The sequence below is a fragment of the Bos taurus genome, chromosome 6 (assembly GCF_002263795.3).
Source record: "Bos taurus isolate L1 Dominette 01449 registration number 42190680 breed Hereford chromosome 6, ARS-UCD2.0, whole genome shotgun sequence".
Taxonomy (NCBI): domain Eukaryota; kingdom Metazoa; phylum Chordata; class Mammalia; order Artiodactyla; family Bovidae; genus Bos; species Bos taurus.
This window is the reverse complement of record NC_037333.1, coordinates 71,229,221-71,352,068: the sequence shown is the minus strand read 5'-3', so window position 1 is coordinate 71,352,068 and position 122,848 is coordinate 71,229,221. Positions and strand designations below refer to the sequence as shown.

Genomic DNA, 122,848 nt, shown 5'->3' with positions numbered 1-122,848 from the left:
CAGGTCCACCAGCAGGATGGATCAGTTGCAGGCTAAGCAAACTCTGTGGGTAAAACAAACAGGCATTATTCATACTGGACATCAGCAAGTTATTTACTGACTGCTATCAATGTGTGAGCTCTCCAAATAGTAAGGAGAAAGACGGCTGAGAAAGCTTCTAGACACGGTGATACACATGCTTGGTGTGTATGGCTCTCGCTTGCTTGGTGTAAGTCCATTTTGTCCCTTCCATACTTTTACTCCCTGTATTAGCTTCCTCAGCTGCCATTGTGTGCCTGCGAGCATGCTAAGTCACTTCAGTCATGTCTGACTTTTTGCAACTCTATGGATTGTAGCCCGCCAGGCTCCTTTGCCCGTGGGATTCTCCAGACAAGAATACTGGATGAGTTGCCATGCTCTCCTCCAGGGGATCTTCCCTACCCAGGGATCAAACCCACATCTCCTGTGTCTCCTGCATTGGCAGGCGGGTACTTTACCATCAGCACCACCCGGGAAGCCTATGGCTGCCCTTATACATGATCACAAACTAGGTGGCTTACCACAACAGAAATGTATCCTCTCAGGGGTCTGGAGACCAGATGTCTGAAATCAACGTGTTGTCAGGGCTGAGCTCCCTCTAGAAGTTCTGGAGGGGTGTCCTTCCCTCCCTTGTCCAGCTCATGGTGGCTGTTGGCATTCTCTAGCTTCCTTAGTTTGTGACAACATCACTCCCATTTCTGCCTAAACCTTTTCTTCTCCTCTGTATCTTCGAATCTCCCACATGTGTTTTTTTTTTAAGATTTGTTAATGTTTCTGATGGGTACCATTTTTAAAGTCTTTATTGAATTTGTTACAATATTATTTCTGTTTTCTGCTTTGGTTCTTTGGCCCTGAGGCATGTGGGATCTTAGTTCCGCAACCAGGGCTTGAACCTGCACTCTCTGCATTGGAAGGCTCAGTTTTAACCACTGGACCATCAGAGAAATCCTCTGTTAGTTTAGTCGCTCAGTCGTGTCTAACTCTTTGCGACCCCATGGACTGCAGCAGGCCAGGCTTCCCTGTCCATCACCAATTCCCATGAGCTTGCTCAAACTCAAGTCCATCAAGTCAGTGATGCCATCCATCAATCTCATCCTCTGCCATCCCCTTCTCCTCCTGCTGTCAGTCTTTCCCAGCATCAGGGTCTTTTCCAATGGATCAGTTCTTCGCATCAGGTGACCAAAGTTTCAGCTTTGGAGTTTCAGCTTCAGCATCAGTCCTTCCAATGAATATTCAGGACTAATTTCTTTTAGGATTGACTGGTTGGATCTCTTGCAGTCCAAGAGACTCTCAAGAGTCTTCTCCAACACCACAGTTCAAAAGCATCAATTCTCTACTGTCCAACTCTCACATCCATCATGAATACTGGAAAAACCATAGCTTTGACTAGATGGACCTTTGTTGGGAAAGTAATGTCTCTGCTTTTTAATATGCTGTCTAGGTTGATCATAGCTTTTCTTCCAAGGGGCAAGTGTCTTTTAATTTCATGGCTACAATAACCATCTGCAATGGTGTTAGAACCCAGAAAAATAAAGTCTGTCACTGTTTCCATTGTTTCCCCATCTATTTGCCATGAAATGATGGGACCAGATGCCATGATCTTCATTTTTTGAATGTTGAATTTTAAATCAGTTTTTTCACCTGTCACTTTCATCAAGAGGCTCTTTAGTTCTTCTTTGCCATAAGGGTGGTATTTATAAAGACACTTATCATTGGATTTAGGACCCACCCAGATAATCCAGGTAATCTCTTCACCTCAAGGTCTTTAACTTAATCACATCTACTATGATCCTTTTTCCAAATAAGGTAACATTTACTTGTTCTGGGGATTAGGATGTGGACATATCTCTTGGGGGGCTACCATTCACACCACCATATCGCCCTAGTTTTTGACTTTTTTATTTAGTCTGGGTGAGCAGGAAGACAAAAGACCGTATCCTATACCCTACAGAGCCTTACACTTGCATAAAGGTTTTTCATGTTTGTTTCCTTCTTGTTTTTCCTCCTTCACTCCCTCTTTGTTTCACTGAAAAGCTGAAAGCTTTCCACCTTGGCTTATTTGTTTAGTTATGACTGAGGTGAGAGAGGGATGGAGGAGGCAGTCTAGGTAAAAGTGAAAGAATTCAATGAAGTGTAAAAGCGTTTTCCTACCATCCCTGTAGAGCGAATTAGAGCAGCCCAGCAAAATATGAAATAGCCTCTCATCAAAAGTGAAATAATAAAGCCAGCCTCTAGGGAAAATATCACATATTATCAAATACGTATTCTTAAACACTAGATCATACTCTGAGTGACTTCATGCTGAGTTCCCAAGAGGTCAAAGGAAATTGCATCTGACTGAGTGAACAGCAGAATCTCATCTTCCATCTCAGTCTCCCCTGGATAGCATAAAGTATTGTAAAATAGTGGGCAAAACTGCCCAGATTATTCAAATTGTGTTTTTCCTTTCTTCTTATTTTTATAGTTCTTGGCTGAGAGCATTTCAATGAATTTAAATGAGTGCTTTGTGATAGAACTCTATGTAGTGTTAAGGGTTGAATTATGTCCTCCCTGAAATTCATATGTTGAAGTCCTAGCCCCTTAGAGTGTGATCTTATTTGGAAATAGAGTCATTGCAGGTGTCACTGATTAAGATGAAGTCACACTGGTATAGGATGGACCCCTAATCCAGTATGCCTGGTGTACTGATAAAAAGAACACACTATGTGAAGAGAAATAGACATGCAGAGAAAAGACAACATGAAGGCACAAGAAGCAGGCTTTCCTGGTGGTTCAGTGGTGAAGAATCCACCTGTCAATGCAGGAAACACTGGAGGCGTGGGCTTAATCCCTGAGTCCGGGAGATCCCCTGGAGAAGAGCATGGCAACCCACTCCAGTATTCTTGCCTGGGAAATCCCACGGACAGAGGAGCCTGGTGGGCTACAGTCAATGGGTTTACAAAGACTGGGACACGACTGAGTGACTGAGCACCAGCACCACCACACCTGAACCACTAAAGCTGATTTAACTGGAGTCAGGATTGTCAAGCAAAGGGAGAAAATGTGAATTAGATATTAGGTTACTGGGCTGAAGAAGAGTTCACAGTTCAGATTCTGGGTGAAATAGATGAGAGTATCTGGAATTCAGATCCCCACCAGAATCAATGCTGGGTACTTGGTCCTTCCAACCACACTAGCTTAAATGATCTTGAGCCAGTGCTCCCATCTGGGAAACCACTTCTCAAAAAAGTAGGGAACATCTGGGAATTAGAAATGACTGTGCTTGATTGCTTCTTTAAATCCAGTATGCAGGTTAACTTTGTGGGTCTTCCTTGCCTTGGGCTTCCTGTGGAAAGTATGTTCTTCACTCTCAAGAGAAACTTAGATGAGGCCTGTCATTTCAACACATTCTTAGTGTATGTCTCCTGTATTTCTGGTTCCCATGACCAACAAAGTTTTTAGAGATTTCAGACATCCCAAAGATGTACACTTCTCTTTGGATTGATGCTCTGCCTCTTCTACCATAGTAGCCTTATCTATAGCCTTGCTTGCTTTAGAAAATACTTGAATAAGAAACACTGCTGCTGAAGCAGCTTATTAAAAAAAAAAAAGAAGAAAGAAGAGTAACTTCTACAAGTCAGGAACTCATCTTTAAGCACTTTCAAATGAATAGATAGTCTTTCTATTTTTGCTGTTTGGGGTACCAGGTTTTGGGGACTCTCAGAATTTACTGTCCCAGTTCAAACATTTCCATTAGAAAGCAGGCTGCTAGCTCTGGGGGCTTCCCCTCAAAGTTCATAGTTCAGCTAGTACAGAATGAACGTCTGCTTTGAATCAAAGCAGCTGGTGTCAGGGGCTCATTGTGTTGGCAGCGAACCCCAGAAAGAAAATCTTTTTCCATTCTCTCCATCTCTGATGCTTCATGGGGTATCAAGAGTCTTGGCTGTTTGCATTCCCTTTTAGAGAAAAGGTCCACTGCCTTTCTCTATCTGGTTTGGAACTTCTCCTTCCTGGCACATTTCTGGACTGCATATATATGCATAGCTACTTATTAATCTGTGAAACCTAATCACTTACCCACTGGGAGAGGCTAGCGTTTGTTTTAAAGAAGCATTGTTTTGAAGTAAGTCAGAAAGAGAAAGACAAATACCCTAGGATGTCACTTATATAAGAAATCTAAAATATGATTCAAATAAATCTGTCTGTGAAACAGAAGCAGAGTCAAGGACACAGAGAATAGACTGGTTGTTTCCAAGGAGGAAGTGGATGGGAGAGGGTAGAAGTAGGAGTTTGGGATTAGAAGATGAGAGCTGCTAAATATAGAATGAATGGACAGTAGAGTCCTACTGTATAGCACAGGGAACCATATTCAATATCCTGTCATAAGCCATAATGGAAAAGACTATGAAAAAGAATATATGTGTATGTGTGTAACTGAGTTACTTTGCTGTACAGCAGTAATTAATACATTGTGGTTCAACTATACTTTGATAATAAATGAAATATAAAAAAGAAGCATTGATGATCCAGTGGTTAAGACTCTGTCCTTCCAACGCAGAGGGTACGGATTGGATTCCTGGTCAGGGAACTAAAGATCCCATATCCTGCACAGTGAGACCAAAAAAATTGAAAAACACAAAATTTAAGGGAATTCCCTGGTGGACCACTGGCTAAGACTTTGCACTCCCAATGCAGGGGGCCAGGGTTCAATTCCTGGTCAGAGAACTAGATTCCACATGCGGCTTCATGCTGAAACTAAGAGTTCACATGCCACATGCTGCAATGAAGACCTGGCGCAGCCAAATAAATTTAAAAATTTTTTAAAGAAGCATTGTTTCTTAAGAGGGTAATTTCTATCTGGATTTTGAAGGGAGTGTGATTATACGCCCCCCTCCTTTACCTCTCACTTTTTAATAAAAGATAAAATCAGATCTTGAAGCTGTTGGGTCCTGGTTCTTCAGAATACTTCTACCCTGGGGGCATTTCTGGTTCTAGTTCCGGCTTCTCCATCTAGTATTGGAGTTCCTTGAAGCAGTCTCTCACAGACACTTCTTACTGAAGACTCTGAGGGTGATTGACACATTCTTGGTTTTTCAAATAATCATTCACGTCACTTCCCCAAACTCTGGAGTTTAAATTCCTTCCTCTGGGCTGGTTCTGGAGATGGATGTCTTTTGACACAGCTTAGATTTAGGAGTCTTTCAGGTCTCGATTCAGTCTGTGGTGCAGCCCCGCCAAACTACTCTGTATGAATGCCCCATGGAAAACGTTACCAAGTCGAAACACATGTCCTGGGGTATTTAAACTCTTATCCTGACTCAGCCATAAAAAAGAATGAAATAATGCCATTTTCAGCAACATGGATGGACCTAGAGATTATCATACTAAGTGAAGTAAGTCAGAGACAAACACTACCTAATATCACTTACATGTAGAATCTAAAAAATAGTAAAAATGAATTTATTTACAAAACAGAAACAGACTCACAGACATAGAAAGGAAACTTATGGTTACCAAAGAGGAAAGGTAGGGGAGGGGGGATAAATTGGGAGCATAGGATTGGTAGATGCTAACTACTATATATAAAATAAACAGCAGGGTGTATTGTGTAGCACAGGGAACTATATTCAATATCTTGTAATAAACTATAATGCAAAAGAATTAGGAAAATGTGGATTCATATATATATAAAAACAGATAACTTTGGTGTACACCTGAAGCTAACAAAATATTGTTATTTCCATTAAAACAAAGCAAAGCGAAAGCTCTCACCCTGCCACCTTTCTGAGTGGGAGGCTGGCAGAGAGGTGCTGTAATGCTGGATAGTCATTTGGCCACACTGAAATTCCCAAAGAGAGTGCTTGCCAGTGCTTAAAACCAAAATCCCTGGACACTTCAAAATTAGAGAATCTGGTGAATTTAGCACAGAATATCCATTCTTGCTCCAGTGTACCCCCAAATACTCTCTATCTTAATGTTAAAACAAAGCAAACACTCGAAGCCCAGACCAAGGGTGATTTTCACGTGAAACCAGGAGAGTGGTGGGATGCTATAGAGAATAAGGGGCGAGCTGTGTGGTGAGCCCCTGTGACCAGGTCACTGAGGACTGGGGCTCAGTGCTCTTTACCTGAAGGTGGAGCCCATCTCTTCCCACCTGCGTGAGGCCATCCTCTGCTCCCCTAGGGATCAACCATGAGGATGTCCTACAGAGCCTGGAGGACATACATATTCAGGTGTCCATTATAAGCATCTTTTCACTATTACACATATTTTAAACACCTCCTCCTGTCTCAGTGCCACCAGTGGCCCAGTTCCATCCATTCTGAGTGGAAAAGCAGAGACTGCCAGTACTTTGCTTAGGCTTCCCTTCCTCTCTATCCATATGGAATTTCCTGTCCATTTCACTATTGTGGACGGATTTCAGAGCTTGAATTTTATCCAATATACAGTGGAGAATTATTCAACATGTTTTAAACTGAAAATTACAAGATGAAATTAGTCTGGGGAAAGTGAATCTGAGTAGTAGAAGAACCAAAGGGTGAGTGGTGTAGAGAACAATATTATCTAGGACAAGAGATTATTTTAACGATAAGATTAAGGCCTGAGGGAAAAGTGAGAAATACTACAAAGAAAGAGTGGGCAGGGCTCAGTGAGGGGTCAGCCTCTCGAAGAGAAGTAGTGGAAGGAATCCACGCAAATGTTAAGGTTTTGAGTTTCAGAAACTGAAGAATGTGCTGTCGTGCAGCCCCCTGGGTATAGAGTCAGGAGGCCACCTTGAAATGTGATGGGGGGCGTCCTTGGTGGTCTAGTGGTTAAGAACCTGCCTTGCAATGCAAGGAACACAGTTTAGATTCCCTGGTCTGGGAAGATCCCAGGTGTCGTGGGGCAACAAACAAGGCCTGTGCGCCACAACTACTGATCCCGTGAGCTGCAACGAGAGAAGCCACTGCAATGAGAAACTGCAATGAAGAGCAGCCCTGACTCGCCTCAACTAGAGAAAGTTCTCATGCAGCAAAGACCTACCACAGCCAAATAATAATAATAATATTAATCAATTTTTTAGAAAAAGAAAAATAAATGTGTTGGGGCAGGAAAGGGGTAAGAGGTGGATGGTAAGTGTGGTCTGGGAGGTAAGAGGCTCAATGCAGTGCAAAAAATGTCCCCGCATGGCACAATGAGAAAGATGTTCGGTTTTTTCCCTCAGTCCTGAACAAGGCATCTAAAGTTCTTAGAACTTCTTGAGTGACAGGGTAACAGGAGCAACTTTGTTCTCATGAGATGACTCCAGCAGGACTCTCCATCGCTGCAGGATGGGACTGGCCACCAGAAAGGCCAAGCCTCGATTAGAAGCTTGGAATTTTCAGCCCCACTCCTAGTCTCTGAAAGTGAGAGAGGGGCTGGAGAGTGAGTTAACCACCAAGAGCCAATGATTTAAGCAATCAGTCCTGTCTACTGGAAATCTGTAACAACCCAACACTTTGGGAATCAGAAAGCCTCTAGGTTGGTGAACACATCAGGAACAGGAAGGGCAGAGTTCCCGGAGACGGCTTGGGCTCTCCCTGCCCTTTCCCCGCTTCCTTGCCCTGTGCATCTTTCCCATTTTGGCTGTTCCTGAAGTGTATCCTTGCTAATAAATTGGTATAGTAAGGAACGTGTCTTCCTGAGTTCTGTTCTAATAAACTATCTAACCTGAGAGGGGGTTATGCTGCTGCTGCTGCTGCTAAGTCGCTTCAGTTGTGTCCGACTCTGTGCGACCCCATAGATGGCAGCCCACCAGGCTCCCCCATCCCTGGGATTCTCCAAGCAAGAACACTGGAGCGGGTTGCCATTTCCTTCTCCAATGCATCAAAGTGAAAAGTGAAAGTGAAGTCGCTCAGTCGTGTCTGACTCTTAGCGACCCCATGGACTGAAGCCCACCAGGCTCCTCCATCCATGGGATTTTCCAGGCAAGAGTACTGGAGTGGGGTGCCATTGCCTTCTCCAAGAGGGGGTTATGGGAACCCCCAATTTATAGCTGGTCAGTGAGAGGTATGCGGGCCCCAGAACTTGTGACAGGCATCTGAAGTAGGACTGTCCTGTGGGACTGAGCCCTTAACCTGTGGGGTCTGTACTAACTCCAAGTAGTAAATGTCACAATTGACATTGAGTTTTGGACCAGTTGGTGTTCAGAGAGTTGGAGATGTGGTTTTGGAAAAGATACCATGTATTTGGATGTTAGGAGGAGAAAAAAAAAACAAAAACAAAGTCTCATTTGGTGTTTAAAATGTTGTGAGTAAAGATAACTCACCAGGAAAGAGCTGGCTGTATGCAGGTAACATTAAGGAGAAATCTAGAAGTAAACTGAGGCTTCTCTTTCAGGTTTCTGCTCTATATTTCTGAAACATATTCTATATAACTGGATGTTGCTGACTCTAATGTTGTCACAGACTATTCTGTTTCCCCTTTTAGACTGTGAGCTCCTGACAGTATACAGAAGACTAACGGGTTCTTCTTTGTGTCCATAACTCAGGCAGAGTGTCTGGCACTTAATGAGAGATCATTGAACAGAACTGAATGGAACTGGGTGAACCTGGCCTCCATACAAGTCCAGCATATAGCACAGCTGCCTTCTTTCAGTGACTGGCCTGAAGATGGGCCTAAAAAATATCAGCATTACTGCCAACTAATTCAGGTCCTTTTGTTTAAGCAGCAGGGACTTAATTTCCCTGTTGCCACAGGTATAGGTTTGGCTGGCAATCTGATTATTTCCTGGCAGTTAAGGATAATGGTACTTAACAAGAAATGTCAATAACCTCAGATATGGAGATGATACCACCCTTATGCAAAAAGTGAAGAGGAACTAAAGATCCTCTTGATGAAGGTGATAGAGGAGAGTGAAAAAGCTGCTTAAAACTCAACATTCAAAAAATGAAGATCATGGCATCCGGTGCCATCACTTCATGGCACATAGATGGGGAAACAATGGAAACAGTGAGAGACTTTATTTTTCTGGGCTCCAAAATCACTGAACATGGGGACTGCAGCCATAAAACTAAGAGATGCTTGCTCCTTGGGAGAAAAGCTTTGACCAATCTAGACAGCATATTAAAAAGCAAAGATATTACTTTGCTGACAAAGGTCCATATAGTCAAAGCTATGGTTTTTCCAGTAGATGTGTATGGATATGAGTGTTGGACCATAAAGAAAGCTGAATGCCAAAGAATTGATGTTTTTGAACTGTGGTGTTGGAGAAGACTCTTGAGAGTCCCTTGGACTGCAAGGAGATTAAACCAGTCCATCCTAAAAGAAATCAGTCCTGAATATTCATTGGAAGGACTGATGCTGAAGCTCCAATACTTTGGCCACCTGATGCAAAGAACTGACTCATTAGAAAAGACCCTGATGCTGGGAAAGACTGAAGCCAGGAGGAGAAGTGGGCGACAGAGGATGAGATGGTTGGATGGCATCACCAACTCGATGGATATGAGTTTGAGTAAACTCCGGGAGTTGGTGATGGACAGGGAGGCCTTAGGTTCTGCAGTCCATGGGATCATCAAGAGTCGGACACGACTGAGTGACTGAACTGAACTGGATAATTGTTACAATAGTTCCAGTCTGTCTGGAGACTTGCAGTGAGCCTCTGTAGTGACTTAGCTACAAAATGTTAAGAAAAGCTATTCTTCAGCAGCAGAGACACTGGGAAAATTACTGTCAAAAAGGGTGAGCCCCTTTTAAAAGCACGATGCCAAAGCATTTTGATGATGGAATACTTTATTTTGTAAGACATCAGAATGCTCATTTCATAATGTTAATGCAAGGAGCTACTTCTTTTAATCCCCTTTTGTAGATATGCATCAAGCAACAAAGGTTTACTGTTTAGCATAGGGAACTATAGTCGATATCTTATAATAACCTATGATGGAAAATAATTTAAAAATAAATGTGTATTTGTGTAACTGAATCATCTTGCTGTGCACCCGAAACATTGTAAGTCAACTATATTTCAGTAAAAAAATATATATATTAAAAAAATTCCCTTTTGGAGTCAGTAAGAGTAAAGATAATAGTGGGGGTTCTGCATGAATAAAAAGATTGATAAACATTATATATTTTGAAAATATTCCACATGCTCTAACTTTCAAAAGAACCTTCACTTGTTCTATGGCCACAAGACAAAGGATAAACTGGGGAAAATGTTCCAACTATTTCCATAGATCTAATATATAAAAAACTCCTATAAATTGATAGTAAAATGACTAACATGATAGATTATATCAGGAAAACAATTTTTAAATGGGAAAGGTGTGAAAATTCAATTGCTCAAGTGGTTCTTTAATCATGTGACAAGAGAAACTCACTGAAAGTAAGAGATATAAATTAAACAATAGACATGTGAAGGATGAGTAGGTAGCCAAATGAAGGATGGAGTAAGACAAGTGAAGAGGCTAATAAACTAATAATAGCCATTGGGTATTGAGTGCTTGCTAGGTTCTGTTCTAAGTGCTATGCATGCTTTACAGGTATTATTTCATTTTATCACCATAATAACCCAATAAAATAGGAAGTATTGATATCCACCTTTTACAAACAAGATTAAAAAATTTACTAGAAATCACAATGTAAGTGATAAAGTCTTGACTTCAATTCCAAAAGTTAAAACAACTCTGAATTTGGCAGACTATCAAGGAAGAGAACTCTACAGGATAATGGCTAGAAAGAGAATATTCAGATGGTGATCAATTAAACTTGGTGGAGATATAGAATTGTCAGGGTCCTAAAATCTCAAACAGACCAACTTTCTAAATCAAATGCAAATTTCTTCTGCAAATCCTCCAACAGATGGCCATCGCAGCTGCCACCTGACTATTTCCAAAGACAAGAGGACTCACGACTTTTCAAAGCAGCTCATTGTGTTGCTGAAATCTCTGTTAGAAAAAGTCTTCTTTATACGATGCTAAAATATGCCTCTTCTTGCATGTGAGAAATCAAAAGAAAGTGTATCTTTCCCCGTATCTGTAGGATGACCTACCAGAGTACTCAGATTCTTCCACCTTTGCTCATATGATATGGTTTCCAAGCCCATCACTTCTCCAGCTATCTCCTTAAGATCAGAAATACTCTAGTTTCTCGGTTTTCTTACCCAGAAATGATTGAATCAGATTAGGGCTTTCAACCTGTTCCAATGTGCCAGTATCACTGAGTCACATTCTCCAGTGAAGAACCATGCATGAGCCTCTTTCTACAGCTGATCGGTTTTTAATATCTATATTTATGTACATTATCCTGAATGCAAATATGGGGTTTCTGGAGCAGAGATAAGTTTTTATTACATCAATAACTATCTTTGCCCAGGTTAAGATGAATGGAGTCAGATACTCCCCTGTACATACCCGACTCTGTACTGCAGGAGAGTAACCCCATACCCCAATAAGAATCTCAGGGATGAGAGGAAAGGGAGAGAAAGGGAGGGAAAGCTCTTCTGCCTAATTAACACTAATTTCCCTTGGGAAGATAAGGGAAAGTTCCGGTGCTCTTACCTTCTGGAATATAAATAGATGTCTCTGAGGGAAGGAAGACAAGTGATTTGTCTTCCTCTGGTTTACAGGTCCTGATTCCAGATTTTGCCCCCATTTGAAATGTAAACATATACCTCCAGAGAGGTAAATCTTTCCAGAGTCGTCTCACTAACTATTCTGTCATAGTCATAATTTAACTTCCAATGCTTGTTAAGCTAGGTTCTGGTAAGACTTGCTTGGAAAGTCCTAACTGTGCAGAAATGTGAAAATACTTGCTGACTTGGACTCCAAATCTGCCTGTCTTTCCCTGTCTCTTTGTCGCTCTCTCACCTCTCATGGCTTGCAGGGATTCAGCCTGAGTACCAATCAATATGGGCTTCCCCAGTGGCTCAGACAGTAATGAATCTGCCTTCAGTGCAGGGGACCAGGGTTTGACCCCTGGGTTAGGAAGATCTTCTGGAGAATGGAATGGCAACCCACTCTAGGATTCTTGGCTGGGAAATTCCATGGACAGGGGAGACTGGTGGGCTATTAGTTTGTGGGGTCACAAAGAGTCAAACACGACTGAGTGACTAACACTTTCACTTTTCACTAGTCAACATGCATTTGACTAATAAGTATCAGAATGCCTGACTAAGAAGTGGTTAGGTAATAAAAGCATTTTGTGGTTAAAATGCTTGACATAATGACACAAAATGCTTGACACTTGACAAAATGAAGAAGTGAAGTGAAGTTGCTCATTTGTGTCTGACTCTTTGCGACCCCATGAACTGTAGCCTACAAGGCTCCTCTGTCATGGAATTTTCCAGGCAAGAGTACTGGAGTGGGTTGCCATTTCCTTCTCCAGGGGATCTTCCCAACCCAGGGATCAAACCCAGGTCTCCCGCAATGCAGGCAGATGCTTTACCAACTGAGCCATCAGGGAAGCCCACTTGACAAAATACCTCCAGTATTTTATACAGTAGCGAGTATAGCTTAATACAGTAGCCAGCCCTGCTTTGGTTTGCAGTTCAATGGAGCCATCAAGGACCTGACAGCTGTCATGCTTCCATTCTTTCTTCTCAGTAGGTGAATTTCATCCTCGAACCTTTTGCCTCTTGGTCACAAGACAGCTGCCACAAGTCTAAGAAACAGGTCTGCATGTATCAGCAGCCAAAACAAGAAGTGAGGGCAGGCAACAGGGATTTCATGACAAGGTTTTTTCCTCATAGGCCTCTTTCTCATCAAAGAGAAATGTCTCCCCGCAGCAACTGGTGGAGTTTCCTTTATGGGCCAGAACCAGGTTCCAGGCCCAACCCTAGAGCAGTCGCTGGCAAAGAAACATGAATCGGTTATGACGTGGTCTCACACCAAGCTAGGGTTCTATTAACTAGTGTTAGAAGTGATCCATGAATTTTTGGAGAACTTCTCTCTTCATCTCAAATCAAGAGAGTGGAGACATAAATTTGTGCCCCCCTGAACAAAGGAGAAGGAAATGGCAACCCACTCCAGTATTGTCTGGAGAATCCCAGGGATGGAGGAGCCTGGTGGGCTGCCATCTGTGGGGTCGCACAGAGTCGGACATGACTGAAGCGACTTAGCAGCAGCAGCAGAACAGAGGAGAGAATCCTCAGTAAAGGGTGCCCTCTCAGACTTCGTGGTACCTTTTCCACACAAGATGTGAGATCTTGGTTCCTGTACCAGATCCTGTGGATTGGGTCGCTTGGCATCCACTCCAGGCTCCTGACATGTCTGAGAGGCTAGAAAGCTGAGGGTCGTGTTTCCAGGACTGCCTTCAGTAGGGGTCCCACCGTCACCTGCAGCTATGTGACACTTGCCTTAGGAACCAGATGGAGGAGGGAGAGCGTGGGATGGAGGCATCCACTTGGCTGCGTGGGTGGTGGAGGAGGCAGCTTCAGGCACTGCTGGCAGCACTGTTGTTCAGTTGCTCAGTAATGTTCAACTCTGTGCGACCCCATGAACCGCAGCACACTGGGCTTCCCTGTCCTTCAGCATCTCCTGGAGTTTGCTCTAACTTATGTCCATTGCGTCAGTGATGCCATCCAACCATGTCATCCCCTTCTCCTCCTGTCTTCAATCTTTCCCAGCATCAGGGCCTTTTCCAATGAGTCAAATGTTTGCATCAGGTGGCCAAAGTATTGGAGATTTAGCTTTAGCATCAGTCCTTCCAATGAATATTCAGGATTGATTTCCTTTAGGACTGCCTGACCACAAAGGAGATGTGATCTTGGGAGTGGGAGCTATTTCTAGAAGCTTTTCCTAGAGCCTGTTCTTCCAACCTTTGCATACAATTTTGTAAGTCTCTAACAACCTGGTTTTAAGTCCATTTCCATTGAAATGGGATATAGAGGGGTTTCCCTGGCCTAAAACTAAACCCTAACAGAAAAAGGTCCCGTCTAGGAAGGTGTGCAGGAAGACTAGGAGTCTTGTGCTGAGGGAAGCTGGGGCTGCTGCCTGTCTGGGGCCAGAGGAAGGAGTAAGAGACCAATGAGATGCATTGACTCCTGGCAGGTGAGCTGCAGGTGACAGACACTCAGGGAAGGGAGGAGTGTCTCCAAAGCATTCGAAACAACAAAGAAAGAGTCAGGTTTAAACACCTGAGAGCAGAAGCTGGTGCCCAGAAATGCTGGTCAAATAAGAACTTTCCAGCCTCTCTGCTCCTCTCCCCACTTTAGCAGTTTGAATAGAGGAGGAATTGAAGTAGGCCTGCGGAAAGAGAAAGCAAGGGTCCCTTCCCCTTCTTTCTCTGCCCAAGTTGAGCCCAAGCTGGCAAAGGGTGAGAACATTGACTACTGAGCCATGTTTCAAGTTCTCCTTATGACAGGGAACTGCCATAGGCATTTCAATGACTGACCAAGGACTTATTCCACTTCACAGACACCAAAAAATATCATGGGTTCTGGCCCAGTTATTATCCAGGGGCAAGAAGAAGAACTGGATGTGAGGAAATAAAACTTATATTTTGAGCCCTTCTGAGCAAACTATATACTTCTTATCTAAACCTCTGATATAAATAAGCATGGTGACTTCTTTTGGCTTTTTTTTCCCTCAAAGTCAGGAAAAATCATGTGAAGAGGAAGTGTCTGATACACAGAAAATCTGCCTTACCTCACTCTTCCTAACTCACCGAAATTGGGTGATAGAGAATAGAACTTTCAGGAATATCCTCTACAGAGATTTATGGTCTCAAAGAAGCGTTACTGTTGTTGTTCAGTCGCTAAGTCCCATCCAACTCTTTGCGGCCCCATGGACTGCAGCATGCCAGGTTTTCCTGTCCTTCACTCTCTCTTGGAGTTTACTCAAACTCATGGCTTTCCTGGTAACTCAGATGATAAAGAATCCACTTGCAACGCAGGAGACCACAGTTCAATTCTTGGGTCGGGAAGATCCTCTGGAAAGGGATAGGCTACCTGCTCCAGTAACCTTGGGCTTCCCTGGTGGCTCAGATGGAAAAGAATCGACCTGCAATGCTGGAGATCTGGGTTTGAGCCCTGGGTTGGGAAGATCCCCTAGAGAGGGGAATGGCTACCCACTCCAGTATTCTGATCTGGAGCATCCCATGGACTATATAGTCCACAGGGTTGCAAAGAGTCAGACACGACTGAGCAACTTTCACTTTCACGTCCATTGACTTAATGATGCCATCCAACCCTCTCATCCTCTTTGCCCCCTTCTCCTTTTCCTCCTGTCCTCATTCTTTCCCAGCATCAAGGTCTTTTCCAATGAGTTGGTTCTTTGCATTAGGTGGCTAAAGTATTGGAGTTTCAGCTTCAGCATCAGTCTTTCCAATGAATATTCAGGGTTGATTTCCTTTAAGATTGACTGAATCTCCTTGCCGTCCAAGGGACTCTCAAGAGTCTTCTTTAGCACCACAGTTTGAAAGCATCAGTTCTCAGAAAGCATCAGTGCTCAGATTTCTTTTGATGTATAAAAATGTTCAAGGGAAAAAAAATGCTCAAGGAGAGTTTTAGAAATCAGTGGAGGCCAAACCAGTGATATTTTAAGGAATACCCGTTAAGTTTCCAGTTGATGACATGCCCAGTCATTTCAAAATCAACTATGCTCTCTCTCTCAGCCCCTCAGCACATGTGGGTTGATTTCACTAGGAGGACCAAATCCTGGGGGGTATTCTGTGGGTCTGATCTGATACAGTAATTATTTCTGTGCACAGAGCTCCCACAGGGAGCTGAATCTTAATTGATTTTTAGACTTAGCAGGACTGTGCATTTAACTTACATCACATCTCAGAAGTTTGGAGCGAGTGTGGTCCCTTGTTAACTAGTCCAGCCTTCTTCCCCTGTCCCTACCTGCTGGTAAGGAGTAAAAACAATTAACTAAATCTAACTGAGTAATTGAAATACATTCATGAGGGATGTTAGAATGTCTAGGAAGATAAGAGCACAGTCCACCAGATTTCTCACCCTCTGGGCTCTAAGATGTGAACAGGGGTGTGCATGTGGGGGTGGAAGGCTGCCTGACCTTGTAGCTGAGGAAGACTGTGGTCCATGGGAACCTCTGCTAGGTCTGCCTGGTTGTTCTTGGTGTCTTTGGCATTGCAGCTGATGCCTGTGTCTGGTGTGATGTCTGGGTCTCTTTCTGTTCCTAGTTGGCCCTCTCTGACTCTCTCTGCCTCCTCAGGGCTTCTCTCAAAACAACCTGTTCCTTTGACTTCCGGCTGTGACTCCCGCCTCATCCCAGCCCATCCTGCAGGCCTTCACCTACCTCACTGGCACTGGGGATCCCCACCAGATTCTCAGAGTCTCAGTCACAGGACCCAGTTAGGAGAGACTAGCCAATTCTAAAGTTAAACCTTATGACCTCCCTCTGTCTGGTCATGCTGGACCCTCTAGGGTTGATATGAAGCAGCCTGAAATGAGGCCTCTTCTCAGAGTCTCAAATGAGGAGTGGAGATAAGAACTTCCTTCCACCTTAGATACCTTCCCCAATTTCATACCACGTGCCCAGGCTGTGTCTGGCAGCACTGTCCCTCTGTTGCTCTTTTCTCCCACAGTCCTGGGGCTGAAGAGTAATGGCTTCCCTCTCTCTTCTTTTGTAACACACCTCACTTCCACTCCAGCAGAGAAATGACTGAGCCATGTCATCTAGGCTTAGTATCAAATGAATGGAGGATGAAGGCAGATAAAAGAATTTAGAAAATCCCCTCTCAATGTAATAGCCTGGCTTTTAAACTATTGTTTAGCTGCACAATCTTATTTTGAAGGTTGTCATGCATGCGAAGTCGCTTCAGTTGTGTCCGACTCTTTGCGACCCTGTGCTCTTTTGTCTGTGGGATTCTCCAGGCAAGAATATTGGAGTGGGTTGCCATTTCCTTCTCCAGGGGATCTTCCCAACCCAGGGATCGAACATGCGTCTCTTATGTCTCCTGCATTGGCTAGTGGGTTCTTTGTCACTAGTCCCACCTGGGACTCCCCTAAAGGTCAGAAACTGAGTGTTAATTATGTCTTTCTCTTTGCATTACATGTAAATTGCTTAGAGCAGTGCCTGGTGCCTGGTAAGCAATCAATATTCTCATTCTGTAATAGATCTTTTAGTATCCTGAGACTGGTTGATGTCTTTGGCCAACACATAGAAGAATATGTGCTAGGAAAAGCGAGAGAGAAAAATTATGTTAATAATATCTAAGATATTAACCTTATTAACATTTCATTTTACCATATTTCAAAATTATCAACTAGTATATGCTTGTAGAGGAATTCAAAATATATAGGAGATTACAAAAGTCCCAATAAAATTTTTAAATTTCTTTTATTCTGTTCTGCTATTTTACACTTTTCTCTAAAAACAATGACTGTAAGCATTTTGGTTGGATATTTTTACTTGCCCATCTCTACCATTACACTGAGTTTTTGATCTTGTCTTTGTAGCCTCACAGGTCATTAGTGTTTGATGAATGAATAAATGATTGAATAAAGAATTACCATATAAGTAAATGAAATATCTTCAAAATGTATTGTTATGTAAATTTGTTAAAATGCTACTTTAGTTACTTTTTGGACTTTCTTCATAGGATTACATGTGATTCAAATACAACAGCGATTTAATTATGATGCTTTGCGTACAGTTTTCTTTTAAATGCTTCCCATGATGCTTCAGGAACCTTATACTGAGTAATAGAATTGTTGCAGGAAGGGGGGCCCCTTCCAGGGCCCGAAACTGGGCTCTTGTCTAACACTCAGAAATGAATTGTCCGAGGAGACACATGTGCTGACACCCCGGTGGAGAGCAGTAGGGTAAGGGAACCCAGGAGAACTGCTCTGCCGCGTGGCTCGAAGTCTCGGATTTTATGGTGATGGGATTAGTTTCCGGGTGGTCTTTGGCCAATCATTCTAATTCAGAGTCTTTTCTGGTGGCACAGGCATTGCTCAGCCAAGATGAGTGCTAGTGAGAGGGATTCTGGGAAGTGGACGGACATACGGTGTCTCCTTTCGACCTTTCCCCAACTCTTCCGATTGGTGGTGGCTTATCAGTTCCATATTCCTTACGAGGATCTCCTGTCATAAAACAACTCATGCAAACCAGTTACTATGGTGCCTGGCCAGGGTGGGCAGTTTCAATCAGTGTGCTTCCCCCAACAGAATGAGAAGTTTGGATGATGACAAGGCAATTCATTAAGGCTTTTGTGTTTTTATGTGACTATCTGATCTCGTAGCAGTAATGCCCAGAGCTTTCATGGCTTATTTTATTTTTGATGTGTTATAAAGCATAGCCAATGCATACTCTGTTATCTAATATGCTCAAGTAAAATGAACTGTGATGATTGATCATTTGGATTTGTCAATGTTCTAAAAAGTAGTAATAGAATTCTAAATTAAAAAAGACATAACTTTGGCAGTGTGATTAAAATGAAGGAAGAGACATAACAATCTGGTGAACAGACTACTGGTCTTATGAGTAAGAAACAGGACCCAGTTCATATCTAGTTTCCAGGATCAGTGAATGAGATTCTTTCCCAGGTCATTTAGCAGAATTTGTTGATAATGTCTAAGATATTAACCTTATTAACATTTCTTAGAAGGCTGGTTGAGGCTGCTGCTGCTGCTGCTGCTAAGTCACTTCAGTCGTGTCCAACTCCCCACAGCCGACAGCCCACCAGGCTCCGCCGTCCCTGGGATTCTCCAGGCAAGAACACTGGAGTGGGTTGCCATTTCCTTCTCCAATGCATGAAAGTGAAAAGTGAAAGTGAAGCCGCTCAGTCGTGTCCGACTCTTAGCGACCTCATGGACTATAGCCCACCAGGCTCCTCCATCCATGGAATTTTCCAGGCAAGAGTACTGGAGTGGGGTGCCATTGCCTTCTCCGTGGTTGAGGCTAGAAGACATCTCTGCTTTGCCTCACAGGATTTTGAAAGGCTAATGAAACAACATTAGCAAGTTACTAAGGACTTTGTGGGTAATGGCTTCACAAAGGCCTTGATAGACTTCCTCTATCCTGAGAAAATGTGTGTGTGCATGCCTGGTGGGTGACTGGGTCCTGGTGAGGAACGGATCCATGTCAGGTGTTGTCACCTTGTGGCCCAATCATGTTGCTCCATTTCATCCACTCACCCTGGAGATCTGAGTCTGATTGCTCGACCATTGCTAAGAAATGCATTGTTGACTCACTTCTTAAAATTGAATGCTTATTAGCACCGTGCTAAACATTTTACATCATCTGATTTAGTCCTTATGATGAACCTATGAGAGAAGCACTACTCTTTCCTTTTTACAAATTAGGACCTGAAGCACAAAAGCTAACCTAACTGAACAAGATCAGATAGCCTGAGAGAGGCAGGGTTTGAGCCCTGTTCTAACTTCAGAGTCTGAACTCTTAGCTCAGTGTTACACTATTAACTGATCTTCATGGGTGCTGCCCAATGGGTGGGTGGCAGTAACTCCTCATGCATGTCTCAATTCCTTTATCAGACCGCAGATACATCTAACTCCTCTGAGCTATTACAACACTGTATCATTTATTTGGCAAATATAATTTATTGTCTTATACAGTTTATTTGACTCTGCATATAAACATATTTTCAGTTCAGTTCAGTTCAGTTGCTCAGTCATGTCCAACTCTTTGTGACCCCATGAATCACAGCATGCCAGGCCTCCCTGTCCATCACCAACTCCCGGAGTTTACCCAAATTCATGTCCATCAAGTTGGTGATGCCATCCAACCATCTCATCCTCTGTTGTCTCCTTCTCCTCCTGCCCCCAATCCTGCCCAGCATCAGGGTCTTTTCCAATGAGTCAACTCTTCACATCAGGTGGTCAAAGTATTGGAGTTTTAGCTTCAGCATCAGTCCTTCCAATGAACACCCAGGACTGATCTCCTTTAGGATGGACTGGTTGGATCTCCTTGCAGTCCAAGGGACTCTCAAGAGTCTTCTCCAACAACACAGTTCAAAAGCATCAATTCTTCGGCACTCAGCTTTCTTCACAGTCCAACTTTCACATCCACACATGACCCCTGGAAAAACCATAGCCTTGACTAGACAGACCTTTGTTGGTGAAGTAATGTCTCTGCTTTTGAATATGCTATCTAGGTTGGTCATAACTTTCCTTCCAAGCAGTAAGCGTCTTTTAATTTCATGGCTGCAATCACCATCTGCAGTGATTTTGGAGCCCCCCAAAATAAAATCTGACACTGTTTCCACTGTTGCCCCATTTATTTCCCACGAAGTGATGGGACCAGATGCCATGATCGTAGTTTTCTGAATGTTGAATTTCAAGCCAACTTTTCACTCTTCTCTTTCACTATCATCAAGAGGCTTTTTAGTTCCTCTTCACTTTCTGCCATAAGGGTGGTGTCATCTGCAAAGCTGAGGTTATTGGTATTTCTCCCAGCAATCTTGATTCCAGCTTGTGCTTCTTCCAGCCCAGTGTTTCTCATGATGTACTCTGCATATAAGTTAAATAAGCAGGGTAACAATATACAGCCTTGACGTACTCCTTTTCCTATTTGGAACCAGTCTGTTGTTCCATGTCCAGTTCTAACTGTTGCTTCCTGATCTGCATACAGGTTTCTCAAGAGGCAGGTCAGGTGGTCTGGTATTCCCATCTCTTTCAGAATTTTCCACAGTTTATTGTCTGCACTAATTGGGGATCTTTGGTGGCAAGCTATAGAAACTAACTTCAACTAACTTAAGGGCTCCCTACTACTCTCTGACTGCAATATGGGAAGAATATTGGGTGATTCACAGAATCAGAAGAGAACCACTTGATCTTGGGAAGATCAAAAACAAGGGCAACTTTGGAGATCTTTATAGAAGACTTTTATGGGTGTTCTCTTTTGGTGTGAAATGGACATGATTTAACTCTTAAGTACTTTCATTCAAGCAGTGTCACCTGCCCAGATTCACACTCCTGGCAGAGATGGACAGTCTGATTGGCCCAGCTAGTCCAATCATCTGCCTAATCTTTGTAGAGCATGGGGACTCTGATGGATAACCTTACAGGATCCAAATTATCCTACTGTGATATAGGAAGAGACACAATCTATGTCTAGATTATTGTGATTATTTTATATCCCCTGATGCAATATTATAATTTATCAGGCAGAAAAGACAATCTATGGTACAAAGACAAGGCTAAGAGGCAGGAAATTATTAAGGCAAGGGACCCAGAGAATAAGCAGAGAAATCACAATTCTTAGGATGATGATGCCCTAGGAAGAGGACATAATTTCAGCCTCCATCAGTAAAAGTTAAAGTATTCATCTATTGCACTCTCTTGGCTGTTCCTCTGCTCTCTTCTAGAGAACTATTCCCTGTGATAAATTTTATGGTTTGAACAATCTTACAGCAGATTACTCCTCCTGAATAAACAAATATGGAAATGAATTTTTATGAACGTTATATGTAGTTCATTTCATTTATAGCTGTAGTTAAATAAACTTGGCTTTTAAAAAGCTAAGTAAAATTATAATGAGTGAATTTTAATACATACCACTTTAAGATTTTTTTTTTCCAAATTAAATTTAGGGCCTACAAACTGTCTTAGGAAAGCAGGTGGTGTTTTGGATTAAATTTTGTATTATTCCACTACTTAGAAATCCTTTTAGAAAGTTCTCTTTCCCTAAGTGCTACAGTATTGACTGGTCAACCTGACCTCAAAGTAGTTGTAGAGGATCGATGTTGGCTTAGTTACAGCTTGGCAAAGACTGGGAGGTAAGATAAGAGCTGTTGGTCCAGAAAAACAACCCAAGATAAAGGGTTCTTTTAAACTATAGCAAATGCAGGATATATTATATTCTAACAAAACAATATAAAATTTCTGCCAAGCAATTCTCAGACCTTTCTGCACATATTTTTAAATCATCTGCAAAACTATAATGATCATGATTGTGTAATGAAAATAGAAACCTCTAAAGATTAATAGTAACATATGGATAATCATTAAAGAAATTACATTCAATAACCTAAATTTTCATACAATTGCACCTACTGTTTATATACATATTATTTTTTGACGTTTGCATGTTTTAATACACATATATCATTCCATGTTTAATCTTTTTCTTTTATGACTCAGATAATCCTCCTACGTCATGATCACAGCAGCCATGGCTCTCATTATCTCCTATCACAACATACCAAGAAGAAAGAAGATATAGAGGCTAAAGACCCTGTATGTCTTATGAACTTTCTGTTTTTTTCAGGATGGACAATCTCTTTGGGGATCTCTTAGCAGACTTCCTCCTAGATCTCACTGACTAGAGCTGGGTTTACACAAATATGTACTCCTCAATCAAACACAGGCAAAGGAGAGCTGGACTATCATGGCCAGCTGAGACCAGGGCAAGCATGCTGCCCATTATGATTTGGGAGGTTTGTAAAAACCTGGGCCCCATCTTCAGAGATTCATATTTATTTGGCTAGAGTAGGGTGCAGATATCAAGATTTTTAAACCTTTCCCCAACTCCTCTAATATGCAGCAGGTTGGGATCCAAGGGTCTATGCCAGCTTTGATTTTTCACTTTTGTCTGGCCTGTTCCTACTCTGTAAAAAGCAGAGCTCTGTTAGCAAGGAGGAGCAGGCAGACCCCACAGCTCACAGTGTCTACCAGAGGAACTGATTGTAGATCAAGTAAACCCACCTCCCTAAGACAGCATATCTGAAATCTACAGAAGACATTGTTCATTTAGGCCTTCCATGAATTTAATTCATCAGTCTTTATAGAATGTATACCACTGTGAAGACCCTGTATATGTATAAGGTAAAAGCTGGGAGTAGAGCACACTTTATCTTGTAAGTCCAATCTCCTTGTAACAACCTTCACTCAGCACCTGGAATGAGATCCACATCTAGTTACATTAGGCGCTAGGTTCAAGCAGAGAACAGAGCCTCTGCCCCAATGCAACTTACTTTCAAGAATACAGCTGTGCTCTAAACATTGAAGAGAATTGTAAAGAAATACATGTGATGGTTTCCTCCTTCCATGAATTAACAATTCAAGTCTGCCTGTTCACGTTCCACTTTTTAAACTCAACATTTGTTAAGTACATACATGTTTTAGACAGATACTGTTAAACAAAATGATTCTAGTCATAAAGACTGCAGGCTTAGATATAGGGGAGATATACTAAAGAAGTTGAAAGACAAACATATTTCATGTTATACTAAGTGCCATGAAGGAAAAGAATAGGCTCTTATGAGAGAGTTACAGGGCAATATAATTGAAATCAAAGGAGATCCAAAAGACTAACTGTTTAATGTGAGATGGAGACAAATATAAAATTCAGATTAAAGCACATTCCTTCAATTTCTTAATTTCTTTTCCACTACCTTCTCCTCCAGCTGACTATGATGGAACTTCCTGAAAGACTCACCATCTTGCAAGTGAAATTGATCGAGATGTTATCTCAGAGAAGCTGCTTTCTCAAGATTTTTGGGCAAGACATGTGCTCATAGACTGATGTTTCTTTGTCTTGCTTGCTATATTCTCCATTTTTTCTTATCACCTGATTTCCCTTCTCTTCATATATTCCTCTCCCCCTTTACATCTGCTCTATTATCTTTTGTCTTCCTTTTTTCAAAATATGAATTACTCCTAAATGCACTTAGTCCTATACTCACTCAGAAATTAAGTTAGCATTATACCATGCTTGGAGAAGGAAATGGAAACCCACTCTAGTATTCTTGCCTAGAAATTCCCATGGACAGAGAAGTCTGGTAGGCTACAGCCCGTGGGGTTGCAAAGAGATGGACACAACTAAGCACCTGTGCATACCAGCATATCATATCATGATGCTGCCAAATATTAAAAACTGAGAACTCAAAACCACAAGCACACATGCTGTCTTCCAAATGACCAAAAAAATAAAAAATTAAAAAAAACAAAACAACAACAAAAACAAAACCCCAAATTATACTAATTTGTTCAGAGGTATGAATGATGTCGCCTACACCACTGTAATTGACTATGCCAAAGCCTTTGACTGTGTGGCTAACAATAAACTGTGGAAAATTCTGAAAGAGATGGGAATACCAGACCACCTGACCTGCCTCTTGAGAAACCTGTATGCAGATCAGGAAGCAACAGTTAGAACTGGACATGGAACAACAGACTGGTTCCAAATAGGAAAAGGAGTACGTCAAGGCTGTATATTGTTACCCTGCTTATTTAACTTATATGCAGAGTACATCATGAGAAACACTGGGCTGGAAGAAGCACAAGCTGGAATCAAGATTGCTGGGAGAAATATCAATAACCTCAGATATGCAGATGACACCACTCTTATGGCAGAAAGTGAAGAAGAACTAAAGAGCCTCTTGATGGAAGTGGAAGAGTGAAAAAGTTGGCTTAAAGCTCAGCATTCAGAAAACAAAGATCATGGCATCCAGTCCCATCACTTCATGGGAAATAGATGGGGAAACAGTGTCAGACTTTATTTTTTGGGGCTCCAAAATCACTGCAGATGGTGATTGCAGCCATGAAATTAAAAGACGCTTACTCCTTGGAAGGAAAGTTATGACTAATCTAGACAGCATATTAAAAAGCAGAGACATTACTTTGCCAACAAAGGTCTGTCTAGTCAAGGCTATGGTTTTTCCAGTGGTCATGTATGGATGTGAGATTTGGACTCTAAAGAAAGCTGAGTGCCGAATAATTGATGCTTTTGAACTGTGTTATTGGAGAAGACTTTTGAGAGTCCATTGGACTGCAAGGAGATCCAACCAGTCCCTCCTAAAGGAGATCAGTCCTGAGTGTTCATTGTAAGGACTGATGTTGAAACTGAAACTCCAGTACTTTGGCCACCTGATGCGAAAAGCTGACTCATTTGAAAAGACCCTGATGCTGGGAAAGATTGAAGGCAGGAGGAGAAGGGGACGACAGAGGATGAGATGGTTGGATGGCATCACCAACTCAATGGACATGAGTTTGAGTAAACTCCAGCAGTTGGCAATGGACAGGGAGGCCTGGTGTGCTGCAGTCCATGGGGTTGCAAAAAGTTGGACATGACTGAGCAACTGAATTGAACTGACACCACTGTAAAACTTTGCAACTTCAGCTGTGAATTATAGACCTGTAGCAGTGATATTACCTGGGATCTTGCTAAAAATGCAGAGTCTTAGATCACACAAAACCTGTATTTCAACAAGATTCCTCGTTGTTTCATATGTACATTAAAGTTGGGGACTTGCAGATGCAGAAGATCCCAGAACAGAGTTCAGTTCGGTTGCTCAGTCATGTCTGACTCTTTGCGACCCCATGAACCGCAGCACGCCAGGCCTCCCTGTCCATCACCAACTCCCGGAGTCCACCCAAACTCATGTCCATTGAGTTGGTGATGCCATCTAACCATCTCATCCTCTGACATCCCCTTCTCCTCCTGCCCTCAATCTTTCCCAGCATTAGGGTTATGAGAATTAACAATCTTACTTCTTAGACACCACTGTATAGTTAACCTTCTTGGCATAGCCATTTTTGCTTTCTCAGCACTTTTTCATTTCTTTATATTCTCTAAGTTATCATATGTTGCTCTTTTCCTATCCCATCTGTAGCATACAATATTATAGATCTCTAAGATCTAGAAAATTGTAGCTGATTAGAGTCATCCACTGCCTTTTCTTTTTTCATTCATCTTATTATTTAATTTTGAAAAGCTGTATGTATTAAACTTTGTTAGTTTCTAATTCCTTAGAATAAACAGATACTAACACAAATATGAACTGAGACATATTAATTAACCAATGTGTATCTTTAATAGGAATCATGTATATCTTACTTTCTCAAAATTTCTATCCAGTTATTTAGATAATTTTGTTATTTGAGGTGCTTACTTTTTTGGATTCTTTTCTAAGAAGTATTTTGCTATCTGCCTTTTCTTTAAATAAGAGCCATACCACGTCAGGTAAAATTAACCTTGGCCTGTTAACAGAAATATTAGACAATGTTTGGTCTTTAGATGTTTAAATATATTTATATCTGTAACATTCTTGAGAGGGAGGTCACCATTGTGTGGAATATCAGCTCTGATAATACTTGGCTTGAACCTTGAGCAATCCAACCAACCTTGGATCTTCTTTGGCTCCAGATCATCTACAAATGTTAAGGTTTTTTCCTATGTCAATAAAGAATATATACACACATATATGAGTTTGATTTTGCTTTTAAATTGAATGTTGAGCTAACATAAAATAAGATTTATAAGGTATGTGTAAGGTATAAAGTATCATAGTACAATGAAATCTATGTAGCCACTGCCCAGTTTAAGTAAAATAATATACCTTTAAGATCCTGCCCCTGCTAGATACCATAATCTTCCCTTTCTGGTCTCTAATCACTCCAGAATTTTATGATCATTTCCTTGCTTTTTCTCAGTTATACCACACTTGTAACTCTAAATACTACTTATTTTGAACTTTTATATTAATAGAATCATATGGTATACATTCCGTGATTGACTTTTTTTTTAAACCTGACATTATTTTCGTGGTATTTATCTGCACTATTTTTTGTAGACAAAATTCACTAATTTTCACTACTGTACTGGCAAATAATGAATATACCTTAATTTATCCATCTACTATTAATGGGAAGTTGGATTATTTGCAACTTTTTGCTATTAAAACTGTACTGAGGGACTTTCCTAGTGGCCCAGTGGTTAAGAATCCGCCTTCCAATGCAGGGAATGTGGGTTGATCCCTGGTCCAGGAACTGGGATCCCATATGCCATGGGACAACTAAGCCTGAGCGCCATAACTAGAGAGAAGCCCACAGGCTACAATGAAGATCCTGATGTAACCAAAAATAAATGTTAAAAAAAAAAAATGAAGCCAATGTATTGATAGGGTCTTTGTGTTTATGCATTAAGGACATGAGTCTCTTTATAGCAGTGATTCTCAGTCCTGAGTACCACTGACTATGTTTTACGGTAAATGACATGTAATAATTCTTATATATTGATTTTAAGAACTTGCTTTCATACAAATGAAGCACATGATAAATTTAAGAATAATATTACCACATTTCAACTTTTTGGAAAATGTATTTCGGACTGTTACACAGAATCACGTGATCCTCAAAATTCAAGTTTACAACTGATCTTCACAAGAGCCTTATCCATATAAACATTAGTTATTCAGAAGGAAAAATTCGATACAGTATTTTAGTAGTTACATGATTTGTAACCAATACTGAATTACTGAAAGCTGAAGAACTCTCAATGAATTACATAGGATGACCACTCCCAAATACAAGAAGCAAGACAATAAAGGAAAATTTTCTGTTCAGTCATAGAAAAATGATGAAGGCATTTATGATGAGATAAATGCTTTGTTAGTACACAACCTACTGGGCGAATAAAACTGCCACACAGGTTGGTAGTTTTGCTCTTGAATATCTGTGGTATGGTATTACTCATTTTGGAGAAGAAAATGACAACCTACTCCAGTATTCTTGCCTGGAAAATTTCATGAACAGAGGAACCTGGTGGGCTCCAGTCCATGGGGTTGCAAAGAGTCAGACACACTGAGCATGCACACATTACCCATTTGTTTGACATTAAGTGATACGTAAAACTTCAAGTCTGAGTTCTCAAAATGGTTGCTTGGTATTTCTGAATAGTGTCTGGTGTACTCAGAGTGTTACTTTTTGTTTATCTTTTCTTCTTTTATAAGGTTTAGTGGGACTGTGCAATGCTGGAGCAATAGTCCAGAATGTCCTGAATAGTGAATTCCATTGTAACACCAGATCCAGGGTAACAGCGAGCTATCAAACCTTCAAAATGCTTGTACTGGCGAATAAATTCATCCTGCATGGAGTGCCACACCACCTATAAACAATGAAAGTAACAGTCACTAAACTACAAATGGAAATAATACGTAAACAAGAATGTAGAAATATTGTCAAGACATATTCTAAGCATTTAGGATAGCATAATAGTTAATCACTGTGGACGGTGACTGCAGCCATGAAATTAAAAGATGCTTGCTCCTTAGAAGAAAAGCTATGACAAACCCAGAAAGCATATTAAAAAGCAAAAACTTCACTTCACTGACAAAGGTCTGTAGAGTCAAACTATGGTTTTTCCAGTAGTCATGTACATATGTGAGACTTGGACCATAGAGAGGGCTGAGTGCCAAAAAATTGATGCTTTTGAACTGCTAGAGAAGATTCTTGAGTTCCTTGGACTGTAAGGAGATCCAACCAGTCAGTCCTAAAGGAAATCAACCCTGAATATTCATTGGAAGGATTGATGCTGAAGGTGAAGCTCCAATATTTTGGCCACCTGATGCGAAGAGCTGACTCACTGGAAAAGACCCTGATGCTGGGAAAGATTAAGGGTGGGAAGAGAAGACAGACGGTGGCAGAGGATAAGATGGTTAGGTAACATCACTGAGTCAATGGACATGAATTTGAGCAAACTCTGGGCAGTCCAAGGGGTCGCAAAGAGTCAGATATGACTGAGTTGAACTGAACTGGGAGAGAGTGAAGGACAGGGAAGCCTGGTGTGCTGCAGTCCATAGGGTCACAGAGTCAGGACTAAGCGACTGAACAACAACTGTTAAGAATGTACATTCTGAAGCGAGATTCCTAACTCCTCAAGTGACCTTGAGTATATTACACCACTCTTCTGTGCCTCAAGCCCCTTATCTATAAACTGGGTAGTGATAATAATACCTTCCTCACAGGTTCAAATGAGATTAAATGAGTGAATGTATGTAAAGTGCTCAGAATAGTGTTCGACACAGTAATGTTTATTACATTTTAGCTGTTATTGTATCTGTTCCAATATCCAACACAGATGTGGCTATGTACAACTATGTATGAAATAAGACTAAGGATTAAATGAAATTTCACATCAGATGAAGGTTTAATTTCTTTATCTAAAATTAACGATGCAAAACACTTCTTGATGACATGGAGGACACCAAGATGAGTCAGACTAATCATGAGCAATCAAAGGATTCTATAATCGGGAAGTGGAAACTAAAATGCCGACAGATATAAACAGAAATCAACAACACTGTAAATCAAAAATATTTCAGTCAAAAAAAAGCAAATGAATGAACAGTCCCATAAAAAAATAAATTTTAGACAACTATCAAGACAGAATTTGACACACACACACTGACATATTAGTAATATCAATAGTTTACATTTATTCGACTTATTTCATATCAGCACAGTACAAAGTGCTTTATGTATGTATTATTCTATTAAGTCTCATGACAACCTGGTGAGGGTGGGTACTATGAACGAACACTATTTCTATCTGCCAGTTCAAAGAGTGCCTTCTAGGATTTTTCCTTGTAAATCTTAAATGTCACAAATCTTAAATTCCTAATAGTCAGCTTAAGACTATTTTACTAAACAGCTTTACTTACACTTTTTGCTTATCTTCTTTTAGCTCACAGTATTTCTTCCACTGGGAATGCCACTTCTACTTTATCTGTTAAGTTAGTATCTGACTTCCAGAGACTAACATAAATGCTTTCCTTCAGGAAGCCTTCCATGATGCTAAAGTCAGAGTAATTCTTACTCATTTCTAACTGAGGTTTAAATCTGACTCTATCATACATTAAGTATGGGATCATGGTCACATTACTCTACCTCTCTAAGCTCTGATTTTCACATGTATAAAATGGCAATGGAAATAATATTAGTGCCCACCTACAGAGTAGAGGTATTATTTCTGCTTTTCAAATAAGGAAACTGAGGCTCAGAGAGGTTAACTAACTTGCTCCAAACCAGGTAGCTTTACCTGGAGGCAGATTATGAACCCATATCTAGGCTCCTATGCTCAGAATCACTCCACCGTACCATACACCATTCCATTCCCTTACTACCCTCCAAACTAAAACAAAACACAAAAAGTTAATGAAAAACCCATCCCCAAACAAAAGCAAAACAACTTAATGTCTCAAAACGATACAACAGAAATATAAAATACACAGAGATAGCCATATAAACTTGTATAAATATTCCTTTCTTCCTCACAATTTATTAATCTTGTCTGCATTTTATATGGCGCTTTTCTCCTGCACTAAAATTAGAAAATGTATAGCATTTCTAGAGGAATATTTTGGGGGAAATAGATATATATAAGGATGTGCAATCTAGGTAGGTTAAAAGAACTAAAGCATACCTGAAGTAAGTTCTCCTCTTCACATAAATGTTTATCAACCTTCTTGTAGAGGTTATCGAGACCTTTTTTCACTTCTTTTCCAGGATACTCTTTAATAACTTTTCGGAGTTCTTGCTTGTTAAACGCAAGTTGATAGCTCACTTCCTCCTCTCTTATACCCTGTGCTACCCGGGCTTCAACACCTTCAAAGAAATGCTTCAAGGAAATGAAAAGTAACAATGGCTAAGAACGGCTCTCATTACCACTTAAAAAAAAATCTGATTACAAAATACTATATATCCACTGTGTAAAAATCAGACAGTGTGTGAAAATATAAAGGATAAAATAATCATCAGCTTTTATCAAACTACTCAGAGATAAGCACTGTCAAAAGACTAGATTTCCCTCTAGTCTTTTGATGTGTGAGTATGAAAATGAGATTATAATTTTGTATGCTACATTTTTCATTTAATATTTTATGTTTTCCCCAAAATATATATTTCAATGGCTGCATCATGTTCCATCCAATGACTATACTATGTTTACTCATTCCTCCAGTATTAATATTTTTTACTTTTTTTCTTGAAGTTGGCAAAATCTATTCATCAAAAACAAAATCTATTATAAATACAGTTATAAATAACTTTCATACATAGGTATTTACCCACATTATTGATGACTGTCCAGCATACATTTCTAGGACTATAATTCCTCAGTTGAGGAGTGTAATTGTTAAGTATTCTGGAGATTCTTCATATACACAAATTGCTTCCCAGGAAACTTCAATCACTTTATACTTCTGTCAGCAGTGTATGAGACTATTTTATCATACCATCATCAGCATTATCATAATTAAAAAAAATCTTTATCATTTTGAAAAGTAGGACTTTCCTGGCAGTCCAGTGGTTAAGACTCTGCCCTTCCAATGCAGACAGCATGAGTTGGATCCCCGGTGGAGAGATGGGAAGGGGAACTAAGATCTCACATGCCAAGTGGTGTAGCCAAAAAAAAAGTAAGAAAGGTTTGTCATTTTATTTCAATATTCTTCAGCTAGAAATGAAGTTTATCTGCTTTTCATATGCTCAGTAAGTACATTCAGAACTCTTACCATTTCTATATTGGGATCTTAGTGCTTTCCTGATTGATTTTAAAAAGGTCTTTTATATTAAGTATACTGACTATTGTGCTGTTATATTCTTCTCAGGTTGCCTTTTAAGTGTAATTTGTTTTTTAACATGCATATTGATTGGCAAGTCTTTACTTGAATACAACAGGATTTAATACAAGTCAAATCCCCTCACTACTATTCTCTAAAATTTTCTTACGCAATTATTTATTTATTCTTCTGAAATTATTACATTTTTAATAATAATTTTTTAGACAAATCTGTTCTGGATATTTAAAAATTTTTTTCTACACAGATTTTTATTTTTTTATTTATTTTTCTATACAGATTTTTAATTGGTTATTATAACATATAGGAAACAAATTGTTTTTTGATATATATATATATCTTGACTAGATTAAAAAACCTATTTTATTTTACCAGATAAAATAACCTCAACATATTATATTCAGGTAATTATAACCCTGAAGGCTTCCCAGGTGGCGCAGTCACAAAGACTCTGCCTGCAGATGCAGGAGACACAAGAAAAACGGATTCGATCCCTGGGTTGGTAAGATTCCCTGGAGGAGGAAATGGCAATCCACTCCAGTATGATTCTCTTTTTATATATCTTTATGTTTCGGTCTTACTGCATTGGCTAGAGCTTCTATAACAATGTTAAATAATAAAGAATTTATCAATGTTTCTGCTTTAAATTTGATTTCAAAGGAAGTTCCTTTATGTTGCAGTTACGTTATCATGCAGGCTTTAGGTGTGAGACAGACCCTTTACCCTAAAGGAATATCTGTCTGTTCTTCAGTTTATAAGGCACTGGTTCTGCATTTGAATTGCTTGACAACAGATAGACAATTTTTATTTGCCTCTAATTTCAAAACATAGAAGGTGACTAATCACACTGTGGACATAATTTGTTAGAAGGGTCCATTTAAGCTTCTACTATGTTGCAAAGTTCTCTAAAACTACTATTTCTCATGTTTAAAGATCAGATTTGCTCTGGGAAATGACAAATCAAGAAAGGAAGGATAAAGAAAAGGCAATGAATAAAACAATTTTTTATTTTCTTTATATCTTGATAGAGTTTTCAAAATCTTCATCTGAGCTAGGGATAAAGGTTAGCCATTTATGAGGTAAGAAATGGAAGACTGGTATAATGGAAAAGGCTAAATCTATGGTTAATCCCCCTGCTTTGCTAACCTTTTATTTACTTTCAGTTTCTTCATCTGTAAAACAAGGATAATGCTATCTTACCCCACATCATGGTTTACAAGAATTAAAAGAAATAATGTATATAAAACATCTAGCAGTGTCTGAGCAACTTCAGTATCTCAGTCCATCCTTCCTTATCCTCCTGCACCAATGAATGAGCAAACTTAAAACAAATGTCTGTTGTGTTACTCACATGTAAACACAGGTTCAAAACCAGGAAAAACATACTGAATGAAAATATGCTTACGTTTAGTTTTTCAAGAGGTTGTCCTAAAGAGTATATGACATAAGACTGAAGGTGATCTGTGTATTTTTGTTTGGCTTCTTTTTTTTCAGCTTCTAGACATGAGATTTTCAAACGTGAAAGTGTTGCAAAAATATGGTGGAAGTTTTCCATCATGACTACATCCCTAGGGGTCTTCTGGCTTTCGTTTGCTACTTTCTCCACTAAAACAAAAATGGAAAAAATATAACAATACCCTGGTATGAATATGACCACATTTAGCTATGGAAAAATTACATGATTTTTTTCATTTGTAAGTTTAAGAAGTAAGCACATTTCTGGACTTAATCAAATAAAACATACTGTATTGAAGGATCAACCTAAACCGAAATAAAATATCATTCTAAAACAGTCATATATATATATATATATATATATATATATGTATAATTTGGATTCCTATTTCACATCTTTTAGCCAAACAAATTCTAAATGGTTCAGGTGCTTAAAATGTTAAAAGCAAATAAATGAATGCAATCTTAAGTACTAAGAAAAATGAACCTAATTAAAAAAATAATTCTGTGACAGTATGAACTCTCTAAGAATGGCCCAAAACTTAGAAGTCATAAAGAGAAAGATGAATAAACCTGACATATAATTTGGAAGCTCTTACACAGTAAAACATACCATAAGCAAAACTGATTTATATCCTTCTAGGTTAATGAAGGATAACAAGACTGATAATACTGAGAAATACTGGGTATCGAGGCAGATGTGATAGAAACTTTCACCAAATGCTCAAAGGACTAAACAGGTATAATCTTCCTGTGTGGTTATTTGGCAGAAACTCAACAGACACAAAACTTTCGACCCAGTAATTATTTCTAGTAATTGATCCTAGGGAAATTATTGGACAATATACAGAAATACACAGAAAACTGGAAACAAACCAAATGCCTGGTAACAGAAGATTTGCTAAGTAAATAATGAAAGATGTAACTCTATGTAATCATTAAAAGTGATTATGGTTATCTACATTAGTAGACAAGGAAAGACACTATAATCATAGAGTCTAGCAGGTTCCAAAACAGTGTGTAAGGTATGATAAAACATTTTAAAATTACAGAACACACCGTATGTGCATATATACCAGGGAGAGAGATATATTGGAAAGTTTAGACACGTAAAAATTAAATGTTACCTTTGTATGATGAGATTATAAATTACCTTTACTTTCTTCTTGATTTTTAAAGTCAGTTTGCTGATTTTGGGGGGTATGTAATGAGCATATACTACTTTATAATCAGACAAAGCAAAGCTACTTTGAATTTTAAAAGAAATATCAACTATATAAACATTCAATCATATAATTTATCATCTTTCCCCTAAATCTGTTTCCACCAAAAATGTATTATCTGTAACTGTTGAGATAATTCTACTTTTGTTATTTTTTTAGCTTTAAAAATTCCTGAATTGATGCAGTCAGATCATTTATTTCAAATTAAACACATCCACACTGTTTCTGTAACTTAACTGTATGATGTGACATAGATGATGAATTACACTATTTTAGCATTAATTTGGGCTTCCCTGGTAGCTCAGCTCGGAGAAGGCAATGGCACCCCACTCCAGTACTTCTGCTTGGAAAATCCCATGGACGGAGGAGCCTGGTGGGCTGCAGTCCATGGGGTCGCTGAGGGTCGGACACGACTGAGCGACTTCACTTTCACTTTTCACTTTCATGCATTGGAGAGGGAAATGGCAACCCGCTCCGGTGTTCTTGCCTGGAGAATCCCAGGGATGGGGGAGCCTGGTGGGCTGCTGTCTATGGGGTCGCACAGAGTCGGACACGACTGAAGTGACTGGTAAAGAATTGGCCTGCAATGCAGGAGACCCAGATTCAATTACTGGCTCGGAGAGATGCCCTGGAAAAGAGATAGGCTACCCATTCCAGTATTCTTGATCTTCCCTGGTGGCTCAGACGGTAAAGAATCCACCTGCAATGTAGGAGACCTGGGTTTGATCCTGGGGTTGGGAAGATCCCCTGGCAGATTGCATGGCAACCCATTCCAGTATTCTCAGCTGGAAAATCCCATGGACAGAGGAGCCTGGTGGGCTACAGTCCATGGTATTGCAAAGAGTCAGACCTGACTGAGTGACTAAGCACACACACATACAGACATCACTGCTGATCATCTCGAGAAGACTCTTGCTAAAATGCAAATGTAATCCACGAGGTCATTTTTGTGTTTAAAAAATGAATTTAAAATTTACATAGTGATAGCCCATATGAACCCTAAAATATAAGTAGTTCCTGGTAAATACAAATGGGTTTTACATACTGTTTGATTTTCAAATTTAAGAACTCTTTAATTTCAGAAAACAAAAAAGACTATAGACTATGGAAAATAATGAACACATCTGTCCCCCAACTTCTAACTTAATCAGAAATAATGAAAACAACCAACCAAAAATATCAGAAATAAAGAAAACCACCACCAAAAACTTCTTCATAATGTAACAAAAGTTTACCATTAACAAATACTCCTCTGATAAGTTTAGTATATGCTTTATCTAGATCTCCACGACGCTCAGCGTTTTTAAAGATTGATTCTGCGAGTCCAGCAAATTCTTCAAATTCAGCAACAAATGGGAGAATTCCTACTTTACTCTTCTTTGAGATCTTTACTTCTTCCATTTGCCTTATTTGGTTACTCTAAAGTTAGGCAGAAAACAAGGGAGAAAAATAGCTAAGCAACCTAGAAAGAACATACAATTAAAAGCAAATATATATACCACAAAGGCATGATGTAATACCTAGAACATTTTGGACATTTACTAATCAAAGATTAATACAATACGGATAACTAAGAAAAACTATTTCTAGAGATTAAAAAGTACATATATATTAAGAAACTAAAATCAAGGAAAAAAATCCAAATTATTCAAAACAAAATGCACTCAAAGCTTGTGAACGTCAGGTCTTTGTTTAAAGTAAAAACAACCAATGAACACTTCTATCATTTATAAAAGGTAAGTATATAGTGATTGCCCATTTTGGGGCAGAGCAGATACCAGAGCACACACAGGATCTCTCAAGATTATTTCTGGTTGGTGGCTATATAGTCAAGTTGAGAACCACAACCATTTCCAAATCTCAACAGCCTAAAATTCGTTTGGATAGAGAAGTTCTATATTTTGGGGGTATGAGAACAGAGAAGGAGAATAGGTATTTCTACTGTGGATTTGCATTATATAGTTTTCCATGTATCTATTAGTTGTTTACTCTAAATCTGTATAGCAAAGTACTTGTGTAAGATGGATACAAATTACAAATAGACACATAGACAGAATAGACACTTTGGTTCAAAATAATCAATTATGATTCTGTGTACTTCCAGGGGATCTAGTTCTATCCGCAGTAAGAAGTACATTGCCAAAGTGTTGAATCATTTTCAACTCCTACCTAAAATTTCATTGTGCTGAGATTCTGGGGGTATAACCTGAAAACCATATGACATGTAGAGATTAGAAAAGTAATTGTTCTTTTGTTCAATATGGTATTGGAAGTCCTAGACAGAACAATCAGACAGGAAAAATAAATAAAAGGAATCCAAGTTGGACAAATAATTCTAAAAACCTGTATGGAAACACAAAAGATCATAATAGCCAAAGCAAGCTCAGGAAAGAAGAACAAAATCAGAGGTATTATGCTCCCTGATTTCAAACTATACTACAAAGTTATAGTCATCAAACAATATGGTACTGGTACAAAAACAGACATGTAGATCAATGGAACAGAGTGCCCAGAAATAAACCCATCCTTCTATGGTTAATTAATCTATGACAAAAAAGGCAAGAATATACAATAAGGAAGAGACACCCACATCATATCATTTTCAAAGGTTAAAGAGTACAAAACCACATCACTATAGTGTGAGGAATCCTGAAAAGCAAAGTAAATGCAGGTAAGAAATGTACTGGAGTGCAGTGTCCAGCTTGGTATTACTTGATATGTTTCTAATTTTATCTCTAGTTCTTGGTAGGCTAATCTTTTTAGCCCTGTTCCTTGAAGAACACTTTGGGCTTGGCCACCAGATGAAAGTACTAAATTCAGATGCTATCTATTCCACTTTCTGCAGTTGTCTGACATTCATTCTTTGGCTCAATACACACAGAACCATTCACTACTTTTTCAATGTATGCCTCAGGTCCAGATCTTGTCCCAAGTACCAAAACATGTAACACTTACTGAGCACACACAACTGACTGGACACTGTGAAAAGACTTGAGTTAAAATAAGAAACAGATTGATGACAACCAACAGAAGGAACCATCCTTCTCCCTTTAGTGACAAAAGGTAAATCTTTCAGCTGCTAAGTCACTTCAGTTGTGTCCGACTCTGTGCAACCCCATAGATGACAGCCCACCAGGCTCTCCCGTTCCTGGGATTCTCCAGGCAAGAACCCTGGAGTGGGTTGCCATTTCCTTCTCCAATGCATGAAAGTGAAAAGTGAAAGTGAAGTCATTCAGTCGTATCCAACTCTTAGCGACCCCATGGACTGCAGCCTACCAGGCTCCTCCATCCATGGGATTTTCCAGGCAAGAGTACTGGAGTGGGGTGCCATTGCCTTCTCCAAAATCTTTCAGAAATACATGCAATTTAGGAAAAAAACATGACTTTATACCTTTGTCTAGGTTAATTTTACTAAATTTCTTCACTTCCCAGTTTTGAGAGTAACATGAATATTCTTCAGCAAACTATTATTACTACTGTTATTCCCTGGTAACTCAGATGGTAAAGCATCTGCCTACAATGTGGGAAACCTGGGTTCGATCCCTGGGTCGGGATGATCCTTTGGAGAAGGAAATGGCACCCCACTCCAGTACTGTTGCCTGGAAAATCCCATGGATGGAGGACCATGGTAGGCTACAGTCTATAGGGTCGCAAAGAGTCAGACATGACTGAGCGACCTCACTTTCACTACTGTCACCATCATCACCATTACAAGCGGTCAGTTACGAGCTCTTGTTCTGTACCAGGCAATGTGCTAAGCACTTCATCTGAACCCATGTCTATTTCTACCTGACACTATTATATCTTACACTTTTAATAATTACATTCAACTGGATTGAGAGAGATATTAAAGTTTCATATAATAGTTTTATTTCACTGATAAGAGCAACAAAATCTTCATAGTCTAAAAATGTATAGTGTTCTCATGATTAGTGTCCTAGCTATTCTTATTCTATGTCACATGGGACTCATTATCTTAGACTTTAGTAATTCTTTATGTTCCTTTTGGCTATCAGCTTACAATCAGACCTTACAGGTTTATCATCACTTCTGAAGAAAGCTGAGCAGGGAAGAGGATAAGTGGCCAAATTTCATATTTCAAATGCCAGTGTAATCATTTGGAGGGGAAGGAGGGTTAACAAGTCTGTTGAGGACATTTAAGTTTCTACGGATGGCTGTTAAACTTTCAGAAATCAGTAAATATTATTTTTAAAAAGTATAAAAGATGATGTGGATTTTGATTACCCTTAATATTTTTATTATTCTCTCATTATTCTATGGGCTTCCCTGGTGGCTCAGCTGGTAAAGAATCCGCCTGCCAAAAGAGAGACCTGGGTTCGATCCCTGGGTTGGGAAGATCCCCTGGAGGGAACGGCTACCCACTCCAGTATTCTTGCCTGGTTAATTCCATGGACAGAGGAGTTTGGCAAGCTACAGACCATGGGGTCACAAAGACTCAAACATGACTAAGCGACTTTCACTCACTCATTATTCTATGGCTATTCAAGCACTGGATTTAATTTAGAGGTTACATAGTAGAATAATTCAGATGATGGAATACCTACTTTTACATATTAATACTAAATATATTAATAAAATGAAACTCTTTTAGAACCTGGCCCAATCCTGTTCATATCTATGAGCTTACCAAAACCTAACAGAAAAAATAAAGTTAATGATTTTTTTCCTATTAGAAGGAGAAAAATGATAACTGCCAAAAGTTGTCATAAGAACAATTTATTCTTAAAGCAATATGATTAAAGCTATTAAACTAAAAAAAAAAATACTTTAATCAATTTAAATAATCCAAATATTAATTATCCTATTGTAATATGTTAAAAGAAGAAAAACAATAAATTCAAGTTTCAGTTGTTTCATTAAATCTATGGTCACTAATCAGTCAACTGGGATTTCAGTCACTTAGTGGATCTCAAGTGTAATAACTGCTGCCTCTATGTCAGCTACTCCAGAACTTGCCATGATTCACAGTGTAGATGGGATACTACTTGGCACAGCACCATCCAACTAACCCTGCTCCTGTATATTGCAGCCAATACCTTGCTTCAAGGCTTGGGGGATATGAACAGTAGATCCCCTGGTGGAAAGCTGGAAATCTTTTAAATATATATATATATATACATACGCACACACACACACACATAGATATTTTACAATGGTTAAGAGTTCTAAGTTATTGGGGAAAAAAAAAAAACTCAACTTACAATACATTTGTCAAAGTTCCTTTTGACAGTCACCAAAACATTTCCCAATGTAGTACTCAGAAAAGAAGCAGGGTCCACGTTTTGTGCAGTCCACACATGATGACTCATTTTGACTAGCATGTAAAGGGAGTTAAAACTATCGATTTTGTCTCCTAATGCAATCAAGTTGTTCAGTTCTGGCTCAATGCAGCGAAATATTTTAATCATCATTTGGCGGATCATATCTTTCCTGTTCAGAAATACAAAACAGAAAAGTTATTACAAGCTTCAGGTGTATTCACCTTTAACTTTAATCTCCTCAGTATACACAAATGACTAAAATTTGATATTTCAACTAACACTGTCCAAATAGTTAATTATTCTAGAATGGTTTCCAATATAAACATTTTTTTTTTTGAGGTTGCATTTTATCACTCAAAATAACGTTGTCCTTTGTAGAACTGGGTCCGGAAACGTGCTTTGTGATTTCTGAGAAATACACTATAATTCAAATGCTACTTCCTACCAGCAAACATCAAAATTGACTGCATTTGTGTGATTACAAGAGCAAAGAAAAGCCGAAGAGCCATAAATAGCACCAATTTTACTTCACTGAGATGTTCTGTAAGACACTGGGCACACAGATCGGTGCTCCAAGTGTTGTCAGTTATGGACAGAAATCTGGACTCCTCACTGGGCAGTATTCCTTTCTGCTCAATTGAAAGTTTGTTTTTTTTTACAATAAATAACAGATAGTAACAAACACATACTCAGATGAAACAGGCAGTGGTGTGCCAGCATTATGTTGCCGTGACAAAGTTCCTCCATCTGTGTCCTCTCCTTCAGTCTGCAAAAATTATTCAGGTACTTTACATAATAAAAGACTAACAAATTGACGAGTTTAGTTTATATAGCAATAGCCTGCTCAGTCTTAAAATTCTTAGGAGAGAATATATTATGAGAAATAATGATTTTTAAAGGTAGTATTATCAATGAAATTATATAATTTAATATGTTGTTTCAGAATATTCAGGAAAAGCTTTATTTTTAGATTTTACCCGAGAATGAGAAGTTGTGTTTGTGTGTGAGCACATTTCGTTGGGGGGGGGGGGTGGGGGGAAGGGGGGTGGGAGAGAAAGGTAGAGGAGACTCAGAGGGAGTGTAGGAATGAGAGGGCAACTTAATAAAGAGCTGAAAACATCTAGGAACGTGTTCAAGGGAGAATTTTGAAAATTAAAATCATTCTAATAAAACTCGAGCATAAAAAATGCTGCCAGAAGTTCTTATAGAAACTAACAAATTTACTAGCAATACCATCTATAAGAACAAATCCCTTAACCATTTGAAAGACTTAATTTCTCAGTCATTTGAGGACTGTTTTTATATGTTGGTTCTTTTAAAGATCATCTTAATTTTTAAAAAACCACTCGATTTGCATTGTGCTTTTAAGTTCTTTAAAATACTCTAGCAAATGTCTCATTTTATTTTCTTACATTATGCTACCAGAGAGCCATGTTCAATAGGCATTATTATACCCATTACACAGATGAGGAAAAATAGGGATTAAATAATTAGTTTAAGGTCTCAGAGTAAGAAAGCCATAAGAAAGATTCTGATTTGAGGCCTCACCATTTTTTTCTTTCTTGCTTTCATTTATTTTTTTAAGACCACGGGGGCTTCCCTGGTGGCTCAGCGGTAAAGAAATCTGCCTGCCAATGCAGGAGCCACGGGTTCAATTCCTGGGTTGGGAAGATCCCCTGGTGAAGGAACTGGCAATCCACTCTAGTATTCTTGCCTGGGAAATCCCATGGATAGAGAAACCTGGTGGGCTATATAGTCCACGGGGTCGCAAACAGTCGGACACAACTTAGCGACTAAATAACAACAAATATACATTAAAACATAATTTTTTAATTTTTTAAATTCTATTTACTTTTTCTTGATCACTAAAACAATACATTTGCTCTTTAAAAATATATTTTGCCAAGTAAACTTAGACATTTCCCCCACTCATCAATTTGGAGAATGTTTAGGCCTAAGATAGTCTAGAATATTAGATTAGATGCCCAAACCCTATCCCTTTTTTTATTATCTTGTATGATAAAAATTATTTTAAATATCCTTACAATGTAAATGTTTTCTGTTCTGATATTGAAATTATGACAACATATTGATTAAGCTAATTATGATACAGAGCATAAATATGAGCTAATAAATAAATGTCACCCATACCACAGTTCCAGGCATACTCTGATGTTGCTGCAGTTTGAAAAATTTACTTATGAAGTCTTGTTCTGCCAGACACAGGGGCTCCAGTTCACTCAGTACCTGTTCAAAGATCTGAAGAAAACCAAAATGATCCTACAAAGAACTGAACAAAATGCTTAAAATAACATTCCCCATTTACTTTTCTCCAGCAACCAGGGAAGCTTTATCTATAATCTTAATGGAATCCCCCAAACAAATACTTCCAAGATTGACAGGACAATGCAGTATTAATGAGGCATAACAGGGTCAGAACATACCTAAAACAAAACTGACAACAATTATTCACTTGGAATCTGAAAAGAGGAACATAGAGATAAAACTATTTATAAACAATTTAGCTTCATAAAAGTTGTTTCCTCTTTGTAGTCACTCAAATAACTGGATTGACAATGCAAGCTCTTTATGATTTATAACAAATTTTAATAAAGCTGTTATGTCATTTAATTGATGAATCACATTTCAGTTGCCATTTGACCAGTATTTTTTTTTTTTTTAGATTCAGAAATGCAAAGTAAGACATGGATAATTAAAAGAGTCAATATAGCCCAAATCTTTGAACACAATGAAAGCAATAACAAACTGGTGCTAGAAAACTGACAGTAATGTTTAAGAAACATGTGTTATTTTATTTTACCTTATCAAATTTGGTTCTGTCTGCAACATCGAGATCAGAGGCTGACATGTTTCCCATATCCAACAAGGAAGATGACTGCGATCTGCGATTCCCTGAACTCTGAACACTGAGTTTATTTAGACTAGAAGTAGATCCAGTTAATTTCCCGGAACTTCCATGAAGACCTAAGAAATGATAAAACTTTAAAAGTTGTGACCTTCATGAATAAAAGATCCATGGCATAAATCAGGGCTCTCTTCTACTGTCCTGGTCTTCCAGGGCTCGTATTAGTTAGGGCACAACTCTACCATATGAAAAGGATGTAGAGTGTCTTTCTCTTTCATTAAGATTTGTGTTCTACTTCTGAGCATATGTAAAGATAGGTGAAATCATACAGAATCACAGAATAAGACTGAAAGGGATCTTAAAGATCACACTGTACCCTGCCCAGTCTCATTACAGTTGCCTGATGATTTTTCTAAAGTAGATGAGGATTTCTTTTCCACTCAGAAGATATGACTATGGATGAAAGTCACTGATCCCCTAGAATACTAGCTAACATGATGATTGTATTTCTAGAAAAAAACTGCCATATTCCAATGTTATTTGCCTCTACATTAAATCAACATATTAGGCTGAACCATATGAAACTACCAACACTCAATTATTTTTGCCCTACTAAAAATGTCAATTACACATGACTCAATACATTCCTGAACTCAGACACTTGTTTTTTCAGCAAGTGAACTGATTAAAGTTCTTTTAAAAACTAAACAAAATGAAAAGAAAAAAAAAAACAAAAACCCTGAATATTTGTTGTATTTAAAATACAACTAAAATATAACACATACGGTATTAACTATATTAATAAGGGACATCTGATTTTAGGTATAAACACAGGTATCCATAATAGCCATGAGGAAAAATGAGAACAATATGTCTGGACAATATCCTACATACATCAAATAATTAAAGGATTTTATTTTTACAAGCAAATGTGATATTTTTATTCAGAATTAAATTTAAACAGTAAAACATTTTTATTCTTCTTGACTATTTCTCAGCTAACCTGTATTATTTGCTAATGGTCAGAAGGGACAAATAATAAAATAAGTGATAAAAAATATGATATATAGTTAGAGACAAACTTTGGCTTCATTATGCAAAATCTGACCACACATACAAGAAATTTTATAGTTTCTAAACACAGCCTGAAAACAAAAGTATAATGGTTAAGACTTTATATAAATTTCTGACTACCCACCATACATGTTTAACCATATTACATATTTCTTGGATATAGTCATACCACTTCCTTTCTGTTGGTTTTCTTTCATCAATACCTGGCAACCCAGAGCAATCAATATTTCTGGTGTAACTTTTTTCAAGATAAGTAACTAATTTCTAGACATTAAACAAACATGCATTGAGAATACCTACTAATACACTAAGCATACTCACTCTCTGTTTCCTGTTTGACAGCACTTTCTTTTCGAGGCAGTGTAGCTGTGATGGATTAGGTTGCAAGCATCAAAGACAAAGACAAGTTAATAAACTGCAATTTGCACAAACCATGCACAAGAGGAAGTTAAAGCTCTAGTTTAAAAGACACATGCAAAGAACCATGAGCATCAAGTAACGAGAGATGCAACGTATGTTTAGTTGGTCAGCTACTGCTTGAGAAATTACATGAGAGAAAAGACTTTACTAGTCTTTTAATGTACTATTTTATGCAAATATTCAGGTAAAAATATCTACATTTGTAAACCTCCCCCACACTTTTAAATGATGTTTTTAAGTCTCCTAAGCTGATGTACTTAAATTTAAAGACTATACTTGCAAGTTCTGATTTCTGAAGAAAACAGAGTTCAAGTAAATAATTTAATACAGTGAAAATTTAGTAGAATGAAGTTGCACATTTAAACATTAAATGCATTAACAATCCTGTATTCACTGAAAGCTCTTGGAAGGAATCTCCACTGTACTAAATAATTTTATACTCCCTCTGATAAAAAAATTATGAGTGGGGTTTTAAAACCATTTTAGAATAATAAGCTAAACTATTTAGTAACTTAACTGGCTCTGTGAACACAGAATAAAACATATGTATCAAAATACTAATTATTGGGAGATGGGTAGGTAGAAGGGTAAAGCTGAGAGAACAGGTCTAATGTGGGAACTGGAGCTCTTTCAGAGTCATCTGGTATTTCCTTTATCTAAAACCTCTCTTTAGTATTTGTTAGATCAATTGTAGAGATCGTCTTGTGAAACATTCTAAACCCAAATGAGAAGCTAATTTGAAAGGCAAAGAAAGAAATTACAGAATAAAACAGAAAATTAATGAATATAACTCTAGAAATATTTAAGAAATAGAAAACAATGTGTCAACTCCTGCCAAACAGGGATAGTGATAGCTGCTATCGCTAGGCAAAAGCTCGAGTATAAACTACTAATTTGCCACAGCAAAAAACATGTAAATCTTCCCAGCCTTGTCTGCCTGAAGTTTAAAGGAATATGAAATGATAAGGCTGGACATTACAGCGACCAGTAGGGAGGGATGCGCTGGAGCCACTAGCTGGTCAATCTGAACAGTACCTTCTGGTGGCCTTAAGGTGTCACTCTACTAAGCTCACCAGTTTCAGAGCAAAGCCTAATGCATATATTTTTCTTTTTTAAAGTAGTTAATAACTACTACTAGCGCCCTATTTGGACTCATAAAAAAGTCTGTATTATTTATCAGCAAGAAGTAACAATATTCCGATAAATTTTAAATATCCTTAAACAATTTCTGCTAGAGTATAAGCATCAAGAGGGTAGGGTCTTTGCTTATGCTGCATTCTCAGTACCGAGCAGTGCTTATCATATAATGCTATGCTATGCTAAGTCACTTCAGTTGTGTCCGACTCTGTGTGACCCCATAGACAGCAGCCCACCAGGCTCCCCCGTCCCTGGGATTCTCCAGGCAAGAACACTGGAGTGGGTTGCCATTTTCCTCTCCAATGCATGAAAGTGAAAAGTGAAAGTGAAGTCGCTCAGTCGTGTCCGACTCGTAGAGACCCCATGGACTGCAGCCTACCAGGCTCCTCCATCCATGGGATTTTCCAGGCAAGAATACTGGAGTGGGGTGCCATTGCCTTCTCCGGCTTATCATATAATAGGTAATTAATAAATATTTACTGAATGAATCTTCCAGTCAGGACTGAATTTAGTCTTGTGTTCAAGACTCTCTTTGGAATCAACAAGATTTCTTAATTTAGTGGAGAAACACTGAAAAAAAAAGTTTCTGGCATATCATTTTTTAAGTTTTGGGTTAATAAAGATAAGGAAGTTATTATGTAAATGGGCTCAACTAACACATGTGTGTCTTATCTTAGTAGTAGAAAGAAAAAAATGAGCGATTTAAAAAATTATTACTAAATATCCTTTGCCTGTCTTTTCATTAAGTACATCTGAGGAGCACAAAAGAAAAAACACCAAAGTATCAATCTTGGGGGGACAATCCCACACCTCTGAAGATATCAGGGTAAACCTTCAGATCTAAAAAAGGCAAAGACTTTATAAAAACCTTACCACAAAGAAAAAGTAGTTTACTGGCATTTTAACATTATTTTAAATTATCTGAACTAAGTAAATGTTAAAGACTTGAGTAAAGAATGGTTCAAAAAGAGAGAATTCCCCTAAATCTCTACGATTATATTTTGTCTACACAATTTCCTTTTGTAAAACACATTCAATCTGACTTTCTATTCTTATTAGTATCTACGACGCAGCATTTTCAGAGCAAGGAAAAAACAAAACAAATTTAAATTTTATTCATAATTACTTAATTTTGATCCACTGAAAAGTTATCTTCCCCAAATTTTAGGTTTCTCTTTTAATTGTAATTACTATTAAGAACTGATTTAAACATAATTTGAATCCTTGAAAAGGTATCTTTAAAAAGTTTACATTCTACCTATTTAGAACTTCTGAAGTCATTTGTATTTACTTGAAATTTATTTTTAAATGTTGACCAACAAGTTACATTTTCAAAGACGAACAAAATAGTTTTTATCCTCTGAATTCTGTTTATTATTTAGTTTTTCTTTTCTTGTAACTGATAACATCAAAGTAATAGAAACTGTAATTTTTTGGTTACTCTCCTATTCCTTATTGCTTAATAGATACATATAAGAGATGTAATTTTAACCCTGTTTTAAAAGTATCTTCTAAACTTGTCTTAGGTTAATTAAAATTTTTTTAACAAGATAATTTAAGAACTTCAAGGGATAAGAAAAAAAATCAAGGTTTTAGGTTAATGCAATGATACCATTAAGATACTATTGTACTTGATTTAAATTATATTTCAATTATGTCATTTATCTCAATGAGAATCTTAGGCTTGATAAATTAATATTATGATAGTGGCATTAATAACCTCCCAAGGAGGTAGTTTTAGAAAGATTTCCCTTTTATTGCAGTAACAAGTGATGACAAATATACTAAATGAAAACATTAAACACGTAACTGTATTAATATGTTGTTTACTAAAAAGAAAAATTGATTTAACATATCCATGGTGAAACATTAACAAGGATATAAACACACTGTTTAAGAACAATTAACCTTTAGGATGAGTTAGCATTTCTGTTTCCAAAAGCCTATTGTCCCAATATTTTTATCAGTATCTTTACCAAAGTATAATACACAGATTCAGACCATTTAAAAAATCTGAACTAGTATCACCAATATATTAGTGTTGTATTAAAAAAAAAAACCACAAACCAGTGAATCACAAAATAATTACCCACTACTAAAGATAGTCTTCTTTGTCCTAAAGAAAAGAATGGAAAGGTGAACTATCAATTTCAATCAGGGCACAGGCTCCTTTCAACAAGCAAATGCTAAACTCATGGTTCTAAAGGGGAACTATGCAGACACAGAGGACACACTGTAGCCCTTTAAGGCCAGGTTTTGACTCCAATAGGCACAGAACTCCATCCAAAAAGAAGTCCAGAGATGGGTACATGCAAGAGCAGAATGTGGCCTCGGCAAATCATTTCCTTGCAACTTGATACTTTCACTGGTTATCCTTTTAAATCAAGTTTTTTGTTTATTTAACATATTTAGAAGCAACAAAAAAACTTCTTGTTTCAAAAATAACTCTTCAGAAAAATAAAGTATAATTACAGGAGAAACTTTGGTGACATTTGTATAGCCCCTTCACAGGGGAGAAAACACTTAGAAACTTTCTTTTTGATTCAAAATAGCCAGTGAGAAGTAAGAAGCTAGGAATCACTTTCACCTCCTTGTGGAGTGCAATGACTTAAGAGATCACAGACTTGCCTCCAACTGTTATAAAAGGTCTTTTAGGAAATCAGAAGCTGAACTTTCAACATATGTCTCTTAATCTAGTACTTTCTCTACCAGACTGCACTTCATTTTCTGGCCAACTGCTTCTTCTGTGACTATATACAGTTGTCCCTGGTATCTGTGCAGGGTTGGTTCCAGCACCTGTCGTGGATATCAAGATCCATGGACGCTCAAGTCCCATAGGTGGTCCTCCACATTTACGGGTTCCGCATCTGCGGATATGAGGTGCACTGTACTTTTATGAGACATGGCATGTATTTACAATTGCTGTCAAATTCACATACTGCAGAATTTTAATCAGTAAAAGTAACTATTTAGAGACATACTTTTTCCATGAAAAACATATAAACCAATGCATTAGATTTATTCTTTTACTAATTCTATTGTATCTCCTTCCATCTTGTCTAAAAAGTCTTAAAATTATTTGTCACAAATAAAGCAATTTTTAATAGAATAGAAAACAAACAAGGGGACTGAGATGCCTAAGCTTACCAAACTTCTTGCTTTCTTTAGTTGTGCCAGTCATCTTGATCTTTGCAACTTCAAAGAAATCTTTAATTTCTCTCTCATAGAGTCGTGATAAATAATCCATGTAATTCTTAAAAGTGAAAACAACACATACTCATTAATAAAACAAATATGATAATTTCCATTTCTCAATCCCCCCATATCCTTTGTGCTTATTTTGAATTCGTGGTCTTAAAATATTTGATGCATTTCAGAGGACATAAGAAGGCTATTTTCCATCTTTTAAAAAACTGAACTGGCATCATAATATTAACAATTTATAAAAATATGAAGTTGAATAATCAAACTCACATTTTCACTTTTATACACTCAGTTCAGTTCAATTGCTCAGTCATGTCCAACTCTTTGCAACCCCATGGACTGCAGCACGCCAGGCTTCCCTGTCCATCACCAACTCCCAAAGCCTGCTCAAATTCATGTCCATTGAGTTGGTGAGGCCATCCAACCATCTCATCTTCCGTCGTCCCCTTCTCCTCCCACCTTCAATCTTTCCCAGCATCAGGGTCTTTTCCAGTGAGTCACTTCTTCGCATCAGGTGGCCAAAATATTGGGAGTTTCAGTTTTAGCATCAGTCCTTCTGATGAATATTCAGGACTGATTTCCTTTAGGATTGACTAGTTGGATCTACTTGCTGTCCAAGGGACTCTCAAGAGTCTTCTCCAACACCACACTTCAAAAGCATCAATTCTTTGGTGATCAGCTTTCTTTATAGTCCAATTCTCACATCTGTACACGACTATTGGAAAAACCATAGCTTTGACTAGATGGACCTTTGTTGGCAAAGTAATGTCTCAGTTTTTTAATAGGCTGTCTAGGTTGGTCATAGCTTTTCTCTCAAGGAGCAAGCCTCTTTTAATTTCATGGCTGCAGTCACCATCTGGAGTGATTTTAGAGCCCCCCCAAAAATAAAGTCTCTCACTGTTTCCACTGTCTCCCCATCTATTTGCCATGAAGTGATGGGACTGGATGCCACGATCTTAGTTTTCTGAATATTGAGTTTTAAGCCAAATTTTTCACTCTCTTCTTTCACGTTCATCAAGAGGCTCTTTAGTTTTTCTTTGCTTTCTGCCATAAGGATGGTGTCATCTGCATATCTGAGGTTATTGATATTTCTCCCAGCAATCCTGATTCCAGCTTGTGTTTCATCCAGCCCGGCATTTTACATGATGTACTCTGCATATAAGTTAAATAAGCTGGGTGACAATATACAACCTTGACATACTCCTTTCCTGATTTGGAACCAGTCTGTCGTTCCATGTCCAGTTCTAACTGTTGCTTCTTGACCTGCATACAGATTTCTCAGGAGGCAAATAAGGTGGTCTGCTATTCCTATCTCTTGAAGAATTTTCCACAGTTTGTGGTGAGCCACACAGTCAAAGGCTTTGGCGTAGTCAATAAAGCAGCATTAGATGTTTTTCTGAACTCTCTTGTTTTTTCAATGATCCAATGGTAATTTACACATTACCTTTCATGTATTTTAAATATAGCTGCATTCATACTATATAGGGTATTTGGGTCAGCACAATCAGGCTTTTCCAGTGTCATACACTAATGACTGCACAGTATTACGCTCTGTTGATGTTCTCAATTTAGTAAACCATCCTCCTAATACAGACTACTTAAGTGGTTTCGATGTTTTGCTGTGATGGACAATGTTACAATAAGCTTTTCATCTCTAATGAACTGCTTCCTTGGAATAATTTCCTAAGGGTAAAATTACAGTGCCAAAGAGTAAGGGATCTTTTAACTCTTCCTCCATGTTGCCATGCTGTTTTAAAAATTATTATACCAACAGACAGTATCAATGACATTGAAGCAGTACACTGAGTTTTACCATACCTTGCCAGCATGGGGTATTAAATTAACCCAAAATAGGTTACTTTCATAAGAATTTAATTACTACATCTTACAGTTTTCATAATCAAATAATTTATTTTTAAAAAACAAAATTTATTCTAGTTCAAATGAAAACATCTATTATTTAATAGGCAAACTCATTCCCTCATCATATATGCTTACTGTCATACAAAAATATTTTATACCCTTACAAAAGATTCAACAGTGGGAGACCATGTATTTTTCCAAATCCTATGTTAAATGCCTTATGTAGAGTTTCACTAAATTTAAATAAATCCACAGCAGAAAAACTTCTATGCCTAGTTATTCTTTTAAATTTATCACGGAATCTACACTTCAATTTCAAACACATCCAGTTTTAGAACAGTTTACTTTGCTTTAAACATCAGATGTAACTTTCAAAGGTATATCATTTAAATTATCTGTATACTGATTCATAGTTCATTATTGATTTTTTAAGATATTTTATAAATATATAAATATATATTAGATATTAGATATATTTAGATATTTTATAGATAGATATGTCCTTATAAAAAATTTTTGGATGAAACATAATATAAAGCCTGCTTATTCCAATTTGTATGCCACATACATTTCCCACAGATTCTCCGTAAGTAAAGTTAAATAGGAAATTTTTTCCTGTGTTCTTTGTGTGTAACTTCAAAAGCAAATCTAAAGTTAAACAGACCCTAAAATTATTCCTATTTCACTTTTTCTGCATCTCATTCTTTGAATTTTAAATTCTCACAAAAACACTGATCACTGGAAATCAATGTAAATGACTGATCAACCTATAATTCATAAAATCATTAGATTTCTACTCAACTCACTCAATATAACAGACTGCATTCCAATACCTAAATTAAGTGCACACTACTACCCAAGCAATTAAACAGTCTCAAAACAGCTATTTTGCTATTTTGAAAACAGTGATTTGAGCAGACTACCAAAAATCACCTTCTTTTTCAATACAATTCAAATGACTGAATACCTTCCCCCAGGTTCTCAACAGAACTCAGGGGTGGGAAAGGCCACAGACAGGTGTGACTCTCAGTTCATTCATTTACTAAATTCAGAAAGATGTTTCTCACTGTACGTATTTTTCTTAGCACCCTGTATACAGCACCTAACTTAAAATCCAACTATCTTGAGTTTACTGTTATCTCAGGCAGTATTTCCAACTTTACTTTGTGCTCACTGTAGAGTCTTACGGATAACACCATGTTTTATTTTCTATATTTACAAATATAGGACTGAGGCTGAGAGACGATGTCTGAGCAGTCTTCAAGACTGTTGGCCGCAGGGGACTATTAGGAGAGGAAAGATCGTTCCTACCTAAACATGGATGGACCTGATCAACCGCTCTACATGCATAATCAGAGCCCCAGCTAGGGAGAAGGGATTCTGGGCAGCCAAGCTCATTACATGTCCAACGCACCTGTATTTTCCTTAGGCTCTAATTACATATACCCCAGATCAGGGGTTTGCTTAGATTCAGCCATAAGTAGAGTTGGGGCAGAGCCTAGTTATTCTTATCCCTAAAGAAATGAAGACAAGCTTTTCCTGGTCCTGCCAAAAAGTGTGAGCTGGGTACAACTAACCAAGGACAAAGGTGAGTGTAAGTCACTTCAACTGGGTTCAACTCTCTGCAACCCTATGGACTATATAGCTCACCAGGCTCCTCTGTCCATGGAATTCTCCGGGCAAGAATATTGGAGTGGGTTGCCATTTCCTTCTCAAGGGGACCGTCCCGAACCAGGGACTGAACCTGGGTCTCCTATGTCTCCTGTGCGGGCAGGTGAGTTATTTACCACTAGCACACTACCTGGGAAGTATGACGTATAAACAGTATCTGGATTTAATTACTATTTCTTACCAAAGAAACACTGATTTGTCAGGTTCCTTTTTTCATTCCTTTCTTTCCATTTCCTTTCATTCCTTTCTTTGTCATATTAATAAAATTCCTATTTTTGAAAACACTTGAGCAACCAAATTAGAGTATCAGGCATAAAACTGCATGGTCTGTCACAAGTTCAAACACAAGATAAAGTAAGATTCCTTGGAAATAAGATAATTTCATTTAAAAAAGCACATCAATATTGTCAATTTAAAATATACTGTGAGCAGAGAATGATTCCATAATTCAGTGCTAGATTGGCTACTGTCTTGCTTCTTCACTTTATATTACATTCATGAATGATACATATATATATAAAGATAGGGCAATAATATTCACTGAGAACACAATCAGGCAAAAAGCTTATTGATTATTTTACTCATTTGAATATTCACTAGGGGACAAAGCGCTTGTTGGCACAAAACTCTTAAGATGTAACAATATTTAATTATTCAAAATACAGTATTAATCCTTAAAACTTCAGAAGGCAAAGATTCCAGTCACACAAATATTATTCTGTAAGCTATCTCCAAATCAGAATTCTGCTGACTCAAAACAAATCAGAATACAACACAACAGTAGAGTACTGAACCCATGGGTTCCTGCTACAATGGCCATTTATATAAATGAGTGAGATCATGTCATTCTGCTACTCAAAGCCCATCAACACCCTCCCCCCCTCATCTCTCTGAAAGTAAAAACCAAATTCTTAACAATGGTGCACAGTGCCTTCCAGATCTGCCCGGCCCACCTCACCTCTCACGCCTGCCCTTCTAATCCTGAACTTGGCTCACTGTGCTCCCTCCACAACGGCCTCCTGGTTGCTCCTCCAGTGCTCCAGGTTGCTCTTGCCTTGGGGCACTTGTGCTGTGCTGGGAAAGCTTTCCTCGGAAATTCCCACTGCTCACCCCTGCTTACCTTTAAAATGTGTCCTCAAATGTTGCCTTCTCTGACCATCCTTTTTGAAACTGCAACCTTTCTGATGTCCCAGCATTCCCTGCTTTATTTTCTCTAGAGCTCTCAGCAGTACCTTCCAGCAGACTACAAAGTGCCTTTTGTGTTGGCCCTTCTCCACTAGAATACGTACTCTCAACAGTCAAGCGTTCGCCTGTTTTCTTCAGTGCTGTTATCTTTAGCGCATACAACAGTGTTAGCGCACAATAGATGCTCAATTCATTTGCTAAGTGAATGTATGAATGACTCTTCTCTTGTCCAACTGCAGACATCTGTGTGTACGTGTGTGCTCAGTCACTCAGTCATGTCCAACTCTTTGTGACCCAGTGGACTGTGGCCACCAGGCTCCTCCGTCCATGGGATTCTCCAGGCAAGAATACTGGAGTCGGTTGCCATTTCCTTCTCCAGGGGATCTTTCTAACCCAGGGATCAAACCTGCATCTCCTACATTGACAGGTGGATTTTTTTTAATCATTGTGCCACCTGGGAAGCCCAAGTGGTATTTATCACTGTTCTAACCTCTACGTCTCACAAGTCTGGCACCATCCTGTCCCTTGTTTTTGGATTCTCTCTTGTGATTTATAATCTCTATTCCTATTATCATCTTCCTCATTCAAGATTTCATTTCAGTTTATTATTATATTAGGTTCTTAATTAGTTTCCCCTATCAAGTCTTTTCCTATGTGTGAAGAATGCTGTTAGGACTCACAGCTCAGATTTTTTAACCTAACTTCTCATTCTTCTAGAATATGGAATTTCAGCTTCAGTCAGCCTGGCCTTCTTAAAGTCCTGGGAAAAGGGTCAAATCCAATGTTTTCTATGAAGTTTTCTCCTGTGGCTTCAGGTCATGAATTTCCTTTCTCTAAACTGCCATACATTTAAACTCATTTCCAGTTTAGCACTTAACTATGGCCAGCTGTTTTAAGTATAATTGTTCTTCCCTGGCAGACCTGATGCTCTCTGGAAGTAGGAGCATATGTGGGAGCCACTTCTTATTCTTACATATGGATTACAGTGAGTACAAAAGAGGCACACAGTGAAAATCTGGTGACTGACAAAGAGATGTACCATAATATGATAATCCAATTTTTCCAGCTAGTGTGTTCCACAGTCAGGAACAGAAATACCTATGTTTCTATGTGCCTGGAACAGTGGAGTGTTTGTTTAATAAAGAGGCATACTGCATGTGCTTAAAAGAATAGATTACAGATTCTTAGAAAGCAAATGCCTCACTGAAAATATCTTCATACTCTCTAGTTTTTATATTGCACATAAAGAAACTCAGGAAATAATTATTTAAACTGAATGATGCTTCAAGCTGCAGTATGGCCTAATACTATATTGAAGTTCAAAATATAGCTATTCTCCATTCAAGTAAATAAAATAAATGTTCTCCCTAGCTAATGAGCGCTCAGAAATTCAACTACTTGCTGCTTGTCTAAGAATATACAACAGTGTTTCATGTCACTTGCGGAACTGAACACATGACCTCTCGATTCTAAAAGATAATGCTCTATACTCAGTGAGTAACTGACGTCAAATCCATACCTTTGTTAGTCCCTCATATTTTCGATAATCGGTACTCTTTAGCCACTCCATCAGCTTGGCATATCGCAGTAAGTCTCTATGAAATGGATGATGATTAGGTAAAGTCAGTTCAACAGAGTGCTGAGCAAGAGTTGAACTCTGATCATGACCCTAGAGTGAATAAATAAGTACATAAATATCACTGACAGTATAAAGAAACATTGTTGTAACTAAACATCCTTAATAATGATCAAGCATGGCCAAGCAAAAACAACATAGAAATATAAGAACTGAGTACTTACTTGTCTTTATCATGTGTGTATACAAACTGAACACCACCACCATAAAACAGTCATAAACACACAAGAATGACTCTCTGATAAATCGACTCATTTTATCTTTTAAAGTAGCTGAGAATGAATGTTTTAATTAAGTTTACCTCTCCCCTATCATTTTACAATTTACTAAGCAAATAAATATCATGATATAAACTGTTACTAAGAAACACACACCAAACAGGGGAAGTCATTCAGAACAAATTGTCTACATCTATGATATTTTCATTAGAGTCTACAATATTTAAAACAGCAGATGAAAATACACAGGATACAGAATTTCAGAACTAGGAAGGACTATAGATGACTGTTTCCTGGGCCTTCCAGGATAGCGCTTGGTGCTCAGTTGCTGGGTCATGTCCTATTCTTTGAGAACCCTATAGACTGTAAGCCTGCCAGGCTCCTCTGTCCATGGGATTTCCCAGCAAGAATACTGGTGTAGGTTGCCATTTCTTCCTCCAGGGGATCTTCCCCACCCAGGGACTGAACCTATGTCTTCTGCACTGCAGGTGGACTCTTTACCACTGAGCCACCTGGGAAGCCCTTTCCAGGATAATCCCTAATATTAATGTAATTTTAATTTTTCCATTAATTTGCTAAACAAGCAACTATATAATTTTGTTTTTAATCCCTGACATGACTTATATAAATTAGTAAGTTTTCAAACAGCCTGAGACAGACAATGCATCCTGACTTTGTTTTAGAGTATATGGATCCAGTAGATCAGTTTATCCAATAGAACAAACTGAAATTCAAAGAGTTAAGTGATTTACACAGGTCACACAGGAGGAAGGCTAGAATCTGAACCTTAGTCATGTGAGTCTCACTTGTTTTCTTTTAAAAACATGCCAAACAAAATAATTTTAACCAGACTCAAAAATTGCTGAAGGTCAATACAAACATTACATTTCAGAAATGTTTGCCACATCAGGATGACTGAGATTCCACTGAATCACAGATATTAGATACTGTACACAGATAGAGATTAGTTTTAAGTCTGCTAATGTCTCCAAATTGTGTCTTAACTAAGTTACACTGACTAAAAGGAAGGAGTATTTGACAAACTTATTATCGCTGATAAATGTTTTTCAAATATTCTGCCCTTATTAATAATAATATTAGATATATTTCCATTATCCCACTCTTCCTCATTAATTTTTTCAATGATTCAAGACTCAAAATCATGGTTTATGTTCTTCAATAGTTGTTTACTCAGGTCACTGCATGTTAAGTTATATTATTTAATGTCAGGAAAGCTCTTCAATTAAAAACCTTCACCTCTTCTGCAAAATGGAAGAATCAACATTTATAAAGAATTTTACAGTTTAACAAAGCTCTTTTACATATATTATTATTCGAAGCTTTCTACTTCAAGTAGCATTTTCAGATCACCATCATCTGAAAATTCACTGATATAAAGAACATCATTACCTTCAGACTATTAAGATATATTAAATAGTGTTAACAGAAAGATTTTAGAGAAACTGGTTCCAAAATATATATAGGAAGAAGGAAAATCAAATACATAAATTGCTTAATTCAATCAATAATATAGATAACTATCATATCTAGAACTCAGTTGTGCTAAGAATTTGACTCTTTATATACTTTAAAAATTAAGACATTGTTTAAAATTTCTTATTATAGATAAATAAATTAGTAACGATAACTGAAAACCTTTTGAAAAGGACTGGCCATTCTAGATGCCATTAAGAACACTGTGATTCATGAGAAGAGGTCAAAATATGAACATTAACAGGAGTTTTGGAAGAAGCTGATTCCAACCCTCATGAATGACTTTGAGGTTTAAGACTTCAGTACAGGAAGTAACTATAGATGTGGTAGAAAGCAGGAGAACCAGTGGAGTTCTCTAATTGGAGACTCCAATTAGAAGTGGAGTCTAAAGATGTGACTGAACTGTTATAATCTCATTTAACAGATTTTTTAATGGATGAGAAGTAGCTTCTTATGGATGAACAAAGAAACTGGTCTCTTGAAACAGAATCTACTCCTGGTGAAGATGCTGTGAAGGCTACTGAAATGACAACAAAGGATTTAGTCTATAATTAATATATAAAGTTAGTTGATAAAGCAAGTGGCAGGATTTGAGAAGACTGACGCCAATTCTGAAAGAAGTTCTACTGTGGGTAAAATGCTATCAAACAGCATTGCATACTACAGAGAAACTGTCTGAGAAAGGAAAAGTTGATCATTACAGCAAACTTCACTGTTGCCTTATTTTTAAAAATTGCCATAGCCACCCCAATCTTCAGTAATTACTCCCTTGGTCCCCCAGCACCATCAACATTGAGGAAAGACCCTACACCAGCAAAAAGATTATGACTCAGATGGTAGGCTCAGATGGTGGTTAGCAATTTTTAGTATTTTTTAAATAAGTGTGTACATTCTTTTGTTAGACATAATGATATTGCACACAACAGGCTACAATACTGTGTAAACATAACTCTTGTACACACTGGGAAACCAACAAATTTTGGTGACTTGCTTTACTGACATATTCACTTTACTGTGGTGTCTCCAAGGTATCCCGTACACACTGCTGTAGAGTTTTAAGTACCTTCCTTTTAACACATCCACACAAGCATCTTGAGGGTAGGAGCCATTTCTTATTCTTACATATAGAGGATAGCGAGTACTGTCACACAATGTGCCACACAAGTCAGACACACAATCAGAATTTGATGACAGACAAAGACATGTGACACAATGAGGTAATCAAATCTTCCCAGACAGTGTGCCCCACAACCAGGAATAGAAATACCCCTGTTTCCCAACTCTTTGCTAGGTGACACAAAGTATTAAATTTAACACAAAGAAAATCTCTTTTCTGTACTTGGGACATCATCTTTCATCTTCTTCAGCACATTCCAGGTTGTTGCAACATTCTGGTTTTTAACATGCATTACTCACGTGTAACAATGCATATTAGATTTTCAGAACTAGGAAGCATTCATTTTAAACAAAGCCATTAGTTTAGAAGGCCAGGAAGCAAAATCACAAATAATAGCATGTTATAATAATTAAGGGTGGAGAAAAGATTATCACCTGCTGACTGGTATTTTCAGTACCATCTACAAATGTGGATTACACCCCTGCCAACAGGATTATTTTTAAAAACTAGGGAGTTGTGTAGAAATAGATATTATTGAAATAATAGTGTAAGAAAAATGTGCGTTAGTATTTCCTATGTGATTCCTAGGTTTCCTTTTTTCCTCATGCTTTTTAAGTCAAGTGGAATGTTAAGAGAGTCTTCCCGTTTCCCCCTTGCACGCTTAGTTAGCTGATCTTCCTTTATGCCCCCATGATACCACCATAACATATACCCTCCCTCAGTCTGTTTGTGTCCCTTCTCTAGACCGTGAGCAACTAGAGAAAGAATCAGCCTCTCATCTGTTCCAGTGAAATGTCTGGAATGCATCTTTAATCACTGGGCAAATGACTTCCAAATGAAGGAATGAGTGAGTGAGAAAGAACGACAGAAAGAAAGGCAAGCAGAATGAGATTAAATGCCTTTTGGATCTAAATAAACTTTCTGTTATGGGACATTAAAAAAACTGCCACAAATATGGTTAACAGGTAGCTTAAATCAGTAAATTACAACTATAAAGATTCTGCTGCTATTAAGCTTAGTAAACTTTACAGGAAAAAAAAAAAGAATCAGAGAAGCTGGAGCCAAAGTTGATGTACTCACAGGCACCGAAAGAAAGTAGGACCTGTTATAGAGCTGAAGGAGGGCCTGAGTAAACTAGTCAGAGATAAAATAAACACAATTGTTTCAGAATACTACAAAGTGAAAACAAATAAGAACCTAGAATTTCAGACAGAATTTCTGATGAACAAAATTTCACTCAACTTTTTTTTTTTGCCCCAAATCCCTATTAAAGAGATGATAAATACACAAAATCTAATTTATTACACCTTATTTGATAAATATTGTCTAATTTATTATTTATTAAATAAAACACCTTCTATTCAAATCCCTCTAAGGTATACTTAATAGTAACATTTATAGCATTGCCACAACCTTAATTATAACACCCTTTCCACATAAAAATAGAGACAAAGGTTTTATATAAGATTAAATCAACTAGAATTTATAATTGAGTTAGTCATTTTTCTCATATGTGTAAGTACATGGAGCCAATGAAACACTTAAAACATGGAATCAAGTCCCTGTTCTCACTTGAAAATATTGAAAAATAAAACAGGTCAAACATTAAACATGTAACAAGTTTGGACTTATTTTTGTAAACAAGATTGTCTAAATGGGGTATATGTAATATGTAAGCATAATTATTTAAAACTTAGGGAATTTTAGCTAAAAGGAACTGTCTTCATAGGAGACCACTGAAGCCCCAAATACATCTATGAGCAAATACATATATATCTAAAAATATTAAAATCAAATAAATATATAAAGGAACATAATGTGCTCCCAATTAAATACATTAAATTTTTTTCTGTGACAATTTCATTTTAAGCTACAGGAACATGACAGTAATATAATAAAATAAAATTACCTGTTGAACAAAAACATTGTTGAGGTGACTGGCCAGTCTCCGGGCAAAATTCTCTCGCAAATCACTGAAACGCTGCTGCTGCTGTTCAACTGCCAGAAGCATGTCATGGCCTGAAATTGTAACAACTTATTTAATGGGTTAAAGAGCTCCTGGATGTCTAATGAGTACATTTATAACAGAAGCCATATTTCAGTTTTGAAGAACTCAAAGTTTTACTGGTTTATTCATGTGTTTATAAAAGAAAGGTAAGGGGGAAAACCAGTATAACTCAGCGATCCTCACACTGTGGTCTTGCCTCAGTATCACTTGGGAACGGTCAGAAACATAGATTCTAAGGCCTCAGACCAGACCTACTGATTCTGTGGTGGCACCTGGCAATTTGTGTTTAAAAAAAAATTTTTTTTTTAAATTTGTGATCACCCTCTAGGTGATCCTGCTGCAAGCTCAAGTTTAGGAACCACTGGTCTAGCAAAGCCTTATGGCATCTACCTTGTCCTAGGTCCTGTGAACAGCACTGAAGAAAAATCCTGGTGTTAACTTAGTCACTGATGGTCAACCAGAAGGTACTGAAACTAAAAAGTTCTTCGTGCCAATATAAATTATGTTTGATAGTAAGTGAAACTTGTTTCAATAGCTAACAATCTAACCCTAAACCACTTGCCTTGTGGACTTCTTGTCAACAGCTTTACACTAAGGCAGAAGCTTAGTTCCAGGTTCTTGGGCAGATTTTATGGTCATACCTGGTCGAAGAGCCACATTCATGCACTGCAGTAGGGCATCTGCGGCGTTGGTGCAGGCCTCAATGCCCCTGGAAGAAGAAAGATCTCCTTCCTGAAGTGCCTTTATATGACCTTTGGCCAGGTCCATGTGGTTCTGGAATGTAAATAAACACACCATTTGTCTGTTTACTCTTAGGAAGTTTACAGGTAAGATGCTACTCAATCCTATTACTGGGTCTTTGAAACTTCAGTATTCTTAAATCTTGCTCTCCTAAGGAAATTAGAAAATATTTACAAATGGGCTTTAGAGATCATTAGTTGTTTTTTTTTTTTTAATTGTTGTTAATAGTTTATAATCATGCTTACCACAAGGAACTCTATCTCAGATAGGAGTTTTACATTATTAGTGTTACTAAGATGAATTAGGTGGTTGCTTTCTGAGATTTGATCCATTTGTTCTTTTACACTTTGGAGCATTTCCTCATAACTGCTCAGTTTCAATTCAATCTGATCCACCTCCTTGAGAGCCTCATCCAGTAACTTCATTAAGATGTTGACTTGCTTTTCGGAGGCCATGATTGACTGGATGTTGGCCTACAAAGTTAAAAAGAGAAGTAATACTTTATATGCTTTAAATGAAATATCCATTAATCTCTTTGACAGCAGAGTGACTTAGCAGCAGCAGCAACAAAGGTTGACATACACACCTACACCTCTACTTTACTTTGCTACTTTGTGTTTGCATTCCACTTTTGTACACAGTATTTCAGGGAAGCACACTTTCCCCTATATGGAGGTTAGGGACCAGACCTCAATACTGCCTATTTAGGGTATGCCCCATGATGTATCATCAGTAATGGTGTACTCTCATTTCTGTAAACTAACTGGCATTAGGTTATACCATCTCTGACACTTCTTTCAGCTCTATCAACTATAAACATTTTCTATAATCTGCACTATTTACGTAAAACCCTAAACAAAAGCATGCTGCTGCTGCTGCTGCTGCTAAGTCGCTTCAGTCGTGTCCGACTCTGTGCGACCCCATAGACAGCAGCCCACCAGGCTCGCGTCCCTGGGATTCTCCAGGCAAGAACACTGGAGTGGGTAAACAAAAGCATAATAATCATCTGTCTTACTACCTTAGTTGAGAGGGTAGCAGAAGCATGCCAGTCTTTAATGGATACATAGAACTAATTTATAACTGTAGCATGATTTGTACTAATAGGATGTGGAAGAGCCTATTGCCATAAGATAGCTCCTTTTACAGTATTCTTTCTTTTCTCTTTCATTTGCAACTACTTTCTTTCCCCAAAGCAGCAACAAACCACCAACCCCTTATTAATATTTTCTAAAGATTCTGACTATTGATTCTGAATTCCCTGAAATACGGAAGCTTTCAAATCCAAAATTAAACTGCAAAGTAATATGATGACTTGGAACACAGATGCAACATTAACTAGAAAACACAAACCACAAAGCCACATTAAGAAGGCATATAACATGATATGGGGAAAAAATTTGGATAAAGAATTAAAATAATGTCATTGTATGAGTGATGCTAAAATGTCACATGTTATTTTATATACTATTCATAATAACTCACTTGTAGGTGCAGCCCAACTGTAAAGGCAGCAGAGCTCAGACCCACTGACATCTTAAGCAGCAGAGCTGGAACTTGAACTGATTCAGGACAATTTTCACTTCAACATCTTGAAGTCTCTTCTAGGCTTTACTTCCTGAGAGTTTTACAAATTTGTAAGCTTGGACTATTGTAATCTCTGGACCTCAGTTCAACCTTACAACTTCTGTACCTTTCTTGTATAAAATGCCAACACTCTTTAAAGTCTTTAAAACATTCCTTATTTTCTGAGAGTTCTTCTTAAATGCATACTTTGCCTAACAAAACCACACTCCACCCCCACCAAAACATTCTCATTTTAGATTTTTCTCAGGAGAGGTGCCACTTGTAGCTTTTTACTTCCTAAAGATGTACATTTAGATACAAGCTCATATACCTGCACACAAATGAACAGGATCTATTCCAAAGTAGTTCAGAGGAGTCAAACATCCTCTTGCCCTGGTTCTCCTGTTTTCACTACACTATTTTGCTCTCTTTGGGTAAAGGATTCACTTCTTTCAGCTCACTCTCTCTCTTTCTAACTTTTACCTATTTTTTCCCCCCAAACCACAAAAATGCTTTTCTCTTGTCCTGAACTATTCTGAAGTGTTTCAGAGGCAGGGGATTCAACCCCCAGGGTGGTTTCAGGTTGGCTACTTTCTATTTCCATCACTTCATATCAAGAACCTCCCCAAATTCAGAACCTCAGCCAACTGCCTTCACTGGCCTAATAGAAATGGTTCTGTCTTTGGAACAAGAACAATGAAAGATGGAGGGAGGGCAGCTGGTAATGCGCTTCTAGGGAAAGACAGCAGTAATCACACTATCCAGGCTTAAGCGCAGAGGCCGTAGAATATGAACATCACCAGTCTCAGTTCACCACACATCACTAGTCACACGTTACAACAGAGGCTTACCCCATCTAGCACCTGCAGCTCTCTGGACAACCTTTCTGCAAAGGCCTCGGCATTGGAAATTGCATATTCACAGCCTTCCATCATTATTTCAATATCCTGCTCTTCTCTTGCATTTAACTCTTGGTATTCATCGACTGCCTCTTCATCACCTCCTGTCACACTCTGATTTTCTCCACTTGGAACAGATTCTTAAAAGAGGGTAAAAATTAAAAATAAAGTAGTAAAAAACTAGGAAGGGTAACAGCATTGTACTTCTACATAAGGTCAGTTATAAGCACAGGTCACATTTAGTGGCTGAAAAATAGGAAAAAAATGATTCAAAGTATATGAAAAAAAGACTTATTTTTATGAAGAACTGCTTACGTTAACATAATGTCTAGTATAACAAAAGCATGCAGTCTAATTTATTGACTTGTGTTAAAACAGGCCTTAGTCACACTTTCCCAAAACATAATTAAACTATAAAACAAATATAAAACCAGAAACGAAACACATGCACAAACCTAGCTTTTTTTTTTCCTACCTGAGGTAACTGTTGCTCTAATACAATAATGCTTATGAATTCAGGACACATGAGAAACAATTTGCTTTCCTTTTTTTCCCAGGTAACATCTTCTTCCGTTATTTTTGTTCTTTTTGTCTTTGTTATGTTTTGTGTTTTCCTCCAAATAACTTTCAATTGAAATTTTAAAAATGTATCTACAATTCATAATTTATTTTGGGCAATGAAAATATTAACTGAACTTTCCATTTCTTTCTTTAAAAAATTTTCACATGCATTTATAAAATTTCTAAGGATCAGCTAATAGAAACTTTCTCAATATCTCTATAGTAAGAACAACAACATGGCCATGTAAGACTACAAAAATTTCAACTGTCTTCCTGCTTCAAAACAAAAGACCATGAGGTCAGAACTGAGATGTTTTCTAGATAAATGTCTCAGTTCATTTTCTGGAAAGAACACTCAGCATACGGGATTTTATATAAATCTTGAGGTTAAGAGACATAAAATGAAAAAAATAATTTTACCCTTAAATAAACCTCGAAACAAAGTTACTGATTTTCAATAATTCATGGGACACCATTTAAAACACAAATTCCAAGTGTTTTAAATATTCATTATTTTGTATGAAAATGAGAATCTTCATTCAGCATGACTTGACATATGTTAACTTGTCCTTGAACAAAATACACCTAATTCAAAGTAAAAATGATTTACTCTTAAGAATGTTAATTAGGCAGGTTTAGATAACGTACCAGAAAAAAAAGGAGGGGCTGAAACTTTTGGTACAGGAAATTACAGATTGCAGTACACAAATACAAGCTCCTTAGATAGCATCACCAAGCTCCTGGCCCTTCGAAACAGTCCCTCTGGAAATGTTAGTGTCCTGTGTGCAGCCTTTTAGCCACTAGGGGCAGGGAACGCCCAAATCATTCTATACACTCCTTACACAAGTAAATATTTTAAATAAATAAATATTTTAAACGATCGTAATTATTTCAGAAGTATTTTCTCTTCCATAAACAGTTCTTTGGAAGTCAATAATGAATACTATCATTAATTTTTATTACCATATGGATTTTGTTGTAATACATCTTTCCCTGCACACAATTTCATAAAATATGCAACCAATAGTAAAGAACAATGGCAAGTAATAAAATATTATGGAATATAATATATGGAATAGAATAAGAAGAAAAGGTGTTACGCACCTTCTGTAACTTTAGGCAGTTCTGGAGAGTAAAAGGTATGAAAAAAGCAGAGGAAAGTAAGCAAAGAATATTAGCTGTGTAGAAATGTACACAGGTTTAAATATTAAAAATACTACCCACATCTCATTTGAACTTCATGCTAAATTAAAGCTTAAAAGACAATGGCAAATACAACTACCAACTGGAAATATTCATAAGAAGCTAAATTTCCAGAGTTCATTTTTCTTATTCATTTTCTGACAGTGACTAAAAATACATTTATCTTTCTATTTTCTCTTAGTAACATACAGTACTGCTGAGACCTTGGAGGAGAAAACTGGAAAACAGATTACTTCCTGGGGATTATTTTTAGGTCAGTTGTGACTCATGCATTTAGTCTAGTTATTTTCACTCAAGACCCAAAACTTTTACCCAGACACTCCCTCACAATGGATTAGTCATAAAAATTGTTAGAAAGGACAAGATGGAACCAATTTAAAACACACACAAGATATCAGTTCAAGTTGGCTTTTAAGAATTCAAGTCAAAGATTAAAAAAAAAAAAAAAATCAGGCTGTAAGAATGAAAAAGAAAAGGCCAAACAAAATTTTCTGACTTAACCTGTTAACAAAGCTCTGTTTTAAAAATATTATTCTACCAAGAAGCCCCAGTTACTAGCATGAACATTCAGTTGTCACCAACGAAAACTACTAAAGCTGTTACTGCAATGAACAGTCTTACTTGAATGATTATTTAGCTCTTAAAAGGAAATGGTGATAATTTCGCATTTGTTTTCTAACATAACCCAAAGCTTAGAGACTTAAAAAAAAAAACCAATTAGTGGCCATGATTTTAAAGTCCAGTAAGACATTAAACTAGTTTATAATCATTAATAAAGCTACTATATAAACTCCATTAAATCAAAGCAATAGTTACTGATTTATAGAAAGTGATTTTCAAAATGAGATCCTTAAGGATCTTAGTATTCTTAAAATTGATCTCAATTAGGTTAATGTTTATAAAAATGTCTACACCTTTGCTTAAGGCTCTAAAAAATTAAATGTCTTTTCTTTTTTTAAAGCTAGTCACCTTATTCTCAAAAAACAGCAATACTCTTATTGATTTTGGTGCTATTCCTCAATGAGAGAAATACAGGTAGGGTATGTATTTTCCCATATTGTTGACTGAACAAAATATACTGGTTTAAAATATATTTTAGGCAATAAATAACATCTTGAAATATATATAATATTTGAAAACGGAACAGAAAGCTTATGAATCATTCACTGACCAGAATGTTCAATCCTGAAATGCTGAAAAAAAAAAAAAATTAAATAGCTCAGCTGGTAAAGAATCTGCCTGCAATGCCAGAGACCCCAGTTTGATTCCTGGGTCAGCAAGATCCACTGGAGAAGGGATAGGCTACCCACTTAAGTATTCTTGGGCTTCCTTGGTGGCTCAGCTAGTAAAAAATCTACCTGCAATGCGGGAGACCTGGGTTCAATCCCTGGGTTGGCAAGATCCCCTGGAGAAGTGAACGGCTAACCACTTCAGTATTCTGGCCTGGAGAATTCTGGACTGTATAGTCCATGGGGTTGCAAAGAGTTGGACACAACTAAATGACTTTCACTTTCAGTCAGAGCACATTAAGCTAATATTCAAGGCACGGAAAATTACCATAAATTTCTTAACGGTCATCGGAGGTGAATGTTGGCGAGATGGAAGCCCTGAGGCCTCAGACACAAGGCCAGCCCCACTGTAGGGAGGAGCACAGGGCCTGAGAGATGCCCCTGCCAGTTCCAAGCATCAAGCCTGAAACCAGTAACGGGCTCACTAATTAATAAGTGATGGACAAGAACACTACATTTAAGGAGAGAAAGACAGGCAGCCGAACAGCAAAGGAATTAAGTAAAACAAAATGGAGAAAGGACAGAGGCCAGTAGCTAAGCCAAAGAACAGTCTGAAGCACCTGAAGTTGACATTTTTATAGGTCAAAACGGTTGAATATTGGCAATTTCAGATATTTCAACTTGACAGAACAGAAGATTCTATTTTTAAATGCTAATATACAACTTAGGACAAATCTACTTATTTTTTTTCCCCTTAGTAAAGAGGGGCTACAACTCTGTCCATCTGCTGCCACTTCAATTACTTTCTTTGAGATGAGGAATACAACAAATTCTATCTGCAAGGCACACAGAACCATCTTCTCACAACATGTGTGCCCTTATAAAAGAAATTTTCAAGTTAAAAAAAACCTCATTGTACATTTTCAATAACAGTAGATTTTTTGTCTTATAGCAGAAAATAATCCCTAGTAATATTCCTGAAGATGTATGATCTAAAATACCTTAATTTACTTCATGTCTAAGGACTTTACCCTGGATAAAAGAATAATAATCGCTAATATACAACAGTACTTACTACAGCTTTGGCATTGTTCTCATCATGTTCATATATTTAATCCTTACAATAATCTTATGGAGTTGATACTATTATCTCTGTTTCTGAGATAAGAGAAATTGAAACAAAGAGTAAACCAAGGTCACAAAACTATAGTAAGGGACAAAACCAAGATTTGAATCCAGGCAGTCTGACTCCAGACTTGTATTCTTAAATACTACACCAATACACTACACAAAAATACAGCTATAAAGATATTCATCTCAGAGTTGTTTAAAACAAGCAAAGACTGGAAAACTTTTAAAAAGTGACTACTTAAAAAATATCTAATACAATGGAATACTATGGTGCCATTAAAAATACTATTGAGTAAATGTTTAATAAGGAAAATGTTCACGATACATTATATGAAAAAGAATGGGAGGTAACAACATAAATTTATTTAAAAACAAGTATTTAAATATGCATAGAAAAAAATACCAGAAGAACATCTAACAAAATGTTAACAGTAGTTATATTTCAGGATTAAGTTTATTAAGTGACTGAATCAATTTTCTATAACAAATAAGCATCACTGCTGCAATAAGGAAAATTATTTTTTAAAAAAGATCTTTCAGAGTTTTAATTACTTTGAAGAATGCCAAATTATATATTCACTTACAGATATATTTTATTTTACATATACACTTTTATTTAACTTTACCTTCCAAAAGTTGTGAGCTGACATTGACAAAATCAATTTTCTTCCGAAGATATCGCTGATTCAATTTCCAAATGCATGAAATAAATGCATTCTTTTCAGCAGTGCTGCTGGCAACCCATTTATATATTTTTTCAAAATGTAAATCAAATTCAGGATTTTCCTGCAATAAAAACACATAATAGATATCTATATTTCAATAAAACAAAAAGCTAAAATCACCATTAAAAATCAACTAAGTGACTTGTAGAAAATGGTTCAGAAAATTCAATTTATAGCAAAAATTTATTTGCTTCCCAAAAGAAGCTGGATTAAAAACAACATAGTTGGCAATTTCCCTTCTATATCCGTTAGGTCTATACGTGAAAGTACAGGATGTCTACTTAACGGCATGTGTTTCAGCTTCCTACTTTGTAAGATGACAGTGGTCTTGAGTTTTGATTTTTCTTTTTAAATTGCCTTTGGGGGTTTCAGAGTTACACTTTTTCTTTAATAATGTGCTGTTATTCATAACTGTGATTTGACACTAATTCCTTATAACATATGAGAAAAAATACAACCTATACCCGAGTGTGGTTTCTAAGAATACATGAGGTGGAAAGCAGGGACTGCTCCTGTTTTCAATTCTGAAAACACAGAATAATTAAGAGTGTTTCAAAAGTAGAAAATACTGGTGGCCTTATTTTAATGAAAAAGAAGTTCAACTGATGTGAGAGAACTGCAGTATGCTCTCTACATGTCTCTTAAGTCAAATTACAGCAATAATTTCCTGCCTTGATATTCTCCCTTGAATGCAGAACTACTTGATTACTATATAAAAAATGAAAACATATAGATGTACACTTTTCTTTACATCTAAGGAATTAAAAAATAGTCTCAAATGTTTTTAATGTTCTATAGAAGGCTAATCATACATTCAATTAGTTTAAAGTGTTGTTTAGGGGGATAAAATGTAAATAAAGACCACAAACATGGAAGAAAAGTGATACCAGACTTTTATTATGAAGATCTGAGATAATTTAAGGATTAAGACTTGACATATTACACTAGGATGGTTGTATTAATTAATTTATAGCTCAATAAGCAGAACTAAAATGACAAGCGATTAAAAACTTTCATTTACAATGAAAAAGTAGTTGCATTAAATTGCTGCAGTCACTATGAAAAACAGTAAGGAGGTTCCTCAAAAGACTAAAAACAGAGTTGCTATATGATCTAGCAATCTCATTCCTGGGCATGTACTGGACAAAACTATAGTATGAAAAGATACATGCACCCCGGTGTTCACTGCAGCACTATTTCAATAGTCAAGACATAGAAACAACCTAAATGTCCACCAACAAATGAATGGATAAAGATGATACGGTACATATATACACTGAAATACTGCTAAGTCACTTCAGTCATGTCTGACTCTGTGTGACCCCATAGACTGCAGCCCACCAGGCTCCCCCGTCCCTGGGATTCTCCAGGCAAGAACACTGGAGTGGGTTGCCATTTCCTTCTCCAATGCATGAAAGTGAAAAGTGAAAGTGAAGTCGCCCAGTCGTGTCCGACCCTCAGCGACCCCATGGACTGCAGCCTTCCAGGCTCCTCTGTCCGTGGGATTTTCCAGGCAAGAGTACTGGAGTGGGGTGCCACTGCCTTCTCTGATTGAAATACTACTCAGCCATAAAAAGAATGAAATAATGCTATTTACAACAAACGGGTGCAACTAGAGATTATCACACTAAGTGAAGAAAGAGAAGGACAAATACCGTATAGCACTTATATATGGACTATAAAACATGACACAAATGAACTTATCTGCAAAAGAGAAACAGACTCACAGACGCAGAGAACAAACTTGGGGCTGCCAAGGGGGAGGAAAAGGGGAGGAGGGATATGTTGGGAGTCTGGGACTAGCAGATGCAAACTATATATTTATAGAGAGAGAATGAATAAACAAGGTCCAACTGTATGCACAGGGAGCTATATTCAATATCCTGTGCTTAACTATAGTGGAAAAGAAAATGAAAAAGAATGTATATATATGTCTAACTGAATCCCTTTGCTGTACAGCAGAAATTAACACAACATTGTAAATCAACTGTACTTCAGTAAAATACACTTAAAAAAAAGGTAATCGCATTAGTATCTATAAAGAAATCTAACAGTCTTGGCAACCAACATGAAACTTGATGGGAAATGATCTCTTCCTTGGGAATATTTCCCATAATGCCATAAAAGAAGCTGAGTGCTCCAGCAGCAACACTCACACAAATCAATGTGTGATGCTAAATGGCTGTTAGACTATGTATAAAAATTTTATGTTTTATATCCATATATAGCATACACACACCAAGGTGCTTGCATAAAATGAAAAAAAAATCCATTAAGCAAGTCAGCAATGAGGTGTCAGCTGAGGAATGCATTCAAATAAGCATTTAGCAATGTTAGTGAATTACACAAGTCAATGGGCTTATGAAATGTAAAACTACTGAAGAGAAGAAAGCTTTTTAATAAAGGCGAGTTTCTAAAAAGGCCTTAAAGTATTTTGTCTTAAACAGAAAATCTTTCCTCTTGATCCTTCCCAGAATAACAGAAATTATTATATAATGCAAAGTGTTTTTTAAAATCTCATTTTTGTGTTCTTTTCAAATACATACACATGCACCCACACTCAAAGCACCTGTTAGACCCCGTTTTCCACATTCCACATTTTTCTAAAAATTGGGTGCTTTGTAGAAATCAACAAAGGCCCAGTTTTCCCTAAAATACTTACAGAAAAGGCATTCTCTCCACTTTGAAAGAAATCACAACTCTACAGATACGCAGAACTCTCCTAAACTTGTTTTTGTTTCTTTAAAAAATTTCTGTTTGCACCTGACTCAACTGCTTGTCATTCTGAACAGCTTTTAGATCCTCAGAGGTCTGAATCAGGGTCAGCCTAAAACCAGACTTTTATTTTATCAGACTGCTCTACAAAGGTAATTTTCACTTCTCTGTGCCTTTTGAATCAGTGTAAAGACTTGAAGAGCTCACTCACAGGGCACCTGCAGTTACAGTACTATAAGCCTTGCTTACAGCCCCATCCACAGTATAGAGGATATGCTGCAAAGCACCCCCGAGAGCTCTGGAAGGGCCCCTGGGCTATGAAGGAAGATGAGGGCAGGGTTAGAGAGGCTGAGGAGGAGGAGGCACATGCTTTAACCTGAAGAGCTCTACTTGATTTCCTTTTTTTTATTTAAGGGGTACTGCTGTGAAAAGCCTTGAACTGTCAGGAATAAAGGTGCCCCTTTATCACGATTATCATATTATTCAACCTTCTTGGAATTTGAGAGTGACTTAAGCAGAAGGTGTGATATCTTATTCTTTAATATCTTATATTTTATTCTTTCTGGAGAAGGAAATGGCAGCCCACTTCAGTATTGTTGCCTGGAAAATCCCATGGACAGAGGAGCCTGGTGGGCTACAGTCCGTGGGGTCGCAGAAGAGTTGGGCACGACTTAGTGACTTAACAACAACAATCGTATTCTTTAAAGTCCTTAGAATAAGGGGTGTAACTCAGTGCCATCACTTGAGCCACAATATTCAAACCATGGCTTCACAGGGCCAGCTCAGCTGCCTCAGCTGATGATTCTGCATTAATTTGTGAGGGCTACCTGAGGAAGATTCACTTTTATTATATTTTATGTGATTTTGAATGAGGTTTTACCAAAACAGTGATTTTTTTAAAAACTCACACTACAAACCACCTTAAAATCCATACTAATTCATGGATTCTATACTAAGTATACCTAATCTAAACAAGAAATGTACAGTCAAGGTTATTTTGCTCTAATTATGTAGCTTGTGAACAAACGTAATTGCAGCTCAAAAAAACCCACCAACAATGAAACAAGCTTACATATTTACTTATTTTTAGTAGCCTAAGACTGAGAAGTGGGAGAATGGAAGGCTGGACAATACACTGTAGACTAATTCAAGGTTAGGTGGTGAACCACTGGGTCACAAAATAAATTTAGATCATCTTAGAAGTCAACATACTCTGTTATAAAATGAAAGACACGTCAAAGAAAAAAAGAAAAACATACTTTAATAGCATCCTTGGCATCTACCACAGCCAGGTCTCGAAGGGCCCAAGCAATCTGCCTTTTGTAGAAATCTCCTTTATCAGATTTCTTGACTTTGACCACCTTCACCTGTACAGGGCGTTCAGTTGTCACTGTTGAATAAAACATACACTTTCATTAGAGACATTATTCATTTCTTCATTCTTCATTCATTCATTCACTGCAAACAGCTGTCAGATGCCTATTGTTGTTTAGTTGCTAAGTGGTCTCTGACCCTTTTAGCGGTTTCTGACTCTCATGGACTGTAGCCTGCCAGGCTCCTCTGTCCATGGGATGTCCTGGGCAAGAATACTTGAGTGGGTTGCCATTTCTTTCTCCAGGGGATCTTCCTGATGCAGGGATTGAATGCGTGTCTCCTGCATTGGCAGGCAGATTCTTCACTGCCACCACACGATACTAAAGCAGGAATAGTATTTCATAACAAATGCTATGACTGAGGAATACACAGATTACTAAAAGAAGAATCTAAATCAGACTAGAGGGTCAGAGGCAGATTCCTTAATAAGTAAAACTCTTAAAACTCAACAATAAGACAAAATATTCTGATTAAAAAATGGGCCAAAGACCTTGACAGACATCCAACCAAAGAAAATATACAGATGGTACATAAACATATGAAAAGTGCTCCACATCATTTCTCATGGGGAAAATGCAAATGAAAACAAGTGAGATGCCACTACACACCTACTGTTGCTTAGTCACTAAGTCGTGTCTGACTCTTTTGTGACCCCACAGCCCGTAGCCCGCCAGGCTCCTCTGTCCATGGGATTTCCCAGGCAAGAATACTGGAGTGGGTGGTCATTTCCTTCTTAATGGCCAAAATCCAGAGCACTGACAATACCAAACACATGTGAGGATGTACAGCAACATGTACTGTCATTCACTGATGGTGGGAACTAAAAATGGTATAGTCACTTTGGAAGACAGTCTGGCAATTTCCTAACAAAACTAAATATACTCATACCATACAGTCTAGCAATCATGTTCTCACAGTATTTACTAAAAGAATCTGAAAACATGTCCACACAAAAACCTGCACACAGATGTTTATAGCTGCTTTACTCAAAACTGACAACTTGGAAGCAACCAAGATGTCCTTCAGTAGGTGAATGGATAAATAAATTGTGGTGTATCTGGACAATGGAATGTTATGTAATGCTAAAAACAAGTAAGCTGTAAGCCATGAAAACCACTGGAGGTAACTTAAATGCATATTACTAAATGAAAGAAACCAATCTGAGAAGGCTACATACTATTTGATTCCAATTACTATTTGGTCTTCTGGAAAAGGCAAAACTATGGGGACAGTAAAAAAATGAGTGGTCACCAGGAATTGGGGAAGAGATGAACATGCAGAGCAGAGAGAATTTTTAGGGCAGTGACAATACTGTATGACATTATAATGACAGATATATGTCATTATCCATTTGTCCAAACCAACACCAAGATTGAACCCTAAGGTAAACTATGGATTTGGGGTGATTACAATTTGTTAATGTAGATTTATTCTTGGTAACAAATGTATCATTGTGGTGAGTGGTAGAGAAAGGCTATGCATGTAAGGGTAAAGATATATATGGGAATTCTCTGTACTTTCCTCTCAATATTCTTGTAAACCTAAAACTGCTCTAAAAAATAATAAAGTCTTAAAATGTATTAATGCTAATAAGAATTATCATTTATGATGGTATAAAAAATCTAGGAATAAATAAATACCTAGGAGTAAATACAACACATGTGCAAAAGCCTTTAAAATTATAAAACTTACTGAAAGTCTTTAAAACTATAATCCTTGTTGAAAGGCATTAAAGACGACCAAGAAAACCACACCATATGCATGAACAAGATTTTATATAAAAATGCACGTTCTCTCCAAAGTGAACTATAGATTTAAAACAACTCCAATAAAAATCCTGACAAAATTTGGAACATGACAGGTTGATTACAAAATTTAGATAAAACAACAAAATACCCACAAAACAACATAAAAACCAGATATAAGAAAGTGACCAGAAAAAAACAAACACTTATCACTACAAACATAGATACAGGTAAATCAAAGACTGAAATATGAAAGGTAAAATTATAAAACTTGTAGAAGGTAATACAGGAGAATACTTTTAAGGGCTTTCCTGGTGGCTAAGACAGTAAAGAATCCGCCTGCAATGCAGGTGACCTGGGTTTCATCCCTCAGTAGGGAAGATCCACTGGAGAAGGGAGTGGCAACCCACTCTAGTATTCTTGCCTGGAGAATTCCATGGACAGAGGAGCCTAGTGAGCTACAACGCATGGGGTCACAAAGAGTGAGACACGACTGAGCAACTAACACACGACATGACACATGACAGGGTAGGGAAGGACATCTTAAACAAGAGACAAAAGGCCATAAATGGTCAGATAAACGATCAGACTGATTAATCTGATTTCATTTAAATCATAAATGTCATCAAAAGGCATCATAACAAGTGAAACCACAAGCCACAAACCAGGATGCATATAACCAACAAATTAGCACCCACATTATATAAAGACCTCAAAGAATCAACCAACCAAAAAGGACGAGCAACACAGTAGAAAAATGAATAGAAGGCTTAAACAGGCAACTTTAGGCAATAAATGGCTAATAAAATCATGAACAGAGACTTAGTCTCATTTTTATTTAGGGAAATACAGTTTAAAACCACAATGAGATTCTATTTCACACTCGCCAGATTGGAAACAACTGATAGTCTGTCAAAACCCAGCGTCAAAACCAAGTTTAGACTAAGATGTGGAGAACCCAAAATACACACTGCCTGTGGGAGTGCAATCAATACAACTACTTTTGAAAATAATTTGTTATTATAGTGTTGATCATTCACATGCCTGTGACCCAGCAATCTCATACTTAACTATCTACCCCAGAAAATTCTTGCCTATACACTGGCAGACAAGGACAAGCATGTTTTGTTGCCTGAATAGCAAAACCTGGAGACAAATCTCCTGGTCATCACTAGTAGGATGGGTAAGTAAACAGTTGTACTCTCAGAACAGAACACTACAGAGCAGTGGAAATAAAAGACTCAATAGGCATGGGAGAAACACAGACGTAACACTCACTAACATGAACCTACTGATGAGTGGAAGTCACAAATGAATACATGTGTTACAATCCAATTTATGCTCAGTTTAAAGCAAATCTAACAATACATTATTTGAGATTACAAACATATATGGCAAAATGATAAAGAAAAGCAAGGAAATAGTAAATCAAAACTCAGGATACTCATTACCTCTTAATGAGGGAGGGAAGGGAATGGGAGCAGGGCAGGGCACACAAGAGACTTCAAAGGTAATGGTAATATTCCTTTTATCCTGGGTGGTGGCTACACAAGTGTTCATACCTTTATATATTATGGAAGTGCTTTTGTATCTCTTTAAGATTTAATTAAAGACAACTGAAAAAAATGAATGTGCTGGCCCAACAGTTTTTCCAATCATAGAGACAATGAGAATATTTTATAAACAACCAGGAAATGTCTCCAAGGAATAAAAGAAATCTTTCCTTATTAAATACTCACCTGTGGCACACAAAAAACAGTTCTTTTTCTTTTTTCCTGCCTTGCAGACATTGACAATACTCAGCAGGCGTTCGTCATTTGGAGTAAAAATGTCTCTTTGTAATGCATGCTTGATTGCTGTCATCTTTACTCAGCTGAAAAATTCAGAGTATAGATATTACATTTGTCAAAATCATTCTTCTTATATTGTTCCATTTAGGATTAGGAAAAGACCTTATTTATGGTTAATAAGCATGGGGAAATAATTTCATACATTTGTACACCTACATCATAAAGATAAAAAGCTGTGTGTTTGGAAAAGAAATTAGAGAACCAGTATTATCAAACTCTAAGATCAGAGACGTTACTTTGCCAACAAAGGTCTGTCTAGTCAAGGCTATGGTTTTTCCTGTGGTCATGTATGGATGTGAAAGTTGGACCGTGAAGAAAGCTGAGCGCCGAAGAATTGATGCTTTTGAACTGTGGTGTTGGAGAAGACTCTTGAGAGTCCCTTGGACTGCAAGGAGATCCAACCAGTCCATTCTAAAGGAGATCAGCCCTGGGTGTTCTTTGGAAGGAATGATGCTAAAGCTGAAACTCCAGTACTTTGGCCACCTCATGCAAAGAGTTGACTCATTGGAAAAGATTCTGTTGCTGGGAGGGATTGGGGACAGGAGGAGAAGGGGACGACAGAGGATGAGATGGCTGGATGGCATCACTGACTTGATGGACGTGAGTCTAAGTGAACTCCGGGAGTTGGCGATGGATAGGGAGGCCTGGCGTACTGCGATTCATGGGGTCGCAAAGAGTTGGACACGACTGATTGACTGAACTGAACTGAAGATCTTTTGAAGTGCTCACCAAATACTAAATATTTTTTAAAAGATTTAAGAAAAATTAAAAGGCCCATTACCAATATTTAAATATAAATTTCTATATAAATAACTTTTACAACTCAACAACAAAAAAACAAATAACCCAATTAAAAATTGAGAAAAGGATTTGGGAGACATCTCTCCAAGGAAGACATATGAATGGTTAAAAATGACATGGAAAGATGCTCAACATCATTAGCCATTAGGGAATCATAAATTAAAATAATGAGATACCCACCACTTTACACCTGCTAGGATGGCTAAAATTAGAAAGACAAGTGTTGGTAAGGGAAGTCTCATATACTCCTGATGATTGTAAAATACTGCGGCTGCTCTGGAAAATAATTTGGTGGTTTCAAACAGTTAAATGTGAATTTACCACATGATCCAGCAATTCCATTCCTAGGTATATACTTAAGAAAACTGAAAATGTATGTCCACACAAAAACATGCCCATAAACGTCCACTGCAGAATTATTCACAATAGCCAAAAGTGGAAACATCTCAAATGTCCTGGGGAACAACAAAATGAAATGTACCCATACAGTGGCATATTATTTGGCCATAAAAAGGAGCAAAGTACTGATACATACTACTGACACACACATGAATCCTAAAGACATTATGTTAAGTGAAAGAAGTCAGTTGCCATGAGCCACATATTTCATGATTCCGTTTATATGAAATGTCCAGAGCAGACAAATCCACACAGACAGACTGATTTCTGGTTGCCAGGGGTGGGGGCAAGCAGGCGTGAGGAGTGACTGCTAATGTGTATGGGGCTTCTTCTGGGGATGATGAATATGTCCTTCAATGAGACAGTATTGATGGGTGTATAACCCTGTGAATATATTGAAAAGCACTGAATTATATATTTGAAAAGGGTGAATTTTATGGTATATTAATTATATCTCAAAAAAGCTGTTATTAGAAAATAGTTTTCCACTCGTCTTCCTTTTCTCATCTAATTCAACGTCTTTTTTCAAATATCAACTTAAATATTTTTTAAACATCTCTTTTCAATTTTATTTGTTAAATATACCGAATACATATTTGTGTGTGTGTATGTGTGTGTATTACTATTTCCAATGCAGGTGTATAGTATTTAATACATGTGAGCTGGTTTAGGAAATTAATTTATACTCCTAATACTGTTTCTATGGGAAAATGAAGGAATTATGAGTTTTAAATAAATGACTTTTAATGTATTTTTATAATACAATGACTCTTTTGAGTAAAATTGAGGAGTTTTCAAAAGAGTCAATAATACAACATTGTATTATAAAACAATGACTCTTTTGAAAACTCCTCAATTTTACTCAATCTGTAACATTTTTATCTCTGCTCCAACTCAAAAAAATTGCTTTTCTCAGAAAAACCACATCTTCCCATTTCCATCCCTATTCCCCCTCATCTCAGCCTCCGGTCTTCTGACCTCCCCTTCCATCCTGTTCTCTTAGAACATCTGGCCTCTCCAAGCTTAATTTCTTTCCCAGTCTAGCCTGGAGGCAGTGTTTATTTCCATACACCCACACCATTCCTTTCAATGATATGTTCCACGTGTAGACCAGTTCACCCTGCTCATCAATCTCTATAAACTGTCTTTTTTTCTCTCCTTCTCCTGGGCTACCATATGGCACTTAAGAAGGTCTCATATCCATGTCCATTGTACTCATTACAACTTTTAAATCCAATCAATGCTAAACTTTCAATGTTGCTCAGCCATTCCTTAACACTTCTTTGATTCCCTCGTCCTACTCCATCGGTGTTGCAAATCCTTATTTCTCTCCTTCAACCCCCAATTCTGTCTACTCCCTCTCTGCAAATGACTTCACCATCTACCCTGGAAAGAATATAAAATCATGAAGAGCAAGTTTCCCCAACTGCTTTCTTCATCCTTCTACATTCCATTTTAACCTCCATTCCACCCATTATAAAATGTCTATGTTACTATCTCTTCATATGTTCTAGATCCTACACTATGCTAAAAGCTCAACTCTATCCTTTGCTGAAGCCACCCTGGATACTGGCCAGTTTGCTTTTCTATCTCCAGGCTCTTGTTCGTGTAATTTCTTTTTTCTCAAATTCTTTTCTCCCTGGGAAATTCCAATTCAATCTGCTAAAATAAGACCTCTTTTGTGAAATAGTCACACACCCAAAAAAACCCAAAAATTCCTTTCCTACTTCTCTAACATTTCCCCTCTATTCTGCTAACACAGCACTTACAAACCATATTGTCCAGCTAGTTGTATTCTTTTCCCAGTAAGAGTATTTCCTTGCAGGCAAGGCCTGTGTCTTATTCATCCTTATATTCCCAGAACTTGGCAAAGACATAGCAGACAGTTAATAAATTCACCAAAATGAAGGTACCAAATAACCTGACAGCTAAAGCATTTTGCTAATTTTCCTTCATCTACACATAATTTATCCTTTCTGGTCCTACTGCCAAGGTACAATCCAGGTTTACACCAACTACATCTATTTAACACCATAGCATCTGGTTACCTCTTTGCAAGCTTCCATAACCCCAAAACTCTCAACAAATAATATTAAAACATATCTTTCATCATAATATGCCCTTGCTCAACACTTTTCTAATGCTCCCAAAGACAAACCTTTCACTCCAAGCCCTCTGATCATTCTAGCCTTTAAATCTTTGCTTAGGAGATTTTCCATGCAGAGGGTATTATCTACCCAAATCCTAACTACATTCCATAATTTACATGAACTTGATTCATCAGTCAATCCTAAAGGAAATCAGTCCTGAATGTTCAGTGCAAGGGCTGATGCTGAAGCTGAAACTCCAATACTTTGGCCATCTGATGCAAGGAACTGACTCCTTGAAAAAGACCCTGATGCTGGGAAAGGTTGAAGGGAGAAGCGGATGACAGAGGATGAGATGGTTAGATGGCATCACTGACTTGATGGAGATAAGTTTGAGCAAGCTCTGGGAGTTGGTGATGGACATGGAATCCTGGCATGCTGCAGTCCATGGGGGTCACAGAGTCGGACATGACTGAGCAAATAAAATGAACTGATTCAATACAGACCTTAATCCAAATTGATTTCTCCTCTCAACTGCTATACCACTTACTGTATTTGTTAAACATCCAGTACTTGCTATCCAACTGGTTCATTAAGTCACAAGTTCCTGGATCTCAAGAACTCTCTTCAAGGGGCAGGGGGGATGGCTGGGGGAGGAGGTGTTTTAGCAGTTTCATATTCTGTCTTTGTAGGTACTAAACAAATACCTCTTGAGGAAATCTAAGCTGAATTATAAAAACTGGTTCACCCAATCCCTCTTTGGTCAAAAGCACGGACTGACAACATGGTAAGTGGTAAAAACAAGAGAGGAAATAGGCACAGTTGATAAAGGAGTTTGCTTGAAAAGCACTACACATTCAGCAAACACTGATGCCTACTACTGCTGCTGCTGCTGCTGTTACTAAGTCGCTTCAGTCTGTGACCCCATAGGCGGCAGCCCACAGGCTCCCCCGTCCCTGGGATTCTCCAGGCAAGAACACTGGAGTGGGTTGCCATTTCCTTCTCCAATGCATGAAAGTGAAAAGTGAAAGTGAAGTTGCTCAGTCGTGTCCAACTCTTAGCGACTCCATGGACTGCAGCCCACCAGGCTCCTCCGTCCATGGGATTTTCCAGGCAAGAGTACTGGAGTGGGGTGCCACTGCCTTCTCCGGATGCCCACTAAGTGCCAGGCAAAATTTTAGGTTATCATGGTGAATATGACAGACATATCCACGAAGACTCTTGCCTCCAACGGCATCTACTTTATGAACATGGCGTGAGAAACTCTCCAGTGTTTGTAATACTCTTTTGGTAAATCAGTGAATAAGTCATTAGAGGTTCTTTAAAACTATTTTCCAGGTATAAGAACCCATGTCTGACCACGTTCCAGAGGCAGTCAGCCACAATACTCTATGTTGGTCGTTGTTTCCTTAAATTCAGCCAGATCTACAGGATGTGACAGATAACTTGTAAGCAGTACTGTCATGAGAGTGAGTGCGTGTGGGTAAGTACCCTGTCTGCTATCCAGACACCTTAGTGCATGCAGCACTGAAGAGAACACGCCATGCATGGCAACAGGGAAATGCACTTATGAGATTTAGAAGAAAATGAGGATTTGGACAAAGAAGGGAAAGGTACTGCCACGCCCTCCCCTCCTGGTCCAAGCCAAAGAAGAAACTGTTCAAGACCGTTTTTTACGATGAAATCTGATTTTCATGGGCGGAACCGGAAAAGGATGTCTGGGCTGCCCTCCCAGTCCCCCAGGATAACAAGGGGTAACGGGATCCTCCCACCGGCCTCTCCGCCTTACCCAGAAAGGCTGGGAAGAGAAGGGGGCTTTGACGGCGGAGGGAGCAGTACCCAACCCCCGGCGCTGGACCAGCACCAGGACTGAGGAGCCGCCTGAGACCTTGGCGTCCACCCCTCCGTTCATTTGTCCGCTGCCGCCAGGACCGCCCGGCAGCCGCGGCCGAAGGCTTACCGCAAGGCCGGACCGAGCCCGGCTGTGCCGAGGCGGGTCCTCCAACACGGAGACCGGACAGGCCTGGGGGCGGCCACCGTTACTAGGATGAACCGCTCAATTAAGCAGTGAACTGGAAGCAGCCGTCCGGCCACAACTTCCTATATCCGGGCACGTGACACACCTCCTCGCCGGAAGTCTGTTGGGTTGAGAAGGAAGCAGTCGCGGCTTTGGCCTTGGTGACGGGGTGGGGTCAGGTCTCTCCGGAGGGGGCGTGTCTAGGACTTGCAGGAGCGGCCCCTGTCGCTGGAGACTGACTGCGGACCTGGGGGATTTGGTGTGCGTATTCCTTTCTCTAGAAGACTTATTTATTCAGCTGTTTTCAACAGTTCACTTACGAAGAGATCTGATCAAATGTTTTCTTTTTTGCACGCCTAAAGTTCAGTTAAATCTAGATCAGTTCAGTTCAGTCGCTCAGTCGTGTCCCTATGGACTTGGCGACCCCATGGACTGCAGCTCGCCAGGCTTCCCTGTCCATCACCAACCCCCATGAGCTTGCTCAAACATATGTACTTCGAGTCGGTGATGTCATCCAACCATCTAATCCTCTCTCATCCCCTTCTCCTCCTACCTTCAATCTTTCCCAGCATCAGGGTCTTTTCCAGTGAGTCAGTTCTTTGTATCAGGTGCCAAAGTACTGGAGTTTCAGCTTCAACATCAGTCCTTCCACTGAACATTCAGCACTGGTTTCCTTTAGGATTGACTGGTGTGATCTCCTTGTAGTCCAAGGTACTCTCAAGAGTCTTCTCCAACAGCGCAGTTCAAAAGCATCAATTCTTGGGCACTCAGTTTTATTTATAGTCCAGCTCTCACATCCATACAAGACCACTGTAAAAACCATAGCCTTGACTAGATGAACCTTTGTTGGCAAAGTAATGTCTCTGCTTTTGAATATGCTATCTAGGTTGGTCATAACTTTTCTTCCAAGGAGTAACCATCTTTTAATCTCATGGCTGCAATCACCATCTGCAGTGATTTTGGAGCCTCCCCAAAATAAAGTCAGCCACTGTTTCCACTGTTTCCCCATCTATTTGCCATCAAGTGATGGGACCGGATGCCATGATCTTAGTTTTCTGAGTGTTGAGCTTTAAGCCAGCTTTTTCATTCTCCTCTTTCACATTCATCAAGAGGCTCTTTAGTTCCTCTTCGCTTTCTGTTATAAGGGTGGTGTCATCTGCGTGTCTGAGGTTATTGATATTTCTCCCGGCACTCTTGATTCCACCTTGTGCTTCATCCAGCGCAGCATTTCACATGATATACTCTGCATATAAGTTAAACAAGCAGGGTGACAATATACAGCCTTGACATACTCCTTTTCCAATTTGGAAACAGTCTGTTGTTCTACTTCCGGTTCTAACTATTGCTTCTTGACCTGTATACAGATTTCTCAGGAGTCAGGTAACATGGTCTGGTACTCACATCTCTCAAAGAATTTTCCACAGTTTTTTGTGATCCACACAGTCAAAGGTGTTGTTGTAGTCAATAAAGCAGAAGTAGATATTTTTCTCAAACTCTCTTGCTTTAAATCTAAATCTAGATACTTACAGGTTGTAGCATGGAGAGTTTAAATGAGTTAAATCAGAATGGGGGAGGGGGCAGGAGGTATCTTGCTGGGGCCAAGATAACAGCACTTTTTTCTTCTTCTTTCTTTCTTAATTTTTTTAGGCCCCACAGTATGAAGAATCTTCCTTCTCCAATCAGGGAAGAAACCTGTACCCCCTGGAGTGGAAGCATGGAGTCTTAACCACTGGATCACCAGGGAAGTCCCCACCAGCACATTTAATATCTTCCAGGAAGAGTCTCCGGAGAAGGCAATGGCACCCCACTCCAGTACTCTTGCCTGGAAAATCCCATGGATGGAGGAGCCCGGTAGGCTGTAGTCCATGGGGTCACTAAGAGTCGGACACAACTGAGTGACTTCCTTTTCACTTTTCACTTTCATGCATTGGAGAAGGAAATGGCAACCCACTCCAGTGTTCTTGCCTGGAGAATCCCAGGGATGGGGGAGCCTGATGGGCTGCCGTCTATGGGGTCACACAGAGTCAGACACGACTGAAGCAACTTAGCAGCAGCAGCAGCAGCAGGAAGAGTCTCATATGCTGTAGAGGTCCACTGATGTAGTGACACTGACATTTAAAAATTGTTCTGTAGAGCAGCTTCTTGAGGATCATCTGAAAGTTCTTTAGAAAATGCAGCTCTCAGGCTTACTTCAGAGCTACTGAATGGTGATCTATGTCTTAACAGGATGACACCTATGCAGGTGTAAATTTAGGAAGCACAGATAATGCCAGTGTTGTTGGTTGCAAGGCAAGTGATTTATTAAGTCCATATTCTTAGCACCTGTTTTATGCCAGATACTTTGATGGAGGTGTGGAGGTGACTTGATATGACTCTTACCCTGAAGAAGTTCATGGTATGGTAGGGCCAAATAAGATATACGTATGCTGCTGCTGCTAAATCACTTCAGTCGTGTCCGACTCTGTGCGACCCCAGAGACGGCAGCGCAGCAGGCTCCCCCGTCCCTGGGATTCTCCAGGCAAGAACACTGGAGTGGGTTGCCATTTCCTTCTCCAATGCATGAAAGTGAAAAGTGAAAGTGAAGTCGCTCAGTCGTGTCCGACTTTTAGCGACCCCATGGACTTCAGCCCATCAGGCTCCTCCGTCCATGGGATTTTCCAGGCAAGAGTGCTGGAGTGGGGTGCGTATAAAATACATATAAAATAAGACAAAATAAATGACCAAAGAGAGATACAGGCCAGATAAATATGTTGGTATTTCAAAGGAGTGATTTCTTTACTTCAGCTCAATACCATCCTTTGCAAGGGTTCTGCAGGAACCCTTTGGTGCAAGCATTTGTTTATTTGAGAAACAGAGCCACCTAAGTGCCAGGGACTGGAGATACAAAGACGGGGATCCCATTGAGAAGGGGGTCTGTCTCTCCCACGGTCATTGGAGAGACAGAATTAAATAGATGGATAAATTACAGTCTAGTGTGGTGAACCAAACAATAAAAGAAAAAAAAAAGATGAAACACCATGGAAATGCAAAAGAATGTGTAACTCACTCTTTCAAGATGGGTTCACTGAGAAAGGGACAAAATGAGATATGCAAAGTATCTTTCAATGTGTATCTGAAGATATAATTTGGTGGAAAAATCTGCAGAAATAGTAGGGACCTGTTTGCTACTGAAATCAATATACTCTGGTCAATACTACTTGAAATGCTTTTCAGTTTCATTGAATGACTTCCCTTTTGAGAGCAGGATCTGATCTGATCTTTAAACAGGCCTCTTGGGTCCTTCCTGTTCAGTCCCAGAACACTTACTGTATTCACTTTTTATATGACAACTGCACATGCTATTTTGTCATATTATTATTATTATTTTAACTTGTATGTTTACAGCCTGCTTCAGAGTTGAGAAGTGAATTGCCATTTCTCACTTCCTCTCCTGGATTCCTCTCAAAGTGGAGGCACAGTATTTTATCTGGGGTTTTGATCCCAGGCAGCAAGAGTGAGAGATGAGGGAGGGGAAGTAAAACAAGGAAGAGAGAGAGGCAGTATAAGGATGTGTTGTTCAGTTGGTTGCCACCATGTCTGTTTTCTTGATCCCTTAATACCTTCTGGAAAAGTCATGAGGTGAGGCTCAAAACTGTCCACTGAAACCAAGAGTGGGAGAAGCATTTATCTGTTAGCTCCGGTCTACCTTTGATCAAACGTTAAGGCCCCTAGCCATTAACTACTCCACACTTCCCAAATGCACAGTTGTGAATGCCAAGCTGACTGCCACATCAGAGAAGTCCTGAGGCAGGAAGGAAGAGGAGAGGCCTACCATGTTGTACTTGCCCACAGTTTATCGGATTGTTTAGAACAGGTTTCTGCAGCAGTGGCTGGAATAAGAGGCTGAAGGATTTGAAATGGTGACAGAAGATACACAGATGGTGTCCATTAGTCCAGTCTTTGTACCACTCATATCTGTTTGGCCATTTAAGTCTAGTCCTTTACAGTCCCCTTCAAGATGATGGATACCTGCAATCATTGCAAAGACTTAATATAAGAGTTGATGCAATAAGCTTCAGTCCTTGCTGCTACACTGATGCCAAGACTGTACTTGTTCTCTTGAGCTCCCCGCTCTACTCCCCATCCTTACCTCCCTTCACCCTTGGCCAGCACATCACCTGATCTAGGTTGTTGGCTCAGTGAGGCAACTGGAACCTTCAGCTTTTGTTTCCCTCCCTCTGATTGGGCCATGATTGTGTGATTGCCTGTTCAACTTATCCCAAGATAAGCCTCTGTTGAATTCTTTGGATTCTAGATTTACCCTCCCTATTGCTATTGTACAGCAACAATCCCAGATCCTTTGCTAATCACAGTTGATTACTCCCACCAATGCAGTCACTCCTCCCTTTGCTGGCTGGACTACTATCATGAGAAACTCAAAGCAACCAAATGATAGGGAGGGAGTTTCACGTTCAGTGAAGCCTCCTCCACCCAACCCCTCGTGCTTGTACTGGTGTTCAATTGCTAAGTCGTGTCCAATGTTCTGTGACTCTTTTGCAAACTGTAGCCCACCAGGCTCCTCTGTTCGTGGGATTTCCTTGGCAAGAATACTAGAACAAGTTGCCATTTTCTTCTCCAGGGGATCTTACCAACCCAGGGATCAAACCCACCTCTCCTGCATTGGCAGGAGAATTCTTTACCACTGAGCCAGCAGGGAAGCCCCCACCCAACCCCTGGAGAGCTAATTATTATAATCCAGCAAAGCCTGGATTTGAGAGGCAGGAAACACAAATTCTGTGAGTCACTGGGAGTGATGATAAAATGGGCTAATCCTGCTCCCATTCCGGGCTTTCCAGAGCTATGTCTTTAGCTCTGTCTTTATTGGTTGATTGGAAGCATTTGCCACATCAGAAGCTGGCTGCTTCTGAGTGATGAGGGATACGACCATCTCAGTGGAGTCTATGGTCATGTGTGTATTGTCACTTTTTGTTTCGGCTATAAAATATATTCCTCGGTTAGGGTAACAATCAGGAATGCTATAATTCTGGTGATTGTGAATGTTGGCAGAGTCACTTCAGGCAAGAAAGACAAACCTAGGAGTCTCTGGATGTTTGTACATCAGGCCACTTCTCTCTAAAAGCATGCGATGAAGAATACTGCCCCAAGCTCTGCCAACTGGCAAGATTTCCCTTCACCTTTGTTCTTTAAAGCCATCCCTGAGTAGGGCTTTGCACAGCCACAGTTCAGTTTTTCCTACACACCAACACATCTGTGAACCACACTTAAGCTTTTTATTCTGAGATTGGTAGTTGTAGGGAGCCCCAGGAGGGCAGAGGAGTGAGTTGAGGAAGAGGTGCCAGTGCTATGGATGTTCCATGGAAGTCTGAGTCACCCTTTTGTGTAATTTACTTGTGTCTTCTGGACCTGTTCAGGCTCAGCCCTACACTGTTTATATTCTTCAACCAATTGCTGCTGTATTCATACACTTATGACTTAGTGGATCTGATAAAATCCAGCTCATGATAGATAGCGCTAGTGTTCCCAGTGGAGAATAGTTTTCTGGCTCAGGCATGGCCTTGCAGAATACTCAGGATCTGTGCTGCAACTCTTTTACTGGGAGCTTTCCAGAAATTTCACACAGGGCTCTTATCCATCACAGATCCCTCAAGTACCATTAGATCTGCAGGAACAAATAGTCTGAACATTAGGCAACGTGCATCATGGCCCTTCTGGGTAACATAGCTAGCTGATAGGTACTTTAGTTTTACAATAAGTTTGTTTCAACATCCTTACTTCTGGGAAACATATTCTGGTGGTTCTTTTGTCTCACATAATAAAATCATTCTAACACTCCTGCTCCCCTGAGTCTTCTGATTCCTTTCTCAATACTCATTCAGAGTTGTTCTAACATCTCATTTAGCACGGGCCATCAGCATAGCCAAGCTTTAAGGAGGCATGAAGGGTTTGTATTAGGACTGATTCCAGGTATCCTTGTCAAACTTTAAATCCAGAATCACAAGTAAATGGTGCCATGTCATAAATTCTTTGTTACCTAGCCTTACAACTTCATTCCCGTGTTTTAACACTCTAAATATTTACTCCTGCATATAATCCCCTGGTTTCTATTGGTTATGTTAGACAGTTTTGCAGTTCTTTATCTATAGGTCAGTGATTCTCAATGGGTGATTTTGAAGCCAAGGAGACGTTTGGTACTGTCTAGAAACATTTTTGATTGTCATTACTGAGAGAGTTCTACTGACATCTAATGAGTAGAGGCCAGGGATATAGCTAAACACCTACAATACACAGGACAGCCTCCGCAGCAAAGAATTATCCAGCCCCAAATGTCACTAGAACTGAGATTGAATAATTCTGGTCCGATTCCCCCTGGAGCAGGGATTGCAATCTCCATGTAGATTGGGCTGAGATCTGACGCTGGTTACAGGCTTGAAGCAGTGGCAGTTGGGAGGATATTGGGGAAAATAAGGCCATAAATAAGGCACTTGCCTCCGATATACTCTTTGCCGTATTTCTGGACAAAGAGAGGCTGCTTTCCTTTATTAAAAGAAAGACTGTTGACAGAGAGGATGACAAAAAAATCTGAGCATTTAAGATTATAAGACATGGGCACACAAATATCCCCATTCTAGATCTCAAGATTTCATTGTTTTCCTACGAGGGCTGTAGTTTTGACATGGGTGATATTTCAAGGCTGTGCATTTAGACTGCTTTGCAGCCCTGCCACCCTTATGACTATATACTGAAGCTGATTTTTAGCACAGTCTGCTCGGTGGTTACTGTGCGCTAAAGGCTTCTGGCTTTCACAATGGGCCATGATTTGATTATTGTTAGCCCTGTCATTGTTAGCCCACAGTATCATTGCTTCCACAATGCTCAAGTACCATAGCCACTGTGTAATTCAATGCTTCATTTTCTATCTGCTCTTCATTCTAATCTACTACAGTAAAGTCTTGATAATTAGCTTTGCTACTACTGTATGCAGGAGTTGTCACCACTTGCAATTTATCAACAACCACTTAACCACCAGCAGGGGTCCTTATTGTCTTGTAATCAGTGTTGTAAGAACTGCCTCCAAAATTTCATACCGAGGCTTTGCTTTTTGGAGTCACTTTCGATGACCAGAGTTCCCCTGAAAGTGAAAGTGAAAGTCTCTCAGTCGTGTCTGACTCTTTGCAACCCCATGGACTATACAGTCCATAGAATTCTCCAGGCCAGAATACTGGAGTGGGTACCCTTTCCCTTCGCCAGGGGATCTTCCCAATCCAGGGATCAAACCCAGGTGTCCCGCATTGCAGGTGGATTCTTTACCAGCTGAGCCACAAGAGAAGCCTTCCCCTGAAAGCAGAGCCCCAAACAAAGGCTTATATGCTGGTGGTTGGTTTGAGAATATGAGTTCAGGGAATAGAATAGGGGCTCAGGGGAAACAAAGAAGTCACAAAAGCCCAATACAAGGATGCATTATTGAGTTAACAAATGCCATGTGTTGATTGATACTGTGGAACTTTCTGAGAATACTTATGAAACGTGTCTTATATTCTTTACTATAGTGAAGAAGAACAAAGAGGAGGCATTTATCCAGTGGCTCCTGTCTGCCATTGGTCAGAAGCACCACATGCTTCTAACTACACATGTGTATGGAGGGCTAGTTTCTGCAGTATCCCACGTTAGAGGCAGGAAGAGAGGGAGGGAAGATGCTGGATGGAATATTGCTCTTGAGAGATGATCTTCAGATTGATGCCTGCACAAAATTGATCACTGCAGCAACACCTGGACTATGGGAGGCTGAAAGGATTTTAAATGATATGCAGAAGATTTCTAAACACAGTTTCTCCCTGAGTTTTCTCCATTTGAGTTAATGTTATCTCTGTCATCTCAGCAGCTCAGGCCAGTCCTTAACTCCTGTCTTCCACTCACATTCTACATCCAATCTCTCAAGAAATCTTCGGGGTTCTACATTTAGAGTATTTCCAGAATCTGGCCACTGCTTACCGTCTCCATTGCTACTCTTTCCTTGATTATTGCCAAGATCTTGTCTCTCCTGAATTACTGCTGCTGTCTCTACCATGGATTCCTAACACAGTTGCCAGAGAGATCCTTTTAAAAACATGAGCCACCTCTCCAGGCAAGATGGCGGGGGGGCGAGGCTGGTGTGACTTTAGGGCAGCCGCACCTTTCTCGGCAAGATCTCGCCACTTTGGATGTTTCCAAGTTGACGCCACTTTCACATGAAGTTATCAGCAGACAAGCCACAATTAATATAGGTACAATTGGTCACGTAGCTCATGGGAAATCTACAGTTGTAAAAGCTATTTCTGGAGTCCACACTGTCCGTTTCAAAAATGAACTGGAAAGAAATATTACAATCAAACTTGGCTATGCTAATGCTAAGATTTATAAACTTGATGACCCAAGTTGTCCTCGGCCAGAATGTTATAGATCCTGTGGAAGTATCACACCTGATGAGTTTCCTACAGACATTCCAGGGACCAAAGGGAACTTCAAATTAGTCAGGCATGTTTCCTTTGTTGACTGTCCTGGCCATGATATTCTGATGGCTACTATGCTGAACGGGGTCGCGGTGATGGATGCCGCTCTTCTGTTGATAGCTGGTAACGAGTCTTGTCCTCAGCCTCAGACATCTGAACACTTGGCTGCCATAGAAATCATGAAACTGAAGCATATTTTGATTCTACAAAATAAAATTGATTTGGTAAAAGAAAGCCAGGCTAAAGAACAGTATGAACAGATCCTTGCATTTGTTTGGTACAGTAGCAGAAGGTGCTCCTATTATCCCAATTTCTGCTCAGCTAAAATACAATATTGAAGTTGTCTGTGAGTACATAGTAAAGAAAATTCCAGTACCCCCAAGAGACTTTACTTCAGAACCCAGACTAATTGTTATTAGATCCTTTGATGTCAACAAACCTGGCTGTGAAGTTGATGACCTTAAGGGGGGTGTAGCTGGTGGTAGTATTCTAAAAGGAGTATTAAAGGTGGGCCAGGAGATAGAAGTCAGACCTGGTATTGTTTCCAAAGACAGTGAAGGAAAACTCATGTGTAAACCTATCTTTTCCAAAATTGTATCGCTTTTCGCAGAGCATTATGATCTTCAGTATGCTGCCCCAGGAGGTCTTATTGGAGTTGGAACAAAAATTGACCCCACTTTGTGCCGGGCTGACAGAATGGTGGGGCAAGTACTTGGTGCGGTTGGAGCTTTACCTGAGATCTTCACAGAATTGGAAATTTCCTATTTCCTGCTTAGAAGGCTTCTAGGTGTTCGCACTGAAGGAGACAAGAAAGCAGCGAAAGTACAAAAGCTGTCTAAGAATGAAGTGCTTATGGTGAATATAGGATCCCTGTCGACAGGAGGAAGAGTTAGTGCAGTCAAGGCTGATTTGGGTAAAATCGTCTTGACTAATCCTGTGTGCACAGAAGTAGGAGAAAAGACTGCACTTAGCCGAAGAGGTGAGAAACACTGGCGTTTAATTGGTTGGGGTCAAATAAGAAGAGGAGTGACAATCAAGCCGACAGTAGATGATGACTGAAGAGTTAACTAACAGATCTGAATGAAGCTGGAATTTCTCTTAACAATCTAGGGGTATATGATGATGACTGAAGAGTTAACTAACAGATCTGAATGAAGCTAGAATTTCTCTTAACAATCTAGGGGTATATTTTCAGAACAGTAGTGGGAAAATAATTTCACAGCTCATTACCTTAGTAGTAGCTGTAAGATTATTCTCATTTTTTGGTGATGAAAATTTAACCTCTAGTACTGAAATAGAGCCTACAATAAATATAGAAATTAGCATCATGTTGGATTGAATCTACATTTTACCAGAAATTAACCATTCCCAAATAATGTCTAATTTATACATCAGTGCAGATTTGAAAGGAAACTGTTTGCTACAACCAGACTTTGCTGTAGTAGACATACCACTGAATCTGTTTGAAATAAAGTCTTTGTTCTTAAAAAAAAAAAAAAAAAAACATGAGCCATATAATGTTACCCCTTGCTCAGAACCCTCAGATGTCTTACAATGACCTATGAAATCCTGCACAATCTCCCCCTTTCCCCACTCACCAGGACGTCATCTTCTACCACTCTCCTTGGTCACTCTACTCTAGTTCTTTGTTGTTCCTTGAAAAGTCCAGGCAATGGGAGGGGAGTTTGGGGAAGAATGGATACATGTATCAGTGTGGCTGAATCCATTTGCTGTCCACCTGAAACTATCACAACATTCTTATTCAGCTATACCCCAATACAAAGTAAAAATTTTTAAGAATAAATAAAATAAAAAGTTAAAAAAAGGTTCAGGCAAACTGATCCTTTGTTCTTGCTTTTCCCTTGCTTGGAAATTTTACCATTAAATATATGCATGGCTCACTACTGTATCCCTTTCATGTCACTGCTTAAGGTTACCTCAACGAAGCCTCCCATGAAGGTCCTATTTAAAATAGTACCCCAATCTAGCATTCTTTATCTCCTATTTTTCCTTTGTATTTCTTCGCGGTTCTTATTACATCCTGAAATACTATGGCATTACATCAAGTATATACATCTGTTTCTGCCTTATTGACTATGCCAAAGACTGACTGTGTGGATCACAATAAACAGTGGAAAATTCTGAAAGAGATGGGCATACCAGACCACCTGACCTGCCTCTTGAGAAATCTGTATGCAGATCAGGAAGCAACAGTTAGAACTCGACATAGAACAACAGACTGGTTCCAAATAGGAAAAGGAGTACGTCAAGGCTGTATATTGTCACCCTGCTTATTTAACTTATATGCAGAGTACATCATGAGAAACACTGGACTGGAGGAAACACAAGCTGGAATCAAGATTCCCGGGAGAAATATCAATAATCTCAGATATGCAGATGACACCACCCTTATGGCAAAAAGTGAAGAAGAACTAAAGAGCCTCTTGATGAAAGTGAAAGAGGAGAGTGAAAAAGTTGGCTTAAAGCTCAACATTCAGAAAACTAAGATTATGGCATCCAGTCCCATCACTTCATGGCAGATAGGTGGGGAAACAGTGGAAACAGTGGCTGACTTTATTTTTCTGGGCTCCAAAATCACTGCAGATGGTGATTGCAGCCATGAAATTAAAAGACGTTTACTCCTTGGAAGGAAAGTTATGACCAAATTAGACAGCATATTGAGAAGCAGAGACATTACTTTGCCAACAAAGGTCCCTCTAGTCAAGGCTATGGTTTTTCCAGTGGTCATGTATGCATGTGAGAGTTGGACTAAAAAGAAAGCTGAGCACCGAAGAATTGATGCCTTTGAATTGTGATGTTGGAGAAGACTTCTTTAGAGTTCCTTCGACTGCAAGGAGATCCAACCAGTCCATCCTAAAGGAGACCAGTCCTGGGTGTTCATTGGAAGGACTGATGTTGAGGCTGAAACTCCAATACTTTGGCCACCTGATGCTGATGAAGAGCTGACTCATTTGAAAAGACTCTGATGCTAGGAAAGATTGAAGGCAGGAGGAGAAGGGGACAACAAAAGATGAGATGGTTGGATGGCATCATCAACTTGATGGACATGAGTTTGGGTGGACTCTGGGAGTTGGTGATGGACAGGGAGGACTGGTGTGCTACGGTTCATGGGGTCTCAAAGAGTCTGACACAACTGAGCAACTGAACTGAACTGAACTGATATACACATTATTTGCTGATTTGTCTACTTGTTCTTTCCTTTTCTCCAGAATGAAATTTCATGAAGACAAGGGCTTATGTCTTGTTTGCTGATATATTTCCAGTTCCTAGTAACATATCAACTCACTTATTATCTTCTATGTAGTATTATATGTACTTTACATGTTACATTCGGTTCAGTTCATTCACTCAGTCGTGTCCTACTCTTTGTGACTCCGTGGACTGCAGCACACCAGGCTTCCCTCTCCATCACGAACTCCCGGAGTTTACTTAAACTCATGTCCATTGAGTCAGTGATGCCATCCAACTATCTTATCCTCTGTCATCCTCTTCTCCTCCTACCTTCAATCTTTCCCAACATCAGGGTCTTTTCAAATGAGTCAGCTCTTTACATCAGGTACCCGAAGTATTGGAGTTTCAGCTTCAGCATTAGTCCTTCCAATGAACACTCAGGACTGATCTCCATTAGAATGGACTGGTTGGATCTCCTTGCAGTCCAAGGCACCCAAGAATCTTCTCCAACACCACAGTTCAAAAGCATCAATTCTTTGGTGCTCAGCTTTCTTTATCATCCAATTCTAACATCCATACAAGACTAGTGGAAAACCCATAGCCTTGACAAGATGGATCTTTGTTGGCAAAGTAATGTCTCTGCTTTTTAATATGCTTTCTAGGTTGGTCATAACTATCCTTCCAAGGAGTAAGTGTCTTTTAATTTCATGGCTGCAGTCACCATCTGCAGTGATTTTGGAGCCCCCCAAAAATAAAGTCAGCCACTGTTTCTACTGTTTTCCCATCTATTTGCTATCAAGTGATGGGACCGGATGGAGAAGGCAATGGCATCCCGCTCCAGTACTCTTGCCTAGAAAATCCCATGGATGGAGGAGCCTGGTAGGCTGCAGTCTATGGAGTCGTGAAGAGTTGGACACGACTGAGTGACTTCAATTTCACTTTTCACTTTCATGCATTGGAGAGGGAAATGGCAACCCACTCCAGTGTTCTTGCCTGGAGAATCCCAGGGATGAGGGGGCTGGTGGGCTGCAGTCTCTGGGGTCACACAGAGTCAGACACGACTGAAGCTACTGAGCACAGTAGCAGCAGCAGATGGGACCAGATGACATGATCTTAGTTTTCTGAATGTAGAGCTTTAAGCCAACTTTATTCTCTCTCCTCTTTCACTTTCATCAAGAGACTCTTTAGTTCTTCTTCATTTTCTGGCATAAGGGTGGTGTCATCTGCATCAGTTCAGTTCAGTTGCTCAGTCGTGTCCAACTCTTTGGGACCCCATGAACTGCAGCATGCCAGGCCTCCCTGTCCATCACCAAGTCCACCCAAACCTATGTCCTCTGAGTCGGTGATGCCATCCAACCATCTCATCCTCTGTTGTCCCCTTCTCCTTCTGCTGTCAATCTTTCCCAGCATCAGGGTCTTTTCAAAGGAGTCAGTTCTTCGCATCAGGTGGCCAAAGTATTGGAGTTTCAGCTTCAACATCAGTCCTTCCAATGAACACCTAGGACTGATCTCCTTTAGAATGAACTGGTTGGATCACCTTGTAGTCCAAGGGACTCTCAAGAGTCTTCTCCAACACCACAGTTCAAAAGCATCAAGTCTTTGGTGCTCAGCTTTCTTTATTGTTCAACTCTTACATCTGCACAGGACCACTGGAAAAACCATAGCCTTGACTAGACGGACCTTGTTGACAAAGTGATGTCTCTGCTTTTTAATATGCTGTCTAATTTGGTCATAACTTTCCTTCCAAGGAGTAAACGTCTTTTAATTTCATGGCTGCAATCACCATCTGCAGTGATTTTGGAGCCCCCAAAAATAAAGTCAGCCACTGTTTCCACTGTTTGCCTATCTATATGCCATGAAGTGATGGGACCAAATGCCATGATCTTAGTTTTCTGAATGTAGAGCTTTAAGCCAACTTTTTCACTTTCCTCTTTCACTTTCATCAAGAGGCCCTTTAGTTCTTCACTTTCTGCCATAAGGGTGGTGTCATCTGCATATCTGAGATTATTGATATTTCTCCCAGCAAACTAGATTCCAGCTTGTGCTTCATCCAGCCCAGCATTTCTCATGATGTACTCTGCATACAAGTTAAATAAGCAGGGTGACAATATACAGCCTTGATGTACTCCTTTTCCTATTTGGAACCAGTCTGTTGTTTCAGTTCTAACTGTATTCAGTTCTAACTGTTGCTTCCTGACCTGCATACAGATTTCTCAAAAGGCAGGTCAGGTAGTCTGGTATTCCCAGCTCTCGAAGAATTTTCCACAGTTTATTGTGATCCACACAGTCAAAGGCTTTGGCATAGTCAATAAAGCAAAAATAGATGTTTTTCTGGAATTCTCTTGCTTTTTTGATGATTCAACAGATGTTGGCAATTTGATCTCTGGTTCCTCTGCCTTTGCTAAAACCAGCTTGAACATCTGGGAGTTCATGGTTCACATATTGTTGAAGCCTGGCTTGGAGAATTTTGAGCATTACTTTACTAGCATGTGAGGTAAGTGCAAGAGAACTCACTGGTCATAACAAACACCCTCTTCCAACAACACAAGAGAAGACTCTACACATAGACATCACCAGATGGCCAACACTGAAATCAGATTGATTAAATTCTTTGCAGCCAAAGGTCGAGAAGCTCTCTACAGTCAGCAAAAAACAAGACTGGAAGCTGACTGTGGCTCAGATCATGAACTCCTTATTGCCAAATTCAGACTTAAATTGAAGAAAGCAGGGAAAACCACTCGTCCATTCAGGTATGACCTAAATCAAAGCCCTTATGATTATACAGTAGAAGTGAGAAATAGATTTAAGGAACTATATCTGATAGAGTGCCTGATGAACTATGGATGGAGGTTCGTGACATGGTACAGGAGACAGGGATCAAGACCATCCCCATGGAAAAGAAATGCAAAAAAGCAAAATGGCTGTCTGGGGAGGCCTTACAAATAGCTGTGAAAAGAGGAGAAGTGAAAAGCCAAGGAGGTAAGGAAAGATATACCCATTTGAATGCAGAGTTCCAAAGAATAGCAAGGAGAGATAAGAAAGCCTTCCTCAGCAACCAATGCAAAGAAATAGAGGAAGACAGTAGAATGGGAAAGCCTAGAAATCCCTTCAAGAAAATTAGAGATACCAAGGGAACATTTCATACAAAATGGGCTCAATAAAGGACAGACATGGTATGGACCTAACAGAAGCAGAAGATATTAAGAGGAGGTGGCAAGAATACACAGAAGAACTGTACAAAAAAGGTCTTCACAACCCAATTAATCATGATGGTGTGATCACTCACCTAAAGCCCGATATCCTGGAATGTGAAGTCAAGTGGGCCTTAGGAAGCATCACTGCCAACAAAGCTAGTGGAAGTGATGCAATTACAGTTGAGCTATTCCAAATCCTGAAAGATGATGCTGTGAAAGTGCTGCACTCAATATGCCAGCAAATTTGGAAAACTCAGCAGTGGCCACAGGACTGGAAAAGGTTGGTTTTCATTCCAATCCCAAAGAAAGGCAATGCCAAAGAATGCTCAAACTACTGCATAATTGCACTCATCTCACTTTACATGTAATAACTACTAATAACTAATGAGGTATGAATCTTTATTATCCTTATTTTAAAGATTAGAAAATGAAGACAAAGATTAATTATTTAGCCCATGGACACATAGTAATATTTCAATGAATGTCTCTTCATATTACTATAGTCCTCTGCATAAAGTAGACTTGGGAAGCAGCATAAGATAGTGGAAAGTACATGGTTGTGGGGGTAATGCAGACCTGGGCTCCAGTCAGTCTTTATTAGCTTAATGACAACAGGCAAATAACTCTTCTGAGCTTTAGTTTGCTATCTGTAAGTTTAAGATAATAATCACCATCTTTTGGGACTGTCCTACAATTTTCTGAGATATATTTCATGTAAAGCTCTTGCACTTTACTTGGCACATAATAAATGGTAGCTATTATTTACATACAGGTTGTTCAGAAAACTAAATTGGGTAGCTTTATGTTCTCAAAAGACAAAAAATAGTTCCTCAGGCCCTGAGGTCCTGCTTCCCTTTCATAGGCCGAAGGCCATGTATATTAATATGGTCATGTAGGATGCAATCTTGTATTTGGATAGCATGAAATAAACTTTTCATTGTTAATGAGTTCCAAGGGAAAAGTTTATTATAAATGACCAAGAGTAGCAAATATTTTTTACAAGTTTATTATTATTATTTTTTAAAGTATTTATTTATTTGGCAGCACCAGGTCTTAGTTATAGCATGCAGGAACTTCGACCTCTGTTATAGCATGCAGGTTCTAGTTCCCCACCAGGGATGGAACGTGGGCCCTCTGCATCAGGAGCAGAGTCTTGGCTACTGTACTACTAGGGAAGTCTCTGAGAAAAGTGAATATTGATATTTGAACAATATAGGCAAAATTACCTAATAATGTTGGCAGAAACTTGTTTCCTCAGAGAAATCACTCTCAATATCTGCACCAATAAAGCAGAGGTATGAAGCCTGTGGAGACTTGATTTCAGAGCCCTCAGAGTAACCTGCACTCATTTCATCCATTTTGGTGGGAGAGGAAAGTGAAAGTGAGGTCACTCAGTCGTGTCTGACTCTGTGACCCCATGGACTGTAGCCTACCAGGCTTCTCTGTCCATGGGATTTTCCAGGCAAGAATACTGGAGTGGGTTGCCATTTCCTCCTCCAGGGGATTGTCCCAACTCAGGGATCGAACCTGGGTCTCCCACATTGCAGGCATATGCTTTACCATCTGAGCCACCAGGGAAGCTGGCTTTGGGTGGGAGAAGGGGAGTCCCTTTTTCTCAGATTGAAAACCCTGAGGAAGAAGGAAAGACATGTCCTGCTAAACCCAGGACTCTGCCTGGTGAAGTTCAAATGGGTGGGCTTTGTGGACTTTGGTGGAAAACTCCATAGATCTCACAGAAGCAGATTGAGGGATAATACACTTTTGCAGTCCTCACTGACCCTTAATTTGAGTTATTGACTTTGGGTATTAGGTTAAGGAGTCTTTATACATTTGAAGAAATCATATGGGTTTATGTAATCTCATTTTTTTCTTATTCCTAATTTTGGGGACTTTTTATTACATCAGCTACTTTGATATTTCTCTTTTCTATTTCTTAGCTTTGTTTTCTTATAGCTCATTATGCACATTACCTGTCTAATGAAGGAAGAACAATTTTTCAGAGATGTCAGACCATTGGTATTGACACAAAGAACACCAAGAAAATTATTTTGGGGCAATGAGGATTATAGTGCTCCAGTTTCCAGATTCTTTCTTTATAAATGGCCTCAACAGTGACAGCATGAGAGAAGAGCATCTGCTGTAATACACAAAAAGCAGTCAGTGCTTTTTTTTTTTTTTTTAATTAGAAACAGATGTAAATATCCCCACAGGATACTTTCCATTTCTTTACAGCCTTGTAGAAGGAAGTCAGGTAGACAATGAGGATGGTAAGTATCTATATTGCTATTCATTAAATAAATACTAAAAATAGGTATTAACCAGATATAGATGCACATTTGAACAAGATAGAAAAATAATAAAAAAGACATACAAATACCATAAGGAAGGCAGAAGTTGACTTGCAGAATCACATTGTATCGTCAAGCTTTTTCTATGCAGTTGCCTTATTCAGTGTATGTATTATAGGGTGATATTATAATAAAAGGCACAGGGCTAAGCTCCCTATTTATATTTGCAGAGATTCTCTCAGAAGTGCAGAGATATCTCTTACCTAATTTGGAATCTCTTCTGGAAATTGACCACTTTTATGGACAAAAATACACCACATGTTTTGGCTTGAAGTAGAGGTTAATGATTCTCAGGGTGACTTCGTTAATACACTCAGGTCAGGTCCTGGACACAATATTTTTCTCCTCTTTGCTCTTGAGGAATTTAGGAGCAATGCTGTTGGCAAGCCTAGACATGCACCCTACAAGTGTAAGCAAATCAAGATAAATACTAAATAGCTTGACTGTGTTTGTTTTTATGGAAAATCAATGTTTAAACACCAGTCAGTAAGTAACTTTCTGATAAGTGGCATTTAGACTGTACAAAGATAAGGTTTTGTTGGTATTATTGTTACTTAGTGACGAGCAGTATAGATAAGTAATTTGTACCACTGATGAAGGCCCTTGAGGGTCAAGGGCTTTCTAGGAGAGTCCCCAAGACTGTTTTCCCCCCTAGAATTGTGCATTAACTCTGGTACTTCTGCAATAAGCCTGTTACCTGTTTTTCCCTAGAATCTTCAGACAAAATATTAAAACTTGCAAAACTGAAACTCGTTCAACAATAAATCCTCATTTCCCCTCTCCCAGTCCCTGACAATTACCACACTACTTGCAGTGAAGTTTCTTTAAGTAGGATTGTAGGGGTAGAGAATGAGATTATTAAAAGATATTACATAAGATTTTTAAAAATTGTTTTTAAGCATCCCTATAGTATCTGGGAAATAATGAATTTATAACTTCTTGGCTCAAATTTCCCCAAGAAGAGACAAATGGTTGCTCTTGGCTCATAAATAAGCTTTTCTCAGAGGTTGTGGAAAAATATTAGTCTGTGTTCCAACAGTTCTCCTTTGTCAGTACTGGGCTCTGCTTATCCCCAGGTTGAAAGCTTGCAAGCTTCTCCCACAACCAGACTTCATGGTTAACGAGTCAGTGGGCTTATGGATCATAGACACATTTGCTACTTGCTTAAAAGTTCTCTTTGTTACAAAAAAAATCTGGTCTACTAAACATCTCATTTTATATTTATAAGACATCTATTAGGGCAAGTACTATACTATGTGCTACAAGGAACTGAAAGATGAAAGTTTTTTTTCATATATATATATGTGTGTGTGTGTATAAATATCTTTAGATTTTCCCCATTGTAGTTTATTACAAGATTTTGAGTATAGTCCCCTGTGCTATACAGTAAATCCTTGTTGCTAACCTATTTTATGTACAGTAGTTTGTTTCTGTTAATCCCATACTTCTGATTTATTCCTCCCCTTCTCCCTTTTCCCTTTGGAAACCATACATTTTTTCTATGTCTGAATTTGTTTCTGTTTTGTACATAGATTCGTTTGTATTATTTTTTAGATTCCACATACAAGTGATGTAGTATTTGTCTTTCTTTTTCTAATTTACTTAGTATAGTATTCTCTAGGTCCATCTATGTTGCTGCAAATGGCAATATTTCATTCTCTTTTATGGTTGAAAATATCCAATTGAGGACCTTGGAATGAAAGCTGGTGACTGTGGACATATCCCTTCTGTGGGGCTGTCAATTCCTTGCTTATGCAATACCTGGATATGAATTGTAAAGAAGCATGCCTTTTTTAAAGTTAAAAAAAAGTTGGTAGTATATTATTACACAACCTGAATAACTCCCCCTAAGGGAGATTTCCACAGCCCAGGCAGACAGCCAAACTCCCAACTCCATCTAGGTAAGGAGACAAAGTCAGAGGGCTCAGACTTCTGAGAGTAGCAGGGGAGCAAGAAAAGCAACATGAGGAGTTTGTTGTTAAGAGACTGAGTTGTTGGTCTCTGTCATTCCCTTGTGTTCCTATTATACATTCACATCCTTGATAAGACCTCACACTGCATGGAATCTACTTCCCTGCACTTTGCCTTTGGACTTGACGTAGTGACTTCCTTTGACCAGTGGGTTGTTAGTGAACATGATGCGGGCAGATGTTTGAAATATGCTTGCACAGTTGGATTTGCCCTTTGTGTTCCTGTATTTGACCATAAGAATGATGAATTTGAGTAGTAACTGGTCAAAGGTGGAAGAGAGATGTGGAGCAAACCTGAATTCAATCTGAAGCTTGGAGCCTAGCCCAGCTCAGCCTAGATTAATCATATTCCAGCAAACCTAAAGATGCCTGAGCAAGAGCTAAAAGCTTGTTGTTAATAAGCCACTCAGAGTTGTTTGTTACATGGCATTTTGTGAAAATAGGCAGCTGATACAAAGACATGCTCAGACTGTAGTCAAGTGAGAGGGCGGACAATTGTTAGAGTGTATGCTAGTTCATTGGTACTCTCCATGAGTGCAGACAGGAGTTCATGAAGGAGGGAGCTTTCTCAGTCATTCCACAACTGAGTGGCCTCAAATTATGGATTTCACCTGTAAAGTGTCATCTCAATTAGGTTTTTCAAGGTTTATGTTTTAGATATGATCCTCTTGTGTAGTATACAACCTGTATGCCTGGATGCATGATTCTGCTAGTATTGGCAACTGCTGCTAAGTCACTTCAGTCGTATCCAACTCTGTGCGACTCCATAGATGGCAGCCCACCAGGCTTCCCCATCCCTGGGATTCTCCAGGCAAGAACACTGGAGTGGGTTGCCATTTCTTTCTCCAATGCATGAAAGTGAAAAATGAAAGTGAAGTTGCTCAGTCGTGTTCGACCCTTAGCATGGACGGGAGCCTACCAGGCTCCTCCATCCATGGGATTTTCCAGGCAAGAGTACTGGAGTGGGGTGCCATTGCCTTCTCCGAATATTGGCAACTAGGTGCTAGGAATTTCACACTGCAGTAGCTTAGGTAAAGAGGAATAAAGAAAAAATATAAGACAGAGACTAGAGAATTAAAGACATTTGGCTTGAAGATGAATTAAACTTTAAAAGAATAGGGGGGGGAAAAAAGAAGGCAAAGGCAGAGAGAGAAGAAACATAACATAATGGTTCAGTTCAGTTCAGTCACTCAGTCGTGTCCGACTCTTTGTGACCCCATGAACTGCAGCACGCCAGGCCTCCCTGTCCATCACCAACTCCCGGAGTTCACTCAGACTCACATCCCTCGAGTCAGTGATGCCATCCAGCCATCTCATCCTCTGTTGTCCCCTTTTCCTCCTGCCCCCAATCCCTCCCAGCATCAGAGTCTTTTCCAATGAGTCAACTCTTCGCATGAGGTGGCCAAAGTACTGGAGTTTCAGCTTTAGCATCATTCCTTCCAAAGAACACCCAGGGCTGATCTCCTTTAGAATGGACTGGTTGGATCTCCTTGCAGTCCAAGGGACTCTCAAGAGTCTTCTCCAACACCACAGTTCAAAAGCATCAATTCTTCAGTGCTCAGCCTTCTTCACAGTCCAACTCTCACATCCATACATGACAACTGGAAAAACCATAGCCTTAACTAGAAGGACCTTTGTTGGCAAAGTAATGTCTCTGCTTTTGAATATGCTATCTAGGTTGGTCATAACTTTCCTTCCAAGGAGTAATTTTAATTTCATGGCTGCAATCACCATCTGCAGTGATTTGGGAGCCCAACAAAATAAAGTCTGACAATGTTTCCACTGTTTCCCCATCTATTTCCCATGAAGGGATGGGACCAGATGCCATGATCTTCGTTTTCTGAATGTTGAGCTTTAAGCCAACTTTTCACTCTCCTCTTTCACTTTCATCAAGAGGCTTTTTAGTTCCTCTTCACTTTCTGCCATAAGGGTGGTGTCATCTGCATATCTGAGGTTACTGATATTTCTCCCAGCAATCTTGATTCCAGCTTGTGCTTCTTCCAGCCCAGCGTTTCTCATGATGTACTCTGCATAGAAGTTAAATAAGCACAACCATGGCCAATTATCAAAACTGAAGGCATGTACTTTAGTATAATATCACTAACTAAATTACAGATCTGATTTAGATTTCTTCAATTTTCCCACCAATAACCTTTTTCTGTTGTAGTTTCCAATCCAGGATCCCACACTGCATTTAGGTGTATTCCAGTCAGCTCCTCAGTGTTACGGGTTGAATTGTGCCCCAGACTACCCCCACCTGCTTCCACCTTCTCCAATTCATGTGTTGAAGTTCCAACCCCCGATATCTCAGAAAGTGACTTACTTGGAGATAAACTCTTCATAAGTGAAGTCGCTCAGTCGTGTCCAACTCTTTGCGACCCCATGGACTGTAGCCTACCGGGGTCCTCTGTCCATGGGATTTTCCAGGCAAGAATACTGCAGTGGATTGCCATTCCCTTCTCCAGGGGATCTTCCCAACCCAGGGATCAAACCCAGGTCTCTAGCATTGCAGGCAGACGCTTTACCATCTGAGCCACCAGGGAAGCCCAAACTCTTCATAGAGGTAATCAAATTAAAATGAGATCATTAATGTGGGCTCTAACCCGGTATGACTGTTATCCTCATAAAAAGAGGAAATTTGGATGGAGTTACTTGCAAAGAGGGACGATTATGTGAAGACACCAGGAGAAGACAGCTATCTACAAGCCAAAGAGAGGTGCCTGGGATAGATCCTTTCCTCACAGCTCTCCAGATAATTGAAAAAGTTAATTAAGGCAAGCAATTGTATAAAACGGGGTCTCAAAAGAGTCAGACACAAATGAGCAGCAACTAACACTTTCACTTTCATACATACCTTAAATTTTTTCCCTTTGTTTTCCTTCCCTTTACCTAACTCAGGAAGCTGATCTTATTTTATAAACTTTTCATTTTTATTTACTTTATTGTAATTATTTTTTCTTTTTACCTTTGACCCCCTTCACCCATTTCTCCCACTACCAGCCACTCTACACCACTGGCAACCATCAGTCTGTTATCTGTATCTTCTTTCTTCCTCTTTTAAGATTCTGCATATAAGAGAGATCATCTGTTATCTGTCTTTCTGTGTCTGATTTATTTCAGTTAGAATAATGCCCTTGAGAACCATCCATGTTGTAGCAAATGGCAAGATTTCATCTCTTTTTTTTATGTGAATAATAGTCCACTTTGTGTGTGTGTGTGTGTGTGTGTGCCTGTATGTCACATTTTCTTTATCCATTCATTTATTGATAGTTGTTTTCATATCTTGACTATTGTAAATAATGCTGCAGTGAACATGGGGGTATATATATCTTTTTGTGATCATGTTTTCATTTTCTGGGTATTTAAATGTCCAGAAGTGGAATTGCTGGATCATATGTTAGTTATATTTTTAGCTTTTTGAGAAACTTCCATAATGTTTGCACCAATTTACATTCCCACCAACAGTGCATGAGGGTTACCTTTTCTTCATATCCTACTCAACACTTGCTATTTCTTGTCTTTTTGATAGTCATCCTAACTGGTGGGAAGTGACGTCTCAATGTGGTTTTGATTTATGTGGTTTATCATTTTTTCTTTTTTTTTTTTCTGAATTTGACTGATAGCTAGGAGTTTTCCCTATTCTTAGTTTATAAAAAAAATTCACCCATGTTTTCTTCTAGTAGACTTAAAGTAGCTCTTTTTTCTAACAGTTTTATTGATGTGTAATTCACACACCATACACCTCACCCATTTAAAGTATATAATTGGATTTTTTTAGCATATTACATTGTTATTTTTTTAAACTAGAGTATATTTATAACATTAACTTAGCCATTTTAACCATTTAAAAATATATAATTCAGCAACATTAACTACATTTACAATGTTGTGTAATCCTTACCACCATATATCTCCAAAACTTTTTCATCATCACAAAAAGAAATGCTGTAACTATTCAGTAGTAACATCCCATTCCTTCTTTCTCCCAGCCCCTGGCAATCTCTAATCTAATTTCTTTCTCTAATTTTGCCTATTCTAGGTATTTTATATAAGTAGAATCATGTAATATTTGTCATTTTGTGACTGGCTTATTTCACTTCACATATTTTCAGTATTAATCCATGTTGTATGGCTAAATAATATTCCATGGTATGAATATACCACATTTTGTTTATCCATTCATTTGTTGATGGATACTTGGGTTGTTTTCATCTTTTGGCTACTGTGAATAATGCTGCAATGAACATTGGTGTAGAGACATCTATTCAAATCCCTGCTTTCAATTCCTCTGGGTATATACCTAGGAAAATACGAGAAAAATTGCTGGGTTGTTTAGTAATTATGTGTTTTGCTTTTTGAGGAAAAGGCAAATTGTTTTCCACCATGGCTATAGCATTTTACGTTCCCACAAGCAATGTAAGAGAATTTCAATTTCTCCACACCTTTCCCAACACTTCTTGTTTTCTGTATTTTTTTTTTTAATAGGTATTCTAGTAGTGGTGAAATGGTATCTCATTTTGGTTTTTATTTACATTTCTCTAATGAATAATAATGCTGAGTTTTTTTTTCTTGTGCTTATTTTACCTCTTTGCAGAAATATCTATTCGCATTTCCTGTCTATTTTTAAATTGGGTTATTTGTCTTTTTGTTACTGAGTTGTAGGAGTTCTTTGTATTAGATCCTTATCAGATATATAACTTGTAAATAATTTCTTTCATTCTGTAGGTTTGTTTTTCACACTCTTAATAATGTTCTTTAATGCAAAAGGAAATCTGTTGAAGTCCAATTTATCTGTTTTCTTTTGTTCATTTTGACGTCATAAAATCCATTGCCAAATCCAAGGTTCTAAAGTTTTACTCCTATGTTTTCTTCTAGAAGTTTTATGCTCTCATGTTTCACAGTCAAATCTTTAATCCATTTTAAGGATGTTTAAAGTGTAAGATAGGAGTTTAGTTTCTTTCTTTTGCATGTAGATAACCAGTTTTGTCCCAGCACCATTTGTTGAAGAGATTTGTTTTTTGCTCCTTTGAATGAACTTGATAACCTAGTCAAAATTCAGTTGACCATGGAGGTAAGAGTTTTTCTGAACTCTCAATTCTATTCCATTGGTCTATATATCTGTCCTTATGCCAGTACTATATTGCTTTGATCATTGTACCTTTGTAGCAAGTTTTGAAACTGGGAGAGGTAAGTCCTTTAACTTTGTGCTTCTTTTTCAAGATTGTTTGGATATGTTGGGCCCCTTGTAACTCCATATGAATTTGAGGATTGACTTTTCCATTTCTGCAAAAATAATCATTGAAATTTTGATAGGGATTATAGTGATCTGCAGGTTGCTTTGGGTAGTATTGACATCTTGACAATATTAAATCTTCCTATCCACGAACATGGAATGCATTTCTACTTATTTTGGTCTTTCAAGATACTTCTTGATACCCCTTTGTAGAATACTAATTTAGGCAACACCATCTAACTCCTTCCAAAGTTACCAAAGAACACATAGGCAAGAGTCCCAAATATTGAATGACTGCATTAAAGCACATTTCAAGACAATTCACAAAGCATCACTTTATTTTCATATAAATAATAGTCACCGATAAAGGGAAAAAACAAAATTATGACTATCAATATTTACTTAGGGAACCATTTTCATAGAACACTGATGAAGGAACATAGTATATGTATTCAGAGTGGCAGAGGACACAGGGACAAGCACACTAAATTGAAGGCATAGAAGCATATTCTCATAAGGACCAAGCAATCCTTGTTGTTGGAGGACCAAATGGAATCATCATTAATGTAAGTAGAATCAAAGTTCACGATCTGTAAGTCCTTCTTGAGATATTCATGATTCAGCTTGTTTACAGTCCGAGCAAAGGCATATTTCGAAGCACAACTATATGCTTCCAAACTGTACACTTTCTTGAAGTGCAGATCAAAGAATGGATTGTCCTAGAAGAAAAAGAGAGCCAAGATTTTGTTTGTAGCTAAGAAAGTAGCTTGATTTCCTGGATTCTCTCATATTCTTTTGTATGCTTATTGATTGTAAGATATCAAACATATTTCAAAAAATCTAGAAATGAGCTTTCCAAAGCTACCTGGTTCAAACATATTGCTTCTAAAAAGAATAACAATAAGAAAGATCATTTTGAAGCATCTTTGATGTTTCAATATGCAAATAAAACATATGTTAGAATGTGTAGTTATCAGATCTTTCCAGGGTAGTAAATTGGAGAGGATGGAGGGGCTGGAGAAGAATAAACCCACTTAGCAGACTTCCACAGGGGAGAAAAGGAGAAACCTTTTCTCAACTAGCAATTTGGTCCTTTTTGCTATTTCAGTGGTAGAAGGGGGAAATACAGAATTAGCATTTGGCATACATGCACGCATACTTGCTAAGTCTCTAACTTTCCAGGCAGTGCTAGTGGTAAAGAGCCCGCCTGTGAAAGCAGGAGATGCAAGAGACGCGGTTCGATCCCTGGGTCAGGAAGATCCTCTGGAGCAGGAAATGGCAACCCACTCCAGTATTCTTGCCTGGAGAATCCCATGGACAGAGGAGCCTGGCAGGCTACAGTCCATAGGGTTGCACAGAGTCGGAAACAACTGGAGCGACTTAGCAGGCAGGCAGCAGGTAGGCAAGGTCACCAACTTGCTGGCTTTGAAGTTAATAGCAAGGAATTACTTTTAAAGTTAATGACAAGGTTCATTAAATCATTTGACTGAAACTGACAATTTGACACTGACTCATTGGATTGAGTTAGGCTCTGTACTTCTAGTGGAGATGTTTTGGGAAAAAGTAGGCATCAAATCTGATCTAGGTCTACATGGTAAAATACTAATAACTGCTACTGTTACTAATAGTAGTAACAACAATACCTTGCATTTATGAAGTGCTTTTTCAATTTACAAAATGCTTTCAAATTCACTATCTGCCTAACTTCTAACTCTCCTTGAGGGCAGAGGTTTTGAATCATTTATCTTTTGTGTTCCTGGTGCTTATCCATGGCAACAATGAATTTCTCAACAAACACATGTTGAACTGAGCTGAAAGTGAAGTGAAAGTGAAGTTCTCTCAGTCGTGTTCGACTCTTTGGGACCCCATGGACTATACATTCTATGGAATTCTCCAGGCCAGAATACTGGATTGGGTAGCTGTTCCCTTCTCCAGGGTATCTTCCCAACCTGGGGATTGAACCCAGGTCTTGCACATAGCAGGCAAATTCTTTACTAATTGAACACAAGGGAAAAAGTGAAGTGGAGGTAAACATTGTCCTAAATGATAAGGAAGCAGAGACAAAACCAAACAACAGTATTAAAATGTGTTACTGTATAGTGTGTAAAGTTTATAAACAACTTATATATTGCAATTTTTTTTTTTAATAGGAAAATTCTTGCAGCAGGCAGGAAAAAGAACAAGGGTTTTAAAGTTAGACCACTGTTTTGACACTGATATAACCATGGGCAAGATCCTTATCAGATTGGGCCTTCACTTTTAGATAGGATTGCTATGAAGTTTACATGAGGTTAATCATATAAACTGTGACACTAGGATGGAGCTTAATGAGCTTAATGAATGATAGTTCCTTTTCCCAGATCTGCCGCCAGAGATTATGATACTGGTGGTAATACCACCTTGCTTTGCACTATTACAATTTTTTAAAAACAAAGCAATATTTAAAGAATGTACAAGAGTGATGTGATTTTAAGCGCATTTCCCCAACTCACATCTTGCAAAATGTTTCCTAACTGTCATAATTGCCAGTTGAAAGACACTTGTGCAGAGAATCTCAACAAAAGGAAATCACACCCATTCCATCACCAGATACTAATCACACTTCTTATGTAGTTTCCTCACAGAACCATTTGCTCCTTGTCATGTAGAAAATATGCTTTATGTTTTTGAAATACTTGGAGAGGATTACGTTTTTCCATTAGCCTAATAATGGGGCTTTCCTGCTAGCTCAGACGGTAAAGCGTCTGCCTACAATGCAGGAGACCTGGGTTCGATCCCTGGGTTGGAAAGATCCCCTGGAGAAGGAAATGGCAACCCACTCCAGTATTCTTGCCTGCAAAATCCCATGAACTGAGGAGCCTGGTAGGCTACAGTCCATGGGGTCGCAGAGAGTTGGACACGACTAAGCGACTTCACTTCAAGCAGGCATGAACACAGAATACACATCTGTCCATCCCTCCCTCTCCTTCCCTGCTTCCTTCCTTCCTCTCTGCCTCTTCCCCTTTCTCTCTCTTTCTTTCTTTTGACAGAGCTAAAAGGGAATCTCATAGTTCATCCTGTAATCTCTTGTTTATAATAGATTATAATATCAGATCAGATCAGTCGCTCAGTCCTGTCCGACTCTTTGCGACCCCATGAATCGCAGCACGCTAGGCCTCCCTGTCCATCACCAACTCCCGGAGTTCACTCAGACTCATGTTCATCGAGTCAGTGATGCCATCCAGCCATCTCATCCTCTGTCGTCCCCTTCTCCTCTTGCCCCCAATCCCTCCCAGCATCAGAGTCTTTTCCAATGAGTCAACTCTTCGCATGAGGTGGCCAAAGTACTGGAGTTTCAGCTTTAGCATCATTCCTTCCAAAGAAATCCCAGGGCTGATCTCCTTCAGAATGGACTGGTTGGATCTCCTTGCAGTCCAAGGGACTCTCAAGAGTCTTCTCCAACACCACAGTTCAAAAGCATCAATTCTTCTTGTGAATGATAGTTTCCAGAGGGTTATAGCCCAGGTCACACATGTAGCTATCGGCAGAGCCAAGATGAGAACCAAGCTCTCAATCAGTCCAGCCCCATTTCTTGCTACATCATCCTCTCTCCTGTTGCACCACAACAGGCTCCAAGTCCCCCATCATTTTGATTTCTGCAATATAAATTGACTTCAGTTTCAATTCCATTCCATTTTAAAGTTGACAACTTTCTGGCTTGAACTAGCTCTCTTTAAAACTGTATCATTGCTATTGAGAAAAATATAATAAATGCTGACTCCTGAGGATTCAGTTACAAGAGGGAAGAGAAGTGGAAATTCCCAGAACAATTGAGATATTTTTACTTCATCCACAGGAAAGAAATATTTAAAAGAACTACACTTTGGATATTACAGGTTTTCTTCTGACAGTTTAATATTTAGGTCCTGAAGAGATGAGAAAATTAAAAATGTTCAACTTCTCTTTTGTATCTATCTAGTTCACTATGAAAGATAATGATCTTCAAATGTGAAAGGGAAGAATCAACAACATAGGAATGAAATTAAATGCCAGAAAGGTGAGGATAAAATAGAGCAGAGTTAGCTGCTTCCAGTGTATCTGAGTTGACAGGCTTGATTAATACATTCCTGGGCACTGACCAAGCTCATAGAAAATAGTTATGACATCAGTAAATATTTGAGGACTTATAACAAAAGAAGAAAATGGTAAAAAAAAAAAAAAAAAGAAATGGGAATGGTTAATTCCTAAAACTACATATTAATGAAATTGACATTGATTTCTGATAAAATTCAATGCAACACAGAACTTTTGGCAAATATATAAAAGTAGAAAGAAGATAATAATTTAAAAATTATAATAATCTTTTCACACAAAGATAATTATTGCTAAAGTACTGGTTAGTTTCAAATATGCATATACACACATCTATATATGTTTGTGTTAAAATTTGAGGTTCAGCTTTGAAGTTTTTGATACTATGATAGATTAAATATGTAAAACAAGATAATACTATAGAAGAGTTTTGTATCAGGTGACTTTTACAAAACGTATTAAATGATGAACAATTGTGTTCTGAGGTATTCTTTTGGAAACATGATTTTTAATGGCCATGTAATGTTCCAGCATATTGACATGCCAAGAATATTTATTTCCTAAAGTGTTGAATGTTTAGGTAGAATGTCTTGCCAGAAAAAAATGCTATGTGATTACTTAGGAAAGAAAGTAATGAAATTCAGCATACTTTCACCAAGAAGTCCTGTCAAATATACCAAATTTTAAAAACAGGATTCCTGGAAGATAACAGCAGATAACATGTATTGATTTCAGTAAAGATCTTAAGGGTAAAATTTCGATATTCAGACTAGATAAGTGAGGCAGAATTAAGTGCTTGTGTCCATCTAACTTACCACTTACCATCAGAGCCTAGCAAGACCTAATATACCATAAATTCTCAGTGAATGAACAAATATAAAAATTTGTATAAATGGTAAACAACAAGTCCAAAGAAGATGAATTAATAGATTTGGAGGTAAAATCTACCTCCATCACTAAAGTAGTTATTTGACCTTGGGCAAGTCAGTTAATCTCTTTATGTCTCATGTTCCTCATCTGTAAATCAGGAGTAATGCTAGAATCTAGTTCATGGGTTGTGACAATTATATGAAATTATGTCTAGAAAGAGATTTTTTGGTCCCTGTCATCTGATAACCATTTACTAAGTGTGAGATGGTAGTATGTAGCAGTACTACTAGTAATGGTAATAATAGTAGTAGTCATGATAACCCATCAGTTACCCAAAGGTATTTTTAGGTGTGCCTGCTTCATCACTTTTATTATTGACTTGAATGAAGTGCTAAATGTTGTTCAAATTAAACCTGCACCATACTACAGTGAATGTTAACGAATCAAAATATTAGAAGGTTTGATAGGTGGGAACAATAGACGAAACTAAGAGTATGACATTAAATAGGATAAAGAATAAGTAGTGAGTTTAAATTCTAATTCATCCAACGATAACAGAAGTATTTGAGTCCCTAATATCTGTTAGGCAGAAGGCTACAATAGAAGATGAAAAGTAAGCGTTGCAGTTTTTTATTCAGAGGGGAGACAAAGTAAGCCAACAACTGCAGCTTGTTGGATTATTTATATCCATAACGCAATGGGGTTGTAGGGCTGGGGGACATGAGTGGGACTTACTTCAAGGAGAATCTAAGAATGGGGTGAGGGATGGAGGTGACTGGCATTCTAAGCCCTGAGAGTCAGTAGTTAAGTACTTTCACTCTATAAATTTTAGGGAGAATAACCAGAGATGAAGGAGCCAGATGATCAAGGGCTTTTATTTACATTTTATCCTAGGTACATAGAGGGTATGGCAGATCAGGTTAAAAGGCAATTCATGCCCAAAAGATCCAAAGGCTCAGTTGAGTGTTTAATAGAAATAAGAATTCAGATCAAAGGAATTATAAACAGGTCACACTAACTCCAAAGTTTTGTATTTAATTCTGGAGAAACAAGCATTTCAGAGGAGAGAAAATAGCATAGTGGAAGGTGTTGTAGCAATGTCACTGCATAAAATAACAACAGTGCTATTCCCTCTTAGTGTTTGTATGGTCCTGTCATATTATCTTATTTAATCTTCATATGAACATCATTTAAAGAATGAATGGTTACATTTAACCCAGAAAAGAGAAAACTTGAGGAAACCTTATAATTGGCTTCAAATATTGGAAAGGCTGCTATGTGAAAGCAGGGTTGGTTTGTTCTGGTTGTACCAAATGGCAAAACTAGAACTGATGGGTGGATGTCATAGTGAAGCAGATTTGGGTTAGATATAAGTAGGAGGGACTTCTTCCCTGGTGGTCCAGTGGCTAAGACTCCATGCTCCCAACACAGGGGGCCCGGGTTCCATCCCTGGTCAGGGAGCTAGATCCCACATGCTGCAACTAAGCCCTGGCACAGCCAAATAAATATAAAAAATAATAAAACATAAGTAGGACATGTAAAAAATAAAGGATGGCAATTCAGAAATAGAACGGACTTCTTCATGTGGTAATGAGTTTTCCATTAGTAGAATTTAAGGAGAGACTGGGAGAACCACTTTAAAGTGGTCATGTGAGAGATTACACTCTCTTTTCCTACTTTCAACACTGAGGCTGTAGGATTTCCTAGAGTTATCAGTCCTTCTGGAGGATCAAGTGGCTAACTGGCAGAAAAATCTGAAGAAGGTGAGGAAAGGAATTCCCACAACTTGTGGAGGAAGTTGGGATGGGGAGAGAGTGGTATGAAAGTGTCAGATATTTAAAGTTTCAAAACAGACTAGAAGAGTGTGTTTTACCTGTTAGGAACCACTTGGGAAAGACGCTTTTAAATCTGATAGACAAAATTCAAATTTAAACCCATAGAAACAGAAAAAACAAACCAGTAGATCATCCCAGTAGATTAAACCGTACTACTTAAGAACAATATGTCATCTTAACACTCAGTATATGTCAAAATGTATGAAGTAGGATATTGACCATCAAGATCTCCAGCATATTGATTCCATAGCTCCCTTACAAAAACATAACACTTACTGTATCTGCTTCTTTTCCATCGATCATCTGCAGATCATTCAAAGACCACTTTTTGGTTACTTCATATTTTTCATCTAAACCTATTCTGTAGTGTTTCACCATAATTATTTTTACTTCTTCATTTTTGGTCACTGTGGGACAGAAAAAGACTTCGTTTACATAGACTCTTGCAAGATAATAAATTATTCACCAAGTCATAGTTTTCTGTATTTATGTATCTCCTTTTCATATAATGAACTTGAACATACATTTTATCTGCACCCTGGTTGTGAACTCTGAGGTATCTGAAGCTTCATGAATGTTCCCTCAAATTTGCTCACTGTTCTATCAGTGTGTTAACTTTATTTTTGCTACAGTTGTGGTCACATACAGCCGCGGTAATGTCTGTCAGATAGAACACCGAGCTCTGTGCTTTCAGCTCTGAGCTTTGTGGTGGAGGATGGAGTTCAACTCAGGGCAGGAAATAAGAGGCTTAGCGTGAGCATACAGTCAGTGCCAAAGTGTTTACCAGAACAAGTTGGAATTTTAATTTATGACAATATAAGAAAATGAGGTCAGGAAAGTATATCATTCTGCTCACCCAGCAACCAACTGTGGAAGAGAGAGCATGCAAATAATATTATGCACACTTTCTTTTAAAGTTACTCTGAGATTTTGAATGTAGGATTGCTGGCAACACAGCTTTTACTAACCTATTTGGTATTGTTTGAGGTTTTTAATCTTCTCCAGAGTGTATCTAAACTTCTAGTATTTGAAATGTGCCATTGAGGCAAAAACTTTAGTACTATACTTTGAAGGGTGTGGGGAAAAGCATTGCTTACTTTATATGAACGACATAAGGGAAATAATTTTCTGGCCTTAAAATCATTGAGTTTGGTCTCATACGAACACACTAGGAGAATCAGCATTTGGTGTTAGAACTCCTGAATTGAAAGTTCTCAGTGAGTTATCAAGGGTATCCTAGGTATCCACAATTTGCCCGATAGAACTGTTACGATTGCCAGTGAGGGTAAATGATTGCCTGCCCTCTGGTAACTTATGGTTTTGTTGAAAAGAAAAGGCTAACAGACATGTCATATAAAATATGTATTATGAAGGTACACAATTATATCATAGAGGAGTGGCAGTAGGAATTGAATATCTTAAGCTTTCAAGATGGTTGATGTCACTTGGAGTGTTGCAGGCTGGTTCTGTCTCCTCAGAGTGAGACTGGAATTTGTCTTTGAGGAAGACTGTCTTTTGGTTCTAGAAAGTATCACTTTGGCATTGCTTCCTAGTTAAGATGAAAACAATATATTACAATATAGTCACAGTAATAGATCAGCAATTTGGAACAGAGTATATGCTCAACAGGAGTTCTTAGAAGAAAGAGGATTGGAAAAGTTAAGGAAAGAATTATGGAAGAAATAGAGTTGGAGATAGAGCTTTTAAATTAGTCCAGTTTCAGAAAGGCAGGGATGATACTGAAGGCATTTCTAGTTGAAGGACAGTATGACCAACTGAGAGGACAATTGACCCTGAACTTCACCAGGTAGGATTAGAGACAGTGGATTGTATAGATTAATTGGTGTTAGGACATGATGAAGGATAAGGTTAACCAGGTTGTGAAAATGTTTTGAAAAGTGACAGAAACCATTGTAGACTTGTGGTGTTGAGTCCCCCCTCTGGTGGGAAGGATGGGAGTCTGGCCTGGACACTGGGGGCTCTAGAGTTGGGGCTGGTGAAGAGATTAGTTATCCCCTGAAAGTGCAGGTGATACTGAAATTAAGGCAATCAGTTGAGCTTTGAGTTCACAATGGACCTGAACTCAGTCTCCTAGAGAAGGGAGTCTGAGCAGGTTGACAAATCTAAGAGGGCACTGTGTCAGGAGTTCAGTGAAAGGTCATATAGTAACACACATTCAATAAGTCTTTTTCCTTCTTGAGCAAGAGACTAATACAGTGGCACCTCATTAGAGGAGTATTTTTCTGGAATCAGTGATGCCAAAGAACATTGAAGAAGAAAAGAAAGAGGAACTAGAGTTTGGTAGAAGAGGCAGTAAATCTTAGTGGGCTCTGGCATTAGACATTCTGGATTCAAATCATGACATCACTTCTTACACTGTGGTCTGAGCATATTACTTAATTATAGAGAGATTAAACCTCAGCTGTCTCATGTTGTAAAGTGAACATCAGAGTGATACAAACTTACAGGGTGTAAAGATTAAAGTATGTAAATGATGTAGGATAGTGCCTAGTTTATAGTAATTGTTTTTGTCTTTGTTTTGTTTTATGAGGTTGTTAGAATCTAGGCATAAGATGTGAGCAGTAAAAATAGAAGTAGCAAATCTAATTAAGATTTTAAATGAGGCATTGACAACACTTGATGGAAATCAAAATACAAAAGTATGGAGGGTGGACTGGTTGGGCAGAATAGTGAATTTAGTTTTTGACATACAGATGAGATCCATAAAGTATCTGGGAAGAGAAGGAGATGAAGATATGGAGATGGAGATAGTTAGGAATGGAGATATGGACTTAGGACTTTTCTGTGTAGACAGTTTTCCAAGACAAGGTTTATAGGGAAAAAAGCAGAGGAAAAAGGTGAGATGGAATAGAGAAAAAAAAAAAAAGGTGCCAGCCAAGAGGCCTAAGAAGGAGCCATCAAAAAAGAGATAAGCCCAACAGTGTGATGCTACAGAAATGAAAAGGACAGAGAATTTCAAAGATTTGGAGACAATCCCGTGAAGTCACTTTGTTGGGTAAAAAGCAGAGTTCAGTCCTGGCACTCAATCTGACTTGGGGAAGATCATTGATTTCCTCCCTGAGGGCAATTCCTCTATAACGGGGAGTGTAGAAGACAGCTTGCAGAAGCCTCCTTCCTGGACTGGCTAACACTGAGTGCCTACTGTGTACCAGTTCCTATGTTATGTAGGGTTTAGAACAAGAAATAGGAGGAGAATAAAGACTATGATTTAGAGCACATATTCCAAGAGTTTGGAAGAGGAGGGATTGCGTATTTTGAGGGCAAAGGAGTGATTGAGGGGCATGTCCTGAGGGGACCTAGAGTGGAAGGTTTTAAGTGGAAGTTTTTAACCCTGGGTAAGAAAACTGACTCAGAATCTGTGAGTCTCCTGAAATTGTATGAAAACTTGGTGGATTTCTGCTCGTGTTACTTTTCCAGCCCTAAAGGAGATCTACTTCCATTGTTGTAGATGTTAGCTTTGGGAAGAGGAAAGGAAGAGAGGAGAAAAGAAGCCATTTGGTTGGTGAGTTGACGTGGAAGCATGGTAGCCTCTGTCATACCTGCTAAGGACAAGCTCTCAGAGGCTGTTGTCTGTCCAGACAAAGGCTCTACCTCAGAATCAAATGATGACACTCTTGTTCTCACTAGCTGTCTCACTGGCTACTTAGGAAGTGGGAGAGAATGGGGATGGGGAGAAATAACTGGATACTGTATAAAAATGTCATTTGAAGCAAATTCACGGCCTCATCAACCTGTTAGGATAACCAGCTCGTTAACTGCAGACCCACTGATTTGTTTCATTAATTTGATATCTGAGTTCCCCTTTTGTACAAAGTCCTGGGCTAGGCATTGAAAAAATGTATTCCTCTGCGGCACCATCATGTTCCCGCTGAGATTACAAAGTGTGGGACTTCAGAAAGAAAACACATGATTACAGTCCTGTGAACGAGGAATGAACAGGTCTTATAGGACCATGGGGAAGGGATATCTGCATCCCACTGGAGGCCTGACAGAGCTTCTTGACAGGTTTTCTGAGTTGCAAAGGGCCATGGGAGTTAGCAGAATGAATAAAGGGGTACAGGGAGTGCTGAAACAACATGTGCACAAAAGCGTAAGATCCTCGAATCTTCTAGTCCTCACAGGCATTTACCACTGTTGGCATGACGTGTAGGGGGAATAGGTGATAGGAAACGGGGAGGCCGGACCTGGTTCCTGAATGGTCTAGAATGCTAGGCTAAGGAGTTCAAATATCATCCTGAAACTTATATATGTGGGGAGATTTACAGGTGGTTGTGTTGTCACTGAAGACTTTAAGTAAACAGTCAAGCTGAACTTTACATTTTAGAAAGTTTTCTTCAGCAGTTCTATAAAGCAGGGGTCCCCAACCCCTGGGATCTAATGCCTGATGATGTGAGGTTGGATCTGATGTCGTAATAAGAAATAACATGCACAATAAATATGATGTGCTTGAATCATCCCTAAACCATCCCTCTTTTGCTCTGGTCTGTGGAAAAAGTGTCTTCCACGAAATGATCCCTGGTGGCAAAAAGGTTGGGGACCGCTGCAAAGATGGGTCTAAGGGAGGGAGTGAAGAAAGAGATAAGAAGGTAGGATCTACTAGTTATCAAGTTTTCTTACATTAGTGATCATTGTCTCACTAACTACAAACTAAGAAAACAGCAATCATGCTTTAAAAGTTAACTTTTTGATACAATGATGCAGCACAGAGATAGTACATCCTCCTTGATTTGGCAAAACAATCTCCTCTGTAGTCAAGGAGGTTCCAAGAATTGTCTTTAGCCAAGAGCTGAAGAAGTCTGCTCAGGTTGGAGTGGACCCAACGCCTCATCTCCATGCTTGAGCTCTGCTGCCAGCTAAAATTAAGTGGCCATATCCACATTAATGCGGTGGCAAAGTGGCAACTTATCACATGGTCTTAAAACAGAAAGGTGTTTGTGTAGTTAGAATGTTGCACAGTTGGTTTTAGTGACATCAGATGTATTACTGTCCACTTATGATTTAGTGATATCTATAAACCCAGGGAATTTCAGAATGAACCTACTTCAATGTCATTATTTTAGTTAGCATTTTCAGAATAACCATCTTAACCTCATGCCAACCATTGATTTTCACTTTTAATTTTGTAATAAACATTGTTGTTAATAATTGCCTCTATTATCATAGTAAAATAGTCACTCATGGTAAAAGTGTCATTCAGGAGGCTAAGTGGAAAGAAATTAGCCAATGATCCAATATAATTTGGCAGATAAGAGGAAAAAAAGCAGCTTGTAAGTAAGCTGCACAGAAATATTTTAAACACATAAACTACCATCATTTCATAACCCTAGAGTTATATAACTGCTTTCATCATTGAAATTAAGTAATAGGGGGAAATTACCGTGAGATATTAAAGACAAGAAGCCTCACTGAAAATGTCTTAATGTATTAGTTATGTCTTGGGATTGTTGAGAATGTTATTATTGATTTAATCAAAAGATAGCTTTCAAAAAAATTATCTAGAAATATTTTAATCAGATTGATTTGGGGGCAATAACTGGGTACTACAGATTTAATGTTTATTTCCTCTAATTCCTATGTTGAAATCTAACCCTTAAGTCAAGTCTATGGTATTAGGAGGTGGGGTCTTTGGAAGGTATTATTGGGATTAATACCCTTATAAAAAGACCCCAGAGAGCTCTCTTGACCTTTCTGCCCTGCAAGGTCACAGGGAGAAGACAGTGGTCTATGAGGACAAAGATCCTCACCAGACACTGAATCTGCAAGCACCATGTTCTTGGATTTCCCAGCCTCCAGGAATATGAGAAATTAATGTTTGTGCTTCATAAAACACCTAGTCTTTAGTATTTTGTTTACTTTTCCTGTTGACATTCTTATTTGACACTCTTGTTGTTAATATTATAAATGATTTGACAAAATTATTCAATTCTCTGATGCACAGAGAAGTTCTTTTTGACATCAAAATGTAATATGTATGGAGAATTTATGTGTACTGTTTTCATAATTCTAGCAAATACTGTTTATTTTCAAATTAATTATCTATGGAGAATATTTTTCAAAATATATGTGAATACTTAAAAAATACTCTGTATTGCAATATGTATATAATTTATTTATAAACTATATAACATAAATATATATCTATGTCTTTACTTTATATTTTATTTTTATTATAAATATTTATTTACAGTATATACTATATTTCTACATCTAAGCATATGTTTTCACAATACATGTTTTTCTATATATTTTAACAATATAACCCTACCTTTTATTTATTTGGAATATAATTTATCAAGTTTGCTTTTTTCCTAGTTAGGATTTAAGAAGAGAGCATCACTTCCATGCTCTGTGAGGACCTAGAGGGGTGGAATAGGGGGGTGGGAGGGAGGTTCACAAGGGAGGGGATACATGTATACTTATGGCTGATTCACATTGTTGTATGCTGCTGCTAAGTCACTTCAGTCGTGTTCGACTCTGTGAGACCCCATAGATGGCAGCCCACCAGGCTCCCCCATCCCTGGGATTCTCCAGGCAAGAACACTGGAGTGGGTTGCCATTTCCTTCTCCAATGCATGAAAGTGAAAAGTGAAAGTGAAGTCGCTCAGTCATGTCCGACTCTTAGTGACCCCGTGGACTGCAGCCCACCAGGCTCCTCTGTCCATGGGATTTTCCAGGCAAGAGTACTGGAGTATGGTGCCATCGCCTTCTCCGCACATTGTTGTATAGCAGAAACCAATACAACATTGTAAAGTAATTATCTTCTAATTAAAAATAAAATTTTTAAAAAGAGAGAACACTATGTGCAAATGTTGTTGTTTAATTGTTACGTTGTGTCCAATTCTTTTGCGACCCTGTGAACTGCAGCCTGCCAGTCTTGTCTGTCCATGGATTTTCCCAAGAATACTGGAGTGAGTTGCCATTTCCTCCTTCGGGGGATCTTCCTAACCCAGGTATCGAACCCATCTTCTACATTGGCAGGTGGGTTCTATACCACTGAGCCACTAGGAAAGTCCATGTGCAAATGTAGGTATTATTGAATATTAACTGAATATTAAATTGAATAAGTAATAGTGTTGCCCCCTATTTCGTAGCTGGCAGGTAGGCAAAGTTCAGTCATTTCACTCCAGCTCTGTCTGACTCCTAGCCTTCCATGGTCTATCCCACCATGCAATGCTACTTCCCATCCAATTATGGGTAATGCTTTCTATGCAATTTCAAATCTTTCAGAATTTCCTTAACTCATTTGCATTCTCATCATGGCACAAGTGACCTGTCTCTTTTTGTTCTCGCACATGATAGAGCCCCTCCCTCCTTCATAAGAAAACGCTGCTTTTAACTCCAAGGATAATGACATTCTGGGTTAGGTGAAGCCAATTCCAAGGGAAAATGACCATGTAAACCCTGAGGTGCCATGAAATTCCCAAGGTAAGTACTAGCAAACTACAGAGAGGGAGAGAAATTGGTAATGTTTGTTTTTTGACCTTGACGAAGTAAAGTATCCAGGTAACAGTAAATTACAATCACCTGGCTGGGAGACCCCTGCAAAAGACAGACTCAGATCAGATAAACAGAAAGTGTAATTTATTTAAACATACCTTCTTTAATCTGAGAAATGTATAATGGGATTTAACTACCCTAGACTCTTGGCTCTCACAAATTTAGAACTGCTGGATTAGAGGCTATAAAGAGGAAATCATAACTATGTGTCTCTCTACTCCCAGAAGGTGGCCAACTTTCAAAATCTGGAGTTATCTGCCTCCACAACTGAGATATGGCCTGTCTGATTCCTCTCAATGGAGTTATTTTCTGAGTAAAGCACAGCCAAAGGTTTAGCTCTAGCAAGCATCACTCTGACTTTAAATTACTGTTCTGTCTAAATGCATTTGAGATGGTCATAAAGAGATGCTACATTTGGAAAAGTGCTCTCAAATTGATGGACGTGATACAGAGGAGAGTCATGAAGCTGATGAATGAAAATTAATTTTAATGTTAACTTTTACCTGGAATATCACAAAACCATCTCCTCTTCCTCACCTCTGAGACAATCTTGGTTTTCCCTTCTTACATAAGAGAATCATTGAATTTTACTAATGAAAGTGATCACTTACTTTATTTGATTATTTTTCAGGTGAAAACTTTGACCCCTAAAGAGGTTTCCTTCGCACATGTTAACAACGCCAACACCTTTTAACCAATCTTGATTAAAAGGATTCATGTTATTTATGAAAAAAGACAGCAGGTGACCCCAGCCCACAGTGTCTTTCTCAGAACTTGAGGACATTGGGGAGAAAAATTACATCCATTTCCAAAAATTTAATTCTAGGAGTGTTTTTTTCCCCCATGCCAGATAGAACAAGTTTAGTTAATTATATTGTTGGAGGGGGGCATTAAAATACATCTAGTAAATTAGATTTAAATCATTCCTGGTAAATACATAAACATGATTATGATTGCTTTATTTTCATAGGATTTAAAACAATGTGTATATACTATAATGTTACATGATGAGTAATTAGCTTTATAAAGAATTTCAATAGGAATAAAATTAACTATTAAATGTTGGAATAAGCATTTTCTCTAATACATTAAGTCAAAATATTTTAAGATATAGTGATCTGACGGTTTGAATATAATGCAGTTTCTAAAATTTTTTCATTTGATCTTTTTCCATAATTTGACTTTCTTTTTCCTGGACTGAGGAAACAGGCATACCTGGCTGGTATGCCAAGCCTCACACTTTTTATTTGGCAAAATATGCTAGGTAAAGTATAAGATAAATCTTATTATTCTTATTATTAAGTAAATATTAGTATACCTGTTAGAAATGATAGGATTTTAAAGTGTTCTTAGCACTTTCTTTAAAGATGTTCTACTTTTCTTACAGTACTCTCTCTTGACAACTTTTGCAAGTTCTTTTAAGCAAAGTTTCAGGAAGGGAAGTATAATAGACTTTCTGAAAATGTTGAACTGTGTGCCTTAAAAAGCAAAGTGTACAATGAAAGTTAGATTTTCTAATCTCTTTCCTTAAGCCCCTGAAAACTGTTAAAAATCATGGATTAAAAAGAGAAAATGCTGTATATTAAATTCAATAGTGGCACAAACATTTTTGTCTAAGTTCAGCACAATAATTACAGGTTAAGTAAATCATAATTAAGTGAAAAAGCTTATACCTACCTTTGGACAATTTTCATGAATGTTTAAAACACGAGGAAAAATATTTTAGTTGAATAGTTTAGAGAACATTTCCTTAAAGTTTCATCTTCATGAACTAATTTCTACCATTAAAATATTGTTTCTGTGAGCATACTGTGAGAAAGAATTTTTAAAAGATCATTTCTCTTTTCAAAATAAGCCACCAGGAAGTCTAAATAAACCTCAGAAGAAAATCTTGGGTCTTTTTTTTTCTTTCCCAGCATGAAAAGAGAGAACGCTGGTTTCCAGACTGGTTGGAAATAGAGCCGTATAACTCAGTTATCCAATATGTTTAAAAATATTCAGAGAGCTTTCTGTTTAATTTTTTAAAATGAGCTCATACACAAATAAAACTGTTTGCCATGCAAGTGAATTGAATAAAAGATTGGAGACTAATCAGATCAGAAAAAGCACATACCCAGTTTCATTTCTGAACAATTAACCAAAATACTAATACAATACATTTTGCCTTACATTTTAGCACTTACAAAAATGCTGTAAAATCCAAATTCTTTACCTTGGTATAGTTAAATTCTATCACAAGAAGGTACATGTGCTGTTACTGTGTAGAAAGTAAACACCCTCAAATGCCCCTCTATCACCTAAGCCTCTCAGGGTTATTTACATTTTGAAATGATAACAGAAAGAACAGATTACCTGACACACAGAGGTAATACCTGTCCTGGACCGAGAACTCTATTTCAATAAACTCGTACAGATTCTGTGAGAGTGGCTTAAACAGTTTCTTCTCCAAGTCCTCCTTTACCAATGATGACATTTCCTCCAGTTCCACTTGGCCTGAGGTCTTGGCTCCAGCGCACTCTCTTTTCTCCTTCTGCTCCCTAGATTTCTTATTTTGGTTTGCAGCTCCTCGGTGAGTCCTGCCCACCTCCCAACCCTCACTCTCAACTTCTCGCTCCTGGCCAGACCCAGGCTCTTGAGAGCACTCAGCGCGGTCAGACCCCTCACTGCGGTATCTGCCCAGTGGCAGCAGCGGCAGCAGCAGCCAAAATACAGCAGCCGCACCAGCCCCACCGTCACTCTCCAGCATCCAGGCTCAAGGAGGCTGCTCTCTAGAGCTCTCCTGTGGTTTGTTGATGGGCAACATATTTATGAACACCAGCAGATACACTTGTGGAGTCCGCTGGTCTCCCTAGCCTAGTAACCCTTTTCCCCTTTCACATGGCTCTGCAGGGGAAGACCACTCCTTCAGTGTGATTCCATTACATAAATCAGCTGTCTGGCTCTATTGATTGGGATCATCTTCCATTAAGAAATTTGCTATCACCCGTGAGAGAAAATGCCTCTGTGCTTGCTCCTGACACTTCCAACAAGTCTTTTTCCCTCCTCTCTTCCCCCTTCTGCAATTCATCTAGACCTTTGTTTCAGGAGAGTCACCATCAATTCCTGGGTCCAAATTATTTTTAAAATGGGCTCCCTGTAATGTTATTCATTTCATTACTCCCAAAGAATTCCCTAGGTGCCTACTGGGGCAAAACATGGTATCTGTTTCTTGGGAGGCTGAATTTCCTATCCTTGAGACGTTTGTAATTTAATAAGAGAGGAGCACACCAAATAATTGTAAATATGTAAAAGTGATAAATGACACAAGAGGAAAAGGAATACAGAAAAGATATTTGTACCTGGAGAATATCAGAGAGTGCTATGGGTAGAAGATCTGGAGAGGAAAGTATTTAAATGGAGGAACATATTCTGTGGAAAGAATGTTGTGAAGCTCTGTCCATGTAGATATAACCCAGCGGGTACACAGGGAGGCGAATTACTCAGAAGAAAAGACTTCCTTGCCTATAACTCATAGATTAATGAACTTCTGTGTTAACTGAGGAACTGTAGCTTGGATTCTAAAAGACCCACAAGAGTGGACTCTAATTTCTAAGTCTATGAACTGTCTGGATCTATTTTATTCTTATGATTCTTTTTCATAGACCAAGGAACTCTTTTTCTTTTAATTTTCAGTTTTGGTATCTTGCTTCAATCACTTCCCTACACAGTCATTAAAATTCTTACATTCTCTTGCAACCACAGAATTATTTATCTGCTGAAGAAATCAGGGAGTAAGTGCCTATCTGTCCATAAGTAACAGGATCACAATGTTCAAATGATACCCGGATTTTTCCCTTTGGCACATTATAGGAGGGTAGGTCTCCACAGAGTTCAGGGCTAAGGTAACTCATTGGTTTCTGGAATTACAGGCCTGAACTAGTTGGGAGAATACTGACAAAAGTTCTGCTCTTCTCAGGACTTCTCTGTGGGTGCTGGAGGAGGTAGTGGTAAACACTATGAATA

General features: G+C 38.6%; 2 protein-coding genes, 1 non-coding gene and 1 pseudogene across 14 annotated transcripts; 2 read left to right on the top strand and 2 right to left on the bottom strand.

Annotated features, from left to right (window-relative positions):
• Window positions 1-26,961: 26,961 nt before the first annotated feature.
• On the bottom strand, window positions 26,962-80,228 carry EXOC1 (exocyst complex component 1). 12 transcript variants are annotated; one of them, XM_059887401.1, is made up of 21 exons: window positions 79,902-80,228; window positions 74,715-74,848; window positions 71,116-71,246; window positions 67,043-67,202; window positions 63,958-63,978; window positions 62,245-62,432; window positions 60,076-60,303; window positions 59,731-59,863; window positions 58,991-59,100; window positions 58,162-58,215; window positions 54,136-54,285; window positions 47,841-47,946; window positions 43,458-43,502; window positions 42,018-42,181; window positions 41,348-41,455; window positions 39,886-39,962; window positions 39,137-39,365; window positions 35,150-35,333; window positions 32,642-32,841; window positions 30,084-30,278; window positions 26,962-27,767 (listed from the first exon to the last, which is right to left on the bottom strand). In XM_059887401.1, the coding sequence occupies exons 2-21, from the start codon at window positions 74,836-74,838 to the stop codon at window positions 27,615-27,617; spliced, it is 2,760 nt and encodes a 919-aa protein (XP_059743384.1). In that variant the 5' UTR covers window positions 74,839-74,848; window positions 79,902-80,228; the 3' UTR covers window positions 26,962-27,614.
• An 8,002-nt stretch (window positions 80,229-88,230) lies between these two features.
• LOC782293 (eukaryotic translation initiation factor 2 subunit 3-like) lies at window positions 88,231-89,938 on the top strand (annotated as a pseudogene).
• Window positions 89,939-104,864: 14,926 nt separating this feature from the next.
• Window positions 104,865-121,570, bottom strand: EXOC1L (exocyst complex component 1 like). The gene is made up of 3 exons (XM_010806144.4): window positions 121,199-121,570; window positions 111,605-111,735; window positions 104,865-105,271 (listed from the first exon to the last, which is right to left on the bottom strand). The coding sequence occupies exons 1-3, from the start codon at window positions 121,317-121,319 to the stop codon at window positions 105,005-105,007; spliced, it is 519 nt and encodes a 172-aa protein (XP_010804446.3). The 5' UTR covers window positions 121,320-121,570; the 3' UTR covers window positions 104,865-105,004.
• Window positions 107,270-107,341, top strand: TRNAC-ACA (transfer RNA cysteine (anticodon ACA)). The gene has a single exon. It is a non-coding gene; the product is annotated as a tRNA-Cys (tRNA).
• Window positions 121,571-122,848: the final 1,278 nt, after the last annotated feature.

What these genes read in the sequence shown, in the direction of transcription:
- EXOC1L (XM_010806144.4), bottom strand. Translation starts at nt 121,319, where the DNA reads ATGTCATCATTGGTAAAGGAGGACTTGGAGAAGAAACTGTTTAAGCCA. An exon ending in GTATTACCTCTGTGTGTCAG is followed by an intron (nt 111,736 to 121,198) that starts GTAATCTGTTCT and finishes TCTGTCCCACAG; the next exon opens with TGACCAAAAATGAAGAAGTA. An exon ending in ATGGAAAAGAAGCAGATACA is followed by an intron (nt 105,272 to 111,604) that starts GTAAGTGTTATG and finishes TTTTTCTTCTAG; the next exon opens with GACAATCCATTCTTTGATCT.
- EXOC1 (XM_059887401.1), bottom strand. Translation starts at nt 74,838, where the DNA reads ATGACAGCAATCAAGCATGCATTACAAAGAGACATTTTTACTCCAAAT. An exon ending in CTGTTTTTTGTGTGCCACAG is followed by an intron (nt 71,247 to 74,714) that starts GTGAGTATTTAA and finishes TTTATTCAACAG; the next exon opens with TGACAACTGAACGCCCTGTA. An exon ending in ACAATGTTTTTGTTCAACAG is followed by an intron (nt 58,216 to 58,990) that starts GTAATTTTATTT and finishes ATCTCTGACTAG; the next exon opens with TTTACTCAGGCCCTCCTTCA.